Here is a 144179-nt window from a genome sequence, read left to right as displayed (position 1 = left end):
GTAACTGAAGCACTGCCCTAGACAAGCTCTGAGACAATGAGAAAGGATTAGAGAGCTCTGAAGACGGGTACATTTGATTTGATTGATTGAAATATTTATTAACAGTTTGCAGAATTATAGTACAATTCAAGCACAACTCAATACAAAGACTGTTAACTGTGAGTGGACGACCCAATAAAGCATTACACTTGTTTACAAGAGGGTCCACCTTGTTCAATTCACCAAAACATTTAAAGACGTACAAATATACACTTCTATATAGCCAAAGAACAGAACAGAACGGGAAATCATCATAGTATAGCTTTAGTTTACGCATTAATAATTGAAATTATTTCCAACTAAGTCTGAGACTGAGGATATCTATATTCACATTACTGAAATATAGGAAAGTAGGCTGTAGGCCTATCATGTATTTATGCAGTAGGCTGCTGGTGAGTTATGATAGAGAAAGGGAGAGAAAGGGGCAGACTGACCTGTTTTGAATAGACTGAGGCTGGCATCCCGTATGCCCAACTATCTGTGTGATGTTCTTGGCTTCACACCAAGCGCTCTTGTCGGGGAACAGCGCCAGGCGGTTGATGTGTGCCGGTGGTGCCGCTGAATACAGTGCAAACAGTGCGCAGCAAACCAGAATTCTTTCCCACATGACTGCACCTAAAGTAGCATAAAAAATGCATTGTATTTAACTACAGTACCTGAATGCAAAAGTTACCTGTGTTTAGACAGTAGGCCTAGGCTACAGCTGCAGATTGGTATAGACTGGATAATGTACGTTTAAAGCACCCGAATTCTACATTATAGTTTGCATACCGCCTATGTGGATGGTTATCAGGTTGTGCTTTTTTTACGCAGTGCAGGCTATTATGCAATGTCTGTCTTATCATCAGCTTCAAGCTCATTTGACTGCGTAGCAAATTGGCAATTCATCTTCGTGTTACTGTTCACAACGAAATGCATCCTCGCTGACTGTGGAGAAACATTATGCAGGATTTATAGGCCTGCCGTCCCAGGCCAGAAAGCACATGGGGGAGGGAGAGAAATCGGTTTGCTTGATACCACCTGACTCTAATAAACTCTGCACGTCCTCTTTCGTTCTTTTCTTTAACATGCTTTGACCAGTCAGTCACCGTGGTCACGCCATTTACAATCTACAAAAGTGTTTTCTCGTGCTGCTTATAAAACGAACTGGTCACCCACGTTGTCTACTTTACACACTTCCACCCTCGTCCCATTCCATGACTCTACGCGCAAATAACATTCCAAAAACTTTCAATAGGCCCATCAAAGTTCTCCAGAAAAAGCCCCAGCTGTTAAACACCAATCTTAAGTTAAGGGGCTGCGCGACGATGAGCAACATTTGAACAAGACTTTAGCTTGGCTTTCTGCAGCACTTTACAGCACACTAATATTTACAGTAGGAGACTCTAAACTCCATCTGTTTCAATATAGCATGGTCATAATAAGCGCTTATATTAGGAAATTGATTTAAACGATTTATCAACACAACTAGCAGCTACTCCGTCATCAGTGAGATGTTTGAATAGGCCTCGAGATGTTTTTCCACATTGCAACAAAAAAAACCCAAACCCTGTCACCACCAGGTAAATTATAAGCCCTGCATAAAATGTTCTCATTGTCATTCCTAAAATTTAAAAGAACGATTAAAAAAGTAGCCTACAGTAACTCTGCAGCCAGGCCTACCTACTGACAGACCACTGTCCTTTTGAGGTAAAACGTTGACCCTGGTGTCGTAGTAAACTTACCACTGAGAACTAACCGTATGCCAATGGACCAGTGCGCAACGTCCCGCTGAGACCTCTCACCAAAGATTACACGATGCAGGCAGCGGCAGCAGTCCCGATCGCAGCCCGTCCGGCGAAAGGAAGGGGATGCGGGATTCGGAAAGTTGTGAAATATTACCGTACGTACGCTGATAATTAATGGAAAATATGACCACTTTGTCAGCCGTACGGATGAATCCCAGTGTCTCCTGACTCCTAGTAAAGCAGTTACATCATCCGGAAAGGAGAGAGAGGGTCCGATGGAGAGGGATGGGAAGATAGGGTTTATGCGCGCTATCTATCTCCCAAGTCCATCAACCCAGACTGTCCCTCCCCTTTGTTCTCTTTCCGTCCAGTGTTAAATTCCGCAAAACTTCACTAAAACAGTTTAGTGCTGTACTTTCCCAAGTTCTTTAACTCTCACACGAGCTTTGAAAGCTTTATTTGGGCAGGGTTTAGGCGCGGTTGAGCCCCCAGACAGGGGTCCCGCTGTGCCGTTGTTGGAAAGAAAACGGGGAGGGAAAATTGGTTTGGCAGGTTTCAAATGTTTCTCCAAGTGAAGAAGAAAAGATCTTTGCATCAAGCTACAATCAGCCTTGATGCTTTATCGCAACTCTTGTGATTTGTGAAGCCTAGAACTAGACTATAGCCCTGATTATTTTAAATTACCTTTCAGAATTAAACAACATGATACCCTTTGACTTAATGCTATTTATTACATGACGTAAATGAAAATGAGAAACGTTTTGTATAATTCCAAAGTGAATAATTAAAACAGATTTGTTAGGGTGACCATGGACATATGGCTACCGTGGGCATGTAATTTAGCCTCACTTTACATGCAGTCATATAAACATTATCTCCATATAGGAAGTGAATTGTTCAACTGTTTTTATTATATTGTGACCAAGGTCCATTCAACTGCAAAAGCTCTAACAAACAAACAAAAAAATATAACATTATTTATCATTATAGGCTAATTATTATAAGTGAGCCACCCATCATTTTGTTATTACATTTCAGACAGAATTGTTAACACGTTTTTAGGCTATACGGACTACTTGGGCTGTTGTAAGACATGCAGGAAAAAGTTCAGACTTACGATCAGAAAACAATGTTATATCTTTCCATTCTGGTGTTTGTATAACCATGCCACACTAATATCCCTGATGCTCCCCCACATTTCTTTCCCTACCAGTATAATGTGACCTTACTTGCAGGTGTGCAGCCTCAATTGTCTCCATAAGCACCCCTATCAGTGTTATACGCTTCACTTGCAAACACATATTTTAATGGCCACGGGACGAGTGATGGGGCTTAATTTTTGACAAGGTTACTTCATGACTAATGTACTATAGAACATGAGTGTTTAAGCCATTGGCATTTCTGCATGCAGACATGGAATTATTTATTCAATTCTCGTACGCAAGAATGTACATGTTTACATTACAAAGAATGGACTGTTACTATATGATGGAGGATGACACTGTGTTATGGAGATCTGGAGGCTATGCAACCTGCAGGTCTGGAAGTGAGCTCAAGCTGAAATGAGAGATCTAGAGTAAAAATGGAGGGAGGACAAGCAGGAAAGGAAAAAATGAGTCAAAGAGAATGTCTTATAGCAATATAGTCTTTGATGTGAAAGTGCATGATGTGTGTTATGTTCAGACGTGCACAGTGCAGAACTCACCTGTTAGTAATAAGACTGAGTTCCAGTCCAGAAATGGCATTCCATTACATTCCACAAATTCTGCTGCACCAGGGGGCTGGATAAACGTGTGAGCATGCATGCATGCAAACACACACACACACACACACACACACACACACACACACACACACACACAAAGAAAAACAAACTGACTGACAAACACACAGAAGTGATGAAAAACAATTTTACCAAACACTACACTGTCAATGACGACAGTATGTAAGATTTACATCCAATACAGGTGCAAGCTTAACCTGGTCTTAACCCCAGACACACTCCTGTTCGACACGCATATAAACAGAATTGCAGAACATGGCATAGCTTTATTTACAGATATACAATCATACTGTACACGTTACCATCTTGGTAGTCTAATCATATTCATGACTGAGTGTACAGTGTGCAGGAGCCTCCCATTTTATCTTCTAAAACCTTATTCACATTTGCTTGCAATTCCTGATATTTACTGTATATTAAATTAGTTTGATAAACAGGAACATACATTTATATAACCTCACACAACAAAGTTTGCGTGCTGCCTCCAATTTACCCCACACTACTTTAAAATGTACGTTGTTAAATTCTACATTATGTCAGGCTAGATGTTCTTTCGTCAATGTATTTCTTCACACCATAATTCTGTGCAACACTCCTTTTCAGCAACCCCCCTGCCCCTTCCAGGGCTGCAGATGCTAAACCTGGCTCCCATTCAAAGCCAGCAGGAGTTCAAGTCCCCCAACTCATTAACACACAAAATTACCTCCCAGCCTCAGACCCCTTTTAATTCTCTCTCTTGCACAAGTACACAGAAGATTTCGCAGTATGTCATAATCACTTTATTCAATATATACCGACTGCCAAATGAATATACACACAATAATTACACTGGGCGGTAGTGGCAGGACAAAAATTAAATGAGCAGCAGGACGACAACATGGACAAGCAACTTCCTTCAAGACGAGCAAATCCGCATCCGCCTTTCTCTATTGGTCCTAAAAAAAGAACACAAGAAAAGTTAAGTGATGCTTTCACAAATGTTTTCGTACAATAAGATGCCATCAACCTCCAGGTCATGAGCAATATAATTCAGTGAATAGGGTTGCAACAGTTAAACCAATTGATATAATTGATTATAATCAAGATTCAAAATACTGAAAATAGCAGATAAAAGCATTTAAGTCGTTGTGAGCTTGCAGATAAGTTATTTTCTGGCATTTTGCGCTACATCATTGTACGTCAAAGTATAAAATGGTGCTTAAGTCGTCAAGCAGACGAAGATCCCCCTTGTTGATTCATTGATATACACACACTTTTTAAAAAGTTATAAAAATAATATGCTTGTCCATTATTATTTGAGTCATTGACAGAAGAAAAAAATCAATAGCTGCAGCCCAAACTGTGCACTCACCTTTACCATCTGTCCATGAAGCAGGTAAGGTGACCTGAAATCATGCTGGCAGTTGGAGTATCCCATGCCCAGTCCCATTCCTGAGCCCAGTGCCACAGGCCATGTGCGTCCTGTAGAGGAGGTACATTAGCTCACAAATCGACGTGGGGCCGTGTTGATGACAGAACTGCATGTTTGCCCCGTTCCCTCAGACAATACTTACGTTTGAAGAAAAGCACAGAGAAGACGATGCCAACACCAACGCCAGTTGCTACACAAGGGGAGAGAAAACGCACAATTGTAATCATCCATAGACAATAAGGAGATGCACATGATTAAAGAAAAGGGAGCATTTCAGATATAGTAGGACACGGTTTGCAGAGAAGTAAATCTGTTGTAATGAAGTGAGTAGGAGCTACTGTGATCTTTGACCCTCGAGTTGGTATGCAACACCTGTTAGCCAGACAGTCTTCATTAGAAATAGAGGTGACACATTGAGACTGAGAGGTAAGAACATGATATTCAAAGGAAAAAAAGTGTATGGAAGAGAGGGGGCAGGGGGCTTTGGATGGGAGGAGCTATGACAGCAGACAAGAGACACCAAAAGGCACAGAGGTACAGACAGAAGGAATAGTGGTGTACAGAAAGGTAAGTGCTGTAGGACTGTAGTTCGGCTTGGATGTAGATTGTGGTTGAGCTCAAAGTCAGTTGATGACATTAAAGTCACCAGTGTTGAGTATTTAGATACAGAACTGTGCAGACTAGAGGGGAACATGAAGAGGAATGTGTTTTTGTGCTTAGTTTTCACCTCGCTGCGGGCCACACCACACCCAACTTCAGGCCAGCCAGCACAGAAACACATAAAAAACAACCATTTGGGCCCCTCTAACTCTTAATTGGATTCAGAGAGCTATGCAGCGTGACCGACTTGCCACGGCCAGAACAGTCAGACTGCTCTCTATTACACAACTTACAAATGTTAAACAAGACCACAAGTACAGCAAAAACATCCCACACATCTTTGTTACTGGCACTGACAAACCATTCCTCTTTCTCTCCATTTCTTTCGTTTCTTTCCAAGTTAGCGTGTACTCTACTTTTAACAGTTTAACATTTTACTTCTGTAAACACTCTCCCTTTTTCTCTTTTACCATCCTCCGCCCTTTGCACCCACCCCCCCTTTTCCCAGTGATTTTTGCCCAGCAGTAGGAGAGATGGCCAAATATGTGTGAACTGTGCAAATCTGCAGCAGTTTTTGCAGTAATGAACTTATTAGGACATCCTCACAGTTTGACTCCCCCTTTTATTTTGCGCCAGCCTCCACCCTCTCCTCCCCTTCTGTCAGTACATCACCCTGCTCTGTTGTTCCTATCTTGCTGTGCTCAGTCTGATACGTCTCCGCTTAGCCCAACTATCAAATGCATTAATGCACCCTTGTGGGGACAATGTGGAATTCACAATGTTTTGGCCTAGAGCTTACACAGCGGGTTGATTTTGTTTTAACTGTAATGGGGATTCAGCAGTCCAGATACGAAAGTAAGCAAGCAAGCAGTGAACTGCAATCACATAACATGAGCCGGGAGTAAAAACCACATGCAAAAGCTGTGTTTAAAATTTTGTGTAATTGAATTAGAGTGTAAATATTGCCCTCGGAAATGTATTATACTAAATATGTAGTATATGTGGTATGTGCACCAACAGGCTGGCTCAGCAGGATATGCTGCATGAGTCAATATAACAAGACATGAGTTTCATAACAGCGTGGCCTGCATGTCCAATTTCAATATTCAGTTGTAGCCCCGTTTGGAACCTCAGCCTCCGCGCTTAGCTCCGAGAAGAGGTTCTATGCAACTGCAAGATATCCCTGCATAGGGCGAAATGGGTCGAGATCTACAAAGCAGTTGTTTCCAAAAAGAAAATGTATTTCTGCACTGCAGAGCAGTGAAACAACCACTTCAATTGCTTTATTTAGTCAGCTTGTGGCCAGTCCACATGCACAGTAATGCTTCCATAAGATTGGATTGGGAAAACATGGTACTGACTGACTTCATAAGCTTTGTAACTTGTAAGCGGTTGTTTCAGTCCGCTCTAACATTTTACTTTCCACTCCTACGTTAATCATCTATAGAGCACCGAAGTGTGACATCAATATCGGTAGAGGGCGCAAGTCCACAGGTTCATGTAGCTCTGGTCCATAGCCTTCTACTGCTTCTACGATTCTGCCCTGCGCAGTAAGGCTATGGGACTTTCCGTTTTAAATCTCAAATCGAAATCAGACCAGCCTCTCCTCTTTGGCGTAAATAAAAAGAACGTTTTTGCTACTCACCAAAACAAAGGCGGGTTGTGTCATTAGAAAGCCTACTTTCCTTAGTGGACGCACTGAGCCCCCCACCACACGTATAAACGGTACTTTTTGGCCAGAAAGGGATTTGTTTTCACCAGAGGAAAAATATTCTCTATGAGGCAGTTCTCTGGGCAATATCAGTAGAGGGCGCAGCGGAGTAACTAAAAATATATTTTTTCCGGTGGAAACAAAATCCCCTTTTGGCCAAAAAGTACAGTTTATATTTATACGTGTGGTGGGGGGCTCAGAGTGCGTCCACTAAGGAAAGTAGGCTTTCTAATGACACAACTCGCCTTTGTTTTGGTGAGTAGCAAAAACGTTCTTTTTATTTACGCCAAAGAGTAGAGGCTGGTCTGCATTCATGCGAGCGGCGGAAGTTGAGAGTAACATAGCTCTAATGCACGCATTAGAGCTATGGACCAGAGCTAAGGTTCATGTACTTTATATTTGCATTGTAATCCCCATTCGAGGATTTCAGATCGCCTCATATAAGAACTGTGTTTGAAAAATAAACATATCATCCCGGCCGTTTCACTCATGGATATGAAGAATCAACTGACTGAGAGAAAACGCTAATGTTACTGCTGCTGAATTAGTTACATTTTCGCTAGAAACAGACGGTATCATAAATGACACAGAGCCACCTCCCTGACAATTTCACAGAGACACTTTGTTTATTTTTGGACCACAATGCTTATATGAGATGATTTTAAGATGACCCCATGTTATTCTCCATAGAGAAATTACTTCCGTAAACCAGGGGAAGAGCGAGTGACGTCAGGACTTCGGCAAATATAGCTCTGCAGAAATACCTTTACTTTTTGGATACGATACTGCGGAAAGGGTTTTCGCCACTGCTTTTGGAGGGCTCGACCCATTTCGCCCTATGCAGGGATATCTTGCCACGGAACTTCTTCTCAGAGCCAACAGTGGACGGAGGGTGTGGTTGCAAACATCCAGTGGTGCTGCAGATGCACTATAGAGCATGCATAAAGTGAGTAGCAAATCGAGTGGCAAATTGAGTGGGAAAGAGAGTTTAACGTTGTTTAATGCAATCAGATAGGACTTCTCTGTTGGGATGCATGGGCTGTCAAGGCCAGAAAGTAGTTTTTTGCCACTCAGTAGGCGGTCCCGCATAAGTTCCGAGTGATGATGATGTCACGTGTATACCCTCTATAGAGGATTGTGCTTGTGGCCATGTCGATTGGCCAAATGGAAATAGCAATGTTTATAAATGCTTCAGTTCACCCATACACAAAGTACTTCAGAAATAAAAATGTTAATGTTTCTAAGATTCTATTCTATTTTGTGGTGTCCTGTCCTGCACGTATAGTGACATGATTGGTAGTTTTGAGGTAACGGGCATAGATATACAGAACATACAGACAAACCATAAGTAAGAGTGACAAACGCTGCACGCATTAGTCAATATATCCGTGGCCAATTTTAGAATCACACCAATTCCCTGAGACACATTTGACCGGGTGGAATAAGCTAGCGTTGTGCAATATTAACCAAAGGCATTGAATCTGATTACTACTTAGTACTCACGTTCAATTAGTCATTGAAACCTGCAGTGTAATTTAAGCATCCCATGAAGTGTATGGATGCATTTGCATTGTGCTAGTTTGTGGTGTTTCTGAAGATCATCCTTTGAGTGTATATACATATACACACACACACACACACACACACACACACACACACACACACACACTTTGTTTATAGTGAGTTATATTGTCTGGTTATGTTCAGAAATTAAACAAAGGAACGTGGACTTCAGGGATGATGCAACAGTAAAAAGGATGCATCAAATATTGCATTTTGCCTTTCTCATAGGCTACCGTTAGTATGCGTCATGCGGCTAGCAATAATAAGAGACACAAGCAGAAAAACCGAAAGGCTGCAATCCAGGTGACTGTGTAGGGAAATTATGTTATATTCCATTAGGCCTTTATATAATCAGTCACCATAATTAGACAACAGTAGGCTACATTACCAATCACATTACCGCCGGTATATTAATTCAACCTCTATGCAGTTGACCTCAGTGCACAACGTAGCAAATGGATTAGCCCGATCCTCACCCCAGTTCTACGATAGCCGAGAGCCGGGGACAGAGCATATAGATTAGTACGCCTATTCGCAAAATGTGCAAATGTTCATGTAAATGTAGTGATAAATTACCCGTTTTCACCACTGTATCAGCAAGACACCGGTCCCATTTTTTCCCGTGCTCCACTGCTGCCATGTTTTCAGTTGTCAGGATCCAGGAAACGCGGCTGCGCTGGACCTCGCGATATGTACATGTCATGTGACTAGACTTGACCCCACCCAACCCCATTGTATTATTATTATTATTAATACAATTATTGATATGAATATGCTTATTAATGATAATGGTGGTGATTATTATCATTAATATTAGGCTATGCTTTTTATAGTACATAAAAGGCGCTATATAAATGTAGACAAATTAGTAGAAATTCGTAGAAGATATAATTTAGAATATGATATAGTCTATAGACTATAGATATGATTAATATGGTTGATGAGCACGGGTATGACTATTAGTACAAGTAGGGGCGCTGTTGTGCAAAAACAGAGAGAGAGATAGTGCTGTACTGTTGCCTGCTAATGAGAGAGAGAGAGAGAGAGAGAGAGAGAGGAGGGGGGGGGGGAGAGAGGGGAGTTGCACCATTCAGTTCACACAGGTGTGATTTTTGAGTGGTGCAACCACTCCAAGGAACAGCAATGTCCGTGTTGTTCACCTATGTATGTATGTGACGTTCACCCGAGCACGAGTATGACTATTAGTACCAGTAGGGGCGCTGTTGTGCCAAACAGAGAGAGAGAGATAGTGCTGTACTGTTGCCTGCTAATGAGAGAGAGAGGGGGGAGAGGGGAGTTGCATGGGCATAGACAGACACGCAAACTGTCATACAGAGATTTGTGGAGTTCCTGTTCTAGGTAAACGCCAGTCCAACAGAGTGTGTTGCCACTTGACACAACAGGCACTTGGGTCATATTTGGCGATACTATAGACACGCCAAGTTTGAAGTAAATTGGTCGGATGGTTCTCGAGTTATGTGCAGGGGGCAGTCTACACAGAGATTGTCATAATCATAAACAACTGACATAATACATAGATGACTGACATTATACTTTGGCCTCATGAAGTCCATAGGCTAGTGTGGCCTAGTAATGACAATTATAACTATGTAAATTGAACAGAGTTAAATAATAGTGTAAAACAAAAGCGTGGTCTTTTTGCAGGGGTTGTGCCATTTCACAATGTATGTATTGGATGTCTTATGCTAATGGAGAAAGATGTTCCACAATAACTTGACCCATGTCATTAAAGGGCTATGGATGTTCGGCAGGAAAAGGGCACTTTGAGTGAGGCAAAAGGGCAGGTGCCCAAGCTAAATGTGCACCCTACCTGGTGTAAAATAACACAGAGCTATAGAGAAGGAAAGACTTTCATCATACTGTAGAGCATATAATAGCATAAACCCACTAAGAAACGTCTAACAACCCAACGTGTCACTATATAAGTGAGAGTGAAATATTATTATTATTAACCAAAAGGTAATAATATAATAATACTGTCTATCCAACATGAATTGATGAGTTTGTATGAATTAAATAATAAACAGATGAGCACATTATAAACTGTAAATGTTATGAAACTGTACTAAGTATTGGACCCTCATCTGGTTCTGGTGTGTGACGACCCGGTTGAACATTCCGTGGTTCGGCGGCGGACAGACAGACAGGCCGGCCCGGGAGAAGATTAACATGACACGAGGCTGGTCACATTAAAACGTTCACAAAGTTTATTACACATTACAGAATCATATATACCTCTGGATCCTGGTGTCCTAATGACGTGCCACTGACAATGACGTAACAATAACAATCAGCTAGCAGCAAGTTGACCTTGCTCTATGAGCTGTCTCCAGTGGCTATCAATCAAGACAGTCAGTCTATTACTCCAGGCAGTACACAATACATATCAAGTACATTGCATATTCACGTACAAGTACCTTGTATGAGTACACAGCATGTTGTATACTACAACAGTAAATACTGTAACTTTGTCAATCTGAACATTAGTTAAAAACTTGAATGAGAGTCGTCGTTTCAGTCCTGATTTGAGACCAAAGGAGAATAGGACAGTCTTCACGAAGCACAAAGAGGCACTGGTACTGAAACGCTCTGACCAAAGAAGAACCCCATAAGCATTTAAGCAAACATACATCAGGAAGATAACGAAACCTTGTTAGAGTCTCACAACATGCAACACTATGTGGAGGGCATGTTTTACCATGCTAAAACACAAAACAATGAAGACGTTTATTTTTTATCCCACGATTTTGTAACCCATTTTCACCCCTGTGTCAATTATCTAATGTGATCCTGGGCTCTACACACCCTCCGCCAACCTAGTCCCCATATATGGGGGACATGGGGAGAGCAACAGACTTGAACTCATGCTTCCTTCATGCCTGAGTGTTCAAGTTCTGAGTGTTCAAGTTCTGGCAGGTGCTCCTTTACACCTGCCAGTGGGGAGTTTCCCTGGTTGTAAGTATAGCGCATGGAAGGAACACGTTATTCCAACCAGTTCCTTTCCCCTCCGTGGGCCAGGGGGAGGCCGTTTAGAGACCAGGATTACTGCATGTTTTGTTTTTTGTGAGGGTACCTACCCTAGGGGACACAGGGAGAACATGAAAACTCCACACAGAAAGGCCCTTTCGCCAACCCCGCCATATGGGCACTGATGACGTGGAGGAGGAAACAGGCCGCCAGCACCCACAGCTTCCCGAGCGGTAATCAAACCCAGGACCTTCTCGCTGTGAGGCGACAGCACTACCAACTGTGCCACAGTTGGCACAACTGTGATATGAAAGTAGTCAAAGTCATTGAAGAAAAAGAAAAGTGAAACAGGTTTTTTCTGAATACAGCACGGCACATGGTTTAATCTCCTTTGTGTCTTGCTCCAGCTGACCAGGTTGCCATGGTTACAGACTGCTGACCCCTCAGAGAGGAGGCCAAGATCATGATCTCTGAACTTTCTTCTCCCTCCTAGGAGCAGCTTTGGTTATAAAAGTATTTGTGACAGAAGAGTCCTGGCTGCTGCAAGTCACAGTCAGGTTAAAGGAATCAGAGCTAAACACAGAGACTACATTCAGATGTAGGCTACTGGGGACTGCATCTGGAAGAAATGTGTTTTAAATGTTTTTAAAGCGTGGCTCTGCAGGAGGGGTGCGGCCTGTGCCTGTCCATCTGTGTGTTTTCCGGAGCTAATCTCACAAACCACTGGACTGATCCTTGCCAAATCTCTTGTGTACACTGCCAGGAGGCCAGCTTAGGACACATTTTATATGTTTTGAAATACTTTAACTTTTATTTTATAATGGAAATTAAAGTGGCACCATGTAACTTTTTAACAAATAAAATGTAATTCTGTCCAATCTATATGTTAGAGTATGTTAATAGAATATAACTTATACAATTGGGGTTGTTATATTTTGTCTCCGTGCTATTCTATTTAGATCTAGATTGTGTCATGTCTCACCTAGACAGGATCTGAAACTTATTTTGACCTGACGGTTCATTCAATGTATGGTCAACTTGCAATATATAAAAACAGCAGCCGCTGATCATCTCAAAGAAAAAACAAATGTTCTAGTTAACAAAAGAACCATGGCATATTAATAATACAATTATATTCAAAATTACTGATAACAACAGCAGCCGGTGAAACTCTAAGAAGGGAATTAAGGTATTTAGAACATTAAAACCGATAGATGAATCAAGGCATTGAAAGTAAATAACTTTTGTTGTAGCGACTACTTCTTCCCATCAATTCAAATTAGAAGTATTGCTATGAGGCTGAGCTGTCGGCAGGAACTGTTTCTTTCAATCAAATCCAGAAAAGTTCTTATTGTAGTTAAGGTGATTTATTGACAAATAAACAAGGTCCAAGAATGTACTGAAAATGTTGATAAATGAAAACTTACTCTGTTGGTATAAACGATCAAAAGATCGTAAGAACGTAAACGGTCAACAGAAAATATTGAGCCTAGAGCTCACCCCCATTCTCTCACTGAATGCCACTGCCCAGACACACAGCTGACATAAGAAAAAATGATTAGCAGACACACAGCAGGAGCTCATCAATCAGGTGAGGGCTGTGGCACATCGAAAACCCAAGCGTGGGAAAAAATAAACAAATAGAATAAACAACAAACTAAATGTATATGTTGGCTCCTACAACTTTCAATGCCTTTTTATGACATGGCTCTGAAGGAGGCTAGACCGTAACAGGGGTCTATCTGTCTGTTTAGTTTGTCCAAAGGTAATCGGTAATCTCACAAACCACTGGACCGATCAGCACCAAATGTGTACATGGTCAGAAGGATTAGGCCAACATACAGTGCCGGTTGTAGGCCTTTAGCGGCCCCAAGCAACATAATATTATGTGCCCCCCCCCCCCCTGCCCTGCCCCCCCAATTGCCATGAAAATGCTTCAATCTGGTGCACTTTGAGATCAAAATTAAGAAAAGAAGCTAGGTGGGGCCCACATGTGGCCAGTAGCCCATGTAAGGGATAGGGGATACATAAAAATAAAATAAAAATCTTCTCCCTGTGACGTGGCCCCCTCAGTGGTTGTGGCCTCAAGCGACTGCTTGGTTCGCCTATGCCTAGAACCGGCCCTGCCAACATATGATTATTATTTATTTATTCAAATATGTTTTATATTTTTATTTGAAATATATAACTTTAACTTCATCATTCAAGTCAATTGTGCTCAGATCGTGCTGAAACATGTTCAAATTTGGAGATGACTGATATCATCAATATGACATCATCGATGTGCCAGAAATTACCCAAACAATCAGACCAGTCTGAAGCGAGTGGTGCAACAGCACCCCCTATTGGTACTCGAAACATCGGGACAGGGACATAGTCACATAGGTTAGGACATAGGTTGGGACATAGGGACAAAGCTGTTCCTTGGAGTGGTTGCACCACTCAAAAAAAGCGTTTACACAAACCCTCAAAGCTGGACATAGGAGGGGCTAGCGCCCATCAATAATATATAGCCTATAGCTGCAAGCAGCATAAAATGGGGTCAAAAAAAGAAAAAAGCTATATGTAATATACACAAATTATGAGCTAGTCCTATATAAACATTGATGACTGAAATTATTTGAAAATAAATAAAAATCACAGAAGGTCAGAGGTCTTTTGACGAATAAGTGTGAGCTTCAGTTTGAATGATTGATTGAACAGATTGGAGAATTACAGTACATTTCAAGCACTACTCAATACAAAACTGTTAACGGTGCTTCCCTATGCTGGTTAGCCCTATGCTTCCTTGTGGAACACCACAGCTTACTGTGGTCTGTTCTCTCCCCTCCAGGTAGGATTGCATCCAGCTCACTGATTTGCTATCAACCAATTCACAGTGTCAAAAGCCTTTTGGAGGTCCAGCATGACCATGCCGCAGTATTTGCCAGCATCCACCTCTTGTTTGATGTGGTCGCTCAAATAGAGTACGCATGAGTCAGTGGAGTGGGATGTTCTGAAGCCAGATTGGAATTCGTACATTCATTTTTTTGTGGCAAGATACTTTTCAACCTGTTCATAGACAATTTTTTCTATCATTTTCGAGATGGAGCTTAGAATAGAAACAGGGCGGTAGTTGCCGGGGTTAGGGTTAGGGTCTATATAATTTGCTCCCTTTCTTGTGTAGGGGGGTTTTGGCCAGCTTGAAGTCTTGGGGGACCTGTCCCTGTTTGATGGAGAGGTTTATTCCTCCTGAGGGATCCTGAGGGATCCTCACAGCCCTCTACCATATTGCCGAATTTCGTGATGAACGATAGCTTAGTCAGAACTGCCAAAACTGCTAAAATAATTTTCACAGAAACAATAAGGGTCTACGCCCTTTGGGCTTGACTCCTAAATATACGACTTACCTGACTCCGCCAGATGGAAGATGCCATGTTTCATAACCGACTTCCATCTGGAATCACTGTAGCCCTTGCTGAAGAAGGTGGGCCGTTTTTTTTAGTTTTTTTCAAGCTATGTGTCTGAGCAAATCGACACATGTCCATCATACTGTATGATGGTGGGAACCCTCGGCCAATAAGGGACCACCATTCTTGATGATGATGTACGATGATTAGAGTGCCCCTCACGTCACACAGGTGTGATTTTTTTAAATTATATTTTGTGGTGATCTACCTGCGCACCCTTCTACCTTTTGGGCACCCCTGCTCTACCATATTGCCGAATTTTGTGGAAAACGACAGTACAGATCAAACTGCCAAAACTGTGAAAAGTCAGAAGGTTTTTTTTTAACAAAAACATAAAAATATAAAATTTGAGTGCATGCAGGCGCCTTTATTGCTCAGAGCTAAGTTTTGAATACAACATAACATTACTATGGCTATCTGACTTCATCATCAATATGATGTCAGAGATCAACATGGGAGCCATCTTGTTTTAAGATGTTTAAAATTATCTTGAATTCTAACATTGTGTTACATGGTAAAGTCCAGTGTACTGTCCGCAGATCTACAAGATCATTAGCTCACAGCGCATCGCATCCGCTCGATTCCGCTGCACATTGTGAGCTTGTAGATAGGCTATTTTCGGCGCGAGACACCGTCGTACGACCATTGTCGAGTGCACTGCTGCTCTCCTTCCATACTTGGCAATGCGTTACTTACTCCTCCGCGATTGGCTGCCGCGGAGAGCGACCACAGTGACCCGGACGTGCATCTGTCAGTGTTTTTCTCCTCCAGGCGGCTCGTCTCCTTCCTGTACCCCGGTTGAGGAAGTAGTGAATTCGCTGACAGGGTTGGGTTCTGTGAGGGAGGCGAAAAGAAACATCTATCCGTTCGGTGGGGGAGACAAAAACAACAATAGTCCAGAGAGGAGCCAACCCATACAAGCACAACACAAGCCAACGTATAAAGTCACCGGTGACATTCTAGTGCCCCACTGAGCTCGCCACAGGACGCCGCAGACATGGTAAGGGCCTCGGGGCTGGAGAGGAACGGGGCAGTGGTTGGGTTTTTGGTGGGGCTACTCTGGTACTAGCTATGTGCTAACTAGGCTAGCAGGCTAAGCTATGCTAGCGTTAGCGGTCCTTTATAGGAGCGCCGGGGTGGTAACTCGAGATATCTATGAATCGCCTCTACTGCATCTACACACTGGGTTTGTAAAAGTACCTCTGGGATGGATCCGCAAAGAGTTTATTGCCCCGTATCTGATCTCACAGCCTGTTAGCTGGCTAGCTGACCATCTACCTTCTGCTAGCTGGATGCCCAGTGGGCTGCAGCAGCGCAAAGTTAGCACAGGATGTTTTGGATTTGAAACAAGTTTATGAATAGCGGACGTGGACATCTCTAACACACGCATATACACTCAGTCCACTGCCCGTGCACTCCCACACGCACACACGGTTAAAATAGACAAGCGCCGGGTTGCCTGTCGCTATAATAAGCCTGCTTGCTCCTCCTATTCCTTACCATGGCGAGCGGCTACCCCTTCCTCCTTCAAAGTTTTCCTAACTCAGGGGGAGAACTGTTTCGTTTGCCCCACGGTTGCATTTAACATTCATTCACAGTCAGTGGAGTGCAAATAATTGTTCTTGCTCTCACATTTGTTCTGTTCTGTTCTGTACTTGTAACTTTAAGGCTATTATGCAATTATTGTTGGTCTTACTCTCTTTAAGATTCATCTCTTTAATATTTGACAAGATGTTTTGTCTTTCTGTTTGACAAAGCTTTTGTTCACTAGAATCACTAATGGGTTATGATGGAACCTCATCCGACATGTTCTGTTTGTTTAGATCTGTTCAGCAATGATTCATAACCAGTGTGTTTCATTGTTTTGACAGGGTCTCTCAAAGACTAAATTAGAGGAATGGTGTCCTGACTTGTAGTCAAAATTGGGCTGCGAAACCAGAGTTGAGAGAACCCCTGCTCTAAAGTATACTATTTACATAGATTCTTAATCTATTTTGAAGACCAGGTGGCTTTACTCCCCCAACCCCTCTCTCTCTTCCTCGGGCCTCACCTCATCCATCCTGCTGGCTCAGGCTCTGTGCTTTTCCTCGACCCCAAGGGCTGTTGGTCTGAGCGTGTTTACACGGAGACAGGACCATAGGTAAACACACTGTCAGAGAGTGCAGGTGTCTGATGGAGCAGACTGATTCATCTGCTGAGAGAGATTTTAGGAGGGGCAAAAAAAAACGTCTTGAAAGAGGGAGAAAAAGCCACACAAGATACAAGTTTGGAAACGCATGTTATGTGCTAGCTCTGATCCATAGCCTTCTACTGCTTCTACGATTCTGCCCTGCGCAGTACAAGGCTATGGGACTTACAATTTTAAATCTCAAATCGAAATCAGACTAGCCTCTCCTCTTTGGCGTAAATAAAAACGTTTTTGCTACTCACCAAAACAAAGGCGTGTTGTGTCAATAGAAAGACTACTTTCCTTAGAGGAAGCACTCTGAGCCCCCCACCACACGTATAAACGGTACTTTTTGGACATTAAGGGATTTTTTTCACCGGAGGAAAAATATTCTCTATGAGGCAGTTCTCTGGGCAATATCAGTAGAGGGCGCAGCGGAGTAACTAAAAATGTTTTTTTTCCGGTGGAAACAAAATCCCTTTTTGGCCAAAAAGTACCGTTTATACGTGTGGTGGGGGGCTCAGAGTGCTTCCACTAAGGAAACTAGTCTTTCTATTGACACAACCCGCCTTTGTTTTGGTGAGTAGCAAAAACGTTCTTTTTATTTACACTAAAGAGTAGAGGCTGGTCTGCATTCATGCGAGCGGCGGAAGTTGATAGTAACATAGCTCTAATGCACGCATTAGAGCTATGGAACAGAGCTAGTTATGTGCAGGGTATCCCTTAAGATAAAAGTGTTTACGGAACAAGAATGGGCTTCATTTTCTTTTGACCCACAGCGGTGCATATATCAGGTCTATGTTACTTAAAGGACCACTTCACCACTTTTCAACCTATCTTCATATAATAGGTCCTCACTAATAATCATGATAAAATAGCATGATTATTTTCTACTCTGTGTCTCATAGGAGGGCTGTGGGCAGTTTAGAAACCCTCTTCCAGTGACATCATCATTAGGCAGATTTCTTTTACAAAAATGTTTAGATTTTGATTATCGTGAGAACGATGGCTTCCATTTTCGCATTGCAACTTTTCAGGACTAGAAAGCCTGCAGTTTCTATTAGCTTGTATTCCCCATCGATAATGTCACTGGAAGACGGTTTCTGAACTGCCCACAGCCCTCCTATGAGACACAGACCGAGACCGAGACCTACTTTTTTTTGGCATTTTGTTCATGATTGAGGACCTATTATATGAAGATGGGTGGTGAAGTGGTCCTTTAAGTTACAGTATTTTGTCATTGTCACATGCAATTATATTTGTGAGGGTCCAGCACATGACTTTTTATTGTGACGTCATGTGGCAGCCAAGTCTATGGACTATGTAATGTTTTCTTCAGCATGCCCCCGTGACATTGTGTGGCATCCAAGTCTATGGATTTTATGTTTGTCTTAATCATGCCTCCCCGTGATGTCATGTGGCAGCCAAATCTATGGATTTTATGTTTGTTTTAATCATGCCTCCCCGTGACATCATGTGGCAGCCAAATATGCACTTTATGCGTACCCCCAAAGGCGCCCCTCACTTCACACAAGTGTTTTGTTTTTAGTGCAAAATGGTGTATTTGCGGAAAAGCAACTGTTTATTATTAAAGTTAATACACTGTTATTGTTTCCTATCATTTACCGTACTGTTAATGCCTTATAAAGCCCATAGTGATGGTAGATGATAGCCTAGCCATTTAATTGTAATGGTATTTGAAAAATATTTTGGACCCTCCCTGGTATTTCATGTTCCTTCATCTTCCTGAACATTTCTCTGGGGTTTCATGTTGTGGCTGGCCTGTCCTTTCCTGCTATACTCACTGCATTTTTTTATGTCAGAGAAACCCCTGGGGGAAGGCTCTGCTATGTGGCCTTGTCTGTTCTTCTTCCCAGGCTGTGTTTGTTATTAGTACACTTAATTAGTTAACCACATTAACCCTGATGTCTCTATTTTGGTCAGCTTTTCAACATGTCTTCACAAAACTTCAGAAATGGCAAAAATAACTAAATATACAACCTCACATTCACAATATGTTGTACGACAAAGTATAGTGGGCTTATCTATAGGGCGCAAGTGGTTGAAGAATAGTGTAGACATACACAAAACCCTCTTAGCCTAAGGTTGGAAATTAGGGACATAAATGTATTTGTTCCTCAACAGTCAAAATGTTTTCCATACACTCATCACCAACAGTAGCTTATTGGTAAGCTAAACTTGTGCAATGTGCATGTTACCACTATTTCACCAGCAAACACGTATTGGTATTAAGTTGTAGACGGTGGCTCTAATGGCATCACTTATGCCTAATGGTTATACGGAGGCACTATCAAAACTTCCTCTTCCGTGCCATTTTTTCATTGCTTTTACTGTAGAGTGTAGACTGTCTGCTTTATGGGTCCAGTTAAATTTAAATGTTATGGGTGTGATCTTGAATGTTCCTAGAGGTTGAGCCTTTCATCACCTTGTACAATCATCATTACCTTTCCAGCCTTGTGGTGAAATGTGAGAGCTTGGTTTGATCTTTCCATCTCTCCAGAAACCACCCTTCTTTTAACAATAAATACGTTTATTGTTTACATAATTTGTGTATGGTGCTTTAAAAAAGAATCATTAGGGTCAGTGGGATAATTCAACTTTTCTAAACCTGCTGTTTTCCAACATCATTGTGTGTATTGTGTGTATACATAACATAATTGTTTTTAAATTAAATTGTTGGTTAGGATATTATAATTATCTAATATATAATTGTATACATTACAGTATATGTTCTTCATACGGTTGATCCGTAGAAGAGCCAACTGGGCAATTCCTGTTTTTACCTATAACTGCATCGATCTGTGTATAACTTTATATATGCACTCCCTAGAGGCCATGGCAAAACATTTTCCACATCGCCAGCATGAGGCCGATTTCTGTAAAACACATTTGTTTATTTAGTCGCACAGGTTTCATCCAAATCTCACGCAAATCGGTACAGTCATGTGTTCAAGTTGAGTCTGGGTTTCGCAGATTTTACACTGATTGGCTAAGATTGCCTTCCAAAGTTTTCCTGGTGGAGACCTGTGCCCAGAGGGGCAATTCATCTAGGTAACGTTTGTATTGCCCATCCACCTTTCACTCTTGTACACCTCGGCCACTCACCATCCACCCACAACAAGGACATTTTATTGTGAAAGATATGGTAAAACATAATCTATTACCCAACGCTCTCTTCATTACAGCATGATGTACTTGTTGTGTTTCAGTCCACACAGGGCAGAAAGAATAGGCAGACTGTCATTTGACGTGGCTCACTTTTTTTTTTACTTTGTACCGTAACGTTTGACTTTTTTTTATCATCCAGAAAAGCAGGCCCGGAATTTCATCTTTTTAGGGGCAAGGCCACTTTGCTTTGGTATTGTAAATCTTTTGAGGGAGCAAATGCCAGGGCAGGAAGGCCATCGCATCAAACAATGATTTATAAGTCCACGAAATTCCTGCCCTGAATACAGTACAAATTACATTAACCACAATTGGTTTAATTTGAGTTTAAATAACGACTTCACCCATTTTCAACCTATTGTCTTTTGGTCCTCACTAATGCTCATTATAAATATGTTACCATTTTTGTCTACTTAGTCTGTGTCTCAGTGGATGGCTGTGGTCAGTTCAGGAACCCGCCTACCAGTGACATAATTGATGGGGAAATCAAGCTAATAGAAACTGATGGCTTTTTATTCCTGGAAATTTGGCATGCTATAATGGATGCCACTGTTCTCACGTTAATACAAATAAAAATAATAAAGAAAATTGTCACTGCCTGGTAGGTGGGTTTCTGAAGTGTCCATAGCCATCCTCTGAGATACAGCTGGGGTAGAAAAATATGGTACCTACCTACCATGGTACTCAGCCCTAAATTGAAAATGGACATTTCTACTTTGTTTGTCACTGCTATTCCTTTTCCATGCCTCATTGGAAAAAACTATGTATCTCAAGATGACTTCCTGGTTAAATAAAGAGAAATGAAATGCAAATCTTGTTATCATTAGCCCACATCCAGCATTGAATCCATTTTAAAAGAGAAGACAATTGACATCTTGTTTAGATTGAGAAGTGTTTCCTAAGCCTTTTTGACTCATCAGTCATATTCTGATACTAAGTAGAGTGATAATTACCTGACCGGCTGCTGCATTTATGTTGTCTTTCAGAATGACCAGCAGCTAGACTGTGCCCTGGATTTGATGAGGCGTCTGCCTCCCCAGCAGATCGAGAAGAACCTTAGTGACCTCATTGATTTGGTAAGTTACTGTCTGGCGGAACAAAACAACCAACCCACTCACTGTATGCTACTGTGTGTCTTCCTTTCACAGGGAAGTAATGAAAAACAGACAAAAGAAAAATACACTGGTGCCTGTGAAACGGGTCAGTTTCACCGGCGGAGGTGCACCGCCTGAAGGTGACTTGAGCCACGTGAGGCACCGCCGCGAAGTCACCTTCAGTCGACTCAGTGCCGTCCGAGTTATGTACCGATAGGGACAGAATCGTAAATCATCATCCCCCCCCCTAGTCTTGGTACCTCCGAGACGCCATTTCTTAGTTTGACTCGCGCTGCAGTGGGAGAGTGCATATGTGAAAACGAGCATTGCTTTTTCAATCTAAAACATATAACTTGTTGTGCATTTTTATACAGGAGTGCAGATCAAATCTGACAAATTAAGCTGAGTCGGACACAAATCAAATCACACTCTGATCGGTGTTTGCGCCGCACCTTATTTCCTGGGTATATCCGGTCCTCCAAAAAGACCCCCTACCTGCTCACCTTCCTCTTGGTTCACCTTTAACCTCCCTCCCTTGGGCATTAGGTCTCTCCTGGCCTACTTTGTTGTGTCTGGTTGTTAGTGATTATTAGTGCAGCTGTCAGTCACTGCGAATGCCGGGCACATTTTGCTCCCGTCCTGCCTCTGTACACACTCTCACCCTCGGTGATCGGAATCACCTGGGTTTTGCCCCCTCATTGTTTCTGTTCACGTCTCCCTCACACATCTCCTACTTTGCCGTTTCCAAGTCTCTGTTCTTTACTTTTTTATTTTTTTACACACACACACACACACCTCCCTTTCTTACACAGTCTGGGTTGCCAGGTGTGGGGGACTGTGTTGGGGGGAACAGGGCCTCCTTTGTGTCTGTGTTCTGATGGAGGGAGATTCAGAGGAGGGGGTCCATGTCAGTCTTTGAGAGGTAATTTGTACCCCCTTATCCTCTTGATATTATGTTTCCCCCTTATATGCCTTCGAATGTGCCCCCCCCTCCCAGGTCCTACCATTTCCCCCAAACCATTTTAGCCAACTGAGAAGAACAGGAATGTGGAAAAGAGAAGGCCTTACTCATTCCCAACTTAAAATGACTGAAGGATATCACATGTCGAGACTCCACTGTCTTCGTTGGCTGGTGTGTTTCCCATTACAGCCAATGTTTTTTCCCCCCTTTTTTCCTGAAGTGCTGCCATCCATGCACAGGTGGACTGAATTGACAAAGACAGCTTCTTTCATTTTACTCATTTTGCCCTCTTAAAATTTGGGCTTTTGAAAATCCCTGTGTGAAAATACAGGTTGTCGATGATCAGAGTTCAGGCATGCTGGGAAGTAAACTACTGCAAGGCGCTTTTGGGAGGCCAAGTGGAAACAGCTGTTTTGATGTGGTAAGTGTTCTCTCTCTCTCTGTGTGTGTGCAGGTGCCATCTTTGTGCGAGGACCTCCTCTCGTCTGTGGACCAGCCCTTGAAGATTGCCCGGGACAAGGTGGTGGGAAAAGACTACCTGCTCTGCGATTACAACCGAGACGGCGACTCCTACAGGTCTGATGCACAGCTGCATTTTTACCACAATCGTTATGCATTGTGTATCTAGGGCTACAAAACGACTACAAGAATTTAAGTTGATGATTAATTGACACATACATAATTGCGATTCATTGTGTTTTGGGCATTGAGAATCGGAACATTGTGAATGAATACAAATTTAATTTAAAAAACAATTGCGTCATAATCTCAAATTGACACATATCTGACAAATAACATTAAACCTATATATTTTTTTAACGCCATTGACAATGAAGGGAACATTTACATCATCTTGTCCCTAACGCAAACATTAAATGCCATTAACAATAAAGATAATTTAATTTTCACCATTACATCACCTAATCAACATGAGTTTGACGTTAATATATTAGTCCCCCTCACTTCACACGGGTGTTTTTTTCCCGCTAATTTTGGAAAATGTATGAACATTTTTCAACATGCTGATTAGGCAAAATAATTGCGATAATCTCAAATAATTACAATTAGACGATTATGTAATAATTCTGACCTATCATTATGTAATTTGTTAAAGTCCTGTATGTATAGGAATATTGTGAAATATGGTACTGTATATGATTATAGTTTTAGTATAGTGAGAAATTTCTGGTTCTGTTTTCCATCCTGTGATGCATCAGGTCCCCTTGGAGTAATAAGTATGAACCCCCCATTGATGATGGCGCAATGCCTTCAGCCCGCCTGAGGAAGCTTGAGGTGGAAGCCAACAATGCCTTTGACCAGTACAGAGACCTGTGAGTACCATCACACCAGAGCTAATGAGAGAGTTGCCAATAGTGTTGGGAAAGTTCACTTTCTATATGAACTAGTTCAGTCCACAGTTCACAAATTTAAAAATGAACTAGTTCAGTTCAACGTTGCTGCGAGCTATTATCAAAATTATTACCAAGGTCCATATAGAACCACAGACTTTATTCCTATTGGGAATTAAGTCCAAACCTTAAAAAAAAATCCCTTTGGGATTAATAAAGTGACAACTTTTACAATATGTCCATTACCATTCCAAATGAAAACAAAATGCCAATTTAACACTGAGGTGCCCACAAAGTTTAGGTGCCCACTCTTCCTGCACCCTTTTGCAATGTGAAATGCCACCAAATCCGTAATGCTTTTCTACTTTGCTTCTGTCTTTATATGGGCCATGTAAAAATTAAGCCCCAATTTGTGAAAGCTGACATTTATTGTGAAGGCAAAAGTTTCTGAACGTCTCAGCCTGCATATTTCCGTGACATGTTGTGAGCTTGTAGATCAGCTATTTTCAGCATGCAGAATAAATCAGGTTTCACTGTTGGAGATGTGCACAATGTACATATGTACAGATTGTGCTCCTCGGTGCAAAAATAACAAGCTATTGGAAGCTATTTTTCGATGGCACATTATGTTTAATCAAACAAGTATACCTCTAGTGTTTGGTCGGGACATGTTCTGTATCTGCTGTCTGTGTGGATCAGCGCCATGTCACATCATCACATTGCGTTCAGTTCACCCAAAATATGAATGTGTTCATGAACGATCGTTCATTGAACGTGTTCAGGGACAACACTGGTTGCCACACTCCCACTAGCCTCTGCGACCCGGCAAAGCCTGGGCAAAGTAACCGAGGAAGCCATGGACGACATGGATACGTCATGATGCTTTCGTGGGTGGCAAACCTCGCACCGTAAGTTTGATGAAATACAGGGCAGTGGATGGAGCCGGCTGGACCAGCTCATGAACACTATTTATGAACTATTGAGACCTTTGTCATATAATCTGTTTAGGAATATAAAAGAAGACCTATCACGTGTTGTTTTCTAATCACTTTCTTTTCAATGTCCACAGTACATAATTTTATTAAGGATCTAAACAGTGGTGCAGGTATTGCGGGATTTGGTTGCCAGCCAGGAAACGGTGGACAGTCTTACGATACTTGGCACATTCAGAAACGTACTTTGTGCTCTTTAGATACCTCCTGTAACACACAAGCAACGCAGCAGACAGTAATGAGTTATGTCTTTTATTTTCCAAAAGCGATTACTTTACAAAGGTCTCAGTCATTCAGAAATAGTGTTTGGTCACCAGGCTCTCATTGACTCCAATGCATTCCACCAAACATCCGGGGGCAGTTTGGCTCCCATGGTGTGATGAATCTGGAGTAGGGATACCGGCTAAGGCGCTCACTAAAGAAAATGGCGTATCGGCTTCATGGTTAATTTGCAAAACTAGAAACTTCTTTTATCATTCATTTTTTTAAGAGCCTGCCCAGGGACTACAGATGAAATTTAGCTTTGGCTAACTCTGGCCCATTTACATTGTGTGAAAACTGACATGTTGATTAATGAGCTTTGTCCCTGTCAAATAAATTAATTAATAAAAATAAATAAATAAAATATGTTGCATCAGGGGAACAGTACAAAGCATAGGCAATGGCAAAGATGTTTAATATGAAGGTCATTTATCACCATGCATCCAGGTAGTAGCAGCAAATGCAAAACATGTGAGGTAGGCTACATATTGTTGTTTAGCTACCTCATTACTTCAGAAAGAAACAACGCTGCCAGAGCATTTACACATGATGACTAATGAATGGTACGCCAGCCTCATTCCCTCTTGAACTTATCTTTTGGGAACTTGGGGGTCATTATTTGTATCCTCTTAGCTAAGGATGGCATATTGGAATGGCCTACTTCGAATGTTGCAAGTTGGAATTGTATGCCCCACCCAGATATTATGTCTGTCAACTTTTATGCCCGACATCAGAATGATGTCAGATTTCTGTATGTGTCTCTGTGTCCCTTTGGCTTTATTCCTATGGAGTTCTGTGTCAGCCATGCCCACATATGGTGTGTTGTGAGGCCAGAATAGGCCAGCTCCATATATGGAGTGGACCCTGGGCAGGGGTCCGGTCCAGAGCCAAGGCAGAGGTCTTTGGATCTTTGGGCAGTTCTGGACAACCATGGGTCCAACCGACTCGACACCGGGCAATGCACTTCCTGTGGCGGAGTGAAACGCGTTTATGAAGCAGATAAATGCCACCGCTTCATTTGTATAGCATCTAATATAAAAAAAAGATGGATGCATATCTCAAATCAACACTTTTGTGACTCATTTAATATATAATATCTTCATTAAAACGTCTAATGATGATGAACAGCTCAGGTTTGCTATGTATTTAAAACGCAGCCTTAATCTAGAATAAAAACTGGTAAAAAAGACCTGGTATTTACCGTGACATAATAAAATTGGTTTCATCCTTTTATGTAAAGTGATTTTGGGTACTTAGAAAAGCGCTATATAAATCTGAGCTATTACTTATGTTTACACATACTGTAACAGTACAGATCTGGGCAGCCATAACCTACTCAAACTTTCATTGCTAGCCTATAACTGACATTGCTGATAACGTTTAATGATTCATTTTGATTTGCGATTGTTTTACAATTTCCACCCATAGTGGAAATCCAATACCTGCCGATACAGTATCTAAGTTGCTATAGAAGTACAGTTAATTTCTTATAATAACGTCTCAGTCGCAGGGAGTGCAGCAAGGATTTCCTTGAAGCTCCACATCTGTGTTTCCATGAGAATAGCCAGGCTCACCTTCATATGTTTCCTGATGTGTGGTTGTCAGGTACTTTGAGGGCGGCGTATCCTCTGTGTACCTCTGGGACTTGGACCATGGCTTCGCCGGGGTCATCCTCATTAAAAAGGCAGGGGACGGATCCAAGAAGATCAAAGGCTGCTGGGATTCCATCCATGTGGTGGAGGTGCAGGTGGGGGTTCAGTCCTTATGAAACTAACATTCCTTTACCAGGAAAGGGAGAGCAATACAATTTGATTAGTCAGTAATTGCTCTTAGTATCTGTCTGTTTTGTGTGCAGGAAAAGTCCAGTGGACGAACGGCTCACTACAAACTCACCTCCACTGTGATGCTGTGGCTCCAGACAACCAAGACGGGCTCCGGTACCATGAACTTGGGTGGCAGCCTTACAAGACAGGTGAGAGTCACAGAATTAAAATAAGAATCTGTTTGTCTTTGTTTGTGTACACATTATTGGACAAAACCTACAACTGTTGCCAATCATCTTACTCAACTGTCTGTGACTTGTTTATTATCCATCCATTCCATTTCTTCACACTTTTCTTTCTGAAGATGGAAAAAGATGAGACAGTTGGAGAGTCTTCCCCACACATTGCCAACATTGGCCGCCTTGTGGAAGTGAGTAGAACTGCTGCACTGCTTGGTCAACTAATAATTCTGCCTGCATCCAGCTCATCATGCATTCCATTAAAACACTGTAAAATGACTGTGCGCACACACACATACTTTTTGAGCTTTTATATATATATATATATATATATATCACACGCGCGCGCGCGCGCGCGCGCGCGCGCGCGCACACACACACACACACACACACACACACACACACACACACACACACACACACAAAGTTGTGAAGTACTTTGTCGATGAAGCATAAAACTGGCCTGGACTATTGAAATGTATATGAAGTTGAACCTCTCTATTCCCCCTCACCCCAGGATATGGAGAACAAGATTCGTTCCACTCTGAATGAAATCTACTTTGGGAAAACCAAGGACATTGTCAATGGACTAAGGTACTTCCATGTGGACTTTTGTCTCAATCATTTGTTCTTTCTTCACAGCAAAGCAGCCGGCCACTGTGCCTGCAGAAAGTGTTTTTCCAGTTTTTCGCGTTACACTTGTCTCCACTTTGTCTTACCTGTTGATCATTCCTGCCTTCATTCATGTTAATTTTGATCCTTTATTCATACCTGCCATTACTGTCCTTTTGAACTTTCCTACCCTCTTCTTTTTTCTTCCTCAATTCTCAATTCTCAATTCCTTGCTCCTCTTCATTTCCTTTTCTTTCATTCTCTTTATTTTCCACCTCTGTGGTCTTCCTGCCCTGGTGGTTGTCCTCTGGGCTGCAGATCTATTGACTCTCTGCCTGATAACCAAAAGTATCGACAGCTCCAGAAGGAGCTGTCGCAGGTCCTCACCCAGCGCCAGATCTTCATTGACTAGGGTCAGAGGTATATTGGCATGGGGTGTGTTTTTGTGTGCGTGTGTGTGTGTGTCCGCCTGCACACTGACACATTGTGTTTGCCAGTGCTTTCTTTGTAAGCAGAGCGAAACAAATGTTCTCTATAACATTTGTGACAATTTCTTTGACTCAGTGGCACTGAAAGATAATCAATGCCCATTTGTCTCGTGCATGCTAAAATATGGCTATACCTGATTCTAAATGCAATAAACTACTTCCATTGCCAACCAAGTGTGAATGCAGCAACGTAATCAAATATCATAAAAATGTATAGGACAATAATGTTAAAACATTTGATGAACCGTGGCTGTCATACATGTGCACAAAAGCCAGTTTAAAACATGACGGTCACGTCGGCAATATGTGGTTGACTGGTTAATACCTGTACTTTACCTGCAGCAGCGGCAGCTGTGTCCTTGACCGTTGAGAAATCACAATGGTTATGCCTAGTGACACACATTCAAAGCACTGTTTAAACAGTGACGGACTTAGACATATCTTTGCACTCTGCAAAATCACAACATACATTCACAATTCAGTTTGAATTTGTGAAGATTGTATCACTCATCGTGAAAAAATGCAGATCTACCCCCTTCCAGAAACCTTGAACACAGTACCGCTAGATACTTTACACAAGGTACAAAAGCTCCACCAAATAATCATAGAATGAATGTATACTCCATTGCGTGCCAGACCTAGAAAAGCCTGTGTTTTCTCAACTATCTAGCTGAAGTTATTTTTGCCAAGTTTCAAGCCAAGAAAGAATCCAGCTGCATTTTCAAGCAGGAAAAAGGGCAAATCTGAGAAAATCCTAAAGACCTTCAAGATCACTCTGAAAATTATCCTCATATCAAACGTATTTCAGAGAAGTTATTAAATAAATGTGCATTTATATAGCGCCTTTATCCAAGGCGCTTTTCATAGATTGTGCATTACATTCACACACACATTACATACACCGATGGCGGAGGAAACCATGAAAGGCACCAACCTGCTCATCGGGAGCAATTAGGGGTTCAGTGATACTTCAACACTAACTCTGGGGAGCCCATGATTAAACTGGGAACCTAGTGGCTGCTCTGCCTCCTGAGCCGCTGACGCCCATTATGAAGTGGCCTTATTATGAAGGACTTTTAGTTTTACAAGCAAGCAGCATTAATGGTAATAATATTGTGTATATTCAAATAAAGGCGGGGCTTCAAGAATTTGTTAAATCTAAATTACCTTGAGGACCCTGCTGGACAACATTCAGTATACAACCACTGTTGTACAGAGTTTCACTTTTCAACAGAAACAGTATTTTGGCTCACCTTCTGAATTTCTTGATGACTTTCAATGCAAAACAGACCGTTACTCTGGGCTAAAACTGTCTCCTTTCATATGACTTATTTCATAATTGTAACACAGGGTCTTAAAAGTGTTTTAAGTATTTAGCATTCTGTAGTATTAAATATTAAACATCAGTATTGAAAATATCTAATAATACTATATCTAATAATTACCACAGCTTCTTCAGCTGTGGTAATTATTGCCACTTATAAGACAATGGTAATGTTATTCTCTTGATTAACCATGTCTGTCTAATGTTAATTAGACTGCAAAGTTCTGTAAGCCTTATAACATTTCTGTTTTCAAACCACTTGGATGTCATTCAGTATTTGGCTCCAGAGAGTACCCACTGAACTCATACATTGGCTCGGTAATAAAACAACACATTATACATCTGTTATCCATAAGAAGTAACTGTATGTTACTGTAATTAGCCTGAATGCTAATGAAGTAATGAACGATGATTTAATGGAAGAAAAATGCAAAAAACATGCCCAGTGAAATTATATGGCGTTTCCTTTACAAAAAACAATATACTTATTTGGCCCATGTGATGCTAAGATCTTACCTAAGCAGTTTACATGTGCGTACATAATATATAGTACATTTGCATGCAATCATGCACTTGAGATTGTGTGCTCTTGTTGTGCATATTTTTAGAGGGTCTTCATGCCACAGAAGAGCATATGATTATAACTGCATGAAAATAAGAGACATTAACTTTTCACCTGGGTGCTGTGGTTTAATGAACATCAAGACTCCACTTTCTTATCTTTTGTAGGTAAGGCGAGTTGGGATGGTCTACAACTCTACATAATTAACTTTTTTTCCCTCTACTAATTGCCTTTCCTCAAGCTTAATTCATACTCTTTGTGCACCAGAGTATGAATGAAGCCACATTTATACTAATAAATCTAATAATAGTTAGTAAGACTGAGTCACTTGCTGACGAGAATGATTTAATTCGATCTTTTCGGCATGGAACTCCGTCGTACCATGGGTCTAATGCTTTATTTATGCTCTGTTGTACAACAATGTATTAACCAGCCTTGTAAAATCAGCTTCAGGCTTCAATTCTACAGATATTGTCTCGCTGACAACGGTCCTCTGAAACGGCTGCTTCTGTTCAACTCTGAGAAGCTGGTGTTTCACGTTGCATACACTGATGCACACTCTGTTGGTCTCTCCCCCACAGGAGTGTTCAGACTCTGGCCGACAAGTCGAAGCAAGAGGCTATGAAGAACGAACTGATGGAGGCGCTCAAACGCAAACAGCAAAGCTAGAAATGCTACTGGTCTGTCTCTCTGTCTGTCTGTCTGTCTCTCTCTCTCTCTCTCTCTCTCTCTCTCTCTCTCTCTCTCCTATTTTCCACCACGTCTTTGTCATCTTTTCTCTGTTTCTTCACGTCTCTCCCTCCATGCCTGTTTCAGTGCTGCACTCTTGTTCATTTGTGAAAAACAAAAAAAGGAGAAAATGCTTAGCTTTTTATTTGTTTTGGGTATTTTTTTCTTCCATGCATCTCATATGCCATGAAGCCATTCACTCGCACTCTCTCTCGGTCTCTCTCGGTCTCTCTCTCTCTCTCTCTCTCTCTCTCTCTCTCTCTATCTGTCTCTCTCTCTCTCACATGCTATGAATATAATGATAGTATTATGACGGTTATGATGATAATCTTGCAGTGTGAGGGCAATGTTTATGATCCCTTATGCTCTCACAGTTGATGTGTCCCTGGTCAGTTTGAAATTAATGACATCGGCTCTGCTCTCATCTATGATTGGGGAACTGCAGGGTGGGGACACATTATCTTCTGTACATGGGGGCAGGATTGGCAGGGCTATCAAATAGTCATTGTTAACATCAACTTGATTTCTTACACCCATTTCATACACACGCATGTCAAAAGCCTTATTTATACTACGTTGCACGACGGTGTTGCTCACCGAAAAGAGCAGAAATCAGTTGTACACTACCGCGCGACTAATTATAAATTGGGCTTAAGCCACTTCCTGGTTTATCTATTAAATTCTAACTGTCAATGTAACTGTCATTCTTCTGGGTGATTTGAATAGCGATAATGGGAGAGGATGGCCCAAAGTTTGTGTTAGAAAGGATTAGTCAGCGGTTTACGCCTGGTTTATACTTGGTTGTGCACCGGTGTCTCTCTCCGAAAATATTTTTCATACATATTTTCGGTGTGAGACAAGATGAGCAACCCAGTATAAGTCAGCCTTTACTCTTCGTTCCATCCTGTCCGCAGGTGTGTGAGAGTCTGTGGGAGCATGAGGCTGCAGTCAGTGGGAAAGGTAGACTAATAAAACATGGGGAAGGACTGTTAAATTCACTGTGTATACCCATGTCATTTTGCCCCCCCCTCCTCCCTTACACTGTGTATAACATGACAATTTGCCTCCCCTCTGTTTCCGCTGTCCAACTCTCTCTCCTCTCACCTATGTCTTTCTTGGGGGTCACAGTTTGTCTTCGCGTCTTAACAGAAAACTTTGATCGTTTCTGTTTTGGAGGGGAATCTTATGTTGTATTTTGTTTTTATTTTGTAAAGCTTATGATTCATATTGTATTAGAGCCTCCAGCAACAATAAAAAGAGTAAAAAGCTACAGTTCTTTTCATCTATTTCTCTAGCATTAGCTGGAAGTATTTTCACAACTGCTTCAGATGTGCCATTAGTGAGGCAATGTCTGTTTCCTGCTTTCTCGAAATGGCTGCATAGGTAAAAACTAAAAAGATAAGATTTAACCTACGGTATTTAGACCTGTTACATCTAACGTTATACCTTTCAATCCGGGACAGTGTCTGTCACATTAGTTGTTGGTATATATGTATTACCATTTTATTTATTTTTTAATACCAATTTGAAGACTTTTCTACCCAAACACAGGCCTCGGGTATAAAAGGGTTAAGTCCATTCTTGTAATGCCATACTAGACGGAGGTACAGTAGATCATCTCAATGTGATGTCCATGTGAAATTGGTCACTGACAATGACAGTGACTTGATTCCAATGAAGCCACCTTGAACAGTCTTGACATGTGGGTCTATTCATGATTCTTACTACTGAAGTATGATGCCTCTCAAAAATATCTTGAACACATCCAAATCACTAAAAAATGCTATTCTGAGTGTCAGGCTTTACTCAAGATTTTGTATTTTTGTTCCATTGTTCCATAATCCATGAGTGTGTATGGGATTTCGGTACAAGGAACCCTAATTTATAAAGTGAAATGTAGCTTACATTGTACTTTTCTGCCCATTAAGACCAGGACAAGTTTTCAGGGTTTTCATGGCCGTGGCTGCATTACAATAAAGTGATGCCATGTATTTTTTACTGTTCTCTAGCTTTAATGAACAAAGAATGTCTACCTGTTATATCATCATATTCATATTTAGTTTCCCACACAAAGATTATTATATGAATATCGTCAACAGAGTCAGATATTTAAAATTGCCTACTCTTAATTATATTCAAAACCAATAAATTATGCTTCTATATAGCTACCCAATTATGAAAATAATCTGTCGGGAGATGGATGCCAGCCCACAACTAATCACATAAATATTGTAATTGGTTCACCCTGCAGTGTATCCGCATGGAATATCATGTGTCCCATCAACATTTGGCTGCAGCATGGCCTTAGACATTTTAGCTGCACTAATACATTTACAGCACTAGGTGTCAGTAAAACTCAGCATATCAATCCAACTTCCATGTCGCTGCACTATTCTCAACATTTCTACAAGCATTTCTTTACTTCTGTGATCTGTCTCTTGCAGATTTGAAAGAGCTAGGGAACTATAAATGTTATTCATCTTACACACTGTTTACATTGCACTTTAAATGTGAAGATACTGAACCTTAAAACATAACAAAATACTAGCTCTGGTCCATAGCCCTAATGGCCTTTGGACCAGAGCTAACAAAATACTTGCTTTTAGATTGTGCTTGTCAAAAGTCGGCTACTTATTGTAAACAAAGCAAAGGAGACTTTTCAAAATGCTCATGATGGCAGAATGCCCAGTGATAAGGATGTTATTACTCCAGTCCACACGATACAATCAATTCTATCTCGCGCGCACACACACACATACACGCACGCACACACACACAGAGAGAGAAACAGGTTTATGATAATGAGAAGCCTCAGGGCGCACGGCGCAGGGGTAGCAGGAGCCATTTTTCTCATTCATGCGGAGTCCCGCGGACAGAGTGGAGGTGTCGCCTTGTTTAGATGAAGAAGGTTACTGTGGTTTGTCTCATACATTTCACTGGATTACCATCTGAAGTGCGGCGAGGAGAGCATGGATACACTACAACAAAAGACGACGCACAGACGGAAAGTTTAAAGGAAAGGCGGCAGGAATTACGACTCTGAAACCGGGTGACCACTTCTCAGGAGCGATGCGCGTAATTAAGTTGGATTTGTTCTTCGTGTTCGGGTGGTTACAACTCATCACTACGTTCTCGAATTCTTACATTGTTCACATCAGTGAGGATGCGGAGCTGAGGACAGTCGTAGCAAGTGTGGAGCAGAGCGCACTGTGCACTTTGGATCAGGTAATCGCTCCAAGATTCACACACAGCTTCATTAAGACGGACGCAGCGGCGGGTGTTGTGTTCGTGTCGGACACAATAAAGTGTCCCTCGCTCCGCTCGAACCCCTTCGCCGTCTACACTGTAGTGGACTGCAAGGACAATGGCTCTAGCTCCAGGCATCTCATCACCAGCCAGTACGATGTGCATGTTCATGGTAGGAACTGTTCAAACAAACATAAAGGAAAATCTAAATACGATATGGAGGTTATTAGTCTATTGAATCCCCATATCCATAATCTAGAGTGCCGTGAGGCAGGCTCAGCTTTATTCCATGTATGGGATCTGTTACCTGCCTCCTTGACCCACAGTCATGTCCACTGCGAAGTCACCAAGAGCTCCAAGTTTTACTTTTCCGAGGGGAAATTGTTTGCGTCTGAGACGCTGTGCTGGCGGCATGACACGCTTCATGAACTTGACTTGCATTGTAACCAGCTCAACGGAAATGCACTAGGGTCCAAAGTTCACAACATCTCTGTCCACTGGCGTGTAGGACAGGGCCCTTTCGGGCAGGTCCACCTGGGGAAGTTATTGGAAAAGGCTGCCCAGTCTGATTCAGGCATTGTGAGCAGGAGGGGGAAGAGAAGCGTCAACGGTAGCCCCCAGTTCCAACCACCGATGTACCAAGTGTCTGTGCCAGAGAATAAGCCAGCTGGTACCCCTGTTGTTGTTTTGAAAGCGGTGGACATGGATGAGGGTGAGGCGGGCAGGCTAGATTACTTCATTGAAGCTCTGTTTGACAGCCGCTCAAACAACCTCTTTGCTGTTGACCCAGCGAGTGGAGCTGTCTCTACCGTGGATGTACTTGACAGGGAGACAAAGGACACGCATGTGTTCCGTGTGACCGCAGTGGACCACGGCACACCCCGCCGTACAGCCATGGCCACCCTTACCGTAACAGTTAGTGACACGAATGATCATGACCCAGTGTTTGAGCAGGAGGACTATAAGGAAAATGTCCGGGAGAACCTAGAGATAGGTTATGAGGTCTTAACAGTCAGGGCCACCGACGGAGATGCCCCGGTTAATGGTAACATCCTGTATCGTGTCCTTAACAGCAATGGTTCTAATGATGTGTTTGAGATTGACTCAAGGTCCGGGGTGATCCGCACCAAAGGGCCAGTAGACAGAGAGGAGGTGGAGGCCTACATGCTTTTGGTTGAAGCAAATGACCAAGGTCGTGACCCTGGTCCCCGCAGTACCACAGCCACAGTTCACATCGTGGTGGAGGATGACAACGACAACGCTCCTCAATTCAGCGAAAAGCGCTATGTGGTGCAGGTGGCGGAGGACATGGCCCCCAACACACAGATCCTGCACGTTACAGCCACTGACCAGGACAGGGGGAGCAACGCGGTCGTTCACTTCAGCATCATGAGCGGAAACACCAGGGGCCAGTTTTACATTGACGCTCAGACAGGACAGATGGACCTGGTGAGTCACCTGGACTATGAGGCCAACAAAGAGTACACCCTGCGCATCCGAGCTCAGGATGGAGGACGCCCACCACTGTCCAACATCAGCGGCCTCGTCACGGTGCAGGTGCAGGATGTCAATGACAATGCTCCCATTTTCGTCAGCACCCCCTTCCAGGCCACAGTGCTGGAGAACGTGCCACTGGGTTACTCCATCATTCACATCCAGGCGGTCGATGCGGATTCCGGAGATAACTCCCGGTTGGAGTATCACCTCACAGAAACCACGCCCAACTTCCCCTTCATGATCAACAACAGCACCGGGTGGATTGTTGTGGCTGCTGAGCTGGACAGGGAGAGTGTGGATTATTACAACTTTGGGGTGGAGGCCCGCGACCATGGCCACCCGGTCATGTCCTCATCGGCTAGCATTAGTATGACCATCCTAGATGTCAATGATAACAACCCAGAGTTCACTCAGAAGGCCTATTACATGAGGCTGAATGAGGATGCTGCGGTGGGAACCAGTGTGGTAACAGTGTCTGCCGTGGACCAGGACATCAACAGCGCGGTGACTTATCAGATATCTAGTGGAAACACCAGGAACAGATTCTCCATTACTAGTCAGAGTGGAGGAGGTCTTATCACATTGGCGCTGCCCTTAGACTATAAGCTGGAGCGGCAGTACGTCCTGAGTGTGACTGCAAGTGACGGAACAAGGTTTGACACCACCAAGGTGTTCGTGAATGTCACAGACGCTAACACGCATCGGCCTGTGTTCCAGAGCTCTCATTACACAGTCAACATCAATGAGGACAGGCCCGAGGGCACCACTGTGGTTGTGATAAGCGCCACCGATGAAGACACCGGTGAGAATGCACGCATCACCTACTTCATGGATGACAGCATCCCTCAGTTCAACATCGACTCGGACACGGGCGCTGTCACCACTCAGATGACGCTGGATTATGAAGACCAGGTTTCCTATACGTTAGCCATCACAGCCCGGGACAACGGCATCCCTCAGAAATCTGACACCACCTACCTGGAGATACTGGTGAGTGATATCAATGACAACTCCCCCCGGTTCCTGAGAGACCATTACATGGGCTCAGTTATGGAGGATGTGCCGAAGTTTACCAGTGTGGTCCAGGTCTCTGCCACTGACCAAGACTCGGGACTCAACGGACGTGTCTTTTATACCTTCCAAGGAGGAGATGACGGTGATGGAGATTTCATAATTGAGTCCACTTCCGGAATTGTCCGCACACAGCGGCGTTTGGACAGGGAAAATGTGCCGATTTACAGCCTGCAGGCCTTTGCTGTGGATAAAGGTGTGCCTGCACTGAGAACATCTGTGAACATCCAAGTGACCATCCTAGACGTGAATGACAATCCCCCTATGTTTGAGGAAGAAGAGTTCGACATTATGGTGGATGAGAACAGCCCCATAGGCATGGTAGTGGCACACATATCAGCCTCAGATCCAGATGAAGGGAGCAATGCCCAGATTATGTACCAGATAGTCGAGGGGAATATTCCAGAGATTTTCCAGTTGGACATTTTCTCTGGAGAACTCACCTCCTTGATAGATTTGGACTACGAGACAAAGTCTGAGTATGTGATTGTAGTCCAGGCTACCTCAGCCCCTCTTGTCAGCCGTGCCACAATTCACATGAAACTTGTTGACAAGAACGACAATGTGCCCGTGCTCAAAAACTTCCAGATCATCTTCAACAACTATGTAACTGATAAGTCGAGCAGTTTTCCCACTGGAGTGATTGGACGCATTCCTGCCTACGACCCAGATGTCTCCGACCAGCTCCACTACAGTTTTGAGATGGGGAATGAGCTAAACCTAGTCATCCTGAACCAAACCACAGGGGAGATTCAGCTGAGCCGGGCTCTGGATAACAACAGGCCCCTGGAGGCCTCCATGAGGATATCTGTGTCAGGTGAGGCCATTATTACCTTTAACTGCATGCTTTTAACCCCATGTATTTTCTGAATATAAAAGAAGAGTAGAGGGTTAAGTAGGCTACATGTTAGAGAGATTTCTTCCTGTACTCTACTGTACTATGCTCCATCGTCATTTGAAATTTAAATGAAATTATCTGGAAGTGATGAGTATTTAAATGTGGGTTTCCTTAGCTCTATTATTCCAGTATTATTTCCTAATTTCCTTTAGAATTAATCATTCATGAGGAAGGATTAACATTCAATGCATGGCCTTTTATGTAAAGCCACTTCATCAACACATATTCCCATCAGTGACAAGCCCCTCAGACCTTTTCAACAATTCACTGAGCCTGTCTGGCAGTGACATACTTATTCAAGGTAAATTGTTGCATTTGGTTATTAGGTGGCCACTTTTGTCATCTTATTAAAGAGAAGACTTGTTTATACAACCCAGATTTTATCATTTCAATAGCTGTTCATCTGAGCATGTCTGTAGCCAAATGCTTGTGTGGGATCCACATGCCACTGATCACCCAACCCCCTCCTCCTGCTCCCTTAATTACTCATCATACGTTATACCATGAAAGGTTTCATTAAATTACAGTCTGCTTCTAATGAGTTTGTCTTACGATATTTAGAGATGACAGGTTGGGAAACACTGGTGTCATCTGTTTGAATGACTTGTGAAACAGTTACTGAACACTATTTATAAGAAGACCATATGTAATACTCAAGCATGTTTTCAGTTATCACTTAACCCCCCACTACACATTTTGCACAAATGAACACTTTATTGGCTATGATGTGACTGAATTTCTTTTTTTTTAATGTTTTTTTGAGGCTTTCGCCTTTATTTTATATTTTTTATAGAGGGACAGACAGTAGGCTGACATGAAATGGGGAGAGAGATGGGGGGAAGACATGCAGTAAAGGCCGTCGGGATCGGGAGTCGAACCCGCAGCTAACTGCCAGACTAAATTTCATCTGGGATAGAGAATGTTTTGTACTGGGATCTTGTGCGTGCCACTTGCTTATCCTTGACCTTGACTATCGTGGGGGGGGGGGGGGGTGTTATGAGATCAGCAGCCTGGGGCCAAAAATGGCCGATCTACATGCTCATAATGCATCGCAATGCGACACATTGTGAGGGTCTTGTAGAATATTTTTGGCAAATAGATATAGTGTAGAAGGAAAAACTAAAGGAGGGGACGTATAATTGAGCCCTGGGGACACTGGTCAATTAAGTATGTATTCTATGTAGGATTTAAGTGGTCAAAGATTGAAAAAAGGAAAATGTTGCATAGTAACCACATGTTTATTACGATACAGGCTTTGATTGTTGATTGTTGACATGGAATTATTCTAATGGCTAATTAAGTGCTATGTTCCTGTGGACACTCATACTCCTAATGCCAGAAACTATATTGTTTAGTCTGGGTAGTGGGTACAATAATGGATTGGATGCCTGCTTTGTTTTAACTATCTGGCCTCCCTTGAGTCTCCTTAAAAGAGGAGCCCCAAATGACAGATGAGATTTCTGCCTGTTTCTCTGGAGGACAATAGTGAGCTGTCGATTTTCAGAGGCAAGCGCTAGAGCACATTATGAGCTTCTGGTTGGGGGCAACAGCTGTGACTCTTCCAAGGACCAATTAGAGGCCTTGTTTCTCCGTGCTGCGTCCAGCACCTGCTGGGGTATATGTGTCAGCACCCCTGCTGGGGAGAGAGGGAGGTGGATGGGAGGGATAGAGGGCAGGACGAGAGAGAGAGAGGGAAGTGAAGGAGAGATGGAGTAAAGTGATAGCATTAAGTGGCATGAATTGGAGGATGCACAGAGAACTGCAATATGCAGGGTTCATCATTAGTGAGGCACTACTGAGGGAGATTGGGGTACAAAGATGAGCCGATCCGAATACTGTTGACCACAATTTATAAAAAAGCTTCTCCCTCAAGAGACCTCTGGAGTATCCCTATTATCCTTTTGCTTTATGCCGTTTAGGAGGCCACTTCTGATGGATGATTGTTGACAGGGTCGTTATGTCTTGTTAGACTGTTATTAACGTAGTTTTAGATTACAATACCACACAAGTATTGAACAGATGTTTTATTTTGATCTTTACAATCCCCAGATGTCAGGGTCCTACAATAAGGTATTATTTAGCATTTATCTTGACAAATTATTTATTATTATTTATATTTAATTAATTAACAACACCCACGACACCCACAACACCGCTGTGTTGTATTGATAAAAATGTAACTAAATGTTGTGGTCATAAGGAAATAAACCATGAATTATAAGATGGTAATACTGTAAATGCACCATGGTCAACTAGGAGGACACAATGTAGACATGAGAATTACAGTAGTTTTTCTACAATGTCAGATGTAGCATTTGAATTTACTGAATTCGCTGCATTCAAATTATTCTAAATAAATAAAAAATAGCAGTGTTAATTAGAATACAGCTACTTATCTATTTACTAGCACTTTTTAGCTCTCTTAACATTGATGGTTCCAATAATTCAAAACAGCCACAAAAAGAGGGTAACACCTGACTAATGGACTCGATTAGACAGCGTATGTGATTGCTAGAGTGTGTGTTTGTCCGTAGCTAATATTGCATAATACTAAGGCCAATCAGCATCATATTTCTTCCTAACAGGCCATGGACCTCAATTCAGACAGATAACAACAACCATGTAATTTTATATGTATTGTTGCAGTGCAATCATCCCGTCCGTCTATGGACCGACACTAGCCAAATGTATGCTGCTGCATGCATGAGTAATCATAACGGCAAGTAAACATTTTGGCAGTTATGTTCGTCAACTACATTAACAGTATGTTTTATAATTTGCCCTATTTGCTGAACTAGTCCCATACTTCCTCTCGTAAAGGACAGGCAAATGAAGTATAGGCCAGCCAAATCTGCCACATTTCAAATGTAAGAGTAATTATCAGAATCCTTTATTACATTACCCTGTGTAATTCACATACTCGGGCACAGCCCAATACATTATCATCACATGCCCCCCAGGCCCAGACAGAGAAAGATGGTGAGAAGTAGACAATGAAGGTGTATGAGAGAGGGGGAGGAAGACAATAGAGACGATGTACTACTGGTAATCAGTAATCACATGCTTTGCTTTAAATGGTTGTATGTTGGGTTCAAAATTTTCTCCCTGAGTTAAAGGTAGTGGAGTGAGATAGAAGATAGTCAAAGTCACACCAATCCAGGGAGTTATGATGAGAATTCTGCTCACGGCGCTGGTTGGGAAGCGCTATAGGCTCTAGGATTAGTTTTAGTGCATCTGAATCCTGGGATCTGTCTGTTCTCTGTTGACATACTAGGGAAGTGGAATACTGTTCCGAGGCAAGCATGAGCTTGCATAAATAGGTGTTTGCATTTGATGGGGAAGGATTTTGTCTCTTTCATCCTTGATAGCTTGCTATAGGAAATGCAGATAGTTTTTTTTCTTAAAATGAATTGTATGCTTTGCGTATGGTATTATAGTAGGACAGGAAATGCAGTCCGAGTGGATGTATATTGTCATTTGTCAGGGCGGCTGTGAGATGAATTTGAAACCCATGGCATCAAATCCATGCACCTTATCCCACCATAACATCCTGTCCTTTGTTTGGATAGAGAAAATGTACAGACCAAGCCACCAGAACTGAGATTGAGCAGTCAATTATACCCTTGACTAATGAAGGCAGGCTTATTCTTTTCACATTGCACTGCAGTTTTATACCAGAAAATACAAATGACATGTCACAAGGAATCTCTAAAGTTCTACAATTGTGTTCAAAACCTCTCCAGACCTCTTGATTTATGGCTTAGCAGTTACCTCCTGTTTTCAATATTTTATTGAAAGCTGCAAAAACACTCACAAAATCAGATTTCATGTTGCCCACATAGCCTATAAGTATTAACTCATAAGTAGCATTAAGTGTTATATGGAAAGTATTATAGTTCACAGGTGGTGTGTATGTTTTATCCCGACAAAGTAATTAGTTGTCTTTCTTCTGTTGACAGCTGAAGCTTCTGGAGACAATCTCCATTTTATTATAATTTCTCTTACAATCTTTTAGTGCAAAACTCTGAACAGAACATACCTTTTTCTCAATGCACAAAGGCTCTGTAGTGCTGTTGAATGTTTTCTCTTTTCCGCCTCTTGATTGGCATTATCCTTGCATGAAGATAATGCTACAAGAGTGGAATTTTAATTGAGGAAGCTCCTCTCCCCCATATCTTCTAAAAGAGAGCCTGTCCCAGTCGGTGCAATTTCATTACAGTCTATTAAGACTTTAAGCTCTGTGTAGATAGAGTTATTCAAGGGTTTTTGACTTCATGACTAAGCTGGGTGTAATATTAGCTGTTGGATGATAGCTGCAGAGAACTGGTGCTGTGGGGCCTCCAACAGCGGGACTGTTCGCTGTTCTATTATTATTACTCACCTCCAGTACACCTTCCTGTTGTTTATGCTATAGCTACACCTTAATCACCCCCTTGTGGTTCGTTTGTAGTGGTATAGCCGTAGGTTTGTAGTGGCATAGCCGTAGGTTTGTAGTGGCATAGCCGCTTGCGTAGTGCGTACACACATGTTCTGTTTGTGTGTGTGTTGTGTGTTTTTGATTGACTTGTGCCATCTGTAATCGGCTGCCTGCATTTTATTCTCTGCGCTTTACTCACCTCCCACGATGGCGTTAGTCACCCTTGCAGGCTTGCATGGAATGTTTGTATCACATTTTCTCTTTTTCTCCCTTTAACATCACCTATCACCTTGATCCTGTTTCTCTGTCCCCTCTTTTTATTGGCCTGTCATCCATTCCTACTTTTCTCCTATCTTCCTGTGTCCATGGTTCTCACCCCTGCAACCTCCGCTGTTCCCTCCCATCATTTCAAGCTCCTCCACCCTCTTTCTTTTCTCCCCCTCTCTCCTTTGAGTGATGCCCCCCCTCCCTAGTGAAAGGAAGAATGCTTAGAGAAATGCTTTGTTAAGCACCCAGTTGTCATGGTGAACCCAGCAATGCTTGAGAAATTCCTTGTGGGTGGGGACAAGGGGTAAGGTCCCTTTTGTGAAATGAAGATTGGGGGAGGGGTAGCACATAAAGTTCTAAAGTGCAACTGTCCCCCTCTGCCTCTTTCTGGTGAAGTATGTGGTCTTTCTTTGGACCAGGAAAACTATAATGCTTGGAGTCACAGTGACCTGTCCTCCTGGCCATTCTTTCACTGTGCAGTTTATAAATACTAACTCGGCCATATTTCCACCAGTGACTTTTTAGTTGAAAGCTGAAAATACAGCCTTGTATTCTTTTTTATGTCGTTCTTGTTTGGGCATAACGTTTTTATGTTTATTCTGTGATATAATGCCTTACTTCGTCACACTACAGTGTCACACAAATGTAGCAGAAATAATGATAAAGTCTGTGTTTTATACATAGTATAACCAATATTAAGTAGCAGCTTGTGAGTGTGACTAAATAATTACTACTGGATCCATTGTTATTTTTTCCATTTCCTGAAAAGTAACAGTTTTGGACATAGATACGAGGTTTCTAGCCAACAGTGACGAAAAAAGTGATATGACAGTGTTGTCCCATGGTCTTTGATTTGTGACATGGATACCTCCACAAGGTTATCTGATTCCACGCCGTCGGCTTGTTTCTCAAAAGGAGAACATCCCTTTGTGGGCCTTGTTTCTTGCTTGGTTGCATTGAAGGTCTGGATCAGTTTTGGGGGCTGGTAGGTGGGGGGTGGAGTGGTATGACATCATTGCTGGGTGGTGGGGATGGGGGGGGGGTCATGTTTGGTATTAGCATTGGTGCATCGCTGGGGTTGAGGCCTCTGATGGCGTTTGCAAATAATCTCATGGTTGTCCTGTATTGTCCCCACTATCACAGCAGACAATGGGGGGGGGGGGGGAATTTAGCGGGCTCTGTCTGGGATCACACCCCACTTTCTTTGTAACAACTCATTTGCCCTGATGCTGTCTTAAGGAGTTTCACTGTGGTCTTATTAGTCAGCCATGAAGTATCCATCCTGTTTATTGTATCAGCTGATGTGCTTTGTTTTGTGAACTAATCTACACTGCAGTAAAACATTTCTTGAGTATGAAAACCCTTACTACAAATTACATGTTGTCTTCCTGTGTAATAATTGCAATAATTAATAAAACTAATTTAACAGATTATTAAAAAAAGATAATCATTAGTTTACTAAATAATCAATTAATAATCTATCCCTATTTAGGGTAAGCATAAGTGAAAAGTTTAAAAAGTAAAATAATAATAAAATATAGTGCAAATAAATTATCACAATTTTTGCATGACACCACTGTGCATGGCACCATTGTGAGACGAAGTATGAAATAACTCTTAAGTGGTTCATTTATTAAGTAAAAAAAACACGCTTCTCTGTTATTTGATTAATCGAAAAAACGATAGAATTTAAGAAGATAATCAATAGATAGAGCCCCAAAGAATTTAAAAGGATAGTTAGATAAAGCCCTGAATAATAGTAAAGACATTATTGTGTTTATGTTCTTGACCAACACATATGTTCTATGTTCTGACACATATGTTCTGTGTTTTAACACACAGCTGCCTTGTAAGCGTGATGTTGTGATGATTCACAGTGACCTGTGAATGAACTGTACAGACTGGGTTTGTATTGTACTCCAGTCAGTGGTTTGGTTTGATGGTAGTCATTGTGGTAAGACGTGTGACCAATGAGACAGTGAACCTCAGTGTATAGGAAGTGGCTACATGTATTGCAAAGGTTATGGTTAATCACATAGGATGCCTGTGAGTTCTAGCTTCTTTGAACAGATGGTTTCTGTTTTCTTTTACACTGTTTTGTTTCACATTGACTGAGTTTTCCACCGACTGAACCAACTTGAGGCAATTTAGTGATCAAGATGGCTTTGACATTTTAAATTCATAATCCCACACTAAAGTTTGACATAATTCCCATGTTTGTCTTCCCACAATATTTTTTTCTTAAGGGATTCAAACATAACTGCATCATATGATTACATTTGATAATAATCATAATTATTATTTTGTTTTCACTTTTCAAAAGGCTGTTTCAAAGTGCTTTACAGAAAAAGACACAATTACACAAACCATTATATTAAAACAACACACAATCAATTAAAATATAGAGCATAAGACCCCATAATACAGTAGCCTAATAAAAAACAATTAAGTGCTAAATGAGGAATAGCATTTACCATAGAACAGATTTACTATAAAAATGCCTCCCTGTAAAAGCACGTTTTGAGAAGTTATTTTCAGAAGTGCTTTATTTTGAGCTGGGGTTTGCTAGCCTCAGTTTCTCAGGTAGTGAATTCCACAGCTGTGAGGCTCTATAATGCTTGGTTACCCGTGAGGCGGGCTGTGGGAACAGGCAGTGCCTAGGCTCATATGGTGCAATTATATCTATGATGATATAGGTAGGAGCAAGGCCATGTAGGGCTTTAAAGTTTAAAATCAATTAGCCAGTGTAGCATTGATTGCAGTGATGGTACTGGCCTGGAGATGGCCTCTTGGCTGATCCCAGAATACAGGGAATTACATGGCTTTTTCAAGGTCCGCCTGAGATAAATCTGTTATACAATATTCTTAATTAGAGAAAGAATGATTGTACTACATTTGGGTGATTTGTATGTCAATACAAATTGTGGGTGGAGTGCTTAACATTGGAGGACAGGTTCCCAAGTTTCTTTCCCAAGCACCGGTCAGATTAGTTTCAAGTTTTGTGACACCCAGCATTTTATATCAGAGAGACATGTCACATGTCATAACATGAGAGAAGTTGACTGTCATTAACAGTAAGCAGAATATAAAGTTGGGTGTTGTCATCATAAGTATATAAATAGAAAATAATTGGACCAATAATTGACCCCTAGGGAACACTACGCGAGAGGGCGGCTAGGGATAAGAAGAATGAAGCTTGCAAGAGCAAAGTCCTTAATGCCAACAGTTTCCCAGGCGTTAATCGAATGCTGAACTCAAATATATCTACATTAAAAATGAACAAACCTCAGAGTCTGCAGCGAACAGTAAGTCATTGTGGTAACATGAATAAGAGCTGTTATCTGGTGCTGGGCATGGATTGTTATTGCTCCAAAATATTACTGCCATTATGTAAAATTAATTGAGTCAACATACTTAAAAAAACAAACGAAAAACAATTTGAAAAAGTACGTTTTACCGAAATTACGTCATAGGCCGACATAGGTACTAAAACAAGAAATGACATGCTCAGTATGTTTTCTATACCAAATGAGTATTGGTATGGTTGAATAACAATCTGATGCTTGGTCACTTCTCTGCATGCTAATGACTCTTTACTATTGCGCTGACAGCAGTTTTCCTTTGATATGTAAATGTATGATTTGAATGCGCAGATCCTTCTATTTGGCTCGAAGCCCCTCCATGTTAACCAAAGAATCTCTGGAATGCCGTGTTCTTATGGCTAGATAGAAAAGTTATCGTTTGACTGAGGATTGGTGTCTGTTTTAAGCTATACTGGCTGTTGTGATTATATACTAAGTACTGGACCCTCATCTGGTTCTGGTGTGTGACGACCCGGTTGAACATTTCCATGGTTCGGCGGCGGACAGACAGACAGGCCGGCCCGGGAGAAGATATTAACATGACACGAGGCTGGTCACATTAAAACGTTCACAAAGTTTATTACACATACAGCAACATACTGTATATAGCTTGGATACTTCATGTCCTAATGACGTCACTGACTAGACATCACAATCACTGCCTGCAGCACGCGGCCTTCAGCGTGCTCTAACACAGCTCTAAAGTATGTTACAGTTCAGGCAGTGCACAATACATATAAGTACATTGTATATTCACGTACAACTACATTGTACAAGTACACAGCATGTTGTATACTACAACACTGGCCAGTGGCCACAAAATAGTACAAATACATTTTCTTCCACGATTGTCAGCTGTACGCTTCTGAGTGGTGAAACTGGCTTGTGGATCTGCTCTATAAATCTTCTGAATTAATGGTTTGACATTGAACTACTGACACATTTCCTTTACTGGATTAAAATACAGAATATCACAATGGAATCTAGTTTTTTTTGCACACTTTAGTATTAATAAAGTTTGATAGGGGTGCAACAAAGTATGCCTGTATTATTTTTCTATCTATTCTGTCTATGAATATTTATTCCACTTTATTCCTTTTAATGATTGGGGGACAAAAATGAAGAGGCCGCACAAACACAGAACTCCACTACAGATATGATAATGGAACATTATGATGCTCAAAGCACTTTATCTTGATCTAAATGGCACTAATATTGCTCAGATATGGATAACAGCAAATCTGCTGCGTAGGAGTTTGAAGCTCTCTATTCGCACCTTTTTATCAGAGAGTGAAATCTGTAAGTGGGCTTTGCTGTGATATATTATCTGCTTATATTAATTTGTTCTTAGTCTCATAGTGCAGCTATATTCCAACAATGGGACTTAACTATCATGTTAACCCCTTGACACCAGTTGCATTATCTAAACCCAAATCTGGAATCAGCCTCAATCTGCTCATCTTTGTTTAACGGACAAAAATAGCCAATCTACAAGCTCTCAACATGTTGCTCCATGGCACGTTGTGAGTGAGCATCCTATGTTGTAGCTTCAGGCCATTAGGCGATCAGATTATACCCAGGTTAGATCAAAAACATTGCACTACAGACGGTGATATGGTGATGAGAGCCATTGTAAGGAGGTGGACACCTGGCAGGGGGCATTGGTAGTATTTTATGTAGGAGGAGGGGCCATCAGCTTTAACCGTTGCTTGTTCTGTGGGGGGTCAAGAAGGGGGGAGTTGGCAGGGAGAGGAATGAAAGGGAGAGAGGGGGTGGGGGTTCTTCTATGAAGCTTATTCGTTTCCTCAACACATAACCTCCAACTTTAGCATCATTCTCCTCCCCATTCAGACTACAGTGCGTTCAGCCTGTTTCATGTTTCATCCTTAGTTAATTCAAGCACTGCAATGCATTCCCCAATGACTCATGTTCTCAAGGGCCGCTTTTCCTTTTGATCATCGGGAATTCAAAAATATTTTTTTTTATTAAAAGAACACCAAACAGGGCACACATGACTGATTTAATGAACGAGAACTCTGATAAGCATCATCTAGTAAATAGTGTTTTTTTCTCACGATCCCTGATCATTACAGCTTACAGCCTTGATGAAAAAGGGGGGAAAATACATCCAGCGTAGGCTAAAGTTCTGCTCTTTCATGCTTTAACCCAAATCGACCCTCATTAACTTCTGTAGACGACTCCTACTTCTTTTGATGGAGTGCTCATTGAGTTGCAGCCCAGTAAGCGGGGTGTGGTGTTCTGCAACACACAGACGCAGGTAGAACAGAACTCCTAGTTGCAAATTCAAAGACCCCCATAATAACTCTGAGAGTTAGTAATGGCCTGTGTGCTGGCCTGTGTGCTGCAGAAAATAATATTTGATTGATTTCTGCTGCCAAACATTTTGATGCCCTCTGTGATGTTAAATGGATAGACAGATGCTGTGTGTCTGTCATAAGTTGTGAACATAACATGTGTGTGTGTGTGTGTGTGTGTGTGTGTGTGTGTGTGTGTGTGTGTGTGTGTGTGTGTGTGTGTGTGTGTGTGTGTGTGTGTGTGTGTGTGTGTGTGTGTGTGTGTGTGCGTGCGCGCGTGCGTAGTGTACTGTATACACTGGAGGTACGTATGCACATACAGTAAATATGTTGCATACAATTTTGTCACATTTGTGGTATGTATATACAGGTATACAAGATAACTTGTTTAAACATGTACATGTTTAAACAAAATATCCTGTGTCACACCAATGTCTTGTCTAATTTAGGGAACAGAACTGTTCTGGGAGTGTTGTCCTGCTTTATGGACTGCAGCTTACCTATCATCAAAGGTTCCAGTGTTGATGTGTCTCAGACCACAGTGTGGTTTACTTGAATGCTGTAATGAATAGGAACTGCGCAAGAGGCAGTAATCCCGTCAAGGTGATGGCAGAACAAAGCTATTCTCTGACTTTGCTACACCAACGCTACAGAAAGCACAACCCCAAAGTGTAATATATTAGGCAGGGTCATCTAAGGGCAAGCACAATCCCAGTAATTAATTTATGCAATTACCATGCTATACCAAGGGCACAGAAATTCACTTTAATTGAATCACACTGTCTTATTGTCATCCCCAATGGGAGTGCGCTCCTAGGTCGAGCTGTGTGATTTGTTCTGATCATTGTGTAGAGTAGACAGATGTGTTGTTCCTGTGAGTGTCTGAGGGATCCTTGCGTGGACTCAACACTTGAGCGTTTGTCAGCAGCATGTAAACACGACAGTGTCTGCCAGGGGAGTCGCACTAGTACAATTGTTTGTTTACCATTTGCCATTCTTTTGTAAACCTCCATGTGTTGACCTGGCAGTGCGTGACGGTTGAGGCAATTCTGATTTAATAGGCAACGGTTGCCGTTTTATAATCATATCAATACCTTGATGCTAAGAAATGTTCAGCATACTTATTTTGAATTATCACCTCAATCAAAAAAAGAACTTGCAGCAAGCAGTTAGTGCAAAACTTTTCTGCACGGCTTGCTAGGTAGAAAGAATGCAAAGTCGACCAACAGCCTTTAATTTCCCTCTGAAGTGATATTTAATTTATGACCTCTCCACTGATGTTAGGAATGGGACCCTGGCTTCACTACCCTTTGATCCAGTAGGTACTTAGTGCGTGCTGCACATACTGTAGTGTTCCTGTGTAGAACCGACACATGGGCTGCTGGTAAGCCATGTTCCCTACTAGAAAGTGTGCCAGCATTATGCAAGTATGCAACGCACAACTGCCTTTGATGGAGCTCCTGTGTGCCCCATATCGCACAACGAATATGCCTTGTTCATATTTCTATCTTCTATCTGTGGTGTCATCATCATCATGGGTCTGATGTATGGTTGCTAGGAGACCTGCTTGATGATGATTATTTATCTGTCTACCATGGTGATGAATGGTATTTTCATAGTTCATCCGCATGTTTTGGAATATACGTCATGGACTGCATGTTAGTTTTTAAATAGTCAAGGTGTACTGATTATATAATTTAAATGCTGCTGTTTCCCATTGCCTTTTTGAGGGGCGCTAGCCCCTCCTATACCCAGCTTTCCGGGTCTGTGTAAGTGAAGACGCAAAAGTGAGGACACAAATTGTGGTTTGCCAGAATGAGATGATGTATGATGATGTATGAGTGCCACATATCAGGCTTTGGCCTGGTGTCAGTGAGGTCAGATGTAGAGTTGCTGGCCTGCTCCATATATGCAGATCTAGTATGTCAAACCATGTATGGCTATCCAGGGTTTCATGAGGTCAGTGTAGTGATCTTCATATAGATCCAGGTGTAGGTGACGATCCAGTGATTCCAGTCTTCTCCATGTATGGCTATCCTCAAGGTTTGATGAGGTCAGTGTATGGATCTTCATATAATGGAGAAACAGGTGATGATAGTCAGCTCCACGTATGTGTTGTACCAACTTGGTTCATTTGCTTGTCTGAGTCACGTCACGGCAACCACAGTGGTTATCATGAGACACAATATGGTCATATATTGACATTCCCATATTACTATTATTATTATTATATATGGGCCTAATATTGATGACATCAGGGATCTCCATATATGGGCATAACAGGGATTGTATTAGGGCATCGGATGTCACGTGATTTTTTGTAGTAAATGCGGTATTATTGCGACCTGTGGTCGCAATAATATTTATTATTTATAGACATGTTGAAGTAATGTTAAATACATAATGCTTTACATAAAACTGAAAAAAAGAAAAGCTGATAGTGTGCAAAAAATGAATGAATAGTATGAAAATTACTTATTTTAGACAGTCAAACAAAATTACAATATCTAAATTTATGGAAAAGCACCATGAAAAGCATTCATAGGGAATTAACCCAGTACATATAAAATGTATGTCTTTGTATATGTTTACCTCGCTTACAGCAAGTCGCTCTGAAAAAATTGTAAAATAAATAAATAATAATAAATAAATAAAACACTGTTGAAAGAGCTTTGGATACCAGCACATTTTAAGAAGTGACTTAATATAAGAGAAGACACAATGTATGTGGCACATATAGCCACCGTCCTAGTTTTAATGACCTTTGTCTCATGTCGTTACCCAGTCTTATCTTTCTTCCCCGTTTGTCCTGTCACTGACTGTCCAGTGTACAGAAATCAATGAGGCACACATTCCATGAATGCAATCTCTGAATAAAGCATGAAAGACTTCAATACAATAATGCTGGACAGCCTTCCCGGCTCTCTCAGCTGCAGGCAAGGTCAGTCCGAGGGATAGAGTGGCTGTTGATGTTTCTTTCTCTGTCAGCCATGTTATCTCTGTGTCCGACATGACTTTGTTGACATTTTTCTGGGCTCAAATTAGAGATGGGCAGCATTATGGCCCATGGACCATATATGGACCATAATGAGGCCGTAATAATTACTGTATATTTAATGCTTTCACATGCCTCAGCCCGTTTCAGTTATCTTTCTTGTGTTCTTTGGCAGTGATTAACTGCTCACTTTCTCCCTTCATTACCTTCCACATTTACATACAGAAACTTCATGCAACACCATGAGTTTTCGTCCTTTGTCACATTCACCATGAACATACAGTATATAGAACATACAGAAGCGTAATGTCACACGCCAATGTCTTTTCTTCCTTCGTCACCTTCAGCATTTACATACAGAATATTCATGTCACTCCCTGTTAGATCTTTACACTGAATCATTCCCATTTTTTGTAGGATTTTACGACATGCCATTCATAATTTATAAACGCTTGATGGTTGGAACTGGATTTCATCAATATTAAGTCTCGTAACCTTCTGGCTAATATTTTGTATTAAGAAAGGGAAGTACACAGCAAAATATTTATTCCTATACATACATTATATTTGTGTGCTCTATGTTCTAGGATGACAAACATTATTTGACAGACCAGTGATTATTTGTCAGATAAATGTCAGAATATGTTTCCTATTCAGCTGAAGATGATTTCAGCTGCGGAAAAAGGACAAATTAAGTACAAATTTAAATCATTCAATAATTTCCTGAGGCAACATCTGCTTTCCTTTAACTTCAACATAATTCCTAAATGCTTATCTTTAATATTCTCCTATTTTCTGATTTCTGGGCCCCAAAATGAAGGTATAGAGGTATCTTCTCTATGTATGTATTTGTTCTCATGTGGCTGCTCTGCCAATGATGCCTGCCATGCCTGGCTCACCTACGGTCCTCACACACAATTCTGTCCTGGCACCTTCACAGTCTCAGTGTGAGTTTAATCCTTTCCTGGCTCTACTTGTTAGCTACAGAGCGTTTTTGGCAGCCGGAGGCCCAGAATGGGTCAAACAACCCGGCTTAACCCATTCTGACCTGAGATCAGATTCATACGAGGTTTCCACTGGACACACACTGGTCTGATGAACCCATTCTGACCTGAGATCAGATTCTAAAAATGTCAGTCGTTCTTCGAATTTTTCAAAAATAGCAGACCTACAAGCTCGTATCGCGCCACTCGGTGGCGCGATATGAGCTTGTAGATCTGCTATTTTTCAATAGGTAAAGCATAACATGATGCTAACACCAAAATGGGTGCCCGGTCAGAATGGGTTAAAGGAGTGTCACACTCCATTGCTGGCATGTTGTCTTGTAACCAAATAACCATCCTTCCTTTACTCTTTCTATTTGCCCATCAATTCCCATACACTATCTATTAGGCAGAGGCTCCTTCCCCATGGAAGGACAACTGTTTGAAGGATAGCCCGGTTTTCTTTTTAGAGGAGATTCTCCTCGCACACAATTTCCCAGCACCATCTCACATTAAGCCCAGCCCAATGCTAGGATGAAAGAATGTGAATTAGCGGAGGACTAAGGCAATGTCTGTCTTCATACATTGATCCTAACCTTTAACAAAGTTGCATGTTCCGTGGGCGGTGTTTTCGCTACTACTGCCGCCGGAGAATCTATGGTCATGTGATTTGCATGAACAAAGGGAAGTCTCAGAATATTAATTGGGCATAAATATTTTGTTGCTTTGTGTGACTTTAAGAAATGCTTCATCAGTTCACCTGTGTTGCATGTGAGGTAGGGGTGTAATTATTCAACTGCATCAATTTAGAATGAAAAGATTATAATATATATGTTTTTATTTTGGCCAAAATAAATGGGGTAATTTATGTGAAGACTTTAAGGTTGCAAAAGACCTGCTTTAGTTTTGCTCATTGGTCTCAATGGTCTGTACTCTGTAGGGCCTACAGTGTTCTACAGTGTATACTGTACAGTGTAGGCGCTGTAACTGACTGTCTCCCATGAAACTCAGCTTGACATGTGACATTTAATTTGATTAGGATATGTCAGACCAATAATTGGACAAGGACAGATTTAATTGCCCTCGGAGCTATCCTTGGTTTAGCATAGCATACTGCGTAATTAATGTCAGTATTACTATTTCCACTATTTTTAATCTCAATATGGATTTTATAGTTGCTTATTGGATTTATTTTTATTGAAATCTTCTACAATATTTCTGATTTAGCATTTAACATTGACGATTTAAATGAATACTAGATGGGCCAGTATACGCAGCTTAGAATAAATGAAACAAAACATTTCCAAATGATCCAGCATGCCTGGTCTTCAACCTCCCAAAATGTACACGTCTCCCCTTTTTGCATCCCCCCCACTTGCTTCTGGCTGCTGCCTGCATCCATTACAAAACACTGGTGATGGCCTAAAAGTCTACTAAATGCATACATTATAATTATTGTAAATAACTATTTTTTAAGTGGTGCAAACCACTTCCTTAAGTGAGTATGTGTGTGGGTCCCTGCATGGCTGGCTGGGTATGTGTGAGCACGAAAACAGCATGGTTGTAACTCTGTCATTTCTCAACCGTTTCGGATGCAGGGAATCGGGCCGGCACCCTGGGTGCGTTCCTGTGGGGACCCCCACACGGAGTTGCACCACTTACTTCACACGGGTGTGATTTTTATTTTACAACTATGAAATATTTAAACAATCATTCACAGCTGTAACGTAGCTCAAGTATAGGATTATAAAGTTATTTTCGTATACACAGGTGTGTGTGTGTGTGTGTGTGTGTGTACTGTATGTGTGTGTTTGTGTTTGCGTGCGTGCTTGCGTGCATGCGAGCGTGTGTGTGTGTGAGCACGAACACACACATCTCTCTGTTTGATTGTTTGTTTGCATTCATGTGTGAGTGAGTGAAGTGACTCCCTCAGTCTGTCCTTTGATTGCCCTGTTTCATCTGCTTAGGCCCTGTAGCGCTCTGGTTCTGGAGTGGCTTGACTGAGAGCAGCAGGATTAAAGCTGTGTCAGACATGGGTCCGCTCTGCTCTTCTTGCTCTATCGCTCTCCTTTCCCCCTTTGGCACTAAGCGTTTAAACTTGCCCAGTGCCAGACAGAGATCCGGTAACTTTGGGCAATGCTGTTTGTTTGTGTGGGTTCTGTGTTACACCAGGGTTTACGGGTTCTGTTCCCTGGCCGGCTTCCAGAATCCCCCAAACAAAGCGTCCTATTGATTATCTTTGGTGGGGTGGGCGGGGGGGGGGGGGGGGGGGGTGGAGGTTGAGGCTTGTTTTCGTGACAGGTTTGATTTGATTATATGCGTTTTGTGTTTGCCCTTCTGGCTTCCACAGCAAGCAAAAGCCTGCAGGTCATCAGTGTAATAGGCAACAAACAGACTGTCACTCTTTGACCTCACTCATTACACACTAGCTTTGCCAAATGTGTCATGGAAAAATCTTTGGCATCTTAAGATTTGTTTTTGGACACTAGAGCAGTGGTTCTCAAACTTTTACATTTCCAGGACCAGGACCCCCATAACTCTCAGAGTCACAGATCTGTAAAGGTCCATTTAGATTCTAAATTTTAGAACCACCTCAACAAACCCTGAGGGTCATTGCCTGGACCCTTGTAAACTTGTAAACGCCAAGGTGACTCTGAAACAGGCTCAATTTGTAGGCTAGTGGTTTTTCAAATGTGGCAAAGAAAGGTATGCCTTGAAATGAAGGAAGTAAGGTCAATTTGTGTTGAACTCCAATTTCCTTTTCAAATATTTATTATAATTGCAAGTTTGGAACAAATATTATTACGCTCCACTGGACGGAAAGCGAATATGACCTGAGTGAAACAGGTCTATCGTGGCATCTTGACTGGAGCAGTCTGTAAGTTGTTTCTAACAATGATTTGTGTTTGTTAGCTACAAACAAAACTTTTCTTTCTGTTAGTTTTTATTTAGATGAGGCAGTCTGGGATTCAGGTCTTCATTATAATTTTATTCTTCAGTAAGCAATTGCCTGAGTGCTCCAGGAAAAAGACTTGGCTGATACTTGCTGATAAGCAGTTTTTCGTTGTACTGCCTTGATTTATAATGCAGAGAGCAGGACAGAATATCTGCTTAACAAAGTCATTACTCCATGAAATTGTGGGCATTGTATAACTGATGGCTGAGATATGCTTTGTCATCAAGGCAATGATGATGTTGGTAGATATACTGTAATAATATATAATCCTAAACTGTAAAATTTATAATAATAGAAATGTATCAAATCAAAATAGACAATTAAACAAAGCAGGGCAATTGTGTATTTAGTGAGTAAACATAATTTCACTTCACTTCCTGGGATTTCCGGATAAGGCAAGAATGTCTGTGAAGGGCGTGAAATTACTGTTTGGAAACTCGCAATGTAGCGTATTGTGCTCTGTCTCAATCTTGGCATTTGGTAGTTGGCCGTCTTGGCTTGTAACAACATACTTGGGGGAAAAAAACATCCCATTGTTTTGGGTTTTATGTGCAAACCGACGTGTTTGACATTGAGTAAACAGTATTTTGTGTAGCTGTTTTAAAACTGGTTTTGCACAAGGGTGTGATTAGGGGTCTCAGAGGATGGCAATTGCCACACCTTAGAGTTCGCACTTAACCTAAAATTAAAACAAATCTGCATGTTTTGTCCACCGTTTTGCACATTAATCAGACTATAATGACCGTTCATTAATAGTGCACCTGAGCTCTAAAATATCATACATTTCTTGGTTCCAATAGACTCAAAGCACCATGTGTGTTTATTCATGCATGGTATTTTCCGATCATTGTGTTTAATATACATTGCTTTCTATTGCTGCTTGCACATGACGGACCATACGTTCATACGTTGTCATTTGAGTGAAAGTTCCTGTTTGATATTGTGCAACATTGCAAATAGTTAGGACCAGCTGGAGGTTCAGTTTTGTGTAACTTCTGTGTACTTCGCATTGGATGAGCATATGATCTTTCTTTCACTGTGTGTGTGTGTGTGTGTGTGTGTGTGTGTGTGTGTGTGTGTGTGTGTGTGTGTGTGTGTGTGTGTGTGTGTGTGTGTGTGTGTGTGTGTGTGTGTGTGTGTGTGTGTGTGTGTGTGTGTGTGTGTGTGTGTGTGTGTGTGTGTGTGTGTGTGTGTGTGTGTGTGTGTGTGTGTGTGTGTGTGTGTGCGTGCGTGCGTGCGTGTGCGTGCGTGCAGTAACCTGTTGTTCAGTACTGTAAGCTGTTGCTTACAGTACAATGTTGTACTGGAATGTTAGAAAATCTATTGAAATATCAGGGTGTCTTGCTGTTATTGCCTTTTACCAGGTTGACGTTAATAAACACTATTATACTCTGCAACCAAAATTCATAGGTCTATGTCCCTTTTTTGACACTCCATTACATGATGCGAAGCCTGCGCAGCTAGTTCAGGCAGACAACTCGTGAACGCGCCTCCCTGATCTGGTGACTAGTCTCATGCACTCTTTACCTGATCAGAGCGGCTATTTAAACGTATTTGCCTACCTGCTCATTGCTGGCTTCTCTCCTGCTGTGCTGACGTGCGTCGCTGCTGCTGCTGCTGTCTCCTTGCCTCGCTTGCTGCTAACCTGCTGCTCATGAAATCCCACCGCCTCCCCAGCATCCACCTGTAGGCTCTGTTTCTAGATCCCCCTGCATAGGGTCTTATTCAATCCCTGTAATTCTACTTGGCTTATAACTCAACTAAAATGTTAATGTTACAGGGAATGAATGGGGACAGAGCCCTGACGCCAATCTATGCTTCATATATCTGTGCTCAATTATGCTCATTAAATATTTATTCTAAATTCATTCAGTTGTCTGACTGAAATTGCACGCTCTGAATTTAAATCTCAAATTTGACCCAGTGTTTTACATATAGGGATGCATAAAGTGTGGTGATACAGTGGAAGCCATTGATGTCTCCTACAGTAGCAAAACAGTAAGCTAGTGCAGAGAATCAGTGACCTTGATGTTCATTTGTCTCAAGTATAAATGAGCTCTGAGGAAAGATGGGATTTCTAAGCTTTTCTCATATCAAAGATTCATAGATACGTTGTTCAATGTTAATGGAGGATTTCTTTGATATAGGTGCTAGAATCGTCCAAGGTTTTCTTTGTTAAAGATAAAAGTTCATCGGCTGAAAAGTATCCATTTGACATTTCCTGTTCCTTCCTTTCTTCCATTTCAGATGGAGTCCATTCAGTGTCGGCCCAGTGTCTCCTCCAGGTGACGATCATCACAGATGAAATGCTGTCCAACAGCATAACGCTGCGGCTCGCCAACACCTCCCAGGAGCACTTCCTGTCCCTGCTGCTCGCCCAGTTCCTGGACGGGGTAGCCTGCGTCCTCTCTGCCGACCGTGAGGACGTGGTTGTGTTCAACGTCCAAGACGATACCGACGTCAGCGCGCGCATCCTCAACGTCAGCCTGTCTGTGGCCGTGCCCACCGCCGGAGACGCCCACCGGCCTGGAGGCGTTAACCGAGGGGGCGAGCGGGCCGGGAGAGAGGTCGAAGGCGGTGCTGCGGAGGCAGAGTTCTTTGGCTCCGAGGAGCTTCAGGAGAGGCTCTATTTGAACCGCAGCCTGCTGGCACGCATCTCCTCCCAGCAGGTGCTGCCCTTCGACGACAACATCTGCCTGCGCGAGCCCTGTGAGAATTACATGAAGTGTGTGTCGGTGCTGAAGTTCGACAGCCTGGCGCCATTCGTTTCGTCCGACACCATTCTGTTCCGACCCATCCACCCGATCGCCGGACTGCGATGCCGCTGCCCCACCGGCTTCACGGGGGACTACTGTGAGACGGAGATCGACCTGTGCTACTCTAAACCCTGTGGAGCTCACGGCGTGTGCCGCAGCAGAGAGGGAGGCTACACATGCGAGTGCTTCGATGACTACACAGGTGAGAACACTCAATTGGTTTTATGCCTTAACTGGCATAATTAACATAATTGTTAACTGGTTGAACACAATAAGCTGTACTCCTGCTCAGAGGTTGGTTTACCTTCCTTGACCACAGCCCTATGGGATCTTGACCGCCTACATCTGCTCCACTCACTGTCACCTCTCACTTGTTTATTGAATGTGTCTATTTACAGACTGGAAAGCATTTGACACAAGGATGACCCCAGTTGTGCACTGTGCAGAGTGCAGACAGATGCGGAGTGATGAGTTATTGATTTTGTAGACAGTAAACACTTTGCTCAACTAGAGAGACAGTGGACAGAAACTCTGGGTGGGAACAATATGGGGCCTTCATAATGGCACGTGGCATGATTGGCTTCCAGAGCGGTAGGTGTAGGTTTGTTAGCGGCTGTGCTCGCCGCCATTCTAGTCAAGACTATTGATTTTATAATCCTGGTTCCAGTCAGCCATATCGGAGTTAAACACAAACACACCTCTAAATGTTTCCTACATGCGTCGCCTAGATTGGTTATTAGTACCATGAAAAACATGTGTTACTGACCCCTTCATTCACTTAGACCTCTGGCCGTTAACATCTTCTAGATCTGCTATTGTCACTACTTTTATGTGACACTCTTGTATGCATACATTTTTTTAAATGTGGAGATACAAGGCTTCTCGCCGGGATAGCACAATATATAACAACTAATATATATATATATTTTTTAGGGTGGAAAACGTTTAAATGGGCACTGCTGCCCCTTAGTATTATTTACTGCTAGATGAGTAAAGTCGACAATGTTTAAAATGTATCTTTATTTTTAAACAAATTGCCTATTGCCTATTTTCTCGTGGTTACCATTGCACCTGAAAGCTCCAAGATATCTATTTGCACCTGTCAAGTTATTATTTGGTAATCTTTCTGCACGCATACATACATATATTTACCCAACCTCCCTAGAAAACAGCTGATATGATCAGACCTCTAAGAGTGTCTCAGAGCAGAGGGCTGATTTGTCATTGCAGCATGATAATGTACTGTAGCGGTGCGCTCGTTCCTTCCAGCAATCTTTACTAAAATGAATGTCAGACCCCTGCAGAGGGAGCAGTGTTTTTGTATTGTGTGCTAGACGTGGATGCGACAAAACCAATAGCAATTTATCTGTGCAGAGGAGAATTTCTGACAGCAATAAGGAAATTATTAATTATGGATGGCTACAGATGGAGAGTGTCTCCTGTATCCACCCCCAAAGCATGAAACGCACGTACGCACGCATGCACTAGTAAAAGCAAAATTGCTGTGGATAAAAAAGTACAAAAGAACAACAGATAAAAGGAGTAAAGGTTGATGCTGCTGGAGAATGTTCTGAGGCTCCATATTTAGAAAATAACAAGGCACTTTGATGTATTGCTGAGTTACAACTGTGTACACACACTTTTGTTAACTGAGAGTGCTTTAACTGGGTATACGTGTGACTTTTTGTCTACATACTATTATGCACCTCAAGGTATTGAAGATTGTCTACTTTCACTCTAGTTATGGAGGAGGGAATTTATATTCCGTTATGTTAATATGTATGAATATCAGCATATTTTCCCCGCTCTTTGTTGAGGGGTTATGTAGGTCAAACACAGATTGTATTCCTTCTTTCTTAGTCTTCTTTGAAGCTGTGTAGTGGTTTTATTACATCTAGTGTTGTGATTAGTCTAAATGTGATCTTGTAAAGTAGCAGTACACCGCTACTTTATAATATGTAGACATGAGCTCCATTTTTGTCTCATCTTTCTAAAGCCACTATTTTGGGATTTAGGAGTGGGGAAAGGGTGTTCCCCCACTAAAGTTGGTATTTTGGTTACCTGTCTAAATCCCTTAAACACCTCCGTTACCCGTTATATTATGCATAGGTGTGGTTTGGGCCAATCACCAGTTTGTAACCAATCACCAGTCCACGTACCATTGCCTTTAATAGATCCCTTATCCGTTGCCCGTTAGTGCTAGATTGCTTCATAGCCTTACGGTCTATAGCCCATGGAAGAGTGTTGCGTTGCAAAAATGGAGCCCTAGTGCGATTGTAACTTCACTGTGTACTCGGTGTTAACCACTTAAGCCCTGCCGCTGTATAATGGGGCAGCGAAAACACTTTGCAATTTTTCTAGTTCTGAATCTGAATGTTTCTGGCCATCAACCTAGTGGCAGTAGGAGTACACTTACACTACTGGTGTCCTTGAGTCAGAGAAGAGGAGCCAACTGCGAATGTTGTGTTTATAAAACCACAAACCATAAATCCTACTTCAGCAAAATTTGATCAGAATTCATTTTTTAGGCCTAATGTTTCAAAGAAGAAGCAGATTTATGTAGATTTTGTCCAAAATGGTCTTGACGCCACGCCAATACAGAATAATTATCTTAATGAACATCCATTAGATTGGAACTTATTTTCAACGTGCTGTGATTACCAAAAAAACAGAATCAATTTCGTCGATGTCTCGCAATAATCCTGTCTGCTTCTTTCTATTTGTTCGAACAAGGTCATTCAGTCAGGTTGAAAACGACTGCTTTTATTTGATGGATTTTCCTCTGTAATCTACATCTCCCACTGTTCTGCCTCAGTGAGCGTTGAATTCACCGTTCTCCCTACTGTGCTCAGTGCCTAAGTATGTTGGACTCAATTACTCGGTGTGTGTGTGTGTGTGTGTGTGTGTGTGTGTGTATGCGACTATGCGTGCATGCGGTGCGCATGCTTGTACGTGGGCGTGTGTGACTGCGTATGTTAAATTGCTCACTCCATGTGGGAGGGTAGGTAAGTAAGTGCTGAATAGCTGTGATCATATGCGCATAGGATGTTGTGTTGTGTTGTGTAGTGTGTGTGTGTGTGTGTGTGTGTGTGTGTGTGTGTGTGTGTGTGTGTGTGTGTGTGTGTGTGTGTGTGTGTGTGTGTGCCTGCGTGCCTGCGTGCCTGCGTGCGTGCGTGCGTGCGTGCGTGCGTGCGCATGTACGTGAGGCAGAACTGTTGGCCCGTAGGCGTTGCCAGATGGCGGTTGGGTTGGGTAGAAAAGCATGGAAAATCAGAGAAGGAGCAATGTTCATAAGGATATAGTGAATGATCTAGCATGTCTGAGTCAGTATGCAGATAGACAGACGACCCAGACTGAATAACCCTTTCGCTAACCTACATTTTGGTCTTACACTGTAGCTGTTTTTCTCTACATATCCAAGGCTGGTAGATTAAATTATTCTGACTGTGACTGTTATCATATTGCATATGCCCGTAGAAATATTTCATCAACGTACCGCCAATTTCTCAATGGCCTCTGGTTATGTATTATTAAGTGAAAAATATTCATTAATGCACTTCTAGCTTACTCTAGGAATGTATATCACATTATGGAATGGCAGTGTGCAGTCAGTGTGCACCACACCTTTAGAAAAACTGAACTAAACATACTGTAAGCTTAACACTGGCAGAGTGATACTTTAACCACTCAAGCCCAAATTATATATGTATGTACGGTAATAGTTGATCGACAAACTAACAACATCTTGCATCGTGATATGTTGTGAGCAATGCATGTTGAAAATGTTCAATTTGAATGTTGACCTTTAATTTAACCCCCTCATCTATCACGTGTGTGTGTGTGTGTGTGTGTGTGTGTGTGTGTCTGTGTGTGTGTGTGTGTGTGTGTGTGTGTGTGTGTGTGTGTGTGCGTGTGCGTGCGCGTGTGTGTGCGTACGTACGTGCATGCGTGTGGGCGTTTGTGTCTCTCTTCCTTCATATATTTAAGCATTTCAATTATTTCAAAAGATAGTTTCAATTTAAAAAATCTAAACTTTTCATCAATTAAATACAATTCCAACATTTCTCAAAAGTATTACATAAATACAATTGTGAAAATAGCAGATCTACAAGCCCATAACGCGGCGCGAATGTACATGTGTCCTCACATTTCACTAACAGAAAAGGTGCTGGTGTTATAGTAGGAAAAGCCCTGTCTGTTATAGTGCGAGTGCGAACCCAGTCTACTCTCAGGTTCCCAGAGCTCAGTGTTGTCACATTGCCCTCAGGGGTTCTGCCACTACACTGTGCAGAGAAGATGATGCTTTTCTGTTACTTAGCAGCCCAGAAACATGTGCTTCTCCTAGTCCACTGTGGGGTAAACTGTACACAGTGTAATAGACAACAGTCATACCAATCATTGGTAATAATCTTTAGGCTTAATTACATCTTCACTTAGACATTTACCAATACAATCCCGATACCGATACCTACAACTTGTGTATCGGTCGATACCGAGTACCAGGTGCCGATGGGGGTTCCAAATGGACCCTTACAGGCCTGTAACTCTGATGTTTTCCATAAATACTAGTTTAAACGCAGCTCCAAGTTAGTAAAATGAATCATGTAAATAGTATAGTATGATTATAAAACAGTCGTGCAACAACAACTGAAGTATTCAAATTATTACTGTAAAATATTGGCATAGATTGGCATATTCGCCGATACCCATACCAGCATTTACTGGTATCGGTTATTGGAACAACTCTAATTTCAATGTGACAGGGATTATTTTGTCAACATAGACAAATCCACAGTGGATTCCTTTGCGCGACCATTACTGAGGTGTACCATTAACTGATTAGCTACACCTGGCCTACAGGGCACTAAGTGCCCTGTAGGCCAGGTGCAGCTAATCAGTTAATGGTAATGGCTTGGTCTATAGATTCACAGTGGCATTTATATGTTGTTAATACTGAAATATGTTCCCCTGCCTGCAGTAGAGCTTTATATTTTCCTTTATCCAGCAATCATGTCCCTATTATTTAAATTAATAATTCCATAATTTAGCAATTAAAATTCTCAATCAGTCCCTCATCAATTATGCAGTTTGTGGGAGCAACATTCTTGATTCAATGGCACAATATTTGGAGAATCCTGTTAAGTAAATCAATACAGATGACCTTAAGGAACCACAGAGGTCATGCTGGTCCAAACCAATGTGATCTCTTGAAGATCCATCCCTGTACATTTGTATAGCCTTAATGATTAATGCTGACAATAAACAGTGTGTAGCGTTTGGGACAGACTCGGAAGGGCTGCAAGTAGAGCAGAGGAAATGCTGCTTAAATAATTGATGGGCCGTTCAGTGGAGTTGTGACTATAAGCTGACATGCGCTCCTCCCCACCGTGCGGTGCTGCTCACCTAGCAACCCAGAGAGCTGCTGTTCCACAGCCATGCACCTGTGGCAGGAGGGGCTCTCCCAGAGGAATATCCAACTGAGAAAAACACACACTGCTTCTCACAGTTTACAGTCGAGACAACAGTGCTTTGTTAGCCCATTCTGACCTGAGATCAGATTCTAAAAATGTCTGTTTGAAAATGACAGTTTTCTGAAAAAGCTATGTTTCTATGTCAGTCGTTCTTCGATTTTTCAAAAATAGCAGACCTACAAGCTTGTAGATCTGCTATTTTTAAATAGCTAAATCATAACGTAATGCTAACACTAAAAGGGGTTCCCGCCTAAAATGGGTTAGGGTGTCAACAGGGAGCAGACCAGATACTTAACTTCTGTTAGTTTCTATGCATTATTTCAAAACTAGAAATACTGCTTTTATGCAATACGGTTTACTATGTATATTCCAGAGTAGAAACCACAGGTCATTTGAATTGGAGCATTTTATTTTAGTGACGCATTACACATTCATGAAAGCCATCCATTCTTGCATCTTAAAAGCAACAACCCTACATGGTAAATCAATGTTTAACCACTCTTTCAGTTTTATTATTATTATTATTGTTGTTTTGTTTTTAGTTTTTTTGTTTTTTTTACATAATTTAAGAGAGCTTCCGTAGATTTCCAAACAATAAGTTACCGATCACATAAAAAAAACCATAATGTTCTGACCTCATCTACTAAGCCATTATTATGTTTTACATAATATTCAAATGAGTGCACATGTATGAGATAATACATAATTTGTGTAAATGAATGAGGGGCACTAAAACTAACAATACAAAAAACCTTTTGTGTATATTCATCTGTTGCTGTCATTCTGATTGATAGGACATGAATAGTTTTGTGCTTATTCACCTGTAGTACCATTGCTTAAAGAGACAATAAGCTTGTTGCTGAGAGCATGAAGTGGCTCAATTATTAACCAGAAAACTGCAAGCTTGTTTGTTTTCTGACTTACTGGAAGTTATTGCTTGTGAACACTCAACATTGGAACAGATTGGTTTGCTGGAGTACAGTGGCTGATTAGAAGCTGCATGTTGTTGGTTTGTAGCGTAATGCAGCCTTTTAATCACTGCCGTTGAAATCTAATTTATAGTTGCAAATCAAATTGATACATTTCCAGTTTTATAAGTTACGGTTCAGGCTGTTTACTGCCAGTCTCATCTGCAGCATCCTTGGGATTTCATCTGAATGAATGGGCAATGGCCCTACAATGATAATAACCTGTGTATTCCCCATTGACATAGGGATAGTGATTTATGGTATTGGAGTAAACAAGAGGCATGCTTGTCAATGCTCTACGCATCTTTGTCTGCACCCTATGTGTGCCAGTCAGTACTAAGTAATAACCACTCGCACAGCGGAAGTGTTCCACACTGACTGAGTGGCTCTGACACAGATTCTCGGTTCATGCATGGAAGCATCCAGTCTCAACCTAGCAACTGTGCCAGCAGCCTCCCATCCGGAGACGGGAGACAAATGGCACATGTGGGGATGTGGAGTATGGCGGTCCGCTCCACTCACTGTGACACAGTTTCCCCCTCTTCTCTCTCACTGCCTCATTATAACACTATTACTGTATGTATCGTATACCATTACAATGATACAGTGTTCTAAACCATTACTTTACCACAGATACTGTATTCCAACTCTACTGTATACAGTACTGTACTGTATCTCTACTTCTATAAAAGCACTTCTTGTATGCTATACCACTACTGCTGTACTCTGTACTGTATATACCACTACTGCTGTATTATCTCTCCGCCCCTCAAACACGCCCTCAGATTCTGTCACTGTCAGCCTGATTGGACCTGGAGTAGGGCTGGCAGATAGACTATTTTCACACACCACCACCAGCAAGTGTAGAGGTCCTTACAGACCTTGCGTTTTGTCGCCCTTTTCCCGAAAAAACGCAGCAAGGTCCTTAATACAGTAATTAACAGGTTAATTAACACCCCCAGTGCCCAGGACGAAGTTCTTTGTCCTTTCTATTAGTAACGCCCGTCGCCCAAGACGGGCGTTAGTAATAGTATATGATTATTCGTATATGATTATTCGATTAACCTACATGAGTCAGTTCTCGGTTTAGATATATTTTCGGTTAATTATCCAGCCCTAATCTGAAGCTCCGTCTGATATCCAACCACTGTCTCTGGCTCACAGCAGAGAGTCACGTGATGGATGTTAGACGGTGTAACGTGGCCCGGCCCTCGCTGTGCTGGCTGGCTGCAGTGTAGAGTGAATAAAGACACCGTTCCATGTGACAAACTGTAAGGGAGAACGATGGCTGTGTGCGTGTGTGGTGTCCCTGAGGATGCAGCCACATTGACAGCTGTAGCAAACCTATTTGTCACACACACACACACACACACACACACACACACACACACACACACGCACACACACAATATTAATACACATCCATCGTTGTCTGTCTACCCCTCTCACTCTCTCTCAATCTCTCTCTGTCTTACTATTACTTCAGGTGCGCGGTGTGAGCTGTCGTCCCGTTCAGGCCGCTGTGCCCCAGGAGTGTGCAGGAATGGAGGCACGTGCGTCAACCTGCTGGTGGGCGGCTTCAGGTGCGAGTGTCCGCCGGGCGGCCATGAGAAGCCGTACTGCGAGATGACCACGCGCAACTTTCCTCCACAGTCCTTCTTGACCTTCAAGGGCCTTCGTCAGCGCTTCCATTTCACTCTCTCCCTCACGTGAGTACTGTGACACTACACCCCCCCACCCACGCAACCGGCCGCGTGGTTCCACCAGTACCCCCTCATTCACCATTCCCACATTTTTTGTGAATTCAAAACAAATTCAATGATTGTTCCAGTAGTTTCATTAAGAAATTAATGGAAACATCTACGGAATTCCATAAATTAGAAAACACATTTTTAAGAAGTAGTGAAAATAGCTGATCTACAAGCTCATAACACAGCGCGAAGCAACACGTTGTGAGCTTGCAGATCTGCTATTTTCACCAGTTTGGGTTCCAGGCAAACGTGTGTGTGAGACAATCCCCCCACCCAATTCGGTGCCCCCTCATTCACTCCCACTCATGTTCCAGTGTTCTCCACACTAATCGTCCGCCCCCGACATCTCACTTTCGCCTGCATGCTCAGTCAGCAGTGTAAAGCATTTGCCTAAATAGCCCCCTAAACCCTCTGACCCCACACTTTATGTAACCATAATGGTGTTTTATAACAATAATGAAATCACTTAACGGGACACTTTATAGAGGACCTCTGGCACGGGAGTGTGTTATCTGTGTTTAGGAATACAGAGTACCAGACAGTGCGAAATGTATTTAAAAACCCAGTGTGCTGCAAAATGCAATGTGGTGTGAAAGCTTAAGGAAGATGAATGGTCATCCCGATGTCCGAGGAAGACTGTGTTTTTTTTTGGAGATGGGCCTTGTGTAACAATCCCAGTTGCAAGACTGTGTTCTTATTACAGTCAATGCCAGTGTGGTCACGCTGAGCTATGATAGAGTCAGCGCTTGTCTCACTAATCAAGGTGAAGCTGATATATGCTACCTTTTGTCTGTTTGTCTGTGTGTGCACATGTGGTTGCATACATTATTCCTCCTGTGTGTGTGTGTGTGTGTGTGTGTGTGTGTGTGTGTGTGTGTGTGTGTGTGTGTGTGTGTGTGTGTGTTTGTGTGCGTGCGTGCGTGCGTGCGTGAGTGCATGCGTGTGTCTGACACACAGTAAAAGTGATGTGCTTTGCCAGTTGTTGGTGGTTGATGTGTGGTGGGGGGAGGGAGGGGGGGAGTAGTGCTCTGGAAGAAACAGATGACCTGTGAATACTGAGCGCATGCAAACACAGCAGGACCTCCGTGTTAATGAGAATCTGTCGTGAGCTGCCATGCGATGAAATATAAGCAACAATGGCGAGCACTTAATTCTGTTTGATACACGTCATAACAAAGCCGCCACCTCTGGGAAGCTATCAGAGGAGATGTGTCCCGACATACTGCTTTAGTTATTGAGATACTTGTCACTTTAGATACGCTGCTCAGAGGTTGACGCTAATCATGGGTGTTGGTGAAAGCGATATGCCTTTTGTGAGTTTTATGGATTTGGGCTTTCTCCGTGTGAGGCTCGGATGGCAGTGTAATTGATGAAGAACCGCTCGGACCAGTTTGTTTTTTTGTTTTGTTTTGTTTTTCAAAAGCCTGTCTACATTTCACTGGCTGCTCAGATGAGATGTAAAGCAGTCGGTGTGTAATGTCTAGGGGCTTTGAGGCAGGCGAGCTCAGCGTGTAGCCCCCGTCACCTGAGATGCCATTGATCAGGTTTCGGCCATAAAGAGCAGCTAAGAGATCTAGATCCTGTTTACTGTAAACCTGCACAGGCGGTGCTTGTTCTGGGATTTGTTGTAACAACAACCCCATGGCCCAAGAAAACGCCGGCACACTGGCCGAGGCTTGAAGGAAATTGCACAAAAATTATAGAATTTCAGGGATAATAGTACGTTGATGATATTAATTGAATTTAATTGATGTTTTCAACTCCATCGCAATATATCTTGTAGCTCTATTGTATTTATTTGTTTATATTTGTTTGTTTTTCATTTTCACAAAAACAAGAAATGATGATTTCAGATGATCATAGTCAAAATAAATCACACTCGTGTGAAGTGAGCTGCGCTCTCATCATCATACATCACATTCCGTGCTCAGCCAACTGAGCACATTCTGTGCTATACAGACACACAAAGATGTGCATAGGAGTGCCGCTCAAAAGAAAAAGCAATACAAAAATAAAAACTCTTATCTAATAATGAATTCTGCTATGTATAGTCAACAAAAAAAACAATTGTTAAAATTTGCATTAGACAAGACTTTCCCTGCCAGTATTATGATGCAATGCAGCTTGACTCAGGAACTACCTTGATGATGCTGTGCATTTATTCTTTATCTCTCTCGTTGGCAATCATCAAAGCATTTGTACACACATCAGCCTACAGCCATGTTGCTTTCAGTCATAGGAGTTCTTTTCACTCCTGTATACATCTTATGTGTGTTATTGCACCATGTCGCGTGCCATGACACGGTTTCTACATAATGGTGGACTGGTTGTTATTTCTACTGACGGCTGCCTAATGTGACGTGTAATGATGCCAATGGAGTCTGTGTTTAGTTCCGGCTGATTACTCTTATAGTTCAGAGGGCTCGGGGGGCAATGCGGATAAGCCTTTTAAATCGATACGTCAGATACTTGAAGGCTAAAGCCCTTTTATACTAAATTTATTCTAATGGAAAATAAGCTAAAATCACAACATTCTTAGTATTTTGTCTGTGATATTATGCATCATTATGTCCCCTTTGCTATCCTATGCTGAACTCATGATTATATATTTTGTTAGCTAGTCAGCATGCCATGTCCCATGGCCATACTCCTAGATTAGGAATAAGTGCACAAACAGCAGTGCACACAAGAGATACCCCCACCCCCAATGGACAGAGGGATATATACAGTGGGTGTGTGAATTACACCTTCCTTCTGAAAACAAATGATTGCAGCCGTCTTGACAGTGATGATGTTTATATGCTGGCTGCAACTCAATTATCAACCCAATCTGTCAGAAAAGTAGTTGAAAATGTGCATTTGATTAATAACTGTGCAAAACCACACTAGTTTTGATTGGATCTGAACGCATTTGATTGCTCCTATCAAGCTGAGGTTCTCACTCAGACTGTTTGTAATAAGAGTGAATTCGACCTATTACTGGATTATTGGATCACATGCCAGTGAAGCCATTGACTGTCTGAACAGGCTGGGTTGGGCCTGGCAGCAAGTAAGAATACCAGAAAACCGCAGGAATGTCAGGTTTGTCAGCAGTTGTCAGAGAGGACTCTCTTGGTTTCTTCACTGTGTTGTCCCCACCAAGATGATTCAGGGTAAATCCTATATTGGTGGTCATGTATACATGAGGTAAATTACATTTAAACCCAGAGAAGGCAGGGTGATCCCTTGTTAGGAAGGTGCAGATATGTGATGTTGTGTTCAAATGTTCTAATGTATAGCATTAGTATGAAAACAAGCAACATGCATACAAGCCCACTCCTCCTTCCGCGTAAACAGAAAGGTGAAATTCAGATGGTGGTTTCAGCAGCTGCCTTTATTTTCCTCTGTTAGAAGGAAACTAAATGTCTTTTGAAGCTCTAGTTGTTTCCTGGTCTATGTTTAATGCATCTGCTTGCTTCCAGTTACTTCCAGTGTTGGCTTTCCTGCACCCCCCTAGCATTGACATTGCCCCAGTTTTCCCTCTCTTTCATCTCACACTGTAGTACAGTACTTATTCAATCATGGCATGCAGTTTCTGTGTTTCTGTAGTGTGATTTTAGCAATGATTTACACTGCATGTGCACGTGTGTGTGTGTGTGTGTGTGTGTGTGTGTGTGTGTGTGTGTGTGTGTGTGTGTGTGTGTGTGTGTGTGTGTGTGTGTGTGTGTGTGTGTGTGTGTGTGTGTGTGTGTGTGTGTGTGTGTGTGTGTGTGTGTGTGTGTGTGTGTGTGTGTGTGTGTGTGTGTGCGTGCGTGCGTGCGTGCGTGCGTTGCTTCCCTTGGTCTCAGTCTGTCTCATGCTTAACCCCTAACCCGGGTAGCTGTTCAGCGAACTGTGTAATATTTTAGCATTGTTAAAACTGCCCTCTTTTCTTCTTGGCAAATCACATGGCACACTGCTTACTTAGTAGAAGTAAAGGATAACAATCTTAAATGCATCAGACATTTCTCTTAATAAGGGACATAACTGAATACAATTGAAGATCTCCGGCCTCAATCTGTTTGTTAAAAAGTGAGTGGTGCAACTCCGTGTGGGGGTGTGTGTGTGTGTGTGTGTGTGTGTGGGGAGGGGGGGGTAGTTCCAGACCCACAGGAATGCACCCAGGGTGCCGGCCCGATTCCTGCGAGCCGCCCCGCGTCCGAAACGGTTGAGAAATGACAGAGTTACCGTGTGGGGGTCCCTCTACAGTACCCTCTACTGTACTGTACTGTACTGTCACTGTACCTGCCCAAATAACTAATGTAACATTATATATACTTATGCTGCTTCTACCTAATGACCGTGAAAATGTCAACACAGGGTTCATGTTTTAGTTTAGGCTCTGCATGAGAGCATCTGCTAAGTGGCTTAATTGTAATTGTAACCTAAAGATGAATACAATCTAATCTACTCTGTGTGGCACTCAGTGTTAAATAATGGGATTGAGGGCAAGGACCTACAAATTGATACAAGGTACAGTTCTAGGAGTTCTTTTCAATGCATTGTATGTCCATGTGCACCATTTACACAGTCAACCTACTCACAGCAATTCGTTTTTTATACTGTAAATTAGGGCTGCACGATATGGACAAAAAATCATATCACGATATATATGGCAGATATCTCGATATCGATACGATGACGATATATCGTGCAGCCCTAGCTGACACCGTCGTCGGGAGACTCCAGACCTGAATCGCCAGAACATCTTTTCTTAATGGACCTGGCTAGCGATGCAGGGCTGGAGCCAGGCTACAACAGGACAGAGGGACAAACGAGTGATGGTTTATTTTCCGAGGGGCACAGGCTAAAATAGAGGGCTGGCTTTAGAAGTGGACGATATTAATTGTCGATATAGACGATATATCGATATGTCGACGATATATCTATATCGCGATACCGTTGCCTTTTTGCGATACTGATATTGTGCATGTTCATACCTCGATATCGATACGATAACGATATATTAATATCTGCATTTCTTCTGTTTTCCAGATTTGCCACCAAAGAGCCCAACGGTTTATTACTCTACAACGGTCGTTTTAATGAAAAGCACGACTTCATTGCCATGGAAATCATCAACGAGCAGATCCAGCTCACATTCTCTGCAGGTAGGACAAATAATAGTTTAAAATCACTCAAACCATATTTTATTCTTCCTCTTATAATGGTGTCGTGCAGCAACAATAGCAGATCTACAAGCTCAGAACAGAACGCACCGCAACACCTTGTAAGCTTGTAGAGCTGCTATTTTGTGCAAAAACATTCCTTTTTCAGGACACACATACCTGACAGTGCCATCTCTGTCATTTGATTTCAGGTGAAACCAAGACTACAGTGTCACCGTACATCTTCGGAGGGGTCAGTGACGGACAGTGGCATGTGGTCCAAGTCCACTATTACAACAAGGTACACCAGAAGCAACAGAATATAGGACAATGTGGTCCCCTATCATAGGGGGACGAGATCCGCAGTACTGGAGAGATGCATTTATAGAAGGCGGTTTGTGATTGGTTAGTTTCAAACTAGGTTAAGATGCCACACAACCCATTTACTGGTAATGGATGTTACCTGTCCGTTTACAGAAGCCAGAGGATGGCAGGATAGTGGGAGAGCAGGACTATTTGGTCTAACCGTGAGTCGTGACAGCAAGAATACCACTCATCATTGTTGCAACAGATGTACAAGCTCACAGCGCGGCACGAAGTGACGCACTGTGAACTTGTATATCTGCTATTTTTACTAGCCGACGCAAAAATCTAATATGACACAGATGCTTTCCCAGTTTTAATGGATTAGCAAACATAACGGGTTTAGTTTGTATGCACAATAATTGCCCTGTTGATAACCGTCGTCCTTCGTGTATTATCACTATCAAATTTTGGCCACCTGGATTTCCATAAATGAAAAGCAGCACTGAGCAGCACAACTGGTCCATTTTACCCTCTGAATTCAATTAACACCCTGGGTTTTGCTCACCGCTGCTGTGTCACTCCAAAGAGTTATCGGTGACAGGCCGATGATCTGGAAGGGTGCCAGTGTGCCAGCTAGACACAGTGGATGATCTGGAACAGTGCCAGTGTGCCAGCTAGACACATTGGAATGAGGGAGGAGAGAAAGAGAGACAAAAGAGAGACAGACAGAAATTGGTGAGCTGAACTGGGAGCAAGAGATGTGTTTATGCTTTAGCCCAGTGGTTAATAAGAGTCCCTTAACTCTGACCCTTACAGGTTACAGGGTCCTTTTGTTTCCTTCTGTTCCACCTTTAAGGGTCTATTTGGAACTCCCTCAAGGTACCCTGAGGTACACTTTGAAAACGACTGTTTCAGACGCTTATCTATGTTTTGACAAATATGGTTCAACAGGGGCAACTTTTGAAATAAATCAGTGGAGAATGTATGTAACTTTCCCCGCCCTATCGTTCTATTAGCCCCCCCACCCCCCGACCAGCACACAGGATGTTACATTTTCGCCTATTCAGGAAGTCACTTTGCATCATAAAGATGTTGCCAGGCAACACCCCCAGCGTGGATATTCTATTCAATGTCTATGATAACATGGCCGTGTCAGATTCCAGCCAGCAGAAGTAATGCAGGGAGGGCACAACAACATCTTGTGGCTCATTGGACGAAAAACGCTTTGGTTCCATTCCAGGAAAGACATTACACTCCATTAATCACTTTAGTACAAACCCCAAAGTCCAATGAATCTCTGAATCATTGGCTCTTTAGGTTGACCTAGTACTTTTACATGTAAATGTTTTACATATTTGCTGTTAACGTTGGTAATGCAGCAGCTCTGGACTGGAACCCACGAGACAAACTTTGTTTGTTTCTTTTGTTTCTGCAACATTTGAATTCCCCGGGTTTATATGTCATTTATAACACCAGCCTCTTTGTCCCCATGACTGCAATGCATCAAGTTAATATGGGACATTATAAAAATAGGCCCCGTAAGAGGAGAGAAACTGAACCCCACGACCCTGCACTAGTTGAACTAATTCCTCCAATCAAAGTCCTCAGCCTCTACAGCGGTGAGCTCATGTAGTCCAGGTCCTGCAAGTCACCGAGGTAGAAAGACAGCTCCTCCCTCTTGAGGTATCCCACGGTGGCCTAGACTGGCCTGTCCCTGTCCGCAGGGGGTGGGGCAGGATGAGGCGGGAGGGTGGGGGGGAGCATTTTAGATTGAAATGTGCCTTTCAGAGGAGTGGGGACTGTGGAGAATGGCAATGACCGCTGCCTTTGTGCTCCACTCTGCTTCCATTGGGACCACGGGCAGTGAATGATGCAGCCCCGGGGAAGGTGCCTCTCTCACTCTCTGTTCTCCAGCAAGGACAGAAAAGCGAGGCAGGAGAGGACCAAATGGATGGAGAAGAAGAAAAGCAGAGAGGAGTATTGACTCTGGGTTTTGAACGGGGGACACGGCGCTTCAGGGCCACCCCTCTGGTTGCTATGGCTTTCCAGTCAATCTCAGATGCCATATTTGCGTAGTTTGTGGCCCATGAACCTCCTTGTGCGAATGTGCGTGTCCCTGTCATAGACGGGTGATGGGATACTCATATCCCCACAATCCCCTGTCGTGGCATGTGAGAACACTGTTTAATGTAGTCCTGTGAGTAAATATGTACCTTCCAATCAGCGTTGACAGGACTGGGCTTTGTTCTGCAGAAAAGGCATTAGCAGACAGTCATTATAGGAGAGTCAACATCCGTGACTGATGGTGGCTGTAGTTTAGTAAGCCAGGGGCCCCTGGGTGCCATGGCACACAGGATAGGTCAGTGAAAGGACCAGCGGAGCTGGCCCAGAGTCTGATTTGGACCTCGCATAGCAGAAGGAAACCGTGGAAAAGAGCGTATCGGATGATTTGAAACTATGACAATCCCAACAGGCTATTTCACAACGCTTGTTTTATTGCTCGCTCCATCGTCGACAAATTTGCCACAAACGCGCTAATTTTTGACTCAACACGGGTGAACTGAAAATAAACTTAGATTTTGCGATGCTCAGGCTTTGCAGTGTGACTGTGGTGCATTATAATTTTCCTGTGCACACGTTTCCTCTTTGCTGTCTTGTCACTTTCCAGAATGCTTTTGAATAGTCAATGTGCACATTGGCATCAAATCACTAATGCAATACAACAAATACATTTGTTGAACAGGTTACTAAATACTCCAAAGTTGATGTTGCTGTTTCATCTTCATTCATAAGTGGACATAAGGTGCTGTGGCTCTCTTGTTCTCTGCGATTCATTCCATCATTGATTGCAAGAACACCCACCATGAAATTACTGGCAGCTTCTCAATTAGACGGCAGTATTCATGGCTCACAGAGATATCATGTAATCTCCTCAGTGGGTGCAGCTGAAGAGCCATGTGAGAGCAATTTAGCCAAGTAGTAGTGCCTTCACTACAACATTCCAGTTCAAACGTTGACCTAAAGTAACGCCTGCGATGTCTGCTTGGGTGACAACATAATTCTGTCCAATCCACTGGGAACTTATCTTAGCAACTTTAAAGTAAGGGATCAGACATTCACAAAGGGCTGCCCCTTTGTAGAATGTTCAGGAAATTATAATATGTAGGAAGATTGAGGGGCTAATTTGATTGTATTACAACCATGTCTTTTGCTGAGAATATCGGATTGTTCCACAACGACTAATTGCACTTAAAGATAACCAATAATAAAAGCCTGTGCATATTCTTAAACTATCAGCATTGCGCTCACCCCACCCAAGGCCTCCTATCATTACTGGACCCCAGACCAGTCTTAATTCCTGTTAAATCCTGTTGGACCAATGGACAGCTCACTGGAACTACTGTCCTTCCTGCATGCATACTACAGCAACGGACTATTGCCAAGCTGCCTCTTATTGGCCTACCCAACGTCCCCTTCTGTGACACACGTGGAACTGCTTCGCCTCTAGTCCTGTGTCACATTCGTGAACATGGAAATGGTGCCGGTGTCTCAGTACCAGTAAATGGTGACTGCCCCTTCGCAATTTTCCCTATTTGCAGAACTCTGGAGGACGAGGATTTACTATTCTGTCCATAGCGGGTTTCCACTCGAACGGGGCTTCGCAACGTTCGTCACGGCAACTTTTTGCTAGAGACTGCACCCCTCCGTCGTGGTCTAAAACTACACTTTATCGGCCAAAAAGTAGTCCACGGTTGTTGGAAAAATATTGGCGGCAGCGGGATTTGAACCCGGGAGGTGTGTCTATTGACTAATGAGGCATGCTACCGAGTTGGCTGCAAGTGTGGTGTTTTCTAGCTGTGTTAGAATGTGAGAATGCCCCCCCCCGCGCGCGCGGGCGCCTAATAATTCGGAGGGGGGCAATCAGAGGTAGGCAGGGGCGGGTCTTGGTGTAAGTCTGTTGCTGTATGAATTCATGCGTCCTTCCTGCAGACTCTCTGTGGGAGGGAGGTTGCTCCTCTAATCACGGTGGCAGCAGCTCACGACACCAGCTTGAACCTATACTTATAGATGATATGAGCTCTACATGACCTCAGAGCAACGGTGCTGTTTGAAAAAAGGTTGTGACCTTTATTGACAGGATCATTATTCTCTCGCCCCAAACGCCGCCTCCTCTTGTTGCTCCCACCATTGATTTAACTGACAATGAAAAAGATCCTTTGTCGGGACCTCTGGCCTGAGAAGAGCAGGCCCCTTTCGTGTGTGTGTGTGTGTGTGTGTGTGTGTGATGTGTGTGTGTGTGTGTGTGTGTGTGTGTGTGTGTGCACGCGTGCGTGCCTGCGTGCGTGTGTGCGTGCACTATGTGTGTTTAGCAGCCACTGCTTTTAGCTGTAGCTGTTTTGGTGTTATTAAAGAAGTGGAAACTAGCTTAATTGAGGAAACAGATTTGTAATTCAACCAAGCTATGTTTTCTAAGTAATTTTGTCTTTTAGGTTATTTTCATACACACAGACAACCAAAACGGTCAGTGTACAACATACTGTAGTAACACAGTGAAATAAATAACATAACAGTATTTTATATGCACATGCTTGCATTTCTTTATTCAACAACTGTTAGGTAAAATTAAACTCATGACGACAAAGAAATTAAACATTTGTTTTCATTGCAAATGTGTTTTGTTCTTTATACTCATGCAGAATCCTTTATTAATCCCATCATATTGTCATCGCAGAAGTATTGTTGAGCACATACTTATGGCCAAGCAGAAGTCAGGGTTTTATTGTGTGCATTTTGAGAGGAGTCTCATGTGTTTCATAACAGGATGATATTCATGACTTTGTCTATCACCACGCAGCCAATCCTAAACCAGGCCGGACTGCCTCAGGGACCCTCAGACCAGAAGGTTGTTGTTGTGAACGTGGATAACTGTGACACCTCAGTGGCCCTCAGATTTGGTCACATGATTGGAAACTACACCTGCGCTGCCCAGGGCAGCCAATCGGGATCTAAAAAGTAAGTATGCAAGATAGACATTGGCTATAATATAGAAGTTGTAATTGAACAGAGATTATTTTTGCTTTGTATTTAAAGCTCTCATTCCAAGTTAGTAGTTCTGCGGTGACGATAAATCAAGTGAAGTATTCTTCATCATCATTATTCTGTAGTCTCCGACAGGGAAAATGATAATAACTCAACACAACTGTTCGTGTGACCTTTTTAACGTCTACTGTTCCAGTGTTGTTACAGACTGCCAACCTGGTGTCCCTATTTTATGCTCTCACTATTATGGGCTTTTAGATGAGCTATTTGGCAATTAGCGGCCAGTTTGTTATGGATGCAGAGCAAAGCCTGAGCTGTTAAAACAGATGGGTTCTTTGCAGTGGTGGAAAAACTGGTGGAAAAAGTACTAAAAGTTTTTACTTAAGTAAAAGTATCAATACTGCAGTATAGAACTACTCCGCTACAAATAAAAGTCTGGAATTCAAAATGTACTTAAGTAAAAGTAAGTATTGGCATCAAAATGTACTTAAAATACTAAAAGTAAAAGTACTCATTATGCAGAATGTGCCATTTCAAGTTTTCAAATGTATAAACATCTTTTGAAAATAGCAGATCTACAAGCTCACAATGTGTCGCGATGCGAGGCATTGTGAGCTTGTAGACCGGCTATTCATGGCCGAAATGTACATAGGACTGAAGTGTTTACTGTATGTTTTGTAATAATAATAAAAATCTAAAAAGCAAGTAACTAAAGTTGTAGTGGAGTAAAAGCACAACATTTTGATCCGAGATGTAGTGGAGTGGAATACCATGTATAGAAGTAAAAGTATTGGAAATTCAAATTGTAAATACTCAAGTATATAAGTAAGTCATAATTATACTTAAGTACAGTACTTCAGTAAGTGTACTTGGTTACTTAACACCACTGGTTCTTTGTTCATCAGATCTCTGGACCTAACGGGCCCTCTGCTCCTGGGAGGCGTGCCCAAGCTCCCCGAAGACTTCCCCGTTCAGAACCGCCAGTTTGTCGGCTGCATGAAGAACTTGCTCATTGACAACCGCCAGATAGACATGGCCAGCTTCATTGCCAACAATGGAACTTTGCCAGGTACAGTATGTGACATCGACGGCCTGCTGTTTGCCATCTGCGTGCTTTTAAAGTTCACGATTGCCCCGTTACTTTTATCTACTACAGCTGTGAACATTGTACAGTGCATTACTGGAATTGCCTAGTTTCTTTTGTAGGTTTTTTACTTATAATCTTTACTAATATAGAAACAAGTAAAAGTCCTGGGTTAAAGGTTTTACTTTTTTTAAAGTACCGTAAATTACCAAAAAAAAAATCAAGCTCACAACACAATGCAATGCGTTTTGATTGTACTGTAGATTGTACTGTAGATGAGATTTTTTAATAGACTAAGTATAAAATGGGGCTTAAGTGGTTAATGTATGTTTTGTAATAATAATAATATAAATCTGCAAAGTAACTTGTAACTAAAGCTGTCAAATAAGTTAAAATTCGCCTCTGGAATGTAGTGCAGTAGAAAAAGGAAATTAAAAAAATTGTATCCCAAAATTGTACTTATAGTGCAATCAATACAATACAATTACTTTCCACCACTGCCTAGTTTAACACCGCAGTAAAGTAGCGAGCGCAGCGGGGAAGAGAAGATGCTGTGAAATGATCCTGCTACCTGATAGGAACATTGATTAGCTTCCATCTCTCTGCCACTGCGACAGAATAATGAGGTAGGCTCAGAGCAAACACACTTAACAGGCATTTCATTTCCACATCTTCCACAGGATGTGCCGCAAAGAGACATTTCTGCAACCACAGTCCGTGCCAGAACGGGGGGACGTGTGTCAACCTATGGGGCTCCTTCAGTTGTGATTGCCCTCTAGGATATGGAGGTCAACACTGTGAGAGGGGTGAGTCAGTTCAATTAAATAAGACACAGGGCGTCAGGCTGGAACATCTCCAGTGTGTATTTACCATCTGTCTATTCTTAGTAAGACGGACCTGAGTTACAACTGCACTTGGATCACTTTTTCCCGTCACAGTGCTTGTGGCTTGGCGTGCATGTGCATGCGTGTGTCTGGCGCAAACCACTGAACCCATCAGCACCAAACTTTGTATGCACGAAAAACATGCATACATGTATATTAACTTATACATTGTTTTATAATCATGGTCATATGACAGTATGTCTAAGATCCACATTGGAGCCATGACTCTCCCATGTGGATCCCAAAATCCACAAAATGTGATTTTTGTGGTTAAGATAAAGTCAAGGCTGTGATCTTTCATTTCACCGTGTCCACTGGGTCTGAGTGAGTCATCACCTGTCTCATTTCACCGTGTCCACTGGGTCTGAGTGAGTCATCACCTGTCTCATTTCACCGTGTCCACTGGGTCTGAGTGAGTCATCACCTGTCTCATTTCACCGTGTCCACTGGGTCTGAGTGAGTCATCACCTGTCTCATTTCACCGTGTCCACTGGGTCTGAGTGAGTCATCACCTGTCTCATTTGGGAACCCCTTTCTCAGTAATAGAGTAATATGCTAATAGTGAAAGAAAGTGTTCATTATCATTTCATGTCCACTATCTGCTGGCACAGCGGGTAACTGAAGGAGGGAATGAGTGGAGCTGTCAGTACTTCAGTTAGCAGTGTTAACATAATAAAGTGAAGAGATACTGTTTTATCTGAAGAATGACTGACTTGATTATTACTTTCTATTTACAGAAATGCTTTTTTTTTTTTTTTACGATAGTGCTATTACTCTTATGTATTATAGAATCAATCAGAAAAGAGGATACTTTGGGTTACATCTAGTCAAAGGAGACAGTGTTTTTTTTTAAGCGAGTGAGCAAGTGAGCGTGTGTGTGCGTGCGTGGCTGCGTGCGTGCGTGTGTGAATGCGTGAATGCGTGCGTGTGTAAATGCGTGCGTGAATGCGTGTGCATGGGCATCACAAGGGCATGATGTGGGGAGGACAGAGGCACCTGCATGGGTCAGCATTTGAATGGATAAAAGTACAGACAACAAGAGACAAGAAATAACATACATCCTACAATAAGTATTCCTAATACTAAAATCTGTAAACGGATAAATAAGTGCTTCATAAAATTCAGTTCAATTCATGATTCATTTCATTAGAAATGAATAGAAGAGAGTATTGTATGGAAGAGGGCGCAGGGTGGAAGTGGAGCAGGGAAGCATGCTGAAGAGGGCGCAGGTTGGAAGTGGAGCAGGGAAGCATGCTGAAGAGGGCGCAGGTTGGAAGTGGAGCAGGGAAGCATGCTGAAGAGGGCGCAGGTTGGAAGTGGAGCAGGGAAGCATGCTGAAGAGGGCGCAGGTTGGAAGTGGAGCAGGGAAGCATGCTGCCACTTTAGCGATCGCTAATGGGGGTTTTAGGAGTGTTGATGATAACGTGTCGTGAATATATTATGAACAATCACGGTCAAGAACATACAATACAACTGTTAAAAGTATTTAATCTGTGTTAATTAAACATTGATAGGAAGGGCTTGGCATATGTACAGTAGAACATTATGTTCATAGACATTGTTCTGTCTGGGCCTTCTGGGCAGAGCAGCAACCTATTTATTCCATGTCACTGGGTGAGGTGGAGCTCTTAACACGTTTCAACCTATTTACACAGTAAGATTAATTTAACTTGTGCTGCAAGGAGCGAATTTTTAGCTGAGCTTTTCTTTTCAGGCCTCCGCCAGGGACGTTGATAAGATCAAACATTATATTGCTAAACTGCACCACCATGAGAGCTTTTGCCTCTGGGCTGTCTCCTCTCTGCTCTCTGACAGTGATGCATGTCACGGTGCATCAGCGTGATTTGTTGTTAATAATCAATCATGACCGCCAATGGTGGTTCAGGGTGGTTTCCATCAGCATGAAGAGGGAACAGCCTAATCAAAGAGAAATGGCAGAGCATCCAGCAGGCGCCTTTCAAGTGTATGTGTCTCCTTGATGTGAAAAAAAGAGACAAAAAGCTTGCACTGGCTGCATACCAAGTAATGTTTAAAGTACACAGTACACACAGGTGCATAATGCACCCAAGCCCACACACCTACACATACATGATCATATTTGATCATAACCTTTGGAAACCTCTACTTTTTAAATAAAATCTGAAATGCTGAAAGATCTTGTAGATCGGCTATTTCTGCAACCTTTGTGATACACTGAAGTGACACAATTGGAGAATTTACAAAATTTTGGAGATACAAGGTTTCTGCCCGACCGACAGCATCGATATACTGTATGACTGAGATTCTTCACGCTTGATCCCATGATCATATTTAGCACCTTCTTCCAGGATGTAGCAGGAATACATTAAAATAAATTACAGTTATTTCTGTTCTATCCGCTGGCCGCTGCCTTAGTTGATCGAACCCTCTGTCCCAGAATAGGGACGCTAGTACTGTATAACTTGACCGTGTGCTTTTGTCCGTGTGTCCGTTATGCTCTGTTAATCTTCATACTAGATGGGTGTATGTATATATCCCAACACGAGAATGATTCAGTTGTGACAACTTCGGCAGATCAGAGAGCACATTGTAGTTGAGAGATGAAAGATTACTGCCAACAAACAAGCTGATCCATGATGACTCACTGTCTGTCGTGACACACCAACAGTATTCCTTCTCGTCTCGCTCTCTCCTATTCTATCCTATCTCACTGGTTCCCAAACACTGGGTTGGGACCCATTTTTGGGTCGCAGACACATTGTTATAGGTCCCCTTAGTTTTTGTTTCCTGCATTTGGTTTTTAATTATTAATATTTAAAACAAAGAAAAAAAAAACAACACAAAAGCTACACTTTTCATGAATTAATAACAAAATCCAAAGATCTTTTCAGTAATGTCATAACGTTGAGCTTGTAGATCTGCTATTCTCACTAGTTTGGGTCCCTGGCAAATATCTAATTTCTTGGGTTTTTTGGGTCACAGGGCTGAAAAGTCTTCTCATTAGTTGTTCTATGGTGTTCATCATTGCTCTGTCTTCTGATGGCCCGTTTTGTTGCAGTGATGGCCAGCCCACAGCGTTTCCTGGGCGACAGCCTGCTGCAGTGGACCAACGTGGCAGCGGTGTTCTCGGTGCCCTGGCACGTGGAGCTGGTGTTCCGCACGCGCCAGCGCTCTGCCATGCTGCTGCACATCGCAGCTGGTCAGCAGCACAACCTCACCCTGCAGGTGAGAGCCCAGTGCACGTACATGATGCTGTAACCCCCCTTATACCTTAGAGTATATATGAATAGAGAGGGCGCCCGAGTTCTCCTTCCATCCACTTGCATTAAGTTGCTCAAAAGCGCATGAGGCGATTTCACTCCTCCTTCCGGGTAGGAACAGAGAGCATTCTGGGATGGATTGGCCCCAAACACATGAACGCGCTGCCGTTGAACATGCACGAACGCGCACGAACGCGAACGAGCGTGCTGCCGTCGTGAACGTGCACAATGATAGTCAACGGACCAGCGCGTTCATGTGTTTGGGGCCAGGCTGCAATACCTTCATTCGGCCACTATGTCCATTTCGCCTCAGGGTTTCCTCTGGGTGCCTTCTCTATTCAAATATACTCTATGCCTTATACACGCACACACACACACACACACACACACACACACACACACACACACACACACACACACACACAGCAGATCATTCAGTGATAGCTGTATAGTTATCCAGTTGCCCCTGTTTGGGGCATGTCATTATAATGTTCAAAAGTCTAATATAATTAAGACTTTTGAACATTTTTGAAAATAAATCACTATATATATTGTTTCCCCGCAATCTTTCCAAAACAAATTCAACATTTCAACACGTTTGAAAATTGACCCCTAAGTGTCCATCGTTACACTCTCTGAGGGAAATTGACGCTGCAAAATGTGGTGTGCATATGGCCTCACCCTGCTTTAGGCAGAGACAATTATTTATTGTTGCATACATTATTTCACTCGACAGATGACAGCATCCCTGCTACAATGCACAGCGATGTCAATTCATGTGCAAGGGCAGAACAGTAGTAAGAAATTGTATATTAGTTACTCGCTACTGTATATTTAATTAGACCTGCACTGGTGCAATGGTGCATTTACGGTGTATATAGTGACTTTATTTAAAGCGCTTTACAATGTGCATTACATTCACCCATTCACACACCAACGGAGGACGACACCAACATCATGCAAGGCACCAACCTGCTCATTGTGAGCAGTTAAGGGTTAAGTGTCTTGCTTAAGGTCACTTCGAGCCGGGGATCGAACCGGGAACCTTCTGGGTTCGATCTTCCTGAAACCCTCGTAAGTCTTACCAAGACAGTGTGATTAGTGATCTTGTGAGTGAACGCTGGCAAAGTTTCCTCCGACATTTGAACTGATGAGTTGTCCAGTATCAGTACTGATTTTGATCAGAATATATATTGTAGCAGAGAGTGAAAGCATTTCTCATAGTAGGTGTTGGATTAGACCCAGTGTATTGTAGCGTGTGTTATGCTATCCTGCCAGGTCTTTCTTTTTAGGAATGAGGCTCCACCTGTTGGCTGTCTGAGTAGCAGCATGTGATTCAATATTTGATGATCTTGAAACAACGTGAGGCAGATCACAATAACTAAGCCCATCCCAACACCTAAATATTTTTGATATTCATGCCCGAGCAGCTGCTGCTGCGTTCGTCTGTACTAGCCACTCTGGACTGACGCCTCTTTGATGTTACATAACAACCGTCTATTTTCAGCTATAGCGTTATTAGCGTACCTACTGTATGATATGCAGGGATGTGACCTTTCAACCTCCACGAATGCTGCGAACAGAAACATTTCTGCCCTGTGGCTCACTCATCCTTTCTCTTTTGTCTCCCCGTCTTATGTCTTTCATCCTCCCACCACCCTTCTCTTTCTCCCTACTACCATGTCCCTGCCCTCTGTCCCGTCCTGTGTTTAGCTGCGTGGGGGCAGTGTGGTTATGGGCCTCCAGAGGGGGGAGGACTCCACCTTGTCGCGGGTGGAGGAGGTGCTGGTGAACGATGGGGACTGGCACCACCTTCAGCTGGACATCATGGGGTCCACTGGCCCAGCGGCGCGGCACAAGGCTGTGCTGTCTCTGGACCATGGCCTCTACTTGGTGAGTTGTCAGCATTGCCACTTCTCAAGCTGCGGGCCGGGACCCCTACATGAGTCCCCACTTGACAGTAATGTGACAATTTAAGAACGTTTAATACTCTTCAATGCTTCCAAACTAAATGAGACCATTACTGCTAAATTAATCAACAAACTATACAAAATCCCTGATTACGCATTGGCCATATCGTCAATTAATAATAAGAAAGAGGCAATAACTGAGCTTGTAGATCTGCTATTTTCACATTATTTATCTGTGGAACAGAGTCAAACTAAATGTAATGCCTCAACTCCTACAATTCCAAGTGCTTGTCAGGTTGGCGTTTTAAAGGCTTTACTTTGTTTTACTTTCAGGCCAGTATGGAGGTGGATGGGAAGCTAAAGGAATCCAAACTAAAGAGTGTCAGTGTTGGAGGTGTGAGCAGGGCTGATGGGAAGATACTGCACGGCTTCCGTGGCTGCATACAGGTCGGTCAGACACGCACGCACGCACGCACGCACGCACACACACACACACACACACACACACACACACACACACACACACACACACACACACACACACGCACGCACGCACGCACGCACACACACACATACACACACACACACACACACACACACACACACACACACACACATACACATACACAAACACACACACCTTTTTCAACTGTTCCCACAGCCTGACACATTGTTACACCTGTAGGGTGTGTTTTTATGGCTCTTGTAGTAAAGTAAAAAAAAAAAACATTCAAAAGAATTTAAGAAATGTTCAAAACAACAAGAATTTCCATGAATTCAAAACACAAGACATTGTGAAAATAGCTCACCACATTGTGCGCTTGTAGATTTGTAGACTGTTTTTGCTATTGTTGAAATAGGGCTATTTATAGTTATTAATTCACAGTGTATTATTGTAAGTTTGGTTCCCGGCGAGACAACAGAATGATCTCTTTGGGTGTTGGCTGAAAAGGTTTGGGAAGCCCTGGTTTAGAATGTGTGTGTGTCTCTCTCCAGGGTCTTCGTGTGGGCGAGGGCCTCAGTCTGTCTCAGGCCAGGAAGGTGAACGTGGAGCAGGGCTGCAGTGTGCCTGACCCGTGTGGCTCTAGCCCCTGTCCTGTACACAGCTACTGTAGCGACGACTGGGACAGCCACTCCTGTACCTGCCTCACTGGTCAGTCTCATTCATCACATGTCTACCAATGGTTGATTCTACAAAATGTCTTCTTAAGCAGTAGTTCTCTTCGCTTTCAAACATTTCAAAAATAGCATATGTACGCGAAAATCTAAAATGACACAGATGCTTTCCTATTTTTTGGGGGTTAAAGGTTCAGAGAATACAGCGGTAACACTTTACTTAAAGTTTGGGTCTATAATGCAGTATAATATACTTCATAACACTCATGTATGCATAACAACATATTTACAAGTACTGTTTATAATGCATTATAAGCTATGGGGAGCAGCACATTATAACTACCTAAGTGTCTGTGTCTCTTTATGTATAAATAAATATATACTTTATAACGGACAAATTCGACATTCGACGTGTTGTGATGCCTTATAGGTGCATTTTATAATACATTATAAATGTAATTATATACCTGACATTTAATTAATCTACTGCCAGTTCCTACTGTATTAGTTTCAAAGAAAAAGTTTTACTTAATTTTTTTTTTAATATTATCAATATCAATATCCTGTCTGCAGGTAATCATTGCAGTGGTTCCCAAACGTTTTAGCCTGTGACCCAAAAGAGAAATTGAATGTCTCCCCGGGACCCAAGCTAGTGAAAATAGCAGATCTACAAGCATACAACAGGTCGCTTCGTGCCGTTGTGAGCTTGTAGATCGGCTATTTTCACTACTACTTAAACACTTGTTTTCTAATTCGATTTTTCTTTGATTTATTCATGAAATTACTGAAAAAAAATCATTGAATTTGTTTTTAATTCATCAAACATTATGCTTTTTTAACGTTTAAAAAAAAAGTTTTGGAATGATAATAATTAAAAGCAAAAAGGAGGAAACAAAAAATAAGGGGACCCATAAAAATGCGTCCGCGACCCACAAATGGGTTCCGACTCATTGATTAGGAAACAGTGCTATAGTAGAACATACTTAGTGACCGTGCTGTGCGTTTCTCCCTGACACTGGCAGGTTACTATGGAACCAACTGCACTGACGTGTGTGCATTAAACCCATGTGAGCACGAGTCGTCGTGTGTCAGGAAGCCCATGTCTCCTCGGGGATACACGTGTGACTGTCCCAGCCACTACTTTGGCCAGTACTGTGAGAAAAAGTAAGTGCTTCAATTAAATTTGCTCTATTTATATAATTCGCTGTTCCTTCTGCGTGAGTGTTGTTATTGTGTTTCCTGACTGTCCCTCTCTGTGTTGCCAATATATTAAATTGTGTCTATTATGCCCCCATAAGGACTGACTTGCCTTGTCCCAGAGGCTGGTGGGGTCATAAGACTTGTGGCCCGTGTGGCTGTCAGACAGGCAAGGGCTTTGACTCTGACTGTAACAAGACCAGTGGGGAGTGTCGCTGCAAGGTGAGCATGTTGCCCACTGTTACCTCTCATTACACCTCATTATAGCAGATAGCTGTTATGAGTCTTACTGTACCATGCCAGAGTCCTAGACCATTGATTACCAATGATGATAATGACTTTTATTTGTTTAAAGTTTCTTTGAGAACATTTAACATTTAACAAAATGTGAAAAACCTCCACAGATGATGTTTTATTTAACCACTTAAACCCTATTAAAAAAACTATCTGATCTACGTTCTGAGCTTGTAGACTTACTATTTGTATTTGAAACAGCTTTATCATTTTTTCCTATAATAACACGGCCAAAATAACGACGCCAGGTTGAAAGTGGTAAAAATGGGAGTCCTCCAGGGGTCTATGTTAGGTCCTCTCCTTTTTCCACTCTACACAATATCTTGTGCTGATTATTTTATACCGGTGTCGTCAACAAAAGTCACATAATGGCTGATATTTCGGCTAAACCAATTCTAATGTAATGTAATGTAATGTAATATGCTCTTTCCAGGACAACCATTACCGGCCCGAGGCCAGCGACGTCTGCCTGCTTTGTGACTGCTACCCGATTGGCTCCTTCTCCCGGGCCTGTGACAGAGAGAGCGGGCAGTGCCAGTGCAAGCCTGGCGTCATCGGACGCCAGTGTGACCGCTGTGACAATCCCTTCGCCGAGGTCTCTCCTAATGGCTGCGAGGGTGAGGATTATGCAACATGTTCCCATGCATTTACATTTTTTTGACATCTTCTCATTGCTGGGTTATAAAAATAACCCATTTTATCCAGGTAGGCATATCATGGCTGTCTGGTGGAAACCTTGCATGTCCAAAAGCATTACTTTTCAGGAAATGGTCAAAAATAAACTGTGTTCCACTTCCAATGGATCCATTGTAATAATTATTCAGTCAAAGCTCTTTTTCATTGATTAAATATTTATAAAACCCACAGACACACACCTACTTTAAATAAATCTAAATGTCTTTAAGCTCACAAGCTTGTAGATCACTCATATGTTATTTTCACTACTTTTGCACAACGAATCATGGCATTCTTTTACGAAAAAGCGCAAGTTGAAATATGGAGATACAAGGTTTTCACTCGACAGTGGTGATGTATTCTTTTTTTTTTACCTGCTTCTCCCATCCTGTCACTTTCTCTCATCCCTTCCTATTCCACTGTGGGTCTCTTCCAGTTATCTATGACAGCTGTCCTCAGGCCATTGAAGCTGGGATCTGGTGGCCCAGGACTAAGTTTGGTCTTCCTGCTGCGGTTCCCTGTCCCAGGGGTTCCATAGGTAAGGATGCCTCTCAGGCCCCAATTACCATATGATAATACCAAATGATGTGAAAGTTGCCTCGAGCCCTTCTCTCAAACCCCTGGCTTCCTGTGTCTCTCGCTTTCTCTCCACATCTTCCCCTTCGCAGGCACAGCCATTCGCCACTGTGATGAGCACAAGGGGTGGCTGCCTCCCAATCTCTTCAACTGCACCTCCATCACCTTCACCAAGCTCAAGGCCCTGGTGTGTAGCGTTGATCCACTGCTGCTCTCTATTTGTTATGTGATAGTGTAGAAATAGCACCAAATGGACCCAGAATGGTCTCTTTGGTTCCATTTGTACACTCTTGGAGTTACAGACCAGCTAGGGGTTGAACTATCAGTCATTTAGCTGCGGACCCCCTGAACCCACTCTAGGACCCCTGGGGGTCCGCAAACCACTACTCACTTTGAGAACCACCAACAGCACAGAACGTTATTTCCACTTCTAAACTACTGTATGTTTTATGTTGTATGTTCAGAAGTACGTTATGAGGCTGTCTGCCTATACTGTATTTTGTATTATGTTACACATGTCTGCAAATTTGTCCACCAAAGGGTGCTTAAGTTACTCAACTAGTATGCACACACCTCTATTTCCTTCTCAACATTATCCAAGGGCTGATTTGTGTTTACAAACTACATTAAAAACAAAAGAAAAATGTTCAAGGTGACCCATCTGACGAGGACGAATGACTCAGTGTTTTGCTTCGATAAATCCCCTTCCTTCTCCCACTAGTCAGAAAAGCTGTCCCGGAACGCGACACTCCTGGACGCCAGTTACGTCCAGAAGACGGCGGCCATGTTGGCCAACGCCACGGCCCACACAGCGCGGTACTACGGCAGTGACGTGAAGGTGGCGTACCGGCTCACTGAGAGCCTGCTGCAGCACGAGAGCAAGCAGCGGGGCTTCAACCTCACTGCCACGCAGGACGTGCACTTCACAGAGGTGAACCTATACCCCTGATTCAGCCAAACGTTGTGCAACACTAAGTACAGTATGTCTCAGGTTTAACAGTGTAAAACATGTATAATCACAACAACAAACTGCTTAACCACTGGAGCCCTAGGGCCCCCCCTATTCTGGAGGAACAATCTACATAACACAGGTGTGTCAAACACATTTTGGAGTGAGGGCCACATTGGCTCAAAAGCTGACTTGATGAGAGCTGCGACCAGTTGAGTTATGTCATAACGGGTTGTCTTGACTTGATGAGAGCTGCGACCAGTTGAGTTATGGTATAACGGGTTGTCTTGACTTGATGAGAGCTGCGACCAGTTGAGTTATGGTATAACGGGTTGTCTTGACTTGATGAGAGCTGCGACCAGTTGAGTTATGGTATAACGGGTTGTCTTGACTTGATGAGAGCTGCGACCAGTTGAGTTATGGTATAACGGGTTGTCTTGACTTGATGAGAGCTGCGACCAGTTGAGTTATGGTATAACGGGTTGTCTTGACTTGATGAGAGCTGCGACCAGTTGAGTTATGGTATAACGGGTTGTCTTGACTTGATGAGAGCTGCGACCAGTTGAGTTATGGTATAACGGGTTGTCTTGACTTGATGAGAGCTGCGACCAGTTGAGTTATGGTATAACGGGTTGTCTTGACTTGATGAGAGCTGCGACCAGTTGAGTTATGGTATAACGGGTTGTCTTGACTTGATGAGAGCTGCGACCAGTTGAGTTATGGTATAACGGGTTGTCTTGACTTGATGAGAGCTGCGACCAGTTGAGTTATGTCATAACGGGTTGTCTTGCGACACATTTCTAAGGCTGTAGATCTGTTATTTCTGGTGCATAGATTTGGTGTAGAATGAAATGAGCAGTAACAGAGCCAATGCAGTTCTGTTTTACTATGTATAGAGGGTTTAAGTGTTTATAGTAATTGATTTCTTTGCATGCATTGAACAATGTAATTATATATTTGTGTAATTCAATTCTAATATCTTGCATTATAGATAGATAATCAACCCAGTGTTTCCACATGTGACATGTCAGTGTCTCATGCTGTGTCGGCTAGGGCTGTCACGATTATGACATTTTACTTAATGTTAATGATTAATTGTCACTCAAAGAATTGCAGACATTTTACTAGATACAAAAAAATAATAAGTAATAATGGAAATAGCCGACAAGCTCAAAAAACGTAACAGTGATATGTTTTGAGCTTATAGATTGTCCACTATTTTTTTTAAATGTTTGAAAATACACGAAAAAATGTTTTGACATGGAAATGATTATGGCTATTATGCAAAAGTAGTAATTGTGACAGGCAATAGCTAAGGTCTTGCTGCATTATTAACCCATTTTGGGCGGGAACCCATTTGAAAATTGAAAAATAGCAGACTATTGAAAAATAGCAGACCTACAAGCTCATAGCGCGCTACGAGCTTGTAGGTCTGCTATTTTTGAAAAATTGTGAAAATATTTATTTCAGAAAACTGGAGGATTTAGAATTTATTTATTTATTTTGAGGTCAGGCCTAAATGGGTTAATAGGAATGGGTCAGAAGAAGGTTATTCTTACTCCTGTCATACTGAATCCGTGCTGCTCTCTGCCTGACAGAACCTGGTGCGCGTGGGCAGTGCCATCCTGGCCCCGGAGACCCGTCCACACTGGGAGCTGATCCAGCACACGGAGGGGGGCACGGCCTCCCTGCTGCGCTACTACGAGGAGTACGCCAACGCGCTGGCACAGAACATGAGGAAGACCTACCTCAGCCCCTTCACCATTGTCACCCCACATATAGGTGAGCGTTTGGCCCAATGGAAGGCGTCGTGTCACAGAATGCAATGGTTCTCAAAACGTTTTAATTCTGTCTTGGAGCTGTTTGGAGCAGTCCAAAATTTGAAACATGTTGCACAAAATCATTGCTTTCGTTGCATCCATCCACTGTCTGCCTGTATGTTCTCAATGGGATATCAGTCCAACTTAACACGGAGTATGCTAAAACCGGCGAACACAGAGGGTTAAATTAGTACCCTAGCCTGCCGAACGCTCTGTGTTCCAGGGTTTACATTTTTTAATCCATGTTTTGATCCGAAATAGTGAAAGTAGCAGATTCAGAAAGTACAAAAAAATAGCAGATCTTCAAACTCACAATTCGTGAGGTTGTAGATCAGCTATCTTTGCTTCTCAAAAGCTAATACAGCTTAAATGTTTAACAGGTCTCAAAAAAAGAAAAGAAAAAAGGAGTGCAGGGCATGCGTGGGGGGGTCTAAGCTTTTGTCAGATGTAAGAAGGCTACCCTAATGGTTTTTAGCAACATACTACTGAAGACCAAAATACGTTCATTTATGAAGATTTGTTTTCATTACTGTCTGACCTTGCTTGTGTGTATTGTCTATAGTAATCTCCGTGGACCGTCTGAAAAAGATGAATTTCGCTGGAGCCAAGCTTCCACGCTACCAGTCCCTGAGGGGCCCCCGTCCCGCGGACCAGGAGACGGCCGTCACCCTCCCCGACTCTGTCTTTGAACCGCCAGTGGAGACCAAAGGCCACAGGCACCTGGACGTCTTCCCAGAATCCTCCCCGGGGAACCGCTCGGCCAGCAGGAAGAGGCGACACCCGGAGGACAGACAACAAGACGCCGTCGCCAGTGTGATCATCTTCCACAGCCTGGCCTCTCTGCTGCCCCAGAACTATGACCCGGATAAGAGAAGTCTCCGGTAAGCACTGTTCATTTCGTGCCGATGAAATGTTCGCAGACTACCGTCTACATGTATTGACAATTTTGTCAACTAGACAAAATTGGTTCTGAAAATGGCAGATCAATAAGTTCACAACTCGTCGTGCTGTGACGTGTTGTGTCGGCTATTTTCAGCATGCAACCAAGTGTAAAGTCGCCTCATTTTCTGTACTCATGACAACAAATCATAAAGTGGAGGGTCGCACTCATCACTTATTTCGTTGTTATTTTATTGTTATTTTGTTATTTCTTTCCCATATGCCTCCATATGTTATCAGTGTTTGGTTAATGTACTGTATGACACTGAGCTGTAAAGACAAATGCCTTGTTGTCAGTGTTGCTCACACCAATGTGTATCATGTGACTGTGACCCACAGGGTGCCGAAGCGGCCGGTCATCAACACGCCAGTGGTCAGCATCACAGTGCACGACAATGACGAGCTGCTGCAACACGTGCTGGACAAACCCATCACTGTGCAGTTCCGTCTGGTGTCCACCGAGGAGCGCTCCAAACCCATTTGTGTGTTCTGGAATCACACCATACTGTGAGTGTTACACACAACTGAACAGAAAGGTTCACCCTTGAGCTGAGTTAACTGTCTAGGCTTATTATGGTGTCTCATTTGTTGAGACCATAAAATGCCAGTAAATATGGTAGAATGGTAGAAAACGAAAGAACACTGCACACTGTCTGCACACCGCACACTTATATTGTCTTCAAATGCAGGCTATCTTTATGATATCTTAAAGATAGCCTGATGAAGGCCGCATAGGCCAAAACGTTGCTTTTTCCCAATGAAAGTTTTTTCACTGCATTTGAAGACTGTGTGGGTGTTTGTTCTTTTTCATTATAACACTGAACAAAGACTCTTGCAAAAATAATTCATTTGAAACGTCGGTCAATTAATCACTCATTTTTCACCGTTGATTTTCAGAGCTGGGAACGGAGGCTGGTCAGCCAAGGGCTGTGAGGTGGTGTTTAGGAACAGCACTCACATCAGCTGCCAGTGTTACCACATGACCAGCTTTGCTGTGCTCATGGACATCTCCAGGAGAGAGGTACAGTATGAGCTAAAAATCCAACACTGTCAGCCAGGCGTCCCTCTTTGTGTAAATTAATGCTCCACTACTTGATCATCCTACAGCGTCACATAAATGTATCAGTTTTGACTTGAGCTTGCAGACCTTTGCTATTTTCTTTAAATTTGAATCAGTTTTGGTCTTCTAGGTTTCTACCAAACGGAGACCATAGGTAGAAATGTTCAAAAAGTGATCTACAAGTGATGCAACGTGTTGTGAGCTAGTAGATTCAGCTATTCAGCACGGCAAAGTACTCGTTTCATAAGTTGGCTGGCACAGAGCCTCTGCGCCTCTGCGCTGGTTAAAGAGGGTTATTTAACCAACCCTCTAATGGATGACATTTTTTAACCTGAGTATAGACATAAAGTAAGTACAGACACTGACGCACCCATGAATGTGCTTCAAGTGATGGAATTGTGCTTCATACAGACAACATCAATGAAATCTAAATCGATAAGTCTGATTAACCACTATATAACCATTAACCACCATATACATACACACTATGGCCCTCATTTATCAATCGAGTGTAAAATCTGCCACAGATTCGAGTGCAGGTTTCGTAGTACACCCACGTCGCCACGGCATTTATAAAGTGATCGCAAACAGCTGATCCTTCCTTAATTTCGTTCTGACGTTAATAAATGTGACGGCTGAAATCTATCTGGCACGCCCTATGAAATCAAGCCTCGCCCTCGTTTTTGCGACATGAAAACGGCAATACGTTTCCTGAAACCATGGTAACATGAAAAAATAAGTTTCTCCCGTGCCTTGCTGCTGCCCGCCTCACCCCCCTCTCTCATACACACGCACAGACGCACAGCACGCACACGCAACTTGCAAGCCCAACTAACTGGTGTGTTGTTAAATAAATAAAGAACGAACACCTGCATGAATTAAATAAAGTTGTAGGCCTACCCTGTCTGTTTCCCTCTCACCTCGCTTGCCTTGCTGTCATGCACGCACGCACCTACATGACACATTAAATAAAGCTGTCTGTTTCTCCTCTCGCTTCGCTTCCCTTGCTGCCCGCCTCACCCCCCGCACGCCACGCACGCACGCACATATCGCAATTTGCAAGCAACTTTCACTGTGTGTTGTTAGTTGTATATTAAAGTATTAAAGTATTTTTAATTTAATATACAACAGGATATATTAGTGAACGAAAACCTGAACCATAATTAAATAACAAATAGGCACACACACGCTGCTGTTTTGCAGGTGCTCCTGTCTGTCTGTCTGTCTGTCTGTCTGTCTGTCTGTCTGTCTGTCTGTCTGTCTGTCTGTCTGTCTGTCTGTCTGTCTGTCTGTCTGTCTGTCTTCTGTCTGTCTGTCTGTCTGTCTGTCTGTCTGTCTGTCTGTCTGTCTGTCTGTCTGTCTGTCTGTCTGTCTGTCTGTCTGTCTGTCTGTCTGTCTGTCTGTCTGTCTGTCTGTCTGTCTGTCTGTCTGTATGTATGTATGTATCACAGTGGTCCGTCCGTGACCAACTGACCATGCACGTTCGACAGTCTATTTAGATTGCCTCGCAGTCGTTAGTCACTGCAGTGGCCGGGCTGTCAACTGTCATATGAATGTGCAGCCAAAACCGTATATAGCCTCATGTGGCTGGTGGTGGGCTGTCTGGGTAGCCTATACCTATATCTCTGATGCAGTTCCCACTTGCGCTGGCAGCCTGGCACGGTACATTTGGCATTCGAGCGACGCGTCAGGTTTATTAGATTGCACATACCGTAACTCCAGAGTCCAGAAAGACATCGGCCTGCTGTAGATTAGGCTACAGTAGGCTACCCACCTCTCCGCAGTTGCAGCACTGCTGCACTATAGCCTACTCTCCAACGTCCCGTCATGGAAATATTTCAGCACAGACAGCCCAAATCCTCGCATGTATGCTCATGCAAAACACTGTTTAAATGGCTTAAGCATCTCTTGCAACATTGTTTTTAATTGCGCGATTTTATCTCCTACTAATTTCATATGACACAAAGACACATCGTTGATGTATTCCTTCACTTTTTTTTTTTTTTTTTTTTTTTTTTTTTACATGTAGCCCCTTTTATATAAACATTTTAGGAGTGAATACATATATGTTTAGATGCCTGTGACAGCCTCTCAGCTGGTCAAACAATGCTGCTCCGCTGTTCTACGACAGAAAAACTGGTGAGGACAAAGCGTACGCCAGGTCCAGACCAGACGTGACTTTTTGTCTTACTCAAGTTCAATTTCAAGCTTTGCCGGAAATGGTAAATGCCGAAAATTTCGGTAATTTCGGCGTGCACCCATATTTTGGCGTACGCACGGTTGATAAATGAGGGCCTATATTTAGTAGTTTGTCTTACAGAAATGAGAAAAAAGCTAAAATAACTGATCTACAAGTTCACAATGCGACGCCCACATTGCAATGAATTGCGTGTTTCTAATCGATCAATCGATTATTGCTCTTCAATAAAAACTGTTGCATCCCTCTACTGTACGTCCTATATCCGTCCTCCTTCAACTCTGTCCTCTCCGTTGTCCCGAACGGCTGCATTATTACCCTCAGAACGGCGAGATCCTGCCTATCAAGCTGGTGTCGTGGTGCAGCGTGGGCGTGACGCTGGGCTTCCTCTTCCTCACCACGGTGTTCCTGCTGGGCCTCAGAGCCATGCAGTGCAACAAGACCAGCATCATCAACAACGGAGCCGTCGCTCTCTTCTGCTCCCAGCTCGTCTTCATCCTGGGAATCAACCAGGCCGACAACCCGGTAAGACATGAGATCTGTTGTTCTGTCGACTACGCCGAGGTTACCATATGGTTTTGAAGCGAAAATAGCAAATCTACAAGCTTGTAGATCAGGTATACAGATAAAATACTAGGCTTATCTTTCCAACAAACTAAGGGCATTTTCTCTATGAATATGATACACAGTATAGTTTCACTGCACAGGCCCAGCACTGTCCATGTTGGGGCCCTAAGCGGGGGTGGGGGTGTATCTAGTTTGTCACCGACCTTCCTAGCCCGTGTTATTAAAGAAAAACGGGGGATAATGGCCAAATCGACAAAAGTGGACATTTTCAAGATGTTTTGGCCATTATCTCTGGAACGGAAAGTCCAATCTGCTCAATTAAAAGCTTGTTGGTTAAAAGCTTGTTGGATGCATGGCTTTGAGAACATGTTTGGGGGGGCTCTAGCAACTCCCGGGGCCCGAGGCAGACGCGTATACGGCGGGTCGGCAGTGTGGTTTCTTGCAACTTCATGCAACTACTCGCATCCGTTTGGTTCCAAGGAGTTGCATGGCAAATCATTGGTGTGGTTTGGGCTTTAACTAAAATGTTTAGGGCTTTTTCTTTTTTCTTTTTTTTCTCCCAATTTTCTTTTGGTATTCTGATAGTTTTAGTTAACTATAAATAACCCTGGTCTTACTCCTCTGATCTTTATTTAACTAGTCCCCATCCAGCTCAGCCCAGCATGGCTCGTCTTACCATTATACTGTACCATCTGTCTAACATATATATTTGGAATGAGGAGAGTCTCATAGACTCTATGAGACTCTATGACATAGAGAACAGAGAAGATAAACTTAGCTCAAGGTTATCGTTATTGTAGTTTGCTGTAGATTGAACTACCATTCTTTGTTGCCCCGGTGTCAAAAATAGCAAGCTCGCGCTGGGAGCCTGTACATTGGCTGTTTAGCCACGATGCTCAGCATCAGCAAGTATAAATCAGGAATAACTATGTTCTGATCTCCATCACTGTGTCTTCTTTAGTTTGTGTGCACGGTCATGGCGATCCTCTTGCACTTCTTCTACCTGTGCACGTTCGCCTGGCTCTTCCTGGAGGGGCTGCACGTCTACCGCATGCTCAGCGAAGTGCGAGACATCAACTATGGACCCATGCGGTTCTACTACCTCATAGGCTGGGGAGTGCCTGCCTTCATCACAGGTCTGAATCTTCGATTAAAGGGACATTTCACAGCTGAAAGAAACTGCAGTCACTCAATGTTAATTAAAGTCTGTGTGTTTGACTAAGGTTTGACTGGATTGCCGAATTCCTACAATGCCCATAATGCTTTAGTCCACTTCCCCTCCTTGCTTTAGTCCACTTCCCCCTCCGCTGCATGGAGGTGTGACTTTGTAGTCCAGGAAGGAAGTGACAGGTTTTTTGTTAAGAACATGATAGGTTTTTGGTCATGAACATGGCGTCATGGCTAAAATATCTTTAAAAAAAACATATTACACACATAAAAACCCCAGGAAAGTGTTTCTTGTGTTCCAAATAATCATTAAAATAAGCTCTGATTGCAAAAGGGGTGAAGTGGCCCTTTAACCACTTTAACCCCGCCATCACTATTTTGGCTATGCCATTATAGCTAGCTAGCTTTTGAGCTTGTAGATCTGCTACTCTTGCTACTTTCGAATTTGAATCCTGAAAAGTAACAGTTTTGCTTTCCAGGACTTAATGAGTTTCTTTAAAAGTAACATGAGAATTTGTAGTTGAAATGTGGCATAATTAAGTGAAATCCAAGGAAATGCAGAATAAAAAAACTCAGGAAAGTATTGAACTTTTGGCTTTGTTCTTGGAAGTGTTTTTTCTATTCACTCACTGTAATTATAATGAATGTTTGTTTGGGGGGTGAGGTGGGGTAATCAGAACCCATGAGTGGTATGAGAGGTTGGTGAGATGTTAAATGAGATGTGTTGGTGTGTTGCCAGGCCTGGCGGTGGGACTGGACCCAGAGGGTTATGGCAACCCCGACTTCTGCTGGCTGTCTATGTATGACACTCTCATCTGGAGCTTTGCCGGCCCTATAGCCATGGTTGTGTCGGTGAGTCAATTCAGCTCCTCTCCTCCTATCTTTTTTTTTTATTAGTAAGAATGTTGTGTGTTATGTAGACTGATTGGTGTGTAATTGATTTCCACAGATGAACATTTTCCTGTTCGTCCTGGCCTCCAGAGCCTCCTGTTCAATGAAGCACCATGGCTTTGAGAAGAAGCAGCCCCATGTGTGAGTACAAACACACTAAACTACACTCACTGACCCCACTTTATTATTGAAGACACAATAAGAGATTGAAATTATCTTTGAACCTCCAAACAGATTAGATTAAAAAGATTGAAGTAGACCATCAACCACCCAAAAAAAGCATAATCGTTTCAGAGATATTTATATTCACAATGAAGACAGGGAACAATATAAGCTGTACAAAAAGACTGTGTGTTGTTTTACTCATCATAACAAAGCAACCTCCAATAACAAAATCCCTGCCTTTGTCTCGCTGCATATCTGCAGCTCTGGACTGAGGACAGCAGGGGGCGTGCTTCTCCTGGTTACAGTCACATGCCTGCTGGCCCTCCTCTCTGTTAACAGCGACATGATCATCTTCCACTATCTCTTTGCTGGCTTCAACTGTGTACAGGTGAGCCCTCTCATAAGTAATCAACTGGGGAAGTTTCATGGTGATAACTATTAATTACATTTTTACCTATTCACCTAACACGTAGGCCTACTGTAGCAGAAAATTACAAAATGTGTGATAAATATGAAAAAGCTACTCCTGGAAGGGTTATCATATTAATGTACTTATATTGACCATTTAAACAATTTATTATAGGTATGGCTTTGCCCACTCAATTAATAATTAACGTTCCAATTTTGGAGCTCTGGCTCATGGACCAAAGAACCAAAAAGAACTGAACCGGTTCCCAACCGGTGGAAAAGGGGCCACAGTGAGCAGGGCAGCTTAAACAGATGGGCTTAGAGCCGTGATCTGAACGCTGTAATGGAATGCGACTGAACTGTGGGAGAGTGTTCCAGAGCCTGGCTGCACACACACACACACACACACACACACACACACAGCTGAACAGTGTTCATTTATCCATTTATAACTCTGAAATGTACACTCTTAGAGTAACTTTAACATGCAAGATGTCGCTGTGTGCACACTGCTTCTCAACGCCGGTTCCGCGGATCACTGGGGGGGTCCACATGGACACTTACGAGACTGTGTACAAATGTGTAGTGTGAGTGTATATTTCTACACTCTCAGAGTTAAATTAACACTGAGAATGTTACAGTTACAGAATGTTACAGAATGTTACAGGGTTTCGCCCCCAAAAAAACATCCATTTGTACACTCTTAGAGTTACAGACCCATAAATGTCCATTTTGACCCCTGGTGGACCCCCAGACCAGACATTGAGAAGCAGACCTGTGTCTTGTGCCTGACTGTCTTGTTTTCCTGCCTGTCTCTCCCAGGGTCCATTCATTTTCTTCTTCCGCATAGTCTTCAACAAGGAGGCCAGGAATGCCATGAAGTACTGCTGCAGCCGCAAGCGGCCCGATCATATGATCAAATCCAAGGCCTCTGTGAGTCTCTTAACTACAAATACCTTTGTGTGTAAAGCTTGCATTTCTTAACACCTCTGGAATGTAGAGCTGAGGGTTTGACACATTTCAATGTAAAGAACAAATTCTGCCTGTACAAGGAACCAACCAACCCGTTATATCCATCACAGGCTCTGAAAAATACTGAAAGGCTTACAGTAGACTCTACTGTAAGTCTTTCAGTTCACAAATATTGAGTAGAGTATATATTCATTGTCACTTGATTAGTTTTGACTCTCTTGAGAAGGTTTTAATCAAAAGGTTTGTTCATGAACAGAGATCCACAGTCAGTTGGCTAAAGTGAAATAGCAGGAAAATATGCCATATATCAATAGCATTTCTTAAAGTGGTTAAGAGTGTCTGGATTTTATAAATATTGAACCAATGAAAAGTATTATCAAGAGCTTGTAACTAAATAATTGAATCCATTGGAATGCAGGTTCTTTTTTTTCCCATTTCCTGAAAAGTAACCGTTTTGCATAATTATACAAGGTCTCCACCTGGCAGTGAAGATAATCATACTTCTATGTTGCTTTCTTCTTCATTTTTCTTTTTGCCAGGCCTACAAATGTAATGCCAACTACATGGATGGCCGGTTGTACCACCTTCCATTTGGAGACTCCAGTGTCTCCCTGAACGGCACCATGCAGAGTGGCAAGAGCCAGCAGAGCTACGTTCCGTTTGTCCTCAGGTGAGGAGAGCCCACACCATCATGTACCTGATGCTAACATGTTAAATGTTTCTAATGATTGTATGTAGTGTAAACGTAATCATTCTGCGTTTCCCAGGGAGGATGGAATTAATGCCAGTCAACCTCATATTGCACTGAATGACCATGGATCACTTTTCCATGAAACTAAAGAGCATTTGGACGGTATGTTTCTCTTTCTGTGTCTCGGACAAGTAATGGCGTTGTTTAGTTTTTTAGTTTTATAGAGATGGATAATGAGTTTGGGGAAAACAGAGCAATTTAGTAATGATGCTGTGTGTGTGTGTGTGTGTGTGTGTGTGTGTGTGTGTGTGTGTGTGTGTGTGTGTGTGTGTGTGTGTGTGTGTGTGTGTGTGTGTGTGTGTGTGTGTGTGTGTGTGTGTGTGTGTGTGTGTGTGTGTGTGTGTGTGTGTGTGTGTGTGTGTGTGTGTGTGTGTGTGTGTGTGTGTGTGCGCGCACGCGCGTGTGTAGATCGTGACAGTGACTCTGACAGTGACCTGTCTCTGGAAGATGACCAAAGTGGCTCCTATGCCTCCACACACTCCTCTGACAGTGAGGAGGAGGAGGGGCCTTACCACCCAGAGGAATGCTGGGAAAGTCTGGCCTCCAATGTGGCCACGAGACCACACCCACACGGTATTATGATCTCACCTAAACCACACCTATATGCCACAGCTGATTGTATTTTATAAAATCATGAATGATTATATTCATATCACCAAAACACCTATTTTAAACAAGGGTTTATTGATAATATAATATAACTATAACATTTTATAATGTGAGACCATTAAATAGGAACATATAATTTAGGCATTTAGCAGATGCTCTCATCCAGAACGACTTACAACTTAAAGTGTACTATGTTAGTTCCATTGATCCAAGCTGGAATACAATAGATTTTTGCCAGTCATTAAAATCATCACACTTTTGAGATTTTCAAGTGGTAGACTCCTAGTACTCTATTAACTCAACACAGAGTCAGACTCCCACTTCATTGAACAAAATTTGGCCGCTTGTGTTTTTATAAAATGGCGGTCTTGTGGTGCAGATAACAACCTGGGCAAGCTGTACTGGCCTGGAGAGTACGCCACAGTGGTGGAGGAGGACAGTGGCGGCCTGGCACTGGGAGACAGGCTGAAGGTGGAGACTCTGGCCAACGCTGAGCTGGGTCCAGGCCGGGATAACAGAACCCAGCTGGACGACACGGAAAACACAATGATGCTCCTTCCCAGTCTGCCAAGCATGCATTCACACCCTCAGAAAGGTAGATAATAATAATCTTTATTGTCCTGAAGGATATTCGTCATCACAGTCTGTTCAAACACCCACATCAAAAACAACACATAGCACATAACACCAAGACAATACAAAAACATGAGGTCCCGACTGTATACAGAACCATCATAATGCCGCGATGGCCAAACTTTTTCCATATATATATATATATAGAAACCATAATCTCCATAATTCAACATTTTATGGGGGGTTTTTTTGTAAATGATTTGTACACTACAAGCTCACAAAGCGTCGCGATGCAACATGTTGTGAGCTTGTACGAATTTCGAAGGTGTGCATGTGGGTTTTAGAAATATTTAACCAATGAAAAGTATTAACAGGAGCTTGTGACTAAATAATAACTACTGCATTAGGAACACAGGCATTAGCATTTCCTAACAAGTAACCGCTTTGACGATTCGAGGTTCATGCCCGACAGTGTTTTTTTGTACCATTTTAGTAATGTTTATATACATGTGCTCTTTTTGTATTGTTGCTTGTATTCTGTATGGCGACTACGGATGGAAACTAGCATTCTTGCTAAATCCGGTGTAGTTACACGGCATTGATTGTATAACGTATAAATATTTCAATTCAGGTATCCTGAAGAAGAAGCAGCTTTCTCCAATCGCAGAGAGGAACGGCATCAACCGTATCCACAATGAACTCTGTGAGAGCGTCCCTGGCCCCACCTCGCCCCACAGCTCCACTTCCAGTGACACTAGAGTGCAGGGCACGCACAAACCCGCCGTCCCCGACACGCACAAACCCGCCGTCCCCGACCATCTCAATGGCGTCGCCATGAGCATCAAGGCTGGCACCGTTGATGGGGACTCATCAGGATCAGAGTGAGTATATCAGCTTAAGCCCACACACACACACACACACACACACACACACACACACACACACACACACACACAGTAAGATCTGTGAGCGTTAATGAGTGAATGAGAGAGTTCAAATGGAGTTAAATTAATTCAGGATCTGGTCTTTAGTGTCCAGTGTCAGAGATTACATTTAGGTTATAGTTTTTCATGCAAAGGCCTTTACACACACGGGGCGTGACGATTAAACAACTAAATGTGGACAAACTCACCAGCAAATCAAATATAATGATGCCTCATTAATATAGGTTGATGCCTTTATTTACGGTGCGGAAACTCCAAAAATTCTTGTTCCAAATACAAGTTACATTGCTTTATCGGCAAGTAATCGGACACAAACGGTTACAAATGATATATCTTCCAGTGAATTAATCGCACACAAAAACGGCCCTGTGTGTAAGGACCTTTAGTCATATTAAAATGCCCAGGTATTGGGGGGGTTCCCAATGCGGCTTTTCGTTGATTCTGTGTGTTTAAATGGTTAGATATTGAACTGTAATGTGTGTGATTTGTTTTGTATATGTGATGTGTTTTGAATATGTTTTGGTGCTGCAGTCCTAAGTGTGATATCCCCTCGTCCTCATTGTTGTGTAGTCTGTCACATGTCATTACCCAAATAGAAGCCTGCCCTATTCCCAGTGCAACTGCAAACAGCTGACCCAGCACAGCATTATACATACATGCACTACCTGTATTATGTGAGGCACGTGTGCAACTTGTAACGTTACTCTGTTCAACATAGAACAAGACAAGCTTGTATATCTGCTATTTTTGAACAGCCAACGCGGTTTTTTTAAACTGTTAAAGCTCTATTTTATAGTAATCATTGTAAGTCAAGTGTTTTTCAACATTGGTCTCTCCCTGTCTCTCCAACTCTTTAGTAAACAGAAAATATATTTTCAAGTGGGTTGCTAATTTCAGCCAATCAGGAGAATACCCATTTATCAGTTTTAATTGTTTAGTGTTCGTGTGCCAATTTTGTCTGCTCATTTCTTCGTCATCACAATTTTGGCAATTTCACTTGTTTATCCTGTATACTGTATGAGTTCGCTCTCCTGGTTTTGGATCATATTCGTATCCTGTCTGAAAATACATTTTCTGTTTACTAAAGAGCTTTAGAGACAGGGAGACTCAAACTGAAATGATTGAGATGATCAATGATTACTATAGAGGGATTTTGAATTGCATTGTGATTTTTAAGCACATTTAAGTTTAAGCATGTGTTTGGTAATGTATAGTTAGAGTTAAGTTCTGGAGAGGGCGTTCAGCATGGAACTGTGTTGGAATTTGCATACACGTTCTGCAAAAAATATATATCTTGCAGTTGCAGACCACTAACTACCCCTCTTTGCCCCCTCTCTTTTTCCAAAAATCATAGATTTTTATTCTTTAATTTCCTTTACTGAAACACTGATCCCCATGAAAAAACAACAGGATCATTGTCTTCAGATTGACTCATCATTTAGCATCTCTCACTCATAAATGGGTGTGTGTGTGTGTGTGTGTGTGTGTGTGTGTGTGTGTGTGTGTGTGTGTGTGTGTGTGTGTGTGTGTGTGTGTGTGTGTGTGTGTGTGTGTGCGTGCGTGCGTGCACGCGTGTACGCGTGTATGTGTGTATGTGTGTATCAATCATTGCCACTCATTTTTGTTTCTCTCGTTCCTTTCTGTTCTTTCCTCCACCCCTGTGTTCGTCACATCTGTCTCCATCCACCACATCCCTGTCTTCCTCCTCCGTCCAACCTCCGTTTTCCCAGCAGCCACCGCAACACATCCATGTGACCCAGCTGACGGAGGGGTGTGTCTTTGCAGGTCATAGAGCCTCGCTCCTCAACGCCGAGCCGTGTGATGACAAACTATTGTGTGCCGAGAAACTTCCCATAACCTGAAGGACAGTGGAACGAACTCCCCTTTCTCACCACCATACCACCATACTCTAAAAAGGAGTATGCAGGCGTGTGTGTGTGTGTGTGTGTGTGTGTGTGTGTGTGTGTGTGTGTGTGTGTGTGTGTGTGTGTGTGTGTGTGTGTGTGTGTGTGTGTGTGTGTGTGTGTGTGTGTGTGTGTGTGTGTGTGTGTGTGTGTGTGTGTGTGTGTGTGTGTGTGTGTGTGCGCGCGCGCGTGAATGTGTGTGTATGCGTGTACTTGTGTGTGTGTGCGTGCGTGCATGTTTTGTTCATGGATGTGTGTGCCAAACCTCAGGAGTCAGTGTTACTGCACTGGCGCAGGCTCAAGCACACTAATCGTCTCATTCTCCCTTTAAAGAAATCATTGTTTTGTTTACATACTTGAAGCAATGCACTTTTTTGTTATTCACGCTGCCTGGCAAGATCTGGCAGTTAACTTTTTTTTATTCTGGGATATGTAATATTTGGAACAATCCAGAAGTCCATCCTTCTGGCGGAGTTGTAGGATTTCAAACATTCAGGGAATTTCCTCTTCATCCATAACTAGTTTGTAATGTCATAAAGGTTTGTCTTTAACCATGAATTATGGTTAATGTTGTTAACTTAATGTTGCTTTTTAGAAACATTAGTATTTGTGTTTAAGGGAAGGCGCCAGTCTGAGGTTTGCTCCAGGGTGGAGTTGAGTCTCAGGTTCATTATCTGTGTTTTGACTGAAAGTTGCTTATTGCGCATGGATTGCCCTACGGGCGCAAAAGAAAAGAGTGGACCATGTCCACAGACAGAGAAGAGCAACACGTTGTCTCCGCTCTCTGAGAGACTTTCAGAACATTTCCATCCAGCTGTGACTTAAACTGTAAAATCTTGATTTTTATTTTAACTCTGAGGTGTACACTCACAGTTGAATGAATGCAATATAGGACCCTTTGTTAGAGGTTTGTGTCTTGTCATTATGTGACTACACTACACAAATTGGTGAGATATATTGCTCCGTTGTTTTCTACCGTGTAACAGCACTCAAAGTCAGTCATGCAAACAAAGTACTATCAAATACTTGGCAATATAGTACTATCTGTGCGGTTTGTTTTAAAGGAAACATCTAACTTCCTATATCTCGCCAATTGTCCAATAGTTACATCATGACAAGAAAACTACAAACCCAAACATCTACCATGTGCCCTGTTGCTTCAACACTCAGGAGTTTACAGTGTACCATCATACTGTGATATACTGAAAGCTCTAATCTGTGCTTTGTGAACTGGACTCGGACAAACGGGAAGACAGAGAATCACTGTATTATATATACTGTATCTGCCCGGAACGGACGGACGCTCCATAAGCTATTTCTCATTAATGAAGGATATTTCCTGTGGCAACATGCTAATCAAGCGCTGGTGAGCTACCGTCTACAGATTTGAGCTTGAGAGAGTGACTGCCTTCAACAGTACCCAGCCTTCATTGTGTCAGAACAAGGACAAGGGCGTTGGACTTGTATGTGGAGATCTCGTAGGACTCGTAAGGACTCACCAGGACTTTTGATACATGAACTTTTGTAAATCATCGGGAGCCAATTTTTGTACGGATTTCACATGCTCTCGCTTTTCAATATCTTTGTCCAATGTTGAAATGCATTCATATGACATCAGTGACTAAACAACTGTTGTTTTATAGATTAGTTATGAAGCAATTGTCATTTTGTAAAATACTTAATGTAATACTTGTGCTATAAAATTTGAGCTGTATTCCAATTTTACTGTACAGTTGAAAAGAAAAGAAACGTTTTTGTGGAACATATCTTGAAATTAATCATTGCATAAATGTCTATTTACTTCACAGTCAGTCCCACATACAGGGCCAATGAGTCTCACTTGGGAAAATCAAAATATGGAAAGAAAATAAGCTGTATCATAAATAGCCTACTTGTTGCTAATTTCTGTATATTTTTGCAATCTTTGTGGATATTTTATTTTTGTTGAAGTACAAATCTATTCCTCCAATGCCACAAGCACCAACAGCTCTTTCCAATCTTGAAAAGTGGAAACGGACACTGACAACTGACACAACTAAGACACGATTGTTTCTTTACTATTGTGCCCATTCTTTTGTTGAAAAACTGTTACATAGCATTACCCATGTTACCTCAATATTTGTGCCAAGTCATGTAACAACACTGTTGTTTTTTTTAATCTGTACAATGTATTTTGCATTTGTTAATCTGCCATTTTCTGATATCAAGGTGCATACTGCTACTGTACATACGAGTTGAGTGGTCAACTCAACGTTGCCCTTCAGGAGACTACTATAGATATTAGATATATACATATTGAACCCTATTCATTTATACCCTGATCGATTTAAAATCAATCTGGTGTTACACAGATGAGGCGTACTGGACATATGGCGCTTACCTTCCTTTGCTGTTTTAAGCCTAATTTATACTTTATCAAATGACACATGAGTATGAATTAAGCATGATTCAACATTTCTAAATTGGTTTACTGTTCTTAGCTGGCCTGTAAAAAAACATTCATCATTATAGCGCCAAACAATCAAGTGCTTCAGAACCAAGACCTGTTATAGGTGACTGATGTCAAAGCTTTAGTGTTAACAGGGTAGACAATAGAAAATGGCTGGTATTTTTCTATATGGAATTGCTTTTTAAAGGATTTCACCTAAATTCAACGAGTAAAACAGACAGACATTTCAAGATTCAAGATTTCTTTTTTGCATGTAGGAGACAGTACATATGGGTCAACTGTTTTGGTTTTAATGGTGGTATTACTGTGCCTGTGCTCATATTGGAGAATCCAGTGATGGAAGAAGTATTCAGATTTTGTAAAGGAGTAGTTCACCCTAAAAATTACTTAAATCAATTACACACCCCATGAAGCCTTGAATTCACGGAGCTTTTTTTGTTTGTCGCATTCCTGAGCCAATAATTTGATGACCGGGTCATCGGTCAAAAAGAGACTCAATAGAAGTGATGACCGGGTCATCGGTCAGAAGGAGACTCAATAGGAGTCTACGGGTCATCGGTCAGAAGGAAACTCAATAGGAGTCTCCTCCGCCTGTCATCAAGTTATTGGTTTAGGAATGCGACAAAATCTCCATGAATTCAAGGCTTCATGGGGTGTGTAATTGATAGAAAATAAGTAATTTACTCAAGAAATTACGTAAAAGTAGCAATACTATAATATAGAAATACTCTTGTCCGTAAAAGTAGCAATACTATAATATAGAAATACTCTTGTCCAAAAAACAAGTGAAAGGTTAAAGTAAAGTTAACTACCAGAGTAAAAGTATAAAGATTGTCTAAAATCTGAAAATACAAAAGAAATGGCCCAAATACAAAATAGGGATAGCCCTTGTTCCAAAATGATGAAAAACGAGGATAATTTCTTTTTCTAAAATTCAAAAAACGATGGGCTATAACCCATTGTTTTTTTCTTTTTTTCTTTTTTTTCAAATCCTCAAAAATGATGAAAAACGGCGCGCTATAGTATGCCGTACGATATGGGCTATAGCCCATGGTCCAAAATGATGAGAAACGATAACTTTTTTTTTTCAAAATTTCAAAAAACATGGGCTATAACCCATCGTTTTTGTCATTTCGTCATTTTTTTCAAATCTTCAAAAATGATGAAAAACGGCGCACTATAGTATGCCGTACGATATGGGCTATAGCCCACGGTCCAAAATGATGAGAAACGAGGCTAACTTTTTTTTTCAAAATTTCAAAAAACATGGGCTATAACCCATCGTTTTTGTCATTTCGTCATTTTTTTCATATCCTCAAAAATGATGAAAAACGGCGCGCTATAGTATGCCGTACGATATGGGCTATAGCCCATGGTCCAAAATGATGAGAAACGAGGATAACTTTTTTTTTCAAAATTTCAAAAAACATGGGCTATAACCCATCGTTTTTGTCATTTCGTCATTTTTTTCAAATCCTCAAAAATGATGAAAAACGGCGCGCTATAGTATGCCGTACGATATGGGCTATAGCCCATGGTCCAAAATGATGAGAAACGAGGATAACTTTTTTTTCCAAAATTTCAAAAAACATGGGCTATAACCCATCGTTTTTGTCATTTCGTCATTTTTTTCAAATCCTCAAAAATGATGAAAAACGGAGCGCTATAGTATGCCGTACGATATGGGCTATAGCCCATGGTCCAAAATGATGAGAAACGAGGATAACTTTTTTTTTCAAAATTTCAAAAAACATGGGCTATAACCCATCGTTTTTGTCATTTCGTCATTTTTTTCAAATCCTCAAAAATGATGAAAAACGGCGCGCTATAGTATGCCGTACGATATGGGCTATAGCCCACGGTCCAAAATGATGAGAAACGAGGCTAACTTTTTTTTTCAAAATTTCAAAAAACATGGGCTATAACCCATCGTTTTTGTCATTTTGTCATTTTTTTCAAATCTTCAAAAATGATGAAAAACGGCGCGCTATAGCCCACGGTCCAAAATGATGAGAAACGAGGCTAACTTTTTTTTTCAAAATGTCAAAAAACATGGGCTATAACCCATCGTTTTTGTCATTTCGTCATTTTTTTCAAATCCTCAAAAATGATGAAAAACGGCGCGCTATAGTATGCCGTCCGATATGGGCTATAGCCCATGGTCCAAAATGATGAGAAACGAGGATAACTATTTTTTTCAAAATTTCAAAAAACATGGGCTATAACCCATCGTTTTTGTCATTTCGTCTTTTTTTTCAAATCTTCAAAAATGATGAAAAACGGCGCGCTATAGTATGCCGTACGATATGGGCTATAGCCCACGGTCCAAAATGATGAGAAACTAGGCTAACTTTTTTTTTCAAAATTTCAAAAAACATGGGCTATAACCCATCGTTTTTGTCATTTCGTCATTTTTTTCAAATCCTCAAAAATGATGAAAAACGGCGCGCTATAGTATGCCGTACGATATGGGCTATAGCCCACGGTCCAAAATGATGAGAAACGAGGCTAACTTTTTTTTTCAAAATTTCAAAAAACATGGGCTATAACCCATCGTTTTTGTCATTTCGTCATTTTTTTCAAATCCTCAAAAATTATGAAAAACGGCGCGCTATAGTATGCCGTACGATATGGGCTATAGCCCACGGTCCAAAATGATGAGAAACGAGGCTAACTTTTTTTTTCAAAATTTCAAAAAACATGGGCTATAACCCATCGTTTTTGTCATTTCGTCATTTTTTTCAAATCCTCAAAAATGATGAAAAACGGCGCGCTATAGTATGCCGTACGATATGGGCTATAGCCCATGGTCCAAAATGATGAGAAACGAGGCTAACTTTTTTTTCCAAAATTTCAAAAAACATGGGCTATAACCCATCGTTTTTGTCATTTTGTCATTTTTTTCAAATCTTCAAAAATGATGAAAAACGGCGCGCTATAGTATGCCGTACGATATGGGCTATAGCCCACGGTCCAAAATGATGAGAAACGAGGCTAACTTTTTTTTTCAAAATTTCAAAAAACATGGGCTATAACCCATCGTTTTTGTCATTTCGTCATTTTTTTCAAATCCTCAAAAATGATGAAAAACGGCGCGCTATAGTATGCCGTACGATATGGGCTATAGCCCATGGTCCAAAATGATGAGAAACGAGGATAACTATTTTTTTCAAAATTTAAAAAAACATGGGCTATAACCCATCGTTTTTGTCATTTCGTCTTTTTTTTCAAATCTTCAAAAATGATGAAAAACGGCGCGCTATAGTATGCCGTACGATATGGGCTATAGCCCACGGTCCAAAATGATGAGAAACTAGGCTAACTTTTTTTTTCAAAATTTCAAAAAACATGGGCTATAACCCATCGTTTTTGTCATTTCGTCATTTTTTTCAAATCCTCAAAAATGATGAAAAACGGCGCGCTATAGTATGCCGTACGATATGGGCTATAGCCCACGGTCCAAAATGATGAGAAACGAGGCTAACTTTTTTTTTCAAAATTTCAAAAAACATGGGCTATAACCCATCGTTTTTGTCATTTCGTCATTTTTTTCAAATCCTCAAAAATTATGAAAAACGGCACGCTATAGTATGCCGTACGATATGGGCTATAGCCCACGGTCCAAAATGATGAGAAACGAGGCTAACTTTTTTTTTTTTAATTTAAAAAAACATGGGCTATAACCCATCGTTTTTGTCATTTCGTCATTTTTTTAAAATCTTCAAAAATGATGAAAAACTGCGCGCTATAGTATGCCGTACGATATGGGCTATAGCCCACGGTCCAAAATGATGAGAAACGAGGCTAACTTTTTTTTCCAAAATTTCAAAAAACATGGGCTATAACCCATCGTTTTTGTCATTTCGTCATTTTTTTCAAATCCTCAAAAATGATGAAAAACGGCGCGCTATAGTATGCCGTACGATATGGGCTATAGCCCATGGTCCAAAATGATGAGAAACGAGGATAACCTTTTTTTTCAAAATTTCAAAAAACATGGGCTATAACCCATCGTTTTTGTCATTTCGTCATTTTTTTCAAATCCTCAAAAATGATGAAAAACGGCGCGCTATAGTATGCCGTACGATATGGGCTATAGCCCATGGTCCAAAATGATGAGAAACAAGGATAACTTTTTTTTTCAAAATTTCAAAAAACATGGGCTATAACCCATCGTTTTTGTCATTTCGTCATTTTTTTCAAATCTTCAAAAATGATGAAAAACGGCGCGCTATAGTATGCCGTACGATATGGGCTATAGCCCACGGTCCAAAATGATGAGAAACTAGGCTAACTTTTTTTTTCAAAATTTCAAAAAACATGGGCTATAACCCATCGTTTTTGTCATTTCGTCATTTTTTTCAAATCCTCAAAAATGATGAAAAACGGCGCGCTATAGTATGCCGTACGATATGGGCTATAGCCCACGGTCCAAAATGATGAGAAACGAGGATAACTATTTTTTTCAAAATTTCAAAAAACATGGGCTATAACCTATCGTTTTTGTCATTTTGTCATTTTTTTCAAATCTTCAAAAATGATGAAAAACGGCGCGCTATAGTATGCCGTACGATATGGGCTATAGCCCACGGTCCAAAATGATGAGAAACTAGGCTAACTTTTTTTTTCAAAATTTCAAAAAACATGGGCTATAACCCATCGTTTTTGTCATTTCGTCATTTTTTTCAAATCCTCAAAAATGATGAAAAACGGCGCGCTATAGTATGCCGTACGATATGGGCTATAGCCCACGGTCCAAAATGATGAGAAACGAGGCTAACTTTTTTTTTCAAAATTTCAAAAAACATGGGCTATAACCCATCGTTTTTGTCATTTCGTCATTTTTTTCAAATCCTCAAAAATTATGAAAAACGGCACGCTATAGTATGCCGTACGATATGGGCTATAGCCCACGGTCCAAAATGATGAGAAACGAGGCTAACTTTTTTTTTTTTAATTTAAAAAAACATGGGCTATAACCCATCGTTTTTGTCATTTCGTCATTTTTTTAAAATCTTCAAAAATGATGAAAAACTGCGCGCTATAGTATGCCGTACGATATGGGCTATAGCCCACGGTCCAAAATGATGAGAAACGAGGCTAACTTTTTTTTCCAAAATTTCAAAAAACATGGGCTATAACCCATCGTTTTTGTCATTTCGTCATTTTTTTCAAATCCTCAAAAATGATGAAAAACGGCGCGCTATAGTATGCCGTACGATATGGGCTATAGCCCATGGTCCAAAATGATGAGAAACGAGGATAACCTTTTTTTTCAAAATTTCAAAAAACATGGGCTATAACCCATCGTTTTTGTCATTTCGTCATTTTTTTCAAATCCTCAAAAATGATGAAAAACGGCGCGCTATAGTATGCCGTACGATATGGGCTATAGCCCATGGTCCAAAATGATGAGAAACAAGGATAACTTTTTTTTTCAAAATTTCAAAAAACATGGGCTATAACCCATCGTTTTTGTCATTTCGTCATTTTTTTCAAATCTTCAAAAATGATGAAAAACGGCGCGCTATAGTATGCCGTACGATATGGGCTATAGCCCACGGTCCAAAATGATGAGAAACTAGGCTAACTTTTTTTTTCAAAATTTCAAAAAACATGGGCTATAACCCATCGTTTTTGTCATTTCGTCATTTTTTTCAAATCCTCAAAAATGATGAAAAACGGCGCGCTATAGTATGCCGTACGATATGGGCTATAGCCCACGGTCCAAAATGATGAGAAACGAGGATAACTATTTTTTTCAAAATTTCAAAAAACATGGGCTATAACCTATCGTTTTTGTCATTTTGTCATTTTTTTCAAATCTTCAAAAATGATGAAAAACGGCGCGCTATAGTATGCCGTACGATATGGGCTATAGCCCATGGTCCAAAATGATGAGAAACGAGGATAACCTTTTTTTTCAAAATTTCAAAAAACATGGGCTATAACCCATCGTTTTTGTCATTTCGTCATTTTTTTCAAATCCTCAAAAATGATGAAAAACGGCGCGCTATAGTATGCCGTACGATATGGGCTATAGCCCATGGTCCAAAATGATGAGAAACAAGGATAAGTTTTTTTTTCAAAATTTCAAAAAACATGGGCTATAACCCATCGTTTTTGTCATTTCGTCATTTTTTTCAAATCTTCAAAAATGATGAAAAACGGCGCGCTATAGTATGCCGTACGATATGGGCTATAGCCCACGGTCCAAAATGATGAGAAACTAGGCTAACTTTTTTTTTCAAAATTTCAAAAAACATGGGCTATAACCCATCGTTTTTGTCATTTCGTCATTTTTTTCAAATCCTCAAAAATGATGAAAAACGGCGCGCTATAGTATGCCGTACGATATGGGCTATAGCCCACGGTCCAAAATGATGAGAAACGAGGATAACTATTTTTTTCAAAATTTCAAAAAACATGGGCTATAACCTATCGTTTTTGTCATTTTGTCATTTTTTTCAAATCTTCAAAAATGATGAAAAACGGCGCGCTATAGTATGCCGTACGATATGGGCTATAGCCCACGGTCCAAAATGATGAGTAACTAGGCTAACTTTTTTTTTCAAAATTTCAAAAAACATGGGCTATAACCCATCGTTTTTGTCATTTCGTCATTTTTTTCAAATCCTCAAAAATGATGAAAAACGGCGCGCTATAGTATGCCGTACGATATGGGCTATAGCCCACGGTCCAAAATGATGAGAAACGAGGCTAACTTTTTTTTTCAAAATTTCAAAAAACATGGGCTATAACCCATCGTTTTTGTCATTTCGTCATTTTTTTCAAATCCTCAAAAATTATGAAAAACGGCACGCTATAGTATGCCGTACGATATGGGCTATAGCCCACGGTCCAAAATGATGAGAAACGAGGCTAACTTTTTTTTTTTTAATTTAAAAAAACATGGGCTATAACCCATCGTTTTTGTCATTTCGTCATTTTTTTAAAATCTTCAAAAATGATGAAAAACTGCGCGCTATAGTATGCCGTACGATATGGGCTATAGCCCACGGTCCAAAATGATGAGAAACGAGGCTAACTTTTTTTTCCAAAATTTCAAAAAACATGGGCTATAACCCATCGTTTTTGTCATTTCGTCATTTTTTTCAAATCCTCAAAAATGATGAAAAACGGCGCGCTATAGTATGCCGTACGATATGGGCTATAGCCCATGGTCCAAAATGATGAGAAACGAGGATAACCTTTTTTTTCAACATTTCAAAAAACATGGGCTATAACCCATCGTTTTTGTCATTTCGTCATTTTTTTCAAATCCTCAAAAATGATGAAAAACGGCGCGCTATAGTATGCCGTACGATATGGGCTATAGCCCATGGTCCAAAATGATGAGAAACAAGGATAACTTTTTTTTTCAAAATTTCAAAAAACATGGGCTATAACCCATCGTTTTTGTCATTTCGTCATTTTTTTCAAATCTTCAAAAATGATGAAAAACGGCGCGCTATAGTATGCCGTACGATATGGGCTATAGCCCACGGTCCAAAATGATGAGAAACTAGGCTAACTTTTTTTTTCAAAATTTCAAAAAACATGGGCTATAACCCATCGTTTTTGTCATTTCGTCATTTTTTTCAAATCCTCAAAAATGATGAAAAACGGCGCGCTATAGTATGCCGTACGATATGGGCTATAGCCCACGGTCCAAAATGATGAGAAACGAGGATAACTATTTTTTTCAAAATTTCAAAAAACATGGGCTATAACCTATCGTTTTTGTCATTTTGTCATTTTTTTCAAATCTTCAAAAATGATGAAAAACGGCGCGCTATAGTATGCCGTACGATATGGGCTATAGCCCACGGTCCAAAATGATGAGAAACGAGGCTAACTTTTTTTTTCAAAATTTCAAAAAACATGGGCTATAACCCATCGTTTTTGTCATTTCGTCATTTTTTTCAAATCCTCAAAAATGATGAAAAACGGCGCGCTATAGTATGCCGTACGATATGGGCTATAGCCCATGGTCCAAAATGATGAGAAACGAGGATAACTATTTTTTTCAAAATTTCAAAAAACATGGGCTATAACCCATCGTTTTTGTCATTTCGTCTTTTTTTTCAAATCTTCAAAAATGATGAAAAATGGCGCGCTATAGTATGCCGTACGATATGGGCTATAGCCCACGGTCCAAAATGATGAGAAACTAGGCTAACTTTTTTTTTCAAAATTTCAAAAAACATGGGCTATAACCCATCGTTTTTGTCATTTCGTCATTTTTTTCAAATCCTCAAAAATGATGAAAAACGGCGCGCTATAGTATGCCGTACGATATGGGCTATAGCCCACGGTCCAAAATGATGAGAAACGAGGCTGACTTTTTTTTTCAAAATTTCAAAAAACATGGGCTATAACCCATCGTTTTTGTCATTTCGTCATTTTTTTCAAATCCTCAAAAATGATGAAAAACGGCGCGCTATAGTATGCCGTACGATATGGGCTATAGCCCACGGTCCAAAATGATGAGAAACGAGGCTAACTTTTTTTTTCAAAATTTCAAAAAACATGGGCTATAACCCATCGTTTTTGTCATTTCGTCATTTTTTTCAAATCCTCAAAAATGATGAAAAACGGCGCGCTATAGTATGCCGTACGATATGGGCTATAGCCCATGGTCCAAAATGATGAGAAACGAGGATAACCTTTTTTTTCAACATTTCAAAAAACATGGGCTATAACCCATCGTTTTTGTCATTTCGTCATTTTTTTCAAATCCTCAAAAATGATGAAAAACGGCGCGCTATAGTATGCCGTACGATATGGGCTATAGCCCATGGTCCAAAATGATGAGAAACAAGGATAACTTTTTTTTTCAAAATTTCAAAAAACATGGGCTATAACCCATCGTTTTTGTCATTTCGTCATTTTTTTCAAATCTTCAAAAATGATGAAAAACGGCGCGCTATAGTATGCCGTACGATATGGGCTATAGCCCACGGTCCAAAATGATGAGAAACTAGGCTAACCTTTTTTTTCAAAATTTCAAAAAACATGGGCTATAACCCATCGTTTTTGTCATTTCGTCATTTTTTTCAAATCCTCAAAAATGATGAAAAACGGCGCGCTATAGTATGCCGTACGATATGGGCTATAGCCCACGGTCCAAAATGATGAGAAACGAGGATAACTATTTTTTTCAAAATTTCAAAAAACATGGGCTATAACCTATCGTTTTTGTCATTTTGTCATTTTTTTCAAATCTTCAAAAATGATGAAAAACGGCGCGCTATAGTATGCCGTACGATATGGGCTATAGCCCACGGTCCAAAATGATGAGAAACGAGGCTAACTTTTTTTTTCAAAATTTCAAAAAACATGGGCTATAACCCATCGTTTTTGTCATTTCGTCATTTTTTTCAAATCCTCAAAAATGATGAAAAACGGCGCGCTATAGTATGCCGTACGATATGGGCTATAGCCCATGGTCCAAAATGATGAGAAACGAGGATAACTATTTTTTTCAAAATTTCAAAAAACATGGGCTATAACCCATCGTTTTTGTCATTTCGTCTTTTTTTTCAAATCTTCAAAAATGATGAAAAATGGCGCGCTATAGTATGCCGTACGATATGGGCTATAGCCCACGGTCCAAAATGATGAGAAACTAGGCTAACTTTTTTTTTCAAAATTTCAAAAAACATGGGCTATAACCCATCGTTTTTGTCATTTCGTCATTTTTTTCAAATCCTCAAAAATGATGAAAAACGGCGCGCTATAGTATGCCGTACGATATGGGCTATAGCCCACGGTCCAAAATGATGAGAAACGAGGCTGACTTTTTTTTTCAAAATTTCAAAAAACATGGGCTATAACCCATCGTTTTTGTCATTTCGTCATTTTTTTCAAATCCTCAAAAATGATGAAAAACGGCGCGCTATAGTATGCCGTACGATATGGGCTATAGCCCACGGTCCAAAATGATGAGAAACGAGGCTAACTTTTTTTTTCAAAATTTCAAAAAACATGGGCTATAACCCATCGTTTTTGTCATTTCGTCATTTTTTTCAAATCCTCAAAAATGATGAAAAACGGCGCGCTATAGTATGCCGTACGATATGGGCTATAGCCCACGGTCCAAAATGATGAGAAACGAGGCTAACTTTTTTTTTCAAAATTTCAAAAAACATGGGCTATAACCCATCGTTTTTGTCATTTTGTCATTTTTTTCAAATCTTCAAAAATGATGAAAAACGGCGCGCTATAGTATGCCGTACGATATGGGCTATAGCCCACGGTCCAAAATGATGAGAAACGAGGCTAACTTTTTTTTTCAAAATTTCAAAAAACATGGGCTAAAACCCATCGTTTTTGTCATTTCGTCATTTTTTTCAAATCCTCAAAAATGATGAAAAACGGCGCGCTATAGTATGCCGTACGATATGGGCTATAGCCCATGGTCCAAAATGATGAGAAACGAGGATAACTATTTTTTTCAAAATTTCAAAAAACATGGGCTATAACCCATCGTTTTTGTCATTTCGTCTTTTTTTTCAAATCTTCAAAAATGATGAAAAACGGCGCGCTATAGTATGCCGTACGATATGGGCTATAGCCCACGGTCCAAAATGATGAGAAACTAGGCTAACTTTTTTTTTCAAAATTTCAAAAAACATGGGCTATAACCCATCGTTTTTGTCATTTCGTCATTTTTTTCAAATCCTCAAAAATGATGAAAAACGGCGCGCTATAGTATGCCGTACGATATGGGCTATAGCCCACGGTCCAAAATGATGAGAAACGAGGCTAACTTTTTTTTTCAAAATTTCAAAAAACATGGGCTATAACCCATCGTTTTTGTCATTTCGTCATTTTTTTCAAATCCTCAAAAATGATGAAAAACGGCGCGCTATAGTATGCCGTACAATATGGGCTATAGCCCACGGTCCAAAATGATGAGAAACGAGGCTAACTTTTTTTTTCAAAATTTCAAAAAACATGGGCTATAACCCATCGTTTTTGTCATTTCGTCATTTTTTTCAAATCCTCAAAAATGATGAAAAACGGCGCGCTATAGTATGCCGTACGATATGGGCTATAGCCCATGGTCCAAAATGATGAGAAACGAGGATAACTATTTTTTTCAAAATTTCAAAAAACATGGGCTATAACTCATCGTTTTTGTCATTTCGTCTTTTTTTTCAAATCTTCAAAAATGATGAAAAACGGCGCGCTATAGTATGCCGTACGATATGGGCTATAGCCCACGGTCCAAAATGATGAGAAACTAGGCTAACTTTTTTTTTCAAAATTTCAAAAAACATGGGCTATAACCCATCGTTTTTGTCATTTCGTCATTTTTTTCAAATCCTCAAAAATGATGAAAAACGGCGCGCTATAGTATGCCGTACGATATGGGCTATAGCCCACGGTCCAAAATGATGAGAAACGAGGCTAACTTTTTTTTCCAAAATTTCAAAAAACATGGGCTATAACCCATCGTTTTTGTCATTTCGTCATTTTTTTCAAATCCTCAAAAATTATGAAAAACGGCACGCTATAGTATGCCGTACGATATGGGCTATAGCCCACGGTCCAAAATGATGAGAAACGAGGCTAACTTTTTTTTTTTAAATTTAAAAAAACATGGGCTATAACCCATCGTTTTTGTCATTTCGTCATTTTTTTCAAATCTTCAAAAATGATGAAAAACTGCGCGCTATAGTATGCCGTACGATATGGGCTATAGCCCACGGTCCAAAATGATGAGAAACGAGGCTAACTTTTTTTTCCAAAATTTCAAAAAACATGGGCTATAACCCATCGTTTTTGTCATTTCGTCATTTTTTTCAAATCCTCAAAAATGATGAAAAACGGCGCGCTATAGTATGCCGTACGATATGGGCTATAGCCCATGGTCCAAAATGATGAGAAACGAGGATAACCTTTTTTTTTCAAAATTTCAAAAAACATGGGCTATAACCCATCGTTTTTGTCATTTCGTCATTTTTTTCAAATCCTCAAAAATGATGAAAAACGGCGCGCTATAGTATGCCGTACGATATGGGCTATAGCCCATGGTCCAAAATGATGAGAAACAAGGATAACTTTTTTTTTCAAAATTTCAAAAAACATGGGCTATAACCCATCGTTTTTGTCATTTCGTCATTTTTTTCAAATCTTCAAAAATGATGAAAAACGGCGCGCTATAGTATGCCGTACGATATGGGCTATAGCCCACGGTCCAAAATGATGAGAAACGAGGCTAACTTTTTTTTTCAAAATTTCAAAAAACATGGGCTATAACCCATCGTTTTTGTCATTTCGTCATTTTTTTCAAATCCTCAAAAATGATGAAAAACGGCGCGCTATAGTATGCCGTACGATATGGGCTATAGCCCATGGTCCAAAATGATGAGAAACGAGGATAACTATTTTTTTCAAAATTTCAAAAAACATGGGCTATAACCCATCGTTTTTGTCATTTCGTCTTTTTTTTCAAATCTTCAAAAATGATGAAAAATGGCGCGCTATAGTATGCCGTACGATATGGGCTATAGCCCACGGTCCAAAATGATGAGAAACTAGGCTAACTTTTTTTTTCAAAATTTCAAAAAACATGGGCTATAACCCATCGTTTTTGTCATTTCGTCATTTTTTTCAAATCCTCAAAAATGATGAAAAACGGCGCGCTATAGTATGCCGTACGATATGGGCTATAGCCCACGGTCCAAAATGATGAGAAACGAGGCTGACTTTTTTTTTCAAAATTTCAAAAAACATGGGCTATAACCCATCGTTTTTGTCATTTCGTCATTTTTTTCAAATCCTCAAAAATGATGAAAAACGGCGCGCTATAGTATGCCGTACGATATGGGCTATAGCCCACGGTCCAAAATGATGAGAAACGAGGCTAACTTTTTTTTTCAAAATTTCAAAAAACATGGGCTATAACCCATCGTTTTTGTCATTTCGTCATTTTTTTCAAATCCTCAAAAATGATGAAAAACGGCGCGCTATAGTATGCCGTACGATATGGGCTATAGCCCACGGTCCAAAATGATGAGAAACGAGGCTAACTTTTTTTTTCAAAATTTCAAAAAACATGGGCTATAACCCATCGTTTTTGTCATTTTGTCATTTTTTTCAAATCTTCAAAAATGATGAAAAACGGCGCGCTATAGTATGCCGTACGATATGGGCTATAGCCCACGGTCCAAAATGATGAGAAACGAGGCTAACTTTTTTTTTCAAAATTTCAAAAAACATGGGCTAAAACCCATCGTTTTTGTCATTTCGTCATTTTTTTCAAATCCTCAAAAATGATGAAAAACGGCGCGCTATAGTATGCCGTACGATATGGGCTATAGCCCATGGTCCAAAATGATGAGAAACGAGGATAACTATTTTTTTCAAAATTTCAAAAAACATGGGCTATAACCCATCGTTTTTGTCATTTCGTCTTTTTTTTCAAATCTTCAAAAATGATGAAAAACGGCGCGCTATAGTATGCCGTACGATATGGGCTATAGCCCACGGTCCAAAATGATGAGAAACTAGGCTAACTTTTTTTTTCAAAATTTCAAAAAACATGGGCTATAACCCATCGTTTTTGTCATTTCGTCATTTTTTTCAAATCCTCAAAAATGATGAAAAACGGCGCGCTATAGTATGCCGTACGATATGGGCTATAGCCCACGGTCCAAAATGATGAGAAACGAGGCTAACTTTTTTTTTCAAAATTTCAAAAAACATGGGCTATAACCCATCGTTTTTGTCATTTCGTCATTTTTTTCAAATCCTCAAAAATGATGAAAAACGGCGCGCTATAGTATGCCGTACAATATGGGCTATAGCCCACGGTCCAAAATGATGAGAAACGAGGCTAACTTTTTTTTTCAAAATTTCAAAAAACATGGGCTATAACCCATCGTTTTTGTCATTTCGTCATTTTTTTCAAATCCTCAAAAATGATGAAAAACGGCGCGCTATAGTATGCCGTACGATATGGGCTATAGCCCATGGTCCAAAATGATGAGAAACGAGGATAACTATTTTTTTCAAAATTTCAAAAAACATGGGCTATAACTCATCGTTTTTGTCATTTCGTCTTTTTTTTCAAATCTTCAAAAATGATGAAAAACGGCGCGCTATAGTATGCCGTACGATATGGGCTATAGCCCACGGTCCAAAATGATGAGAAACTAGGCTAACTTTTTTTTTCAAAATTTCAAAAAACATGGGCTATAACCCATCGTTTTTGTCATTTCGTCATTTTTTTCAAATCCTCAAAAATGATGAAAAACGGCGCGCTATAGTATGCCGTACGATATGGGCTATAGCCCACGGTCCAAAATGATGAGAAACGAGGCTAACTTTTTTTTCCAAAATTTCAAAAAACATGGGCTATAACCCATCGTTTTTGTCATTTCGTCATTTTTTTCAAATCCTCAAAAATTATGAAAAACGGCACGCTATAGTATGCCGTACGATATGGGCTATAGCCCACGGTCCAAAATGATGAGAAACGAGGCTAACTTTTTTTTTTTAAATTTAAAAAAACATGGGCTATAACCCATCGTTTTTGTCATTTCGTCATTTTTTTCAAATCTTCAAAAATGATGAAAAACTGCGCGCTATAGTATGCCGTACGATATGGGCTATAGCCCACGGTCCAAAATGATGAGAAACGAGGCTAACTTTTTTTTCCAAAATTTCAAAAAACATGGGCTATAACCCATCGTTTTTGTCATTTCGTCATTTTTTTCAAATCCTCAAAAATGATGAAAAACGGCGCGCTATAGTATGCCGTACGATATGGGCTATAGCCCATGGTCCAAAATGATGAGAAACGAGGATAACCTTTTTTTTTCAAAATTTCAAAAAACATGGGCTATAACCCATCGTTTTTGTCATTTCGTCATTTTTTTCAAATCCTCAAAAATGATGAAAAACGGCGCGCTATAGTATGCCGTACGATATGGGCTATAGCCCATGGTCCAAAATGATGAGAAACAAGGATAACTTTTTTTTTCAAAATTTCAAAAAACATGGGCTATAACCCATCGTTTTTGTCATTTCGTCATTTTTTTCAAATCTTCAAAAATGATGAAAAACGGCGCGCTATAGTATGCCGTACGATATGGGCTATAGCCCACGGTCCAAAATGATGAGAAACTAGGCTAACTTTTTTTTTCAAAATTTCAAAAAACATGGGCTATAACCCATCGTTTTTGTCATTTCGTCATTTTTTTCAAATCCTCAAAAATGATGAAAAACGGCACGCTATAGTATGCCGTACGATATGGGCTATAGCCCACGGTCCAAAATGATGAGAAACGAGGCTAACTTTTTTTTTCAAAATTTCAAAAAACATGGGCTATAACCCATCGTTTTTGTCATTTCGTCATTTTTTTCAAATCCTCAAAAATGATGAAAAACGGCGCGCTATAGTATGCCGTACGATATGGGCTATAGCCCACGGTCCAAAATGATGAGAAACGAGGCTAACTTTTTTTTTCAAAATTTCAAAAAACATGGGCTATAACCCATCGTTTTTGTCATTTCGTCATTTTTTTCAAATCCTCAAAAATGATGAAAAACGGCGCGCTATAGTATGCCGTACGATATGGGCTATAGCCCATGGTCCAAAATGATGAGAAACGAGGATAACTATTTTTTTCAAAATTTCAAAAAACATGGGCTATAACCCATCGTTTTTGTCATTTTGTCATTTTTTTCAAATCTTCAAAAATGATGAAAAACGGCGCGCTATAGTATGCCGTACGATATGGGCTATAGCCCACGGTCCAAAATGATGAGAAACTAGGCTAACTTTTTTTTTCAAAATTTCAAAAAACATGGGCTATAACCCATCGTTTTTGTCATTTCGTCATTTTTTTCAAATCCTCAAAAATGATGAAAAACGGCGCGCTATAGTATGCCGTACGATATGGGCTATAGCCCACGGTCCAAAATGATGAGAAACGAGGCTAACTTTTTTTTTCAAAATTTCAAAAAACATGGGCTATAACCCATCGTTTTTGTCATTTCGTCATTTTTTTCAAATCTTCAAAAATGATGAAAAACGGCGCGCTATAGTATGCCGTACGATATGGGCTATAGCCCACGGTCCAAAATGATGAGAAACTAGGCTAACTTTTTTTTTCAAAATTTCAAAAAACATGGGCTATAACCCATCGTTTTTGTCATTTCGTCATTTTTTTCAAATCCTCAAAAATGATGAAAAACGGCGCGCTATAGTATGCCGTACGATATGGGCTATAGCCCACGGTCCAAAATGATGAGAAACGAGGATAACTATTTTTTTCAAAATTTCAAAAAACATGGGCTATAACCTATCGTTTTTGTCATTTTGTCATTTTTTTCAAATCTTCAAAAATGATGAAAAACGGCGCGCTATAGTATGCCGTACGATATGGGCTATAGCCCACGGTCCAAAATGATGAGAAACGAGGCTAACTTTTTTTTTCAAAATTTCAAAAAACATGGGCTATAACCCATCGTTTTTGTCATTTCGTCATTTTTTTCAAATCCTCAAAAATGATGAAAAACGGCGCGCTATAGTATGCCGTACGATATGGGCTATAGCCCATGGTCCAAAATGATGAGAAACGAGGATAACTATTTTTTTCAAAATTTCAAAAAACATGGGCTATAACCCATCGTTTTTGTCATTTCGTCTTTTTTTTCAAATCTTCAAAAATGATGAAAAATGGCGCGCTATAGTATGCCGTACGATATGGGCTATAGCCCACGGTCCAAAATGATGAGAAACTAGGCTAACTTTTTTTTTCAAAATTTCAAAAAACATGGGCTATAACCCATCGTTTTTGTCATTTCGTCATTTTTTTCAAATCCTCAAAAATGATGAAAAACGGCGCGCTATAGTATGCCGTACGATATGGGCTATAGCCCACGGTCCAAAATGATGAGAAACGAGGCTGACTTTTTTTTTCAAAATTTCAAAAAACATGGGCTATAACCCATCGTTTTTGTCATTTCGTCATTTTTTTCAAATCCTCAAAAATGATGAAAAACGGCGCGCTATAGTATGCCGTACGATATGGGCTATAGCCCACGGTCCAAAATGATGAGAAACGAGGCTAACTTTTTTTTTCAAAATTTCAAAAAACATGGGCTATAACCCATCGTTTTTGTCATTTCGTCATTTTTTTCAAATCCTCAAAAATGATGAAAAACGGCGCGCTATAGTATGCCGTACGATATGGGCTATAGCCCACGGTCCAAAATGATGAGAAACGAGGCTAACTTTTTTTTTCAAAATTTCAAAAAACATGGGCTATAACCCATCGTTTTTGTCATTTTGTCATTTTTTTCAAATCTTCAAAAATGATGAAAAACGGCGCGCTATAGTATGCCGTACGATATGGGCTATAGCCCACGGTCCAAAATGATGAGAAACGAGGCTAACTTTTTTTTTCAAAATTTCAAAAAACATGGGCTAAAACCCATCGTTTTTGTCATTTCGTCATTTTTTTCAAATCCTCAAAAATGATGAAAAACGGCGCGCTATAGTATGCCGTACGATATGGGCTATAGCCCATGGTCCAAAATGATGAGAAACGAGGATAACTATTTTTTTCAAAATTTCAAAAAACATGGGCTATAACCCATCGTTTTTGTCATTTCGTCTTTTTTTTCAAATCTTCAAAAATGATGAAAAACGGCGCGCTATAGTATGCCGTACGATATGGGCTATAGCCCACGGTCCAAAATGATGAGAAACTAGGCTAACTTTTTTTTTCAAAATTTCAAAAAACATGGGCTATAACCCATCGTTTTTGTCATTTCGTCATTTTTTTCAAATCCTCAAAAATGATGAAAAACGGCGCGCTATAGTATGCCGTACGATATGGGCTATAGCCCACGGTCCAAAATGATGAGAAACGAGGCTAACTTTTTTTTTCAAAATTTCAAAAAACATGGGCTATAACCCATCGTTTTTGTCATTTCGTCATTTTTTTCAAATCCTCAAAAATGATGAAAAACGGCGCGCTATAGTATGCCGTACAATATGGGCTATAGCCCACGGTCCAAAATGATGAGAAACGAGGCTAACTTTTTTTTTCAAAATTTCAAAAAACATGGGCTATAACCCATCGTTTTTGTCATTTCGTCATTTTTTTCAAATCCTCAAAAATGATGAAAAACGGCGCGCTATAGTATGCCGTACGATATGGGCTATAGCCCATGGTCCAAAATGATGAGAAACGAGGATAACTATTTTTTTCAAAATTTCAAAAAACATGGGCTATAACTCATCGTTTTTGTCATTTCGTCTTTTTTTTCAAATCTTCAAAAATGATGAAAAACGGCGCGCTATAGTATGCCGTACGATATGGGCTATAGCCCACGGTCCAAAATGATGAGAAACTAGGCTAACTTTTTTTTTCAAAATTTCAAAAAACATGGGCTATAACCCATCGTTTTTGTCATTTCGTCATTTTTTTCAAATCCTCAAAAATGATGAAAAACGGCGCGCTATAGTATGCCGTACGATATGGGCTATAGCCCACGGTCCAAAATGATGAGAAACGAGGCTAACTTTTTTTTCCAAAATTTCAAAAAACATGGGCTATAACCCATCGTTTTTGTCATTTCGTCATTTTTTTCAAATCCTCAAAAATTATGAAAAACGGCACGCTATAGTATGCCGTACGATATGGGCTATAGCCCACGGTCCAAAATGATGAGAAACGAGGCTAACTTTTTTTTTTTAAATTTAAAAAAACATGGGCTATAACCCATCGTTTTTGTCATTTCGTCATTTTTTTCAAATCTTCAAAAATGATGAAAAACGGCGCGCTATAGTATGCCGTACGATATGGGCTATAGCCCACGGTCCAAAATGATGAGAAACTAGGCTAACTTTTTTTTTCAAAATTTCAAAAAACATGGGCTATAACCCATCGTTTTTGTCATTTCGTCATTTTTTTCAAATCCTCAAAAATGATGAAAAACGGCACGCTATAGTATGCCGTACGATATGGGCTATAGCCCACGGTCCAAAATGATGAGAAACGAGGCTAACTTTTTTTTTCAAAATTTCAAAAAACATGGGCTATAACCCATCGTTTTTGTCATTTCGTCATTTTTTTCAAATCCTCAAAAATGATGAAAAACGGCGCGCTATAGTATGCCGTACGATATGGGCTATAGCCCACGGTCCAAAATGATGAGAAACGAGGCTAACTTTTTTTTTCAAAATTTCAAAAAACATGGGCTATAACCCATCGTTTTTGTCATTTCGTCATTTTTTTCAAATCCTCAAAAATGATGAAAAACGGCGCGCTATAGTATGCCGTACGATATGGGCTATAGCCCATGGTCCAAAATGATGAGAAACGAGGATAACTATTTTTTTCAAAATTTCAAAAAACATGGGCTATAACCCATCGTTTTTGTCATTTTGTCATTTTTTTCAAATCTTCAAAAATGATGAAAAACGGCGCGCTATAGTATGCCGTACGATATGGGCTATAGCCCACGGTCCAAAATGATGAGAAACTAGGCTAACTTTTTTTTTCAAAATTTCAAAAAACATGGGCTATAACCCATCGTTTTTGTCATTTCGTCATTTTTTTCAAATCCTCAAAAATGATGAAAAACGGCGCGCTATAGTATGCCGTACGATATGGGCTATAGCCCACGGTCCAAAATGATGAGAAACGAGGCTAACTTTTTTTTTCAAAATTTCAAAAAACATGGGCTATAACCCATCGTTTTTGTCATTTCGTCATTTTTTTCAAATCCTCAAAAATGATGAAAAACGGCGCGCTATAGTATGCCGTACGATATGGGCTATAGCCCACGGTCCAAAATGATGAGAAACGAGGCTAACTTTTTTTTCCAAAATTTCAAAAAACATGGGCTATAACCCATCGTTTTTGTCATTTCGTCATTTTTTTCAAATCTTCAAAAATGATGAAAAACTGCGCGCTATAGTATGCCGTACGATATGGGCTATAGCCCACGGTCCAAAATGATGAGAAACGAGGCTAACTTTTTTTTCCAAAATTTCAAAAAACATGGGCTATAACCCATCGTTTTTGTCATTTCATCATTTTTTTCAAATCCTCAAAAATGATGAAAAACGGCGCGCTATAGTATGCCGTACGATATGGGCTATAGCCCATGGTCCAAAATGATGAGAAACGAGGATAACTTTTTTTTTTCAAAATTTCAAAAAACATGGGCTATAACCCATCGTTTTTGTCATTTCGTCATTTTTTTCAAATCCTCAAAAATGATGAAAAACGGCGCGCTATAGTATGCCGTACGATATGGGCTATAGCCCATGGTCCAAAATGATGAGAAACGATAACTTTTTTTTTTCAAAATTTCAAAAAACATGGGCTATAACCCATCGTTTTTGTCATTTCGTCATTTTTTTCAAATCCTCAAAAATGATGAAAAACGGCGCGCTATAGTATGCCGTACGATATGGGCTATAGCCCATGGTCCAAAATGATGAGAAACAAGGATAACTTTTTTTTTCAAAATTTCAAAAAACATGGGCTATAACCCATCGTTTTTGTCATTTCGTCATTTTTTTCAAATCTTCAAAAATGATGAAAAACGGCGCGCTATAGTATGCCGTACGATATGGGCTATAGCCCACGGTCCAAAATGATGAGAAACTAGGCTAACTTTTTTTTTCAAAATTTCAAAAAACATGGGCTATAACCCATCGTTTTTGTCATTTCGTCATTTTTTTCAAATCCTCAAAAATGATGAAAAACGGCACGCTATAGTATGCCGTACGATATGGGCTATAGCCCACGGTCCAAAATGATGAGAAACGAGGCTAACTTTTTTTTTCAAAATTTCAAAAAACATGGGCTATAACCCATCGTTTTTGTCATTTCGTCATTTTTTTCAAATCCTCAAAAATGATGAAAAACGGCGCGCTATAGTATGCCGTACGATATGGGCTATAGCCCACGGTCCAAAATGATGAGAAACGAGGCTAACTTTTTTTTTCAAAATTTCAAAAAACATGGGCTATAACCCATCGTTTTTGTCATTTCGTCATTTTTTTCAAATCCTCAAAAATGATGAAAAACGGCGCGCTATAGTATGCCGTACGATATGGGCTATAGCCCATGGTCCAAAATGATGAGAAACGAGGATAACTATTTTTTTCAAAATTTCAAAAAACATGGGCTATAACCCATCGTTTTTGTCATTTTGTCATTTTTTTCAAATCTTCAAAAATGATGAAAAACGGCGCGCTATAGTATGCCGTACGATATGGGCTATAGCCCACGGTCCAAAATGATGAGAAACTAGGCTAACTTTTTTTTTCAAAATTTCAAAAAACATGGGCTATAACCCATCGTTTTTGTCATTTCGTCATTTTTTTCAAATCCTCAAAAATGATGAAAAACGGCGCGCTATAGTATGCCGTACGATATGGGCTATAGCCCACGGTCCAAAATGATGAGAAACGAGGCTAACTTTTTTTTTCAAAATTTCAAAAAACATGGGCTATAACCCATCGTTTTTGTCATTTCGTCATTTTTTTCAAATCTTCAAAAATGATGAAAAACGGCGCGCTATAGTATGCCGTACGATATGGGCTATAGCCCACGGTCCAAAATGATGAGAAACTAGGCTAACTTTTTTTTTCAAAATTTCAAAAAACATGGGCTATAACCCATCGTTTTTGTCATTTCGTCATTTTTTTCAAATCCTCAAAAATGATGAAAAACGGCGCGCTATAGTATGCCGTACGATATGGGCTATAGCCCACGGTCCAAAATGATGAGAAACGAGGATAACTATTTTTTTCAAAATTTCAAAAAACATGGGCTATAACCTATCGTTTTTGTCATTTTGTCATTTTTTTCAAATCTTCAAAAATGATGAAAAACGGCGCGCTATAGTATGCCGTACGATATGGGCTATAGCCCACGGTCCAAAATGATGAGAAACGAGGCTAACTTTTTTTTTCAAAATTTCAAAAAACATGGGCTATAACCCATCGTTTTTGTCATTTCGTCATTTTTTTCAAATCCTCAAAAATGATGAAAAACGGCGCGCTATAGTATGCCGTACGATATGGGCTATAGCCCATGGTCCAAAATGATGAGAAACGAGGATAACTATTTTTTTCAAAATTTCAAAAAACATGGGCTATAACCCATCGTTTTTGTCATTTCGTCTTTTTTTTCAAATCTTCAAAAATGATGAAAAATGGCGCGCTATAGTATGCCGTACGATATGGGCTATAGCCCACGGTCCAAAATGATGAGAAACTAGGCTAACTTTTTTTTTCAAAATTTCAAAAAACATGGGCTATAACCCATCGTTTTTGTCATTTCGTCATTTTTTTCAAATCCTCAAAAATGATGAAAAACGGCGCGCTATAGTATGCCGTACGATATGGGCTATAGCCCACGGTCCAAAATGATGAGAAACGAGGCTGACTTTTTTTTTCAAAATTTCAAAAAACATGGGCTATAACCCATCGTTTTTGTCATTTCGTCATTTTTTTCAAATCCTCAAAAATGATGAAAAACGGCGCGCTATAGTATGCCGTACGATATGGGCTATAGCCCACGGTCCAAAATGATGAGAAACGAGGCTAACTTTTTTTTTCAAAATTTCAAAAAACATGGGCTATAACCCATCGTTTTTGTCATTTCGTCATTTTTTTCAAATCCTCAAAAATGATGAAAAACGGCGCGCTATAGTATGCCGTACGATATGGGCTATAGCCCACGGTCCAAAATGATGAGAAACGAGGCTAACTTTTTTTTTCAAAATTTCAAAAAACATGGGCTATAACCCATCGTTTTTGTCATTTTGTCATTTTTTTCAAATCTTCAAAAATGATGAAAAACGGCGCGCTATAGTATGCCGTACGATATGGGCTATAGCCCACGGTCCAAAATGATGAGAAACGAGGCTAACTTTTTTTTTCAAAATTTCAAAAAACATGGGCTAAAACCCATCGTTTTTGTCATTTCGTCATTTTTTTCAAATCCTCAAAAATGATGAAAAACGGCGCGCTATAGTATGCCGTACGATATGGGCTATAGCCCATGGTCCAAAATGATGAGAAACGAGGATAACTATTTTTTTCAAAATTTCAAAAAACATGGGCTATAACCCATCGTTTTTGTCATTTCGTCTTTTTTTTCAAATCTTCAAAAATGATGAAAAACGGCGCGCTATAGTATGCCGTACGATATGGGCTATAGCCCACGGTCCAAAATGATGAGAAACTAGGCTAACTTTTTTTTTCAAAATTTCAAAAAACATGGGCTATAACCCATCGTTTTTGTCATTTCGTCATTTTTTTCAAATCCTCAAAAATGATGAAAAACGGCGCGCTATAGTATGCCGTACGATATGGGCTATAGCCCACGGTCCAAAATGATGAGAAACGAGGCTAACTTTTTTTTTCAAAATTTCAAAAAACATGGGCTATAACCCATCGTTTTTGTCATTTCGTCATTTTTTTCAAATCCTCAAAAATGATGAAAAACGGCGCGCTATAGTATGCCGTACAATATGGGCTATAGCCCACGGTCCAAAATGATGAGAAACGAGGCTAACTTTTTTTTTCAAAATTTCAAAAAACATGGGCTATAACCCATCGTTTTTGTCATTTCGTCATTTTTTTCAAATCCTCAAAAATGATGAAAAACGGCGCGCTATAGTATGCCGTACGATATGGGCTATAGCCCATGGTCCAAAATGATGAGAAACGAGGATAACTATTTTTTTCAAAATTTCAAAAAACATGGGCTATAACTCATCGTTTTTGTCATTTCGTCTTTTTTTTCAAATCTTCAAAAATGATGAAAAACGGCGCGCTATAGTATGCCGTACGATATGGGCTATAGCCCACGGTCCAAAATGATGAGAAACTAGGCTAACTTTTTTTTTCAAAATTTCAAAAAACATGGGCTATAACCCATCGTTTTTGTCATTTCGTCATTTTTTTCAAATCCTCAAAAATGATGAAAAACGGCGCGCTATAGTATGCCGTACGATATGGGCTATAGCCCACGGTCCAAAATGATGAGAAACGAGGCTAACTTTTTTTTCCAAAATTTCAAAAAACATGGGCTATAACCCATCGTTTTTGTCATTTCGTCATTTTTTTCAAATCCTCAAAAATTATGAAAAACGGCACGCTATAGTATGCCGTACGATATGGGCTATAGCCCACGGTCCAAAATGATGAGAAACGAGGCTAACTTTTTTTTTTAAATTTAAAAAAACATGGGCTATAACCCATCGTTTTTGTCATTTCGTCATTTTTTTCAAATCTTCAAAAATGATGAAAAACGGCGCGCTATAGTATGCCGTACGATATGGGCTATAGCCCACGGTCCAAAATGATGAGAAACTAGGCTAACTTTTTTTTTCAAAATTTCAAAAAACATGGGCTATAACCCATCGTTTTTGTCATTTCGTCATTTTTTTCAAATCCTCAAAAATGGTGAAAAACGGCACGCTATAGTATGCCGTACGATATGGGCTATAGCCCACGGTCCAAAATGATGAGAAACGAGGCTAACTTTTTTTTTCAAAATTTCAAAAAACATGGGCTATAACCCATCGTTTTTGTCATTTCGTCATTTTTTTCAAATCCTCAAAAATGATGAAAAACGGCGCGCTATAGTATGCCGTACGATATGGGCTATAGCCCACGGTCCAAAATGATGAGAAACGAGGCTAACTTTTTTTTTCAAAATTTCAAAAAACATGGGCTATAACCCATCGTTTTTGTCATTTCGTCATTTTTTTCAAATCCTCAAAAATGATGAAAAACGGCGCGCTATAGTATGCCGTACGATATGGGCTATAGCCCATGGTCCAAAATGATGAGAAACGAGGATAACTATTTTTTTCAAAATTTCAAAAAACATGGGCTATAACCCATCGTTTTTGTCATTTTGTCATTTTTTTCAAATCTTCAAAAATGATGAAAAACGGCGCGCTATAGTATGCCGTACGATATGGGCTATAGCCCACGGTCCAAAATGATGAGAAACTAGGCTAACTTTTTTTTTCAAAATTTCAAAAAACATGGGCTATAACCCATCGTTTTTGTCATTTCGTCATTTTTTTCAAATCCTCAAAAATGATGAAAAACGGCGCGCTATAGTATGCCGTACGATATGGGCTATAGCCCACGGTCCAAAATGATGAGAAACGAGGCTAACTTTTTTTTTCAAAATTTCAAAAAACATGGGCTATAACCCATCGTTTTTGTCATTTCGTCATTTTTTTCAAATCCTCAAAAATGATGAAAAACGGCGCGCTATAGTATGCCGTACGATATGGGCTATAGCCCACGGTCCAAAATGATGAGAAACGAGGCTAACTTTTTTTTCCAAAATTTCAAAAAACATGGGCTATAACCCATCGTTTTTGTCATTTCGTCATTTTTTTCAAATCTTCAAAAATGATGAAAAACTGCGCGCTATAGTATGCCGTACGATATGGGCTATAGCCCACGGTCCAAAATGATGAGAAACGAGGCTAACTTTTTTTTCCAAAATTTCAAAAAACATGGGCTATAACCCATCGTTTTTGTCATTTCATCATTTTTTTCAAATCCTCAAAAATGATGAAAAACGGCGCGCTATAGTATGCCGTACGATATGGGCTATAGCCCATGGTCCAAAATGATGAGAAACGAGGATAACTTTTTTTTTTCAAAATTTCAAAAAACATGGGCTATAACCCATCGTTTTTGTCATTTCGTCATTTTTTTCAAATCCTCAAAAATGATGAAAAACGGCGCGCTATAGTATGCCGTACGATATGGGCTATAGCCCATGGTCCAAAATGATGAGAAACGATAACTTTTTTTTTTCAAAATTTCAAAAAACATGGGCTATAACCCATCGTTTTTGTCATTTCGTCATTTTTTTCAAATCTTCAAAAATGATGAAAAACGGCGCACTATAGTATGCCGTACGATATGGGCTATAGCCCACGGTCCAAAATGATGAGAAACGAGGCTAACTTTTTTTTTCAAAATTTCAAAAAACATGGGCTATAACCCATCGTTTTTGTCATTTCGTCATTTTTTTCATATCCTCAAAAATGATGAAAAACGGCGCGCTATAGTATGCCGTACGATATGGGCTATAGCCCATGGTCCAAAATGATGAGAAAGGAGGATAACTTTTTTTTTCAAAATTTCAAAAAACATGGGCTATAACCCATCGTTTTTGTCATTTCGTCATTTTTTTCAAATCTTCAAAAAAGATGAAAAACGGCGCGCTATAGTATGCCGTACGATATGGGCTATAGCCCACGGTCCAAAATGATGAGAAACGAGGCTAACTTTTTTTTCAAAATTTAAAAAAACATGGGCTATAACCCATCGTTTTTGTCATTTCGTCATTTTTTTCAAATCCTCAAAAATGATGAAAAACGGCGCGCTATAGTATGCCGTACGATATGGGCTATAGCCCATGGTCCAAAATGATGAGAAACGAGGATAACTTTTTTTTCCAAAATTTCAAAAAACATGGGCTATAACCCATCGTTTTTGTCATTTCGTCATTTTTTTCAAATCCTCAAAAATGATGAAAAACGGAGCGCTATAGTATGCCGTACGATATGGGCTATAGCCCATGGTCCAAAATGATGAGAAACGAGGATAACTTTTTTTTTCAAAATTTCAAAAAACATGGGATATAACCCATCGTTTTTGTCATTTCGTCATTTTTTTCAAATCCTCAAAAATGATGAAAAACGGCGCGCTATAGTATGCCGTACGATATGGGCTATAGCCCACGGTCCAAAATGATGAGAAACGAGGCTAACTTTTTTTTTCAAAATTTCAAAAAACATGGGCTATAACCCATCGTTTTTGTCATTTTGTCATTTTTTTCAAATCTTCAAAAATGATGAAAAACGGCGCGCTATAGTATGCCGTACGATATGGGCTATAGCCCACGGTCCAAAATGATGAGAAACGAGGCTAACTTTTTTTTTCAAAATTTCAAAAAGCATGGGATATAACCCATCGTTTTTGTCATTTCGTCATTTTTTTCAAATCCTCAAAAATGATGGAAAACGGCGCGCTATAGTATGCCGTACGATATGGGCTATAGCCCATGGTCCAAAATGATGAGAAACGAGGATAACTATTTTTTTCAAAATTTCAAAAAACATGGGCTATAACCCATCGTTTTTGTCATTTCGTCTTTTTTTTCAAATCTTCAAAAATGATGAAAAACGGCGCGCTATAGTATGCCGTACGATATGGGCTATAGCCCACGGTCCAAAATGATGAGAAACTAGGCTAACTTTTTTTTTCAAAATTTCAAAAAACATGGGCTATAACCCATCGTTTTTGTCATTTCGTCATTTTTTTCAAATCCTCAAAAATGATGAAAAACGGCGCGCTATAGTATGCCGTACGATATGGGCTATAGCCCACGGTCCAAAATGATGAGAAACGAGGCAAACTTTTTTTTTCAAAATTTCAAAAAACATGGGCTATAACCCATCGTTTTTGTCATTTCGTCATTTTTTTCAAATCCTCAAAAATTATGAAAAACGGCGCGCTATAGTATGCCGTACGATATGGGCTATAGCCCACGGTCCAAAATGATGAGAAACGAGGCTAACTTTTTTTTTCAAAATTTCAAAAAACATGGGCTATAACCCATCGTTTTTGTCATTTCGTCATTTTTTTCAAATCCTCAAAAATGATGAAAAACGGCGCGCTATAGTATGCCGTACGATATGGGCTATAGCCCATGGTCCAAAATGATGAGAAACGAGGCTAACTTTTTTTTTCAAAATTTCAAAAAACATGGGCTATAACCCATCGTTTTTGTCATTTTGTCATTTTTTTCAAATCTTCAAAAATGATGAAAAACGGCGCGCTATAGTATGCCGTACGATATGGGCTATAGCCCACGGTCCAAAATGATGAGAAACGAGGCTAACTTTTTTTTTCAAAATTTCAAAAAACATGGGCTATAACCCATCGTTTTTGTCATTTCGTCATTTTTTTCAAATCCTCAAAAATGATGAAAAACGGCGCGCTATAGTATGCCGTACGATATGGGCTATAGCCCATGGTCCAAAATGATGAGAAACGAGGATAACTATTTTTTTCAAAATTTCAAAAAACATGGGCTATAACCCATCGTTTTTGTCATTTCGTCTTTTTTTTCAAATCTTCAAAAATGATGAAAAACGGCGCGCTATAGTATGCCGTACGATATGGGCTATAGCCCACGGTCCAAAATGATGAGAAACTAGGCTAACTTTTTTTTTCAAAATTTAAAAAAACATGGGCTATAACCCATCGTTTTTGTCATTTCGTCATTTTTTTCAAATCCTCAAAAATGATGAAAAACGGCGCGCTATAGTATGCCGTACGATATGGGCTATAGCCCACGGTCCAAAATGATGAGAAACGAGGCTAACTTTTTTTTTCAAAATTTCAAAAAACATGGGCTATAACCCATCGTTTTTGTCATTTCGTCATTTTTTTCAAATCCTCAAAAATTATGAAAAACGGCACGCTATAGTATGCCGTACGATATGGGCTATAGCCCACGGTCCAAAATGATGAGAAACGAGGCTAACTTTTTTTTTTTAAATTTAAAAAAACATGGGCTATAACCCATCGTTTTTGTCATTTCGTCATTTTTTTCAAATCTTCAAAAATGATGAAAAACTGCGCGCTATAGTATGCCGTACGACATGGGCTATAGCCCACGGTCCAAAATGATGAGAAACGAGGCTAACTTTTTTTTCCAAAATTTCAAAAAACATGGGCTATAACCCATCGTTTTTGTCATTTCGTCATTTTTTTCAAATCCTCAAAAATGATGAAAAACGGCGCGCTATAGTATGCCGTACGATATGGGCTATAGCCCATGGTCCAAAATGATGAGAAACAAGGATAACTTTTTTTTTCAAAATTTCAAAAAACATGGGCTATAACCCATCGTTTTTGTCATTTCGTCATTTTTTTCAAATCCTCAAAAATGATGAAAAACGGCGCGCTATAGTATGCCGTACGATATGGGCTATAGCCCACGGTCCAAAATGATGAGAAACGAGGCTAACTTTTTTTTTCAAAATTTCAAAAAACATGGGCTATAACCCATCGTTTTTGTCATTTCGTCATTTTTTTCAAATCCTCAAAAATGATGAAAAACGGCGCGCTATAGTATGCCGTACGATATGGGCTTATAGCCCACGGTCCAAAATGATGAGAAACGAGGCTAACTTTTTTTTTCAAAATTTCAAAAAACATGGGCTATAACCCATCGTTTTTGTCATTTCGTCATTTTTTTCAAATCCTCAAAAATGATGAAAAACGGCGCGCTATAGTATGCCGTACGATATGGGCTATAGCCCATGGTCCAAAATGATGAGAAACGAGGATAACTATTTTTTTCAAAATTTCAAAAAACATGGGCTATAACCCATCGTTTTTGTCATTTTGTCATTTTTTTCAAATCTTCAAAAATGATGAAAAACGGCGCGCTATAGTATGCCGTACGATATGGGCTATAGCCCACGGTCCAAAATGATGAGAAACTAGGCTAACTTTTTTTTTCAAAATTTCAAAAAACATGGGCTATAACCCATCGTTTTTGTCATTTCGTCATTTTTTTCAAATCCTCAAAAATGATGAAAAACGGCGCGCTATAGTATGCCGTACGATATGGGCTATAGCCCACGGTCCAAAATGATGAGAAACGAGGCTAACTTTTTTTTTCAAAATTTCAAAAAACATGGGCTATAACCCATCGTTTTTGTCATTTCGTCATTTTTTTCAAATCCTCAAAAATGATGAAAAACGGCGCGCTATAGTATGCCGTACGATATGGGCTTATAGCCCACGGTCCAAAATGATGAGAAACGAGGCTAACTTTTTTTTTCAAAATTTCAAAAAACATGGGCTATAACCCATCGTTTTTGTCATTTCGTCATTTTTTTCAAATCCTCAAAAATGATGAAAAACGGCGCGCTATAGTATGCCGTACGATATGGGCTATAGCCCATGGTCCAAAATGATGAGAAACGAGGATAACTATTTTTTTTAAAATTTCAAAAAACATGGGCTATAACCCATCGTTTTTGTCATTTTGTCATTTTTTTCAAATCTTCAAAAATGATGAAAAACGGCGCGCTATAGTATGCCGTACGATATGGGCTATAGCCCACGGTCCAAAATGATGATAAACTAGGCTAACTTTTTTTTTCAAAATTTCAAAAAACATGGGCTATAACCCATCGTTTTTGTCATTTCGTCATTTTTTTCAAATCCTCAAAAATGATGAAAAACGGCGCGCTATAGTATGCCGTACGATATGGGCTATAGCCCACGGTCCAAAATGATGAGAAACGAGGCTAACTTTTTTTTTCAAAATTTCAAAAAACATGGGCTATAACCCATCGTTTTTGTCATTTCGTCATTTTTTTCAAATCCTCAAAAATGATGAAAAACGGCGCGCTATAGTATGCCGTACGATATGGGCTATAGCCCACGGTCCAAAATGATGAGAAACGAGGCTAACTTTTTTTTTCAAAATTTCAAAAAACATGGGCTATAACCCATCGTTTTTGTCATTTCGTCATTTTTTTCAAATCCTCAAAAATGATGAAAAACGGCGCGCTATAGTATGCCGTACGATATGGGCTATAGCCCACGGTCCAAAATGATGAGAAACGAGGCTAACTTTTTTTTTCAAAATTTCAAAAAACATGGGCTATAACCCATCGTTTTTGTCATTTCGTCATTTTTTTCAAATCCTCAAAAATTATGAAAAACGGCGCGCTATAGTATGCCGTACGATATGGGCTATAGCCCATGGTCCAAAATGATGAGAAACGAGGCTAACTTTTTTTTTCAAAATTTCAAAAAACATGGGCTATAACCCATCGTTTTTGTCATTTTGTCATTTTTTTCAAATCTTCAAAAATGATGAAAAACGGCGCGCTATAGTATGCCGTACGATATGGGCTATAGCCCACGGTCCAAAATGATGAGAAACGAGGCTAACTTTTTTTTTCAAAATTTCAAAAAACATGGGCTATAACCCATCGTTTTTGTCATTTCGTCATTTTTTTCAAATCCTCAAAAATGATGAAAAACGGCGCGCTATAGTATGCCGTACGATATGGGCTATAGCCCATGGTCCAAAATGATGAGAAACGAGGATAACTATTTTTTTCAAAATTTCAAAAAACATGGGCTATAACCCATCGTTTTTGTCATTTCGTCTTTTTTTTCAAATCTTCAAAAATGATGAAAAACGGCGCGCTATAGTATGCCGTACGATATGGGCTATAGCCCACGGTCCAAAATGATGAGAAACTAGGCTAACTTTTTTTTTCAAAATTTCAAAAAACATGGGCTATAACCCATCGTTTTTGTCATTTTGTCATTTTTTTCAAATCTTCAAAAATGATGAAAAACGGCGCGCTATAGTATGCCGTACGATATGGGCTATAGCCCACGGTCCAAAATGATGAGAAACGAGGCTAACTTTTTTTTTCAAAATTTCAAAAAACATGGGCTATAACCCATCGTTTTTGTCATTTCGTCATTTTTTTCAAATCCTCAAAAATGATGAAAAACGGCGCGCTATAGTATGCCGTACGATATGGGCTATAGCCCATGGTCCAAAATGATGAGAAACGAGGATAACTATTTTTTTCAAAATTTCAAAAAACATGGGCTATAACCCATCGTTTTTGTCATTTCGTCTTTTTTTTCAAATCTTCAAAAATGATGAAAAACGGCGCGCTATAGTATGCCGTACGATATGGGCTATAGCCCACGGTCCAAAATGATGAGAAACTAGGCTAACTTTTTTTTTCAAAATTTAAAAAAACATGGGCTATAACCCATCGTTTTTGTCATTTCGTCATTTTTTTCAAATCCTCAAAAATGATGAAAAACGGCGCGCTATAGTATGCCGTACGATATGGGCTATAGCCCACGGTCCAAAATGATGAGAAACGAGGCTAACTTTTTTTTTCAAAATTTCAAAAAACATGGGCTATAACCCATCGTTTTTGTCATTTCGTCATTTTTTTCAAATCCTCAAAAATTATGAAAAACGGCACGCTATAGTATGCCGTACGATATGGGCTATAGCCCACGGTCCAAAATGATGAGAAACGAGGCTAACTTTTTTTTTTTAAATTTAAAAAAACATGGGCTATAACCCATCGTTTTTGTCATTTCGTCATTTTTTTCAAATCTTCAAAAATGATGAAAAACTGCGCGCTATAGTATGCCGTACGACATGGGCTATAGCCCACGGTCCAAAATGATGAGAAACGAGGCTAACTTTTTTTTCCAAAATTTCAAAAAACATGGGCTATAACCCATCGTTTTTGTCATTTCGTCATTTTTTTCAAATCCTCAAAAATGATGAAAAACGGCGCGCTATAGTATGCCGTACGATATGGGCTATAGCCCATGGTCCAAAATGATGAGAAACAAGGATAACTTTTTTTTTCAAAATTTCAAAAAACATGGGCTATAACCCATCGTTTTTGTCATTTCGTCATTTTTTTCAAATCCTCAAAAATGATGAAAAACGGCGCGCTATAGTATGCCGTACGATATGGGCTATAGCCCACGGTCCAAAATGATGAGAAACGAGGCTAACTTTTTTTTTCAAAATTTCAAAAAACATGGGCTATAACCCATCGTTTTTGTCATTTCGTCATTTTTTTCAAATCCTCAAAAATGATGAAAAACGGCGCGCTATAGTATGCCGTACGATATGGGCTTATAGCCCACGGTCCAAAATGATGAGAAACGAGGCTAACTTTTTTTTTCAAAATTTCAAAAAACATGGGCTATAACCCATCGTTTTTGTCATTTCGTCATTTTTTTCAAATCCTCAAAAATGATGAAAAACGGCGCGCTATAGTATGCCGTACGATATGGGCTATAGCCCATGGTCCAAAATGATGAGAAACGAGGATAACTATTTTTTTCAAAATTTCAAAAAACATGGGCTATAACCCATCGTTTTTGTCATTTTGTCATTTTTTTCAAATCTTCAAAAATGATGAAAAACGGCGCGCTATAGTATGCCGTACGATATGGGCTATAGCCCACGGTCCAAAATGATGAGAAACTAGGCTAACTTTTTTTTTCAAAATTTCAAAAAACATGGGCTATAACCCATCGTTTTTGTCATTTCGTCATTTTTTTCAAATCCTCAAAAATGATGAAAAACGGCGCGCTATAGTATGCCGTACGATATGGGCTATAGCCCACGGTCCAAAATGATGAGAAACGAGGCTAACTTTTTTTTTCAAAATTTCAAAAAACATGGGCTATAACCCATCGTTTTTGTCATTTCGTCATTTTTTTCAAATCCTCAAAAATGATGAAAAACGGCGCGCTATAGTATGCCGTACGATATGGGCTTATAGCCCACGGTCCAAAATGATGAGAAACGAGGCTAACTTTTTTTTTCAAAATTTCAAAAAACATGGGCTATAACCCATCGTTTTTGTCATTTCGTCATTTTTTTCAAATCCTCAAAAATGATGAAAAACGGCGCGCTATAGTATGCCGTACGATATGGGCTATAGCCCATGGTCCAAAATGATGAGAAACGAGGATAACTATTTTTTTTAAAATTTCAAAAAACATGGGCTATAACCCATCGTTTTTGTCATTTTGTCATTTTTTTCAAATCTTCAAAAATGATGAAAAACGGCGCGCTATAGTATGCCGTACGATATGGGCTATAGCCCACGGTCCAAAATGATGATAAACTAGGCTAACTTTTTTTTTCAAAATTTCAAAAAACATGGGCTATAACCCATCGTTTTTGTCATTTCGTCATTTTTTTCAAATCCTCAAAAATGATGAAAAACGGCGCGCTATAGTATGCCGTACGATATGGGCTATAGCCCACGGTCCAAAATGATGAGAAACGAGGCTAACTTTTTTTTTCAAAATTTCAAAAAACATGGGCTATAACCCATCGTTTTTGTCATTTCGTCATTTTTTTCAAATCCTCAAAAATGATGAAAAACGGCGCGCTATAGTATGCCGTACGATATGGGCTATAGCCCACGGTCCAAAATGATGAGAAACGAGGCTAACTTTTTTTTTCAAAATTTCAAAAAACATGGGCTATAACCCATCGTTTTTGTCATTTCGTCATTTTTTTCAAATCCTCAAAAATGATGAAAAACGGCGCGCTATAGTATGCCGTACGATATGGGCTATAGCCCACGGTCCAAAATGATGAGAAACGAGGCTAACTTTTTTTTTCAAAATTTCAAAAAACATGGGCTATAACCCATCGTTTTTGTCATTTCGTCATTTTTTTCAAATCCTCAAAAATTATGAAAAACGGCGCGCTATAGTATGCCGTACGATATGGGCTATAGCCCATGGTCCAAAATGATGAGAAACGAGGCTAACTTTTTTTTTCAAAATTTCAAAAAACATGGGCTATAACCCATCGTTTTTGTCATTTTGTCATTTTTTTCAAATCTTCAAAAATGATGAAAAACGGCGCGCTATAGTATGCCGTACGATATGGGCTATAGCCCACGGTCCAAAATGATGAGAAACGAGGCTAACTTTTTTTTTCAAAATTTCAAAAAACATGGGCTATAACCCATCGTTTTTGTCATTTCGTCATTTTTTTCAAATCCTCAAAAATGATGAAAAACGGCGCGCTATAGTATGCCGTACGATATGGGCTATAGCCCATGGTCCAAAATGATGAGAAACGAGGATAACTATTTTTTTCAAAATTTCAAAAAACATGGGCTATAACCCATCGTTTTTGTCATTTCGTCTTTTTTTTCAAATCTTCAAAAATGATGAAAAACGGCGCGCTATAGTATGCCGTACGATATGGGCTATAGCCCACGGTCCAAAATGATGAGAAACTAGGCTAACTTTTTTTTTCAAAATTTCAAAAAACATGGGCTATAACCCATCGTTTTTGTCATTTCGTCATTTTTTTCAAATCCTCAAAAATGATGAAAAACGGCGCGCTATAGTATGCCGTACGATATGGGCTATAGCCCACGGTCCAAAATGATGAGAAACGAGGCTAACTTTTTTTTTCAAAATTTCAAAAAACATGGGCTATAACCCATCGTTTTTGTCATTTCGTCATTTTTTTCAAATCCTCAAAAATTATGAAAAACGGCACGCTATAGTATGCCGTACGATATGGGCTATAGCCCACGGTCCAAAATGATGAGAAACGAGGCTAACTTTTTTTTTTTAAATTTAAAAAAACATGGGCTATAACCCATCGTTTTTGTCATTTCGTCATTTTTTTCAAATCTTCAAAAATGATGAAAAACTGCGCGCTATAGTATGCCGTACGACATGGGCTATAGCCCACGGTCCAAAATGATGAGAAACGAGGCTAACTTTTTTTTCCAAAATTTCAAAAAACATGGGCTATAACCCATCGTTTTTGTCATTTCGTCATTTTTTTCAAATCCTCAAAAATGATGAAAAACGGCGCGCTATAGTATGCCGTACGATATGGGCTATAGCCCATGGTCCAAAATGATGAGAAACGAGGATAACTTTTTTTTTCAAAATTTCAAAAAACATGGGCTATAACCCATCGTTTTTGTCATTTCGTCATTTTTTTCAAATCCTCAAAAATGATGAAAAACGGCGCGCTATAGTATGCCGTACGATATGGGCTATAGCCCATGGTCCAAAATGATGAGAAACAAGGATAACTTTTTTTTTCAAAATTTCAAAAAACATGGGCTATAACCCATCGTTTTTGTCATTTCGTCATTTTTTTCAAATCCTCAAAAATGATGAAAAACGGCGCGCTATAGTATGCCGTACGATATGGGCTATAGCCCACGGTCCAAAATGATGAGAAACGAGGCTAACTTTTTTTTTCAAAATTTCAAAAAACATGGGCTATAACCCATCGTTTTTGTCATTTCGTCATTTTTTTCAAATCTTCAAAAATGATGAAAAACGGCGCGCTATAGTATGCCGTACGATATGGGCTATAGCCCACGGTCCAAAATGATGAGAAACGAGGCTAACTTTTTTTTTCAAAATTTCAAAAAACATGGGCTATAACCCATCGTTTTTGTCATTTCGTCATTTTTTTCAAATCCTCAAAAATGATGAAAAACGGCGCGCTATAGTATGCCGTACGATATGGGCTATAGCCCATGGTCCAAAATGATGAGAAACGAGGATAACTATTTTTTTCAAAATTTCAAAAAACATGGGCTATAACCCATCGTTTTTGTCATTTCGTCTTTTTTTTCAAATCTTCAAAAATGATGAAAAACGGCGCGCTATAGTATGCCGTACGATATGGGCTATAGCCCACGGTTCAAAATGATGAGAAACTAGGCTAACTTTTTTTTTCAAAATTTCAAAAAACATGGGCTATAACCCATCGTTTTTGTCATTTCGTCATTTTTTTCAAATCCTCAAAAATGATGAAAAACGGCGCGCTATAGTATGCCGTACGATATGGGCTATAGCCCACGGTCCAAAATGATGAGAAACGAGGCTAACTTTTTTTTTCAAAATTTCAAAAAACATGGGCTATAACCCATCGTTTTTGTCATTTCGTCATTTTTTTCAAATCCTCAAAAATTATGAAAAACGGCACGCTATAGTATGCCGTACGATATGGGCTATAGCCCACGGTCCAAAATGATGAGAAACGAGGCTAACTTTTTTTTTTTAAATTTAAAAAAACATGGGCTATAACCCATCGTTTTTGTCATTTCGTCATTTTTTTCAAATCTTCAAAAATGATGAAAAACTGCGCGCTATAGTATGCCGTACGACATGGGCTATAGCCCACGGTCCAAAATGATGAGAAACGAGGCTAACTTTTTTTTCCAAAATTTCAAAAAACATGGGCTATAACCCATCGTTTTTGTCATTTCGTCATTTTTTTCAAATCCTCAAAAATGATGAAAAACGGCGCGCTATAGTATGCCGTACGATATGGGCTATAGCCCATGGTCCAAAATGATGAGAAACGAGGATAACTTTTTTTTTCAAAATTTCAAAAAACATGGGCTATAACCCATCGTTTTTGTCATTTCGTCATTTTTTTCAAATCCTCAAAAATGATGAAAAACGGCGCGCTATAGTATGCCGTACGATATGGGCTATAGCCCATGGTCCAAAATGATGAGAAACAAGGATAACTTTTTTTTTCAAAATTTCAAAAAACATGGGCTATAACCCATCGTTTTTGTCATTTCGTCATTTTTTTCAAATCCTCAAAAATGATGAAAAACGGCGCGCTATAGTATGCCGTACGATATGGGCTATAGCCCACGGTCCAAAATGATGAGAAACGAGGCTAACTTTTTTTTTCAAAATTTCAAAAAACATGGGCTATAACCCATCGTTTTTGTCATTTCGTCATTTTTTTCAAATCCTCAAAAATGATGAAAAACGGCGCGCTATAGTATGCCGTACGATATGGGCTATAGCCCACGGTCCAAAATGATGAGAAACGAGGCTAACTTTTTTTTTCAAAATTTCAAAAAACATGGGCTATAACCCATCGTTTTTGTCATTTCGTCATTTTTTTCAAATCCTCAAAAATGATGAAAAACGGCGCGCTATAGTATGCCGTACGATATGGGCTATAGCCCATGGTCCAAAATGATGAGAAACGAGGATAACTATTTTTTTCAAAATTTCAAAAAACATGGGCTATAACTAGTGGTGCACGATATTGATTTTTTGAAACCGATACCGATATCGAGAACTTCTTGCTTCTCAAAGACCGATACCGATACGATAACCGATAATAAAAATATATAGACATGAATAAAAAATACATACTAGTGAGTAACGGTACATGTAACACAGCTTTGACCTAAGCAATTACAGTATAGTAGGCTATATCAGTGGTTCCCAAAGTGGGGTTCGGGGACCCCCGGCCCCAGGGGTACCTGAGGGAGTTCCAGGGGGTCCCCAGCTAAATTATATAGTTAGGAACCAAATGGACCCTTATGGGTCTGTAACTCTGAGTGTACAAATGGAACATTTCCAGTTGTATACTCTCAGAGTAAAAATAACATTGATTTTACAATATAAATTGGGAGTCCCAGAGCAAATTGTGATTGGCCAGATGACGTATGATGATAAGAGTGCCCCTCACTTCACACAGGTGTGAATTTTTTTAAATGAATAAAAACAACAATATAATGTCTGTGAATGTCTGTGTGTGTCCGGTCAGTTGGCCTCAAAACTTTTCCATGTCAAGGAGCAAGGACCCCAAATTGTTAGCCCACAGACACCCATTTGAAAATATATGCCAGGGCTCTAGCAGTGATTCTCATCATTTTTATTTCAAGGACACCCAGTTTGACATGCATTAGGCTACTGACCCCCCATTTAATGCCATTTACATAAGGGACCTCAATT

The 144179-nt window shown here is 40.7% G+C and overlaps 4 protein-coding genes across 6 annotated transcripts in view; 2 read left to right on the top strand and 2 right to left on the bottom strand.

Moving 5' to 3' along the window:
• nbl1 (NBL1, DAN family BMP antagonist) overlaps positions 1–1895 on the bottom strand; it is a 4262-nt gene extending 2367 nt beyond the window's left edge. The window contains exons 1-3 of the mRNA XM_080793014.1: positions 1764–1895; positions 474–654; positions 1–28 (exon numbers count right to left, since the gene is read on the bottom strand). The exon at positions 1–28 is cut by the window's left edge and continues 84 nt beyond it. Of these exons, the coding sequence (XP_080649140.1) occupies positions 1–28; positions 474–646 (201 nt within the window). The 5' untranslated portion in view covers positions 647–654; positions 1764–1895. The remainder of the gene's footprint in view (positions 29–473; positions 655–1763) is intronic.
• Positions 1896–3662: 1767 nt separating this feature from the next.
• LOC308326745 (MICOS complex subunit MIC10-like) lies at positions 3663–9508 on the bottom strand. The gene is made up of 4 exons (XM_080779755.1): positions 9411–9508; positions 5103–5150; positions 4901–5010; positions 3663–4484 (listed from the first exon to the last, which is right to left on the bottom strand). Exons 1-4 carry the CDS (start codon positions 9472–9474, stop codon positions 4476–4478), a joined length of 231 nt encoding a protein of 76 aa, XP_080635881.1. The 5' UTR covers positions 9475–9508; the 3' UTR covers positions 3663–4475.
• Positions 9509–16048: 6540 nt separating this feature from the next.
• capzb (capping actin protein of muscle Z-line subunit beta) lies at positions 16049–32268 on the top strand. Of its 2 annotated transcripts, XM_080793409.1 has the most exons (10): positions 16050–16271; positions 21611–21700; positions 23134–23255; positions 23897–24010; positions 26887–27028; positions 27137–27253; positions 27409–27474; positions 27801–27877; positions 28214–28315; positions 30851–32268. In XM_080793409.1, exons 1-9 carry the CDS (start codon positions 16269–16271, stop codon positions 28305–28307), a joined length of 825 nt encoding a protein of 274 aa, XP_080649535.1. In that variant the 5' UTR covers positions 16050–16268; the 3' UTR covers positions 28308–28315; positions 30851–32268. The 2 variants fall into 2 exon arrangements, with proteins under 2 accessions (XP_080649536.1, XP_080649535.1); XM_080793410.1 differs by lacking the exon at positions 28214–28315 and having other exon boundaries at positions 16049–16271.
• Positions 32269–33887: 1619 nt separating this feature from the next.
• Positions 33888–103390, top strand: celsr2 (cadherin, EGF LAG seven-pass G-type receptor 2). 2 transcript variants are annotated; one of them, XM_080783420.1, is made up of 34 exons: positions 33888–37629; positions 57253–57963; positions 65687–65909; positions 70965–71080; positions 71290–71378; positions 76239–76396; positions 77329–77492; positions 78188–78313; positions 81429–81595; positions 83344–83523; positions 83874–83987; positions 84537–84693; positions 85679–85820; positions 85955–86075; positions 86581–86764; positions 87259–87360; positions 87491–87585; positions 88120–88329; positions 89946–90129; positions 90730–91048; positions 91446–91613; positions 92004–92127; positions 94688–94888; positions 95892–96066; positions 96837–96949; positions 97047–97129; positions 97415–97541; positions 98384–98494; positions 99073–99203; positions 99301–99386; positions 99693–99857; positions 100273–100488; positions 101098–101347; positions 103144–103390. In XM_080783420.1, exons 1-34 carry the CDS (start codon positions 34068–34070, stop codon positions 103163–103165), a joined length of 9096 nt encoding a protein of 3031 aa, XP_080639546.1. In that variant the 5' UTR covers positions 33888–34067; the 3' UTR covers positions 103166–103390. The 2 variants fall into 2 exon arrangements, with proteins under 2 accessions (XP_080639546.1, XP_080639545.1); XM_080783419.1 differs by having other exon boundaries at positions 103141–103390.
• The last annotated feature ends 40789 nt before the right edge of the window (positions 103391–144179 follow it).

This window comes from Protomyctophum bolini, assembly GCF_963924005.1.
Source record: "Protomyctophum bolini genome assembly, chromosome: 2".
Classification (NCBI taxonomy): Eukaryota; Metazoa; Chordata; class Actinopteri; order Myctophiformes; family Myctophidae; genus Protomyctophum; species Protomyctophum bolini.
This window is presented reverse-complemented; position numbering and strand designations above follow the sequence as displayed.

What these genes read in the sequence shown, in the direction of transcription:
- celsr2 (XM_080783419.1), top strand. Translation starts at nt 34,068, where the DNA reads ATGCGCGTAATTAAGTTGGATTTGTTCTTCGTGTTCGGGTGGTTACAA. An exon ending in GTGGGGAGTGTCGCTGCAAG is followed by an intron (nt 86,076 to 86,580) that starts GTGAGCATGTTG and finishes TGCTCTTTCCAG; the next exon opens with GACAACCATTACCGGCCCGA. An exon ending in CTGGCTTCAACTGTGTACAG is followed by an intron (nt 97,542 to 98,383) that starts GTGAGCCCTCTC and finishes TGTCTCTCCCAG; the next exon opens with GGTCCATTCATTTTCTTCTT.
- capzb (XM_080793409.1), top strand. An exon ending in TTTGACCAGTACAGAGACCT is followed by an intron (nt 24,011 to 26,886) that starts GTGAGTACCATC and finishes TGTGGTTGTCAG; the next exon opens with GTACTTTGAGGGCGGCGTAT. An exon ending in GTGGCAGCCTTACAAGACAG is followed by an intron (nt 27,254 to 27,408) that starts GTGAGAGTCACA and finishes TTCTTTCTGAAG; the next exon opens with ATGGAAAAAGATGAGACAGT.
- LOC308326745 (XM_080779755.1), bottom strand. Translation starts at nt 9,474, where the DNA reads ATGGCAGCAGTGGAGCACGGGAAAAAATGGGACCGGTGTCTTGCTGAT. An exon ending in TGATACAGTGGTGAAAACGG is followed by an intron (nt 5,151 to 9,410) that starts GTAATTTATCAC and finishes CCCCTTGTGTAG; the next exon opens with CAACTGGCGTTGGTGTTGGC. An exon ending in CTCTGTGCTTTTCTTCAAAC is followed by an intron (nt 5,011 to 5,102) that starts GTAAGTATTGTC and finishes CCTCCTCTACAG; the next exon opens with GACGCACATGGCCTGTGGCA.